At 46.3% G+C, this 144,179-nt stretch overlaps 4 protein-coding genes and 1 pseudogene across 7 annotated transcripts in view; 3 read left to right on the top strand and 2 right to left on the bottom strand.

The window, feature by feature from the left end:
* Positions 1–5,483: 5,483 nt before the first annotated feature.
* On the top strand, positions 5,484–37,384 carry LOC146200752 (cytochrome b-c1 complex subunit 6, mitochondrial-like). Its single transcript, XM_084595593.1, has 3 exons — positions 5,484–5,501; positions 16,131–16,503; positions 37,227–37,384. The coding sequence occupies exon 2, from the start codon at positions 16,214–16,216 to the stop codon at positions 16,460–16,462; it is 249 nt and encodes an 82-aa protein (XP_084451719.1). The 5' UTR covers positions 5,484–5,501; positions 16,131–16,213; the 3' UTR covers positions 16,463–16,503; positions 37,227–37,384.
* Positions 37,385–51,214: 13,830 nt separating this feature from the next.
* On the bottom strand, positions 51,215–54,213 carry LOC146200751 (uncharacterized). Of its 2 annotated transcripts, XM_084595592.1 has the most exons (4): positions 54,048–54,213; positions 53,717–53,935; positions 53,459–53,621; positions 51,215–51,655 (listed from the first exon to the last, which is right to left on the bottom strand). In XM_084595592.1, exons 1-3 carry the CDS (start codon positions 54,176–54,178, stop codon positions 53,465–53,467), a joined length of 507 nt encoding a protein of 168 aa, XP_084451718.1. In that variant the 5' UTR covers positions 54,179–54,213; the 3' UTR covers positions 51,215–51,655; positions 53,459–53,464. The 2 variants fall into 2 exon arrangements, with proteins under 2 accessions (XP_084451718.1, XP_084451717.1); XM_084595591.1 differs by lacking the exon at positions 53,459–53,621.
* A 24,215-nt stretch (positions 54,214–78,428) lies between these two features.
* Positions 78,429–133,858, top strand: LOC146200749 (uncharacterized). Of its 3 annotated transcripts, none has more exons than XM_084592971.1 (10): positions 78,429–78,633; positions 82,591–82,747; positions 89,457–89,605; positions 90,064–90,225; positions 101,665–101,795; positions 107,905–108,007; positions 114,252–114,383; positions 117,618–117,706; positions 125,545–125,628; positions 133,582–133,858. In XM_084592971.1, the coding sequence occupies exons 2-10, from the start codon at positions 82,666–82,668 to the stop codon at positions 133,673–133,675; spliced, it is 1,026 nt and encodes a 341-aa protein (XP_084449097.1). In that variant the 5' UTR covers positions 78,429–78,633; positions 82,591–82,665; the 3' UTR covers positions 133,676–133,858. The 3 variants fall into 3 exon arrangements, with proteins under 3 accessions (XP_084449097.1, XP_084449096.1, XP_084449098.1); XM_084592970.1 differs by having other exon boundaries at positions 82,578–82,747; XM_084592972.1 differs by lacking the exons at positions 101,665–101,795; positions 107,905–108,007 and having other exon boundaries at positions 82,578–82,747.
* Positions 126,019–128,276, bottom strand: LOC146200750 (uncharacterized; annotated as a pseudogene).
* Positions 133,859–140,934: 7,076 nt separating the features above from the next.
* Positions 140,935–144,179, top strand: part of LOC146200748 (uncharacterized) — a 26,276-nt gene continuing 23,031 nt past the window's right edge. The window contains exons 1-2 of the mRNA XM_084592420.1: positions 140,935–141,142; positions 142,372–142,377. Of these exons, the coding sequence (XP_084448546.1) occupies positions 140,935–141,142; positions 142,372–142,377 (214 nt within the window). The remainder of the gene's footprint in view (positions 141,143–142,371; positions 142,378–144,179) is intronic.

Below are 144,179 nucleotides of genomic sequence, written 5' to 3'. Positions count from 1 at the left end.
CTGACCGACGTTAGAAGAGAGCAGACCACGCAGATACGTGTCGCAAACCCCACACCCAGCAATATGACTGTCGTGAAGGGGACTGCCATAGCTCAAGTGACTCCCCTCCGGAACGTTGAAATCTCCGTGGGGCCACCTAGCGCTCCTAAAGGCGGGGTCGGCGAGGTTACATACGGAGAGAACCTAGATCCTAGTTTGGCACAAAAATTTGAAGCACTACTCAGGGAATATGACCACCTTTTCCCCAGCGCCGGTTAAAACTTGGGACGCACGGAAATAGTCGAACACGAGATTGACACTAACGGTTCAAAACCTGTGCGACAGAACCCGTACCGCAACTCTGCAATGGAGAGACGGATCATTGAGGAACAGGTCGGCGAAATGTTGGAGAAGGGGGTCATCAGAGAGTCGACAAGCCCGTGGTCGTCACCAGTAGTACTCGTCCGAAAGCGTGACGGGGCGTGGCGCTTCTGCGTGGATTACAGAAAAATCAACTCGATAACGAAGAAGGATGTACATCCGCTACCTCGAGTAGACGACGTCTTGGACAGGCTACAGGGCTCTCGCTTCTTCACAACGCTCGACATGGCCTCGGGATACTGGCAGGTGCCCATACGAGAAGCAAAGAGAAAACAGCCTTCTCGACGGGATCAGGGCTCTATGAATTCAACGTGCTGCCCTTCGGACTATGTAATGCCCCGGCTACTTTCCAACGCATGATCAACAAAGTCTTGACAAGTCAGCTATGGAGAGTATGCCTTGCTTATCTGGATGACATCATCGTATTTTCCAAGAGCGCCGACGATCATTTCAGAGATCTGCAGTGCGTTTTCGATGCCCTTAGTTCAGCTGGCTTACGCTTGCAGCCGAAGAAATGCCACGTAGCTGCCGACAGTATAAAGTATCTGGGGCACATCATCGACGGAAGAACGGTGAGGCCAGACCCGGAAAACATACGTGCAGTCGCTCAGGTGGCGGCACCCAGGAATGTTAAACAAGTTCGCAGCTTTCTGGGCCTATGCAATTACTACCGACGCTTCGTCAAAAATTTTTCCCGCATTGCCCGACCACTCACTGAACTTACCAAGACGGAGAAAAACTGGGAATGGAATGACGAATGCCAGTCGGCGTTTGAGCAGCTCAAGCAGCACTTAACCAGTTCACCGGTGCTGCAGTTGTTTAACCCAAGCTTACCCGTAGAGGTTCACACCGATGCATGCGGATATGGCATCGGTGCAGTACTGGTCCAGAAGAATGGAAGCCACGAACATGTCGTCAGCTACGCCAGTCGGCATCTGAACAAAGCTGAGCAAAACTACAGTGCCACGGAGCAGGAATGCCTTGCGGTAGTATTTGCAGCAAGACAATTCCGTCCCTATCTTTTTGGAATTCCGTTCACCGTAGTCACAGATCAGGCCAGTCTCACATGGCTTATGACTACCAAGAACCCTAGCGGGCGCCTCACACGGTGGAGTCTCCTCCTCCAAGAGTACAACATTAGCCTGCGGCACAGACCGGGAAGCAAGAACTCAAACGCCGATGCCCTGTCACGACTTCCCCATGACGAAGCCCCCTTTGACGAAGAACGGATGCCGCTCTTCATTGCTGAGGAGCAAAGAGCTAACATAGCCAGCCTCCAACAAGACGACCCCTTCCTGAAACAAATCATCCGACATCTGACTCACCAGGACGAACCGGCTTCAAGAAAAATACGCCGCGCCGCAAGGGCCTTCTGCTTGGAAAACGGGGTGCTGCTCAGGAGAGCAAAAGGCTTCCAGGAAGAAAGATTGGCCCTGGTTGTACCTCGGTCACTTCGACACGAAATCCTAGTGTCCTGTCACGATGACATAACGGCAGGCCACTTGGGCATGAAGAGGACCCTCGACAAGATTCGCCAGCGCTACTATTGGCCGAAGATGTTCTCCGATATCACGAGGTACGTCTCTTCGTGTACAGACTGTCAGACGCGGAAGACCCCGCCCACCAGACCATCGGGGTTGCTACAGCCCGTGCCACCAGCCCAACGGCCGTTTCAGCGCATCGGAATGGATTTCTTGGGTCCACTTACAGCATCGTCAGGCGGTAATCGGCATGTGATCGTCATGATCGACTACCACACCAAGTGGGTGGAAGCCGTCGCTACGCCAGAAGCCACTGCAGCGTGTGCAGCCAAAGCTTTCCTGGAGGCGATAGTTCTCCGGCACGGGGCTCCGGAACAGATTATCACGGATAGGGGACGCCACTTCGTAGCCGATATGATGGAGGAACTCTTTCGCTTGACCGAAACGAATCACACCCGGACAACTGCTTACCACCCCCAAACAAATGGCCTCTGCGAGCGTTTTAATCGAACTATAGCGGAAATCATAAGCCAGTACGTCTCCTCCGACCACCGTGACTGGGACCAATTCCTCCCGTTCGCGACGTTTGCTTATAACTCCTCGGTACATGAGACAACAGGCTATTCCCCGTTCTTTCTGCTATATGGGCGCGAGCCGACGCTGCCAATCGACGCAGCGCTCCAGATAAATCCTGAGGGTGTCATGGCACCTTCGAACGAAGAGGTTCTGCGCCGATGGAACACAGCAAGGGAGCTGGTGCTAGAACGCGAAATGAGGGCACAGGAGACGAACAAAGAGCGCTATGACAAGACGCGCCGGACGCAGCAACTCACGGCAGGTGATCTCGTTTATGTGCGAAAACCAGTGGCAAAGCGGGGGCGAACTTCAAAGTTCCTTCATCCATACCATGGACCGTACCGGTTGGTGAGACAAACCGCAGAAAACGACTGGGAAGTTGAGAATCGTCGTGGACGCCGTGATGTGATAAACGTAAGCCGGCTTAAACCTTACGTTGACCGCGGCGAGAAGACCGAGACCGAGGTGACCAAGCAAGTTGTCTCCTGCCCCGAAGCCCAATGCTCGGCCCGACAGGACCCTGCTACACCCGACTCGGATAGCGACGACGAGTTCTTCGATGCACTAGATACAGTGCCGTGTGACAGTGAAGAACCACCCCAACAGCCAACCCTTCGGACAAGATCACGCCGCAGTGCAGTGCCACCCCGACGAGACGACTTCGTCTATTACTAGCCGTGCAGGCTGGATTCGACAGTGTTGTGCGTGTGTGCGCATGTGTGCCATTTATTGTTTTTTTTTTTTCATCATCGGGACCAGCGAGACTCGCTCACCGACAGAAGTGTGCGCGGGTATATGTGTGTGTGCGTGACTAAGACTGCCACAGTGCGAGCCAGGGACAAAAACTCTCAGACCGCGGCGACAGTGTGCTGAGACTAAATTATCCACTGACTCTAGGACATTAATTGTGACAGCGACAAGATTGAGTGGACATCAGAACATTTTTACGAACTCCAAACTCTCGCACAGGTGATTTACCTCTGTGCTACATTGTGGTGTGTGACTCTAGCTACATTGTGGTGTGTGACTAACTACATTGTGGTATGTGACTTTCTGTACTGTTGAAATGTGATATGAAAATTATTGTAAGGTGAGTGAGGACACTCACCCAACTTTTTCCACCGGGAAGGATTGTAACGTGGCGCACGCCACCTGGGAGTCGTGGAAAGAAATAAAGAAACGCGCTTGCTGCTCATCCCGACAGAGGGGGCAAGGACAGTCGAAAGGGAAGCAAAAATGTAGAAAGGACGAAAGGTTACGCAAGGAAGCAGCGTCCCTCGCTTTGCAGGGAGTACCCCTCCCCACGCCCTCGGCACTGAAGGGGGTATAAAGAGAACCAGAAAACGAGGCCAGAGCAACCTCGTCCGGGAGCGTTCGAGAGCGAGAGTCTTGGTTTGACCCTGACCTCCTCCCGAAGCGCCCGAACGAGCCGTCGGCGAAGACGCCAGCGACAGCTCCCCGCTGTCCTAAGTCTCGTCGTCGGAGTCGCTGCTGCAGACGCCAGTGACAGCTCCTCGCTGTCCTAAGTCTCGTAGCCCTAGCCACGACATCGACCAATAGCTTTGTCGGGATCGAGAGCAGCTTGCGCTACAAAACGCAGTCCACTGAGTCGTAAACTTTCCTCGGACATCGCGGGTACCCGTACTCGCGACAATATGTTGAAAAAGCACTAGTCATTAACACATAAAGCACATTCGTTCCTTTATTAATGATAAAATGGCCTTCAACAATAGTACAAAGCCTGAACATTTAGCAAGGTGCCAGGCAGCTATTTTACACGAACCTGAACCATTTCACCTGTAGTAATGCACATCCCGGCGGTGTGGGCTGGGCACTTATTTTTCGGTCCACTCCAACATGCGAAAACTGCATCATGTGCATTCCCATTTTCCGAGTTTTGAGCTCTGTAGTGCAGGCTAACAAATTGTCGATGACTTATTTTCGTCTGATTGTTGAACAGCGCGTGTAAGTAAATTACCACTGATGTCCGTCCGGACATCGGCGCACTCATCACAGCACTCTTCGTGGTCTCACACAGCACGCACTCTAGTAGGACGTAATCCGTACATCACAGCATCTCACGGTAAGCACAAACCACACCTCCAACGAGCACGTATGACGCGATGCTTGGGCTAGAGACACGCCGGCGGCACCCAGCTTTTTCAGCGCCGCTTGTATATGTACTACGTAGAACTTGCAGCACCAAACCTCAATGCGAGCAGAAAGCGATGCGTTACGTGACGCATCTGATCACAGATGGAAATGACGAAACTTTGAAGAATCAAAACTACATAACTACATAACGACCGTCGTAGACGTTAATCCACATGATAACGAGGACCAAATGAGCGGGCGTGCGGGCCGCGGGCTGGCCGTCAACAATATGCGCTTGCGCTCTGGTCGTGCTTGCCACCCTGCCGCGGTCCAACTCACGTAAACCTATCATCATGCCATCACGTAGTATATCACCCATTCTAGGCACTATTGTTGCCACTGTACTATTCTTTGTAATTTCACATTTCACGTATGCGGTGTGTAGTACATACTTCTTGCACCTTGCACACCTCATGCCAACTTCGATTTGACTACATATGGCCACCAAGTTGTTGCTACAACAACCACATCTGGGGATCTCGGATCCGTCCGGCTTTCCGGGCTTTCCCGACGGATCCCAAGGCCCACATCGGAGAAAAATGCGTTGAGTCCGTCGGAAGAACCCTACCGATCGGGTCCGTCCGTCGTATCCCGAAGAAAAACGCGCCGGGTCCGTCGGACGTACCTTTAAGACCATCGATCGGGTCCGTCCGACGTACCTTTAGCCACAGCCATATTTTATTGGTAAATCTCCACCCGTTTCGAAATGAATTGGCCAACAAATTTTTGAAGCGCCTCAGCTGAAGCAGACGAAGTGGCCGGAAAGGCGCATTCAAAACTAGCCGCGCGCCTTGCTCGCCTCGGCAGTCGTAGCACGCTTTCATCCAATGTCGCCACATGGCGCCACCAGTATCTGCGGGCGTGCGTACCACGGGTGCGTACCTAGGCCCTCCCTAGGTTCAAAAACTGTCCGGAGCTCTCGTTCCATCGGTAAGAAAATCATTTAAATTATCTGGAGCCAAAATGATATGGCAGGTGCATGCTGCTTTAAGTTTCCCTGAAGCAAAATCTGCATGGATAAAAACACTGCAATGCGATTAAACATATCATGCATCGAAATGAAGCAGTGTGTGCTCCGGTCAGTTCAAATTTGATGATTTTATGGGTGGTTTACTGGGTTTACTGTCGGCTGCAACCAAGAGCTCGGCCGTCATTTTATGCATGCTTAATTGCACATTTTAATCTCATCCCAACGTTGCAAAACGGTATATTGAAAAGCAGAAGACAGTAATCAGTAGAACAGCAGTTTGGGCGAGTTGGTGGGGATAAATAACGAGAAGTAATCTGAACAGCGCAGGTGACAGGACAAGGAACAGAAGAGAAACAAGGCGCTGGACTTACAATTCCAGTTGTAAGTTTAGCGCCATGTTTGTCGCTTCTGTTCATTCTCCTGTGTTTTGCGCTGTTTAAGTTAGACAGTTTCCTTGGTACCTTCCAGCAGTTTAAGATATCCAAATTGTGGCCCTCATTGAAAGTTGCGAAAAGTTCCAAAATCTATCGCTATGTGAGACACGTTTTTTCTTTTTTTTTTTTATTGGAAAGGAAACTTGTTCTATGTATTTTGCTGTTGCCATCACTAATTCAGTATTTTCGGACCTGCCAAAAGTAACATTGTGTTTGACAGTAAGCACAAAGAAACAAAAGTCAAGTTTCATGATCAAAAAATGTTATTCAGCTCAGTTTATTAGAAAGAGACATGTCTGGCTTTTTTAACTTTAGAACCGATGTTTTGATCTTACCTAACTCAAATTGCTCTTGCACTATATTTGTAATAAGAAGTTTAATTCAGTGGATTATACTGCAACAGGACAAACTCCTTTGTCTACATACATTAATGTGGTTATATTTTCTTTAGCCAGACAGTTCAAGTCAACATGATGAAAACATGAATGCCTCTTCATCACCATGCTTGCAAGAGAGCCACATTTCCGAAAGGGCGAACTTCTCTATGTGCAGTGGTAAGGAAACTTCATGAAGGGATGTTATATTGCGCATATACTCAATTTTATGTGTTTAGTGATAGTCAACAAAGAGGGCTTTTGTAGCCATTGCATAGGTTGCACATCCCAGTAAAATATATATATATATATATATATATATATATATATATATATAAAGGTAGCATCATCTTGGAAGCATGGTGAACATTGCATTAATGTATGCTTTGATTTCGCTAGGTGAATTCTGAAGCCATGTAAATAAAAATCATCTATAAAGTAACGAGCCATATCTTGCTCAGTACCTTTTATAGCTAAGTATTATAACTGTTGACACTGTTGTCAAAACCTAACTAATAAATTGTACTCTTTTATAATTAGGTTCTAGCATTAATAAATTTAGAACAGTTATCGTGGTGTCTGTAGCCATAGGATTTTTTGATTCGCTTTATTAAGTAAATTTGCATCATATGCCAGCCAAAACTGGAACTAACATGCAAATGTGAACTTTTGCAACAATTCTGTAAAAAAAAAAAAATTTGAAAGCGAAATGAACAGTTGTGTTTAACTGTTGATGTGTCTCTTGAAATGTGCTATGAGAAAATTCTTAGCTTGTGTTAAACTTCATTTCAGTTGTAAGCTGTAGAAGATGCACCAGAAAATGTTTTCTGCAAAGTGAAGTCAAGCGGTATGCAAATTTGCAACCCACGAGCAAAAACGCATGCAAAACCTTTGCAGCAGTTCTAACCCTGGCTTGTACGTCAAGTTGCCCACCTGAAAGACCTAATCAAGGACTTGACGAAAAATTGTATCCTCTTTGTTGGATCCAACCAAAACTTCCTGAAGTGCTGACGGTGAAGCAATGCTAACCGTTTATTTACCCGAACTCAGGGCCTTTGCTCTCACTTTGCATTTTTAAGCTCCAAAGGCACACAACTACGTACGAGCTGTATTAGGGAGCTGCTTACTGCACAAAAAAATGTTGCAGTAGTATGAAAGCATTGACGGTGCTGCTGGATTCACAAATAAAGTCCTGGTTACACTAGATATGAAGGCCTATCAAAATTCAAATGAAGGGCTGTCTAACACTTCATAATTTTGTCATAGATGAAATGGCAGTTTGAAGGCATGTAAAGTGGGACAGAAAAAGCTTCATGAATATGTAGATATGGGAAAAAAACGTAAATGATGACTGTTTCCCAATTGCTAAAGATGAATTTCTTTGGTTGATGCACTTGGAGGGGAACAAAGGAGCAGCCTGGTTCTACAGGCTCTGTCTCTTGCTCATGAAAAAGCACATTTCATGAATATTACATATAATGATGCTGCAGCAAACCTCTGTGTTCCATAGTCTAGGCAGCAAGCTCGACCTGGCTAAACTGGATGTAGCCTTCCCACATCCAGTAACCAAACAGCCTAGTCTTTGCTATGCTAGATAGATTGATAGGGAGGAGAAGGGAAGGCAGGGATGTTTGCATACCACATGCCAAAGCTCCCGCAGCCCACATTTTGTGGTGGGGAAAATTATTGTAAATGAAGATGGAGGAGTAATTAATTATAAACGTACTGAGAACCTCCACGTAATTCACTATGCCAAAGGGCTTCATTTAGGCTAATAAGCTGAGGCAGTCATGTGTTAACTGGAAAAGCCAGCCCATGAAAGTCTCCCGTGCAGGGCAGGCATTCAGCAAGTGTGCAGCTGATGCTTTAGCAGAGCCCAGAATATTTCAAGGCTGCATCACACTTCTGTAACAGAAAAACTTTTTAGGTATGTGGCTTTGACTTCCTTAACTCCCAACAGTTAAAATATCATGGGTGGGAAAAGCCACTGATAGTTGAAAAATCAGATGTGTCATTGCATACCTGCAAAAACTGAAGTCCTACTTTTCCTCGTCAAGAGAAGACAGAAAGTTGATGATTGAAACCAAAAGGAAAACCAGGCTTATTGGCTTTATTATTTTCGTAATAAGTGCTATCTCTTTATATATAACCACTTAATATGAGACAATCAGCTTTTGGCATACCTTCCTACAATAAAACCAAGCCAAGATCACCCGAAATCATTCTTTTCTGCCATTCATTCGTTTAGGCAATGCAACGACAATCCCACTGAACGACAGTTTGCTGTAGCACACAAATGTGTACTCATTCAAAAGGAGGTGAAGAACGTTGCTGCCGAAAACTGTCTTCATCGGAACAAATTTTTATGCGAGTTTGACATCAAAGCCTTCTTTGACTGATGTGATTGACCTGAGTGTCTTCAGAAGCCTTGCCGACAGTGAAATGCTTCCAGGAACAAAGATCCTCTCTCATATCACGTATACTGAGCAGATCCAGGCAAAATTTTAGAACTTGGTGATTTGATCATTGCATATATTGCTGGTTTTGTCGTTTGCCATTTGTGGGCTCGCATCAAGTGCTCGTGAGGCATACCTGCACTGACTGTGTCAGGCCCTCTGTACGCTACACACTCTTTCATCCAAAGAAAATCGTTTGGGGACTAAACTATCCTTGAAGTGACATATTAATAATTGCCAAGAAACAGATAAACGGCTGCGTAGGGCATTATATTACATTGATCACCGCTATTGCCAAGACTTGTAGCAGAAGTTACCGTGGCTACCATGACCACCTTCATTGGCAGAAGTCTGTTTAAAGGTCTATAGAAGCATATGGTTGATGGTTTTGCTCTAGAGAATGCATTATTTGACGGGCTGTGCAACTTTATGCTCGTTTCTGCATTTGTGTCATGCTAGCGTTTAAGCATTTTTGTTGCCTTTTAACCCTGTCCTTACAAACCCAAGCAGTGCACATATTTTTCTCTATTCCTTTGTACTTTGCGACTCTAAACATATTGATAATCCCCGGGCTTATATATACATACAAATCAAGAAAGGGAGAAAAAATGTTGCAAGGGAGAATAGAAATAAAACAAAACAAGAACAAACAACTGTATACCACATTAGACAGGGCAACAATAGCAATGTTTAAAGCAATTCCTCTTGCATGCAACTGTCCCTAAGGGCATGTTCATTTTTTTAAAACCACATCAAATATGCAAAGTGATATGCTTCAGTTCAGAAGGCGTACAGAACCCTTAGCATCCAGGATGAACATATAATCATAAGTTAATTGTACCTCTGCGAGGAACCCGAGCTCTAATACCTTAAGTGGCTGCGTCATCCCAGCCATGTAAGGTGAATAAAAAGTTACCTGAGCCATGCTGTTATTGACTATGCTTTTTTAGTGTTTCTGTCTGTTCTGGAGGCTTAGAACATAATGTTACTGATTGCACAGCTAGAGCTTTTGTAGTCTAGTGGCAGTTTTAATGCTTCGATGATGGTTTTTGTCTGTGCATGCTGTCGTCTTTTATTGTCCAGTTACTTCTTACAAACAAGAAAGCATTGAGGAAGGCAACCGTTCACATTGAATACAAAAAGTAGTGCGGAAAAAATGAATAACGACACAGGGTATTGATAGGAAGAGGAGTGAGGCCCATGCCAATGGCAATAGAAGCATTAAGTAAAAGCTGGCATTTTACAGAACGGTATAGGTCAAGGCTTATTAAGGCATGTAGGACTTAAAGAGAGACAGGAAGAGAAGAAAAGGTGGGAAGGTTGACCAGAAGATATTCGTTTGCTAACCTCGAAAGAATGGAGCCGAGTAAATAATTTGAAGCATATAGAAAGGAAGTGAGGAGTTTGCAGCCAACAAAGCCATAGCCCAGTAGTACTTGCATGCGGGCTAGTTGTTTAGATATGAACCTGATGAATTCTGGCACTGCATAGTCACAAACACAAACACACACAAGAGATTACAGCAAGACGTTAACACCGGTGAAGCGCACGCTCCAACTGCCTATTATTTGTGGTATGAAGAAGAAGAAGGAACATGACGTCGTAGTCCAGTGTGCACACACAAAGCTCTTGAAAAACACAACATTGCCTGCCATGCCATCAGGACCAAGTGCCGTGACCACTGGCCAAGAACCTTAATAAGCATTAATATCGGGGGAGCCAAGAAGTACCAGTACATGTAAAGCATCCAAGATTGCAATTACACATTGGGGGACTGTCTTTTTGAAGAAGCTGACTCTAACTCTAAAAGATTCAATTAAGCAATGCTGCAACGCGTTTATGCGTGTATAACCTGGGTTAAGACACGAAAATGTAGATGCAGGGAAGACCGAGAAATGCCACTTGCTACTATTTATTTGGTCAGTAGGATGCGCCAGTTACATGCCATGAATCAGGCAAGTCTGCAAATCTCATACACAGGGAATGATTCAATCATAACATGTCAATGGCCATAACAGGAAATATATTTTGAGCTAGAGAAAAAATTTTTTGTGTGTGCCCTTTCTCTAATTATGCGGAACCTTGTGAATGCTGTGAGTATGTTGAAAGATGTATGTAAATAACTATATATAGACGAAGCTCCAATTGTCTGTATAAGGATTTTCTATGTTGATCTTGGCCAGTGTTTGTATTGTTGCACCCTGCAAATGTATAGATTGCATTGGAAGATTACCAGCTTTAGCAGCTGTGTTGACAACATCTAACTATAATAACCTGATTGTGAACATTCACATGTTGTTATCCTTGGTCAAGCATGTCTTTCTGCACCTTGTGAATACCTTTCGCTAGATTATTCGTTCGTGCTGTTTTGCAGTTCTGCTACTAGATGCACCTGCTCATGTATGATTACCTGTTCTGCGTGGATAAAACTTTTTTCATACATATGCATCCATTGGTCACTTTTGTTTATATAACTGCCCTTCGCTGATTGATACTGCTTAAGACAGGCGGCAAGTTGGTGTTAGTCTGTCCAGATCGCATTGGCAAAAAAAAAAGGTATATTGACTCTACTGGGCGGTATCAGTGGCTGTGTTTAGAACAGAACAGCCATTTACTTCTCAAGCATCGGAGCATACCGGGTTTGATGAAATGCAAAGAAGCACTGTGCAAGGGCCACCCTAAAGCCAGCGGCTCTCGGGAGTGGCGAAGAATGTGTGCTAAAGTGCGCCTGCCCAAGACAGTCGCGAAGAATGTGTGTCAAAGTCTGCCCGTCCAAGAAACGTGGAGTCTTGAGTGGCGCGATGGAGCGCTCGTTAAATACACCTGCAATAATTAGTGCTTTGCAAGGTATCATTATCTTTTTTTTTTCTATCTTCTCCGGTTCCCCGTTTACATGTGATGTGTGAAGCAGAAAAAAAAAAGAATGCTTCATATGCACGTAACAGTATTATGGCAAGATTTTGTTCCTTTTATGAACCATCTTTTACATGTGATAACGTTGCATTGGCTCGCCGAGGATTTATTAAGATGAAAGCCTTACTGGGCTATGTTGGCACCAAATGAGTACGCAAAAAATGAAAGCAATATTTTACATGTGATATGGTGTCAGATGGCGGAATTAGTATCGTCACGGCTGAAAAATGATTTATAATGTTATGGTCGTGTGAGTCATTGTAGTTTAAACTAGTTATGAGTCATTAACTAGGAATCGTGACTGTATAAAGACATGCATGTTAAGGGTTTGTGTTCTATAAAAGTTGTTGAGGCCAATGACTTGTGGCTCACAAAAAGTGCTAAGTCATGGGTCATAAAATTGTCACAAAAAGTGCTGAGTCATGAGTAACAATTAAATGTCATATTACTGTGACATTTAATTGTCTTGAATTAGGCTAAATCTGAAGAAGGAACGCAACAGATTAGTAAGAGGAAGTCCATCAACAAATTAGTGGTAAGGGGGAGGGCAGAAGAGTTCAGGATCTCGCTACAGAATAGATATTCAGCTCTAATTGAAGATGACGACATTACCCTAGAAAAAATAAACAATAATTTCAGAGATATCATTACTAAGTGCACTGTAGAAGTAGGCGGTAGGATAGTTAGGGAGGATACCTCTAAGCTGTCTAAGGAGATGAAAGATTTGATTAAGAAACGCCAGGGTATGAAAGCTTCCAATCCAACAGACCGGATCAAGTTGGCCGAGATATCAAAGCTAATCAATAAGCGCAAGGTGGCCGATATAAGGAAGTATAACATGGAAAAAATTAAGCATGCTGTAAAGAACGGGGGAAGCCTTAAATCGATAAACAAGAAATTGGGCATAGGCAAAAACCAGATGTATGCGATAAGGGACAAGGTGGGCAACATCATCATGAATATGGATAAGATAGTCAAAGTAGCCGAGGAGTTCTATACAAATCTCTACAGTAGCTAAAGTAGTCAGGACCATAATGAGATTGGCGGTAGGAAAAAACAGTCAGACATTCCACTAGTGACCAAGGACAAGGTCGAGAAAGCATTAGAAACTATGAAAAGGGCGAAATCAGCTGGAGAGGATCAGATAACTACAAATTTGCTGAAGGACGGGGGGGATATCGTACTAGAAAAACTGGCCACCCTGTATACGCAGTGCCTGGTGTCATCAACGGTACCGGAACCATGGAAGAATGCAAACAATATCCTCATTCATAGGAAAGGGGACTCTAAGGACCTTAAAAATTACAGACCAATCAGCTTACTGTCTGTTACGTATAAGGTACTTACTAAGGTAATCGCTAATAGAATCAGGACAACCTTAGACTTCAATCAAGCAAAGGATCAAGCAGGGTTTCGGAAACGGTACTCTACTATCGATCATATCCATACCATCAATTAGGTGATAGAAAAATGCTCGGAATATAACCAGCCCTTATTCATAGCATTCATTGATTAGAAAAAGCATTTGACTCAGTTGAAACCTCAGCGGTGATGCAGGCATTGCGAAATCAGGGGGTAGACGAGCCGTACGTGAAAGTGCTGGAAGATATATATAGTGGCTGCACAGCAACCATAGTTCTGAATAAAGAAAGTAACAAAATTCCCATAAAGAAAGGTGTTAGGCAAGGAGACACAATCTCCCCAGTACTATTCACAGCTTGCTTAGAGGAAGTATTCAGAGACTTGGAATGGGAGCAGTTAGGGATAAGGGTAGATGGAGAATACCTCAGTAATCTGCGATTTGCTGATGACATTGCCTTGCTAAGCAACTCGGGGGATGAACCGCAAATAATGATTGATGACCTAGACAGGAAAAGTAGAAAGGTAGGCTTGAAAATCAATTTGCAGAAGACTAAGGTAAGGTTCAACAGCCTCGGAAAGGAACAGCAGTTTACATTAGGTAGCGAAGTACTGGAAGTAGTAGGCGAATATGTCTACTTAGGACAGGTAGTAACCGCAGATCCGGACCATGAAAAGGAAATAACAAGAAGAATAAGATTAGGATGGAGCGCATTTGGCAAGCACTCGCAGATTATGACTAGCAGCTTACCGGTATTGCTAAAGAGGAAAGTATATAACAGTTGCATCTTACCTGTACTCACCTGTGGCACTGAAACGTGGAGGCTAACCAAGAGAGTTCTACTTAAGCTGAGGACAACCCAGAGGGCTATGGAACGAAAAATGGTAGGGGTAACATTAAGAGATAGGAAGCGTGCAGAGTGGGTCAGAGAAATAACTCAAGTTACTGACATTATAGTGGAAATTAAGAAGAAGAAATGGACATGGGCAGGATATGTAGTGCGAAGAGAGGATAACCGATGGTCGGTTAGGGTAACAAACTGGATTCCAAGGGAAGGAAAGCGTAGCAGGGGGCGGCAGAAAATTAGGTGGGCGGATGAGATTAAGAAGTTCGCAGGGGTCAAGTGGATGCAGCTAGCACAGAACTGGGTTAAGTGGAGAAATATGGGAGAGGCCTTCGCCCTGCAGTAGGTATAGTCAGGCTGATGATGATGATGATACTGTGATAGTATCACGTGACAGTCAAGTTACATAAAAATGTGCCACGTGGCCATGAGAACGTCACACTTGCAGGAGCAGAACGAACGCACGACAATGAAAAGAAATTTAATTCCACTTTGCGGCACGGGCCCTGTTGCTGCGATGTATTGTGTTGTGTGCAGCAGCAGCTCTCGGACTTCTGTGCATTTCAGAGTCTACAGGGCTCTCAAAGTTTTTCAGTGCCGGCATTTCGAGTTCCATGCACTAATGCCAAGAATTAAAACACCCCTCGTCGGTACCATGCACTACGCCAGACACGTACTCAACAGTGATCGCTGCCGCCGACGCGAAACCCAGGAACGGTCGCCAGAGAACTGCGCTCTAAAAACAACCGCTGGTGGCCGGGTGCAGTTCTCGAGGCACTGGTGCAGTTCACGCCGCTCTTGACATGTCGCAACGTTACAGCAAAAATAAATGAGTAGAGCAACAAACGAGCAGGAGGAGAACGCTTGAACCAAAAATAATGGTAGCAGGAGATTTTAGAGCGCAGCTCTTTTTCGTGTCGGCCTCGTAATCAGCTCCGCCCCCTTTCATACTCCCAGTTCGAGACGGTGCTTCGGCAACTGGAGCCTCGCAGGAAGAGGAGGGGAGGGGAGGGGGGGGGGGGGTTATACAGCGGCCAACGATGGGGGCAGAAGCGCGCGTAACAACTGGAGAACACGAGGATAGGAAGGCAGCGCTAGCAGCGACTGACTGATGCCGCTGACGCCGCTAACGAGTGAACACAAAAACGTGATTGCGTAGATTGATTGATTTATAGGAAAGGAAAGGCGCGGTAACTGTCTCGCTTGTTTTCTGTGGACACCTCAACCGCGCCGTAAGGGGGAGGAAGGTGGGAGTGAAAGTGGAAGGTGGAGCCGTAGTGAAGGGCTACTGAGCAATTTCGACCACCTGGGGATCTTTAACGTGCGCTGACATCGCACAGCACACGGACGCCTCTTCGTTTCGCCTCCATCGAAACGCAGCCGCCGAGGTCGGGTTCGAACCCGAGTTCTCCGGCACAGTAGTCGGGCGTCTTACCACTGCACCACCCCGGCGGGACACCGTCGCCGCCATGCAGAAAGAGGAGGAGAGGGTCCCCCCCACTCTTCCTGCGTGGCGGCAAGGGTGCTCTCCGGTTGCCGAAACGCCTGCTCGCTATCAGTGGATCACGGTGCGTGCATCCCGTTCTCACTCGCTGGCGGCGTCAGTGGCATCAGTCAGTCGCTGCTATCTGTTCGTCGCGCAACGTTCCTGTGGACCCACGCGCTGCCTCCCGCAACCTCTCGATAACGCAATTGCTCTTTTCTTTTCTCTAACCCCAAAGCTTCTTTCATGACAGCCAAGACCTCTTGGCGGAGTGTTTCTTGAAGGAATACGTGTGACAATTATTAAAAAAAAAAAAAAAGTTGTCTGTAATTGTACGTACGTGTCTTGCTCAAACTTTTTGCCTCAATCTATTGAAAAGGTAAAACAGCTGATGAGCTGCGCTTAAATTTCGCATTAGAAAGTAACGTAATCGTGGGCAATTTTTTGCTTGCTCTTTTGCGTTGAAACGCACCTCGTACACTGTACATGCACTGTATGCGTCGTCTGCTACATCGTGTGCTGCTATCTTGAATCACAAAGTTACTTTTTTTTTGCATGAAATATTTACATCAGTAAAATTTTACTTTTCATTTGTGAAAACTGTTTTGAGAGAGAATTTAGACAACGAAAGTAGTCTTGTATGGCGGTTAGCTCTAAACTGGGAATTTCTGAATGCGCGTCAGACAACATTGTAACAAACAGGTCACCGTGTCCTTCTCTTGCAGACTTCACCGCCGCTGCTGGGGTTTCGACTTCGGTGTTCTGTTTCGTGGAGAGCACGTTAAATCACGAACACACACATATTGCCATGGATAAGGTCAAGCCTGTGGTGAAGGCCTCCGATGAGGAAGAGGAGCTGGTGGACCCTATGGACACACTCAAGGAGAAGTGTCGGGCCGGGAACAAGTGCTCTGCATACGGCGACAAGCTACAGGAATGCACCGACCGCGTCAACAGTCGGTCACAGACTCTCGAGACTTGCACGGAGGAGCTTTTCGACTTCCTTCACTGTGTCGACCACTGCGTTGCCAAGGACATCTTCAAGCACCTCAAGTAAAGCACCTCTTGCCGCCTCTTCCGAGATCGGCTTCTTTGGGGGTAGGTATTACACCTAGGCCTACGATCTTTGCTCTCGAGTGTCCTTCTCCCTTCCCCTGCACGTGGTTCATTCATTCGTTCATTCAGAAGTCCGCGCTCTCTGCGCGATGTATGGGCTTGAGTACTTAGCATTCGTTGCTGCGAAACGAAGGTCTAGGAAGTTGTAGCGTGTTAAATGCGGCGACATGCCGTTGCTCAGTCCACGAATTAAGAAAGCGAGGAGTGGAAGTAGCCGACTTGTTCTTCACACTCACTCCATCTTTTCTGGCTAGGATGAGTGTTTTGGAGAGAGAGTAAAGCATTTATTCCACACTGCAAGCTGAGGCTACTCGGTGCTTTGTGAACAGTGCATTAAAGATTCTGAGTAGTTCGGCACGCCTTAATAAGAATAGTATAGAATAGTAGAGGTCGCTGGGAATCGGTATGTGATTTGCGCAAGTTACCAGCCCCTAAAAACTTAGACATAGAGCTATGGTTTCATTGAGCAAAAGCAGCATCAGCAAGCAATACGGAACGTGCTGAAATATGATAAAGCGTATGGCAGGGTGAAATTTAAAGGAACAGCCGCTCAGCAGCCATCATTTAGAAAAGCAAACTAAACTTAAGGTAGGAATGGTACTGTCTTATGCAGTAACATCGGCAGTTGTACATGAGTGAAAATATAGTGTGCGGCGGTGATAAAATGCAACAACACTTAGCTTGTGTAATGTCTCTTGATTGATAGAAAAAAGACACCGACCAGTAAAAAAATTGACCCCTTGGATCCAGTGGCGTCGAACAGTTCCTCTGACGTCATGGATAATCTGTCAGACCTGCTCAGTACAGTAACGCAGGGGACAGAGGGTTCACTGTGGCTTAATTGGGTTAATAGCAGTGTCATGAATGTCTGCCAGTGCCATCGGCTGAAAGCCCTTCTTTGAGGGGCATTTGCTTCTTTTTTCTTAGCTGCATTCCAACTGTAGCATGTTGAATACATGCATGTGATGGCTAGCCTGAGTGCTGTTAAGGCACCACATGTAGTGGGGTATACCACATTTTACAATATGTTTTAAATTAAGGCTTGGTACTGACTAAAACATTGGATGACTCTAGGTCCAAAGATCAGCCAGAAAGGTTTTAGGAGCAAAAATAATTAGCTTGTTTTAGCCTCGACCTTGCTGCAGTAGGGAACTAGTGTGGGAAGCAGCCAGCGTGATTGTTACAAAGCTCTTTTATCAGCGTAGTCTTCTTCATAAACTTGTTTCTTGTAAAAATTTTTGTCAGAGGACGTTTGTTTTATTTTAACTGCTGGGACTGAGAGCCCTTGACTAGCAGAAGTCCTAGTTTGTGCCTTGGTCGCACATGATTTCATTCAGCAAGTGTGATACAGCCATTGCTGTCATTTCATCGTGAGGAAGGTGGAAGGAACTGCATGCTGTTGCTTGCAAAACAGGTCATTGGCAGTATTGGTTACTCTGTGTCAGTTGCTCTTCCATTTATACAGAGTCATTTACACTTAAGTGGTCGGTTTCGATGGGTGCTCCAAGCTGTGCCTGCACTTACCGGTGGCATTCACACGATTCATTTGGCCATTGCACCTCAAGCATGGATGCTGCAGGAATAGCAGTGAGCCAAAGTACAGGTTTGTGAGACCTCCGGGTACTGTGCGCTTGCTCTTTATTACTGACAGAGCACTGCCTTCTGAGCTGCGAACATAGAACCCTGCTGCCACACTGCTCAGTGTTCCATGGCCTGCATAATGCGATAGGGTAGGGAACATGCATGCATGTTTTCGTTTGCGGCAGCTCAGTTTTCAGTGCTCTCAGAGCGATACAGAGTTTGTGCTTGCAGACCACAAATTGCCCCGGCCTATATCATGCCCGGCCACATGTGCTGTGGTGTGCATCCTCGCGGCACTTTCAGCCTAGCAATCTCAAACCTGGTGACTGCTGATAGGCATCGCAGGCGCAGTTTTCAGTACCCGTCTGACCACTCTGGACACATCTGATTGGCTCTGTACATGACTATGTGTTTGCATTGTGGGTACCGCCAGTGTGTTTTCTTAATTGCACTATGAGAGACACTGTGCTAGGGAAGGGAAATTTTTGAGGCTGGCTTCTACGCAGCCCTGCCATTGTCATCTCCCATCTTCTCTTCGTGAAAACATGCTATATACTAAGCATGTTGCTTGGTGCATGGGCAGAGCGTGGTGAAAATAGGCGTGGAATTCACATGTGCCCGGCTGCTCCCCTCGTTGAAGTAGCATTCCATAACCCTTGAAATGTGAAAGGAAGAGGGAAAGCTTGCAAGGTGGTTCATGCTGTATAAAAAAAAAACATTGAGAGCAATTTTCTGAATTCAAATCAGCTGAATGTTACAAGTTTCTTAAAGTAATATATGCTAAGCTTGAATAAAAACATTTAGTGCCAGGAAAGTGGTCTGCTCTAGTGGCTTTGACATTGTAGCCTCGAGGTCACACCTTTTGTCGCTGGCAAATATGAAAGCTCATAAAGTAGCGTCCTCAGTGCACCCGAATGTGTGTTCAATAGAGCACTGTAATTCATGACTTTGTGGAACACTCTCAGATTCATGACTTCAGTGCTTTCCGTGACAAAGTTTTGTTTCCAGGCTATTCGTGAGACAAGCTTCTGAGGCAGCTGACAACGGTGCACTTTTTTTTTTGGCGCTCAAGCCAAGGGCACATACCGTAACCAGCAACAAAGATAAGCTATGCTGCGAACAGGGCGTAAGAATATATTTAAGTGACGACGCTCTACCTGACAGCACATCCAGGCCTTTTTCACGGCTCTTCATGATTCTTTTGATACCAGACAAATGGTGCCATGCGATGTGAGCTTTGTTACCGAGCTGTGGTGGCCGTACTGAACGTGTTGTGGGAGGGATTGTTTAGTCTCGCGGTATCTATGCGAGCTTGAGTGTGGCAAGACACAGAAGAAAAAAAATGCTATCAACACAATCATTTCGTACTACTTCGGATTCTACTAGCTGGGACTGCATGAATGGGGGAATAAGCAGCGACAATATCCTTCAGAATTCAGAATTTGTTATCGGACTACATTTGTTAAAAGATTTATTCATTCATCTGTACTGCTGCCTAGAGGGGTTTAACTATGCTGCCCCTTAATGATCGGTGATCAGCCTCGATGCGCGTGCTCCTACATTTGGGCCAAGGAGTCTTTGTGTATATTTAAACATTACTTGAGCAGTGCAGTGTTCCGATGCTGCGAAAAGATGAGGCCTGCTATGTAGAGAACATAACTAACTTTGGCTAACTTTGAACCTTTAATGTGCACAGATATATGAAGGGCATTTCCACATTTTGCCTGCATCACAAATATTGCGTCTGCAGCCGAGAATCGAGCCTGCACTCTCGTGCTGGGTAGCAGAATGCCTTCACCGCGGTACGCGCGAGTGCTGGGACCAGTAAAAAAAAAAAAGTGCTTGTGTGAGGTTTTAATGGGTAGTGCAGTGCTCATAAGTTAAGTGATACAAAAATGGTTCATGGAAATGCCGCTGACATTCCTCCTGCCTAGCGTACCTTCTGCACTGTCATAACAATGCTAAAAGACCAGAGTACACCCGAAGTGATAAAATGCTTACGCACCTGTCAACTGGGGTTTTTGGTATTTCATTTGAGACCTGCACTCTGCCTGCCGAAGTCACCGTGTGTTTATGTTCAATAATGTTCTACAATGAAATTCTTCACTGAGCATTCGAAAGTTGTGCAAATTGTGCAGGCGTGTAAATGTTGCCAGCATTTCTTCTGCTTTTCGTACCACCGCCGTTTGTGGCTTCAGAATGTACTGCAGGTGCAATGTACTGGAAGCCACGAGGTCACCTGCCTAGAATAATTACTGTGGTGTCATTCCCTGTCACGTGTAGCATGCCTACTGTTCTCAAAGAGGAAGCAGTCTTCTGCATAGCAAGGCAGGGCTCAAGCCCTTATGAGTAGCCCAAATTATTTTTTTCGCTCATTCACCCCGTGCCCTGAAGACTTTTTGAACCTGGGAATGCCTCAGTGGCTTTAGAGCGCTCGGTGACATAGGATGGGGATTCACTTGTTACTATGGCAGCAGCATTTTGTCAGAGGCAAAATGCAAAAGGCAATGCGTTTTGCAATGGCAGTGCTTAACAAAAAACACCTTGGGTGATCTATAATAATTCAGAGCTCTGCACAGCGGCATGTCTCACAGCACACGTGTCACTTCAAGACGTCAAACTACACCGTTTCGCATTTACTATTGCATTGTGGCCTGATTAGCCATTCCACGTAACAAACAAATCTGGTATTGCAACTGGCCATGGGGAAGAGGTGGTTATGTTCGTTCACAGCATCAGCAAAAAATGAATTTAATCACAGCTTGGCAGGTTACTGCCATGCAACCAGTGTAACAAACAGCGCAGCAGTACTGGCAGTACTGAAAGCGAGGCACACTCCTTAGTTGCGTCCACCATTCTGCACCTGGTTAGCCCTTGTCATTGCCGTCGGCACTTGTACTGGTTTGGAAGTAAATAATGGAAGAGCACACAACTAAGTGACTTGAAACACAGAGCAAGAGCACAGTGGGGATTGTAGCCACGGCTGCAAGAGAGACCACATGCATTAAAAGGTATCAGAGGCTTTGCTTGGCTCGATTCTGGCATGGGCAGGTGAAGTATTGCATTTTAAATCACGTCTGTGTATCTGCTGCTTCTGTATTTTTGCACGCCATGTCATTCAGTGCGAAACGTCCCAAGCCCAAAAAGTGACCACTGCCAAGCTTCTGAAAAAAATTGGGCATCTTGGAAATTGTGCGAAAGGTCTTTCCTCAGAGCATTTTATTTGAGAAAATTTTTTTTAATAGTTGCGCTCTGAAGTTTCCGTGAAGGAGCAAAAGTTGGTCTTAGAAAAAAATCTTTCAATCATGTGTGAAACAAGGTGCGGTGACAGATATTATTTTAGACTTTTTCACTTGCATTGTTTCTTTTTGTGTGACTTTATGAATGGAACACTGTAATGTAAGGAAGACAAAGTACACAGAGCACCGTGGCATCACCATCACCATCTCATGTCTGCGGCATCCATCTCCCGTGCTGAAGCCACTGAAGTTCTGCCCTGCGGCTGGTGATTTTACCCTGCTGCATCCGAAGTACTCACAGTGTTAGATGTCAGAGTAATTCATTAAATCCTCTTTTCAATACGAATATATTTCTCATTTTTTGAGGCTCACCAAAGTTGCGAAAAATGTGACGTCCTAGGAATTTCTTTGCTTTCCCGCTTCCCCCTGCCACTTCTAAGTGATGTCAAGAACGTGACGCCTAGTGTATACCTTTTCAACATGTAAAAACAGGGATGGTCTCCACTGTTCTTGAATGCTCTTCGAAGCTGCTTTTGCAAATCCTTCGTGCCACGCTGGATTAATATCCTTAAGAATATGCTCAGACTTCATTACAGTGACATTACTACTGATGTTCATAGTTGCAATAGTATAAAAAAATGAGTATGACTACTAAAACAATTTCGTGGAAACACCTGAATCTGTAATTTTTGCAGAATTGCTGGAAAAACAGGGGGCCTTATCTGTGGTAACCCAGTGGCAACTTAGAATTTTTAATGCAAGGAGTATGAGAAGAAGCCTAGATTTTATGATTCTTAGCTATACGAGGAACGTTCAGCCAGTTTATGCTGACTGCTGTGATATTACTGAAAACCAGTGTACTGCTATTTAATTGAATGATAAAATACATATATGGGGAGGTGGGTGACAGGTGAAGTTGGGGAGTCCTTTTAGCTGTCTCAGTAACAGCTGCATCAACATGGTGAGTGGTCTGACTTTGATGGCCCACCCCTAAACATCTATTTCTAGTGAAGACCATCGCGGCACAGAAAGGAAAGACCTGCAAAGCATGTGCCCATTCTGAAATGAAGTTCCAAAAACCATGAAAAAAAATCATGAGCAGTGGAAGCTGGAAAGGTATTGCCCATGATAGCAAAGCTGCTATAGTGTGACACAACTAAGGAAACAGCTGCTTTTGGCCTTATAAGTACCCCCCCTCTCTCCCATTGCAGCCTGTGACATAGACCAATTCTTATGATAATAATCTCCTTGTATTTGCTAGCATGGCAGTGCAGGGTGTGGACGATATAAGGGGACTCACCACTATACCTTATGTGGATTAATCGCAGTGTCATGAAAATTGGTCAGCACCATTGACTGAAGAGACTTCTTTGAGGGAAACAGCCCGTTTTGTTTATAACACTGTGGTTTTACTTTCATTGCTATTGCTTACTTTGTAGCACCATTGTTTGATTTAGTTCTGCCTTGCTCAGGACCCAGGTGAAGTGCTACTAAGATATTCCAGAGGCCGTTTAGTGTGATAAGGGGAAAACACAGGTCCGTGTGTTTGATCGGTGACGCCACTCTCAATTTTGGTGTGGACCTCATTGGTAACTGTATGCTTCTTTATTTCTGCCATTGAAACTGTCAGTACCGGGTCTTGTGATGACAACAGTGTGATGCGAAGTGCAGGGCGGAGGTATCTATGTCATGTGCGCTCGCTGCCACTTTGTTACAATGTGAAGCTGCCTATACTATACTGTTTAGAGGAAAGACTCCATTTCAGCTAATACAACATGTCGCTAAAAGAAAAAATTTGAAAAATAATGCATTTATTTAATCAGTGAAATAATTAAACTGAAATGTGTGTGAAGCAAGCTACCACCTTTTTATGAAGTTTGAACCCTCTCAAGTATACTTCTGTTTGAGTGCACTGTTCAGTGAGTCGCTGTGGCTGCTCAGCAGAGCTTTGCACCAAGTGCGCTTCACTAGTGATGCTTGGCAGGGGTATTATTTGCTATTGAGGCTCTCTGTTAACCAGTTTGTGTGGCCCTACCATAGTGGCTAAATAGTTGGGACACATGGCTGCTGAGCCCGAGGGCATGGGCTCAATCCCAGCCATGATACCCATGTTTCGATGGAGGTCAAATGCAAGATGTGCCTGTACTGTGTGATATCGTTGTATGCTGAAGAACCTCACATTGTCTACATTGATCTGGAGCCCACTGCTATCACATTCTCCCATATCCTGTGTTACTCTGAAATATACTACTATATACCAAGGAATTCGTTTGGGGTGGAAGGAATATATAGGGAACCCAAGCTGGAGTTTGCTGCGCGACGCCAGCGCTCTGTTTCTGGTGGAGCGGAGAGGAACTACAAAACCTATGCATAGCCGTGGCCATGCAGCACACGGCTGTCTGCGGAGTCTGCGCGGGAGCGCGTGCCACGAACCGGTTGCGCGTGCACGCGGAGCAGGAGAAGGAGAAGGAGAAGGATGGGGGCAGGGGCGCAAAGCCAACGCTCTCTGCCAGTGGGATTTCCTTTTTTCGGTTCCCTGGCTGACAAAGAGGCTGGCTGGAAACGTGTTTCTTTATCGGTGCTTTCAAAAGTGGGAAATTATGATTAATTGATTGCCGTGAACATTATTTGCAAAGAGCGCTTGTTGGCAGGCTCAGACATAAAAAAAAATACATGAACACAAATTGTTACTCGAAGTCGAAAAGCAAGCAACGGGTATTTTGAAGGACTTGAGGCGTGTGCTGTTAAGCTGTGGGAGAGTTAAGAAGATCGCACCATGAAAATAGCTTTCAAAATTATACATTTTTTTCTTTAAAGCACATCGTAATTTAGCCATATTGCACCTTCTTAGAAATCGGCTATGACGAGAATTGGGCAAGGAGAAAAAATTACTAGAGTTCAACGCTGCTATGATGTCTAGAAGGGGGCAGTGTGAGGGGCAGGAGCCGGCGAGGCGCACAGGGGAGCGATGAAAGCTATAGATGGCGCTACTTGCAGCTGGTGTGCAGCCGTCGCGGCGGTTAGGGGGGCGGCACAGGGCACCAGGCACGCGTGTCGCGTGAATTTTGCGTCGCGTTTGAATTTTTATTTTGATGCGATGCCAACATGACGAAATGTTTGCAGATCGGAGATGAAAAGATGCATTGTTTTCTCCATCAGTGCACGCAACTGGAGCTTAGCGACACAATTTAGGAAAAGCAAGCTTTAATAGAACACATATCAGAATATTAACTCTGTGCGCGTTTAGTTTTCACTAAAAGCTTGATAGCACAAGTGAACATGGACAACGAACATGGACAATTCGGAACTCTGTCTGGGAGCTTTGGAGTTGGGCTGCAGCCGCTGCAAATATAATGAGTGGCCACAGAAAAAAAAAAAAAAAAAAAAAAAGACGTACTAGCAGATTAGTTCTCAGCGCGCTCCGACACGCTAACAAGTAGACAAACGTAAAACAGTCAGGACGACGAACATAGCGCTGTCTGTTCTTCAGGCTGCATGCGCCAGCAACATGCCGTTTATGGCTACGTTACTTGGAAGCTGTAGCTCATAAATAATAGGTGCCCTTGTGGATGTTCTCGCAGATCTCACATCATGCACTAAATATTTTCCATCACTGCTTTTGCTGGACAAATCCACAAGACCAAAGCAAACAAATCATTTGCACAAAATGTCCACAAGAGCATAAATGACGTTTATTTTATTAATACAATATACAAATGCAGACGTCAGAGCGACCGAACAATGAATTAATGGCTCTGCTTCGAATTCACTCTGTTTATAACTTCAAATGTTTCTGGCGCTCATCTTGAAGAGCCTTGTCCTTTATTCAAAGAGTAAAAAATAATGAATCCATAGTTAGCACCACAATTTGGAAAAATTTTGCAGTAACCTATTTACGATGAACATCGCCCATATCCCACTTGGTGGAGTTTGTTAGACTGCTGAGAAACTGCGCGAAATCATGCACACTGAAAGCATAAAACGTTTTCTTCTTTTAACAAAAAATGTGAATGCGTTCCCTACTAACGCCGGCCAGCATAGTTCTATGCTACAGCCAGGAACAAACCTGGACGGGGATTTGTGGGAAAAATTTATTTCGTCGTTGCCCCGCTGGTTTGTCTTCTGATATTTTTTTTTCCCCTCTGAATGGAGCGTGCATGTCCCCTCGTGACTCCACAAATTTCTTCATAATTGCCTGACCAAACACACACCCACACACAAAATTCCATGAGCTAGCATCCGTCAAACTTTTGTCCCTGGTTTTAAAATAAGCCTCCCCTATCAAATTGTTACGTGCACAGCGATCTTAACTGCATTCAGCTGCTGCTCGGGTGACTTTGAGGCCAGAATTACAATTCTGGAAAGAAATTGTACTGCTAAACTTCTGTGTCACACATCCTGCCATGTAAAAGATGAGCTGGCTGTCCCTTGTTTCACCCACATTATTGTGGCCTGAACTGAGGCACAGCTGAATAAGAGAGCCAGCATCACAATGCTCCCAGCATATGTCCTGAAATATAAACATGTCCAGCATATTAAAATATTATTTTCAGCTGTTGATCAGCAAAGGCATAGCTTAACAATTAAGTTTGACTTGAATATTCTTCTATTTCTGTGGACGCTCGCCTAATTTGTGTGCGTGTGTGTGCGCGCAAAGGATGTGCGAGCAGGCTGGCCGACGGTGACGGCGCAGTTTCAAACGAGTGATAATTTGCAATTCTCCTCGGCAAAGTACAGCTGGGGCAGTATGCACGCTTGCTTCCTTCTTTTTTAGTACGAGTGGAGTATGGGCTGCGATGGCCTGAGTAGCAGCGGCGAGGGCGCGAAGGATTTGACTGTTTGTGTGCACGTGTGTAACATCTTGTATAATTTCACAGCTTAATTCCAAACGTCAATGTTTACGCGCCATTTAGAAGATTAGCTCAGTCTTGACAGTTTCTTTTCCTCCACTACAAAACTGCATATGTGTGGGCGCCCGTGTGAAAATCTCATGCACAGGTACTCAATGCGCAGCCCCGCATACGGTCAGTAAGTACCCTTGGACGTCTTCATTACAATGAGGAAAGCGTACGCACAATCCCTGCGGTGCGCTGCAAAGCAACAAACTCACGACCCAGAGTCCCTGCGTCGCTTTGATTAACCAGTCACCCCGCCAAACCACCAGAAGAAAATGAATGAAAGCAAAGTTTGCGAACTCACGGAATCGGCACTCCCCGCGCATCGCGCCATTTGATTGAGCAGCGCCAGCAGCGCGCCTCTCTCGAGGGAAAAAAAAAAGAGAAATCTCTACCCAGGACCAGCAAAAATATTCTTCCTCCTTTCCCTCCAATCAGCAGGGTCCTTGAAGGAAAAAGGTGCCTCGACGTTACCCTGATGTACAAAATAAGGGCACCCAGAAAAGAGATCAGAATCAGAAAAAGCTACAGGAAGAGATCAGGCTGGCCAGGAATGAGCACCAATGCTGAGCTGCTTTTCTCAAAAGGCGTCAAGTCTATAAACATTTGGCAGACATTGAGAGTGGACAAGGCCTTCTGAAGAATGGCCAGGAAAAGCTCGCAGCGGCACTGTCCAAGCTGGAGTCATCAAGGCAAGAGAATAAATAGTGCCTTAAAGTTGCAGTTTTAAGAAGTGGCAGTTTTGAATTTCTACAGAGTTCTATGTTAAGACAGCTAGCTACCTTCTTTCCAAGGCTGCAGTGTTTATAGCGTAGCTGCATATCTCGTTATGCCTTCCCTCTGAATAAAAACGGCTTTGTTTTTAGCAAAACCTCCTGTTTGCTTAATTTGGGGTTTTTTAAGGAAAGAACCGCACATTAGACTGTATTTGAGCTTGAAACTTGTTTTTGCATGGCTATTGTCATTATAAACACCTGAGCAATTGGGTTCCAGAAATAAAACAAGCCTTCTTTATTTAGGCGTCTCGAGATTTGAAATTTTGCTACGCAACATTTTTTTTTTTTTTCTGCTACAAAAGCTTAAATATTTGCTAGAAAATGCCTTTTTTCCTGCTACAAAACTTGAAATGTCTGCCACAAACTGCAATTTCTTCTGCTACAAAAGCTGCTACAAGAAGCCAGGTACTAGTTCCACCACTGAGCATGGAGCAGACTACAACATGCTTTTGAATGCAGTGGGGAGCAGACGACGCGGCCGCGCTGTGCGGAGGTTTTGCCGGGGTCTCCATGGAGGACGCTGACGCACAGAGCCACGCAGTGCCCCTGGCCCACAATTTCTCCTGTGTGCAGGGGGGGTTGCGGCCTGCACTATTACTACCTGAATGAGCTTACTTTAGGTGTTGTTGATTGATCAGTTGCAAACTGCTGGAGTGCAGTGGTTGAGCACAGCAGCACAAGTAAAAAATTCCTTGTGACCATCAAAGGCGGGAATTTCAGCATTGGGTGCATGAAGCTGGTTAAGGCTACCTCTAAAATGCACATCATTGAAAAGCTGTTACAGACACAGTAAGCTAAACAAGTTGGCATCGAACTGAATTTTCACTCAGATATTCGAATGCCACTGCTTTTGTTCACCGGTCTACTTGCTGGTTTTAATTGAACAGTGACACAAGGGATCTGGTAAGAGGTCCTTGTAAAACTACAGTGTTACAAATGGAACATGGAAAGCAAGCAGGAAATATTCAATGGAGGCCAGAACATACAATTTGCTTTTTATCTGATGCAGTTTGGTTCACGATGTCATTTGTGGTATTGTGTTCATTTTACAGTATGAATCATCTTGTCAGGAAGGCTTTCAGTTGGCCTTTGAGGCACATGCCTCAGGGTTTGCTGGCCATCAATATATGAGCTCATGGGGACGCTCACAAAGATGGCTTTAAAGTCCATTACCTGCGTAGTGCGGCAGGCCATCTAATGCCAATCTACCCTCCTTGCCAGTGCAGGTCAAGGTAGTTCAGTGATGACCTCTGGTCTTTATTTGCCTGCTATGTTCAGTATGCTGGTCAGAGGATTAAAGGGATACTAAAGAGAAAAATGAAGTGGGCTTGCATCGATAGAATGCCAGTTCCTGATTACAAACAAACCACTTTTACTGAAAACAGCTGTTATAGGGTAGTAAAGAGGAAGAACAGAAATACAGGTATCGCCGCCACAGCCGAAACGGCTGAGACTCGCAACTAGAAATCACGTGACGTGCAAGGAATCCCGAAGGCTGACAAATGTGAATTACGTTGCCCATTTGAATGCGGTAATAGGTTTTGTCTCAAGCATGATAACATGCTTTTACCACACATAAACGACACCGCTAGCATGCTTTTATTTTTCTAGATCTGTTTTGCGAGCCATAGAAGCCTACCGGTGGCTATGAAAGATAACAGACATACCGCGATCAGGCACCTATGACATTTACCGTGCTAAATAACAGACAATTTAAGCTTATTTTCAGTCAAAATTCGTCTCCCCATGATATACACCGGATATGCATTGTCTAAACTAGGAAATATTTTTAGCCAAAATTTGTCCCTGTGGACCCACCCAGGCGTCTCTCCAGAAAATTTTTAGAGGTGGACATGCATTTGAAAACGGGAGGTGGGGGGGGGGGGGGAGCGGAAGTATAAACCAAGTAATGACAGCACAGCAGATGTCTTGAGAGAGAAAAGGATGAAATGCGACAGCACAGACGGCTACAGAGTCTTCTTCTTTTTTTTTTTTTTTTTTTTCAGACCCATATCCAATATGTGACATGACTCCAAATCTTTTTGGCTTTGTTAATGCATCAACGCCTCGCTAGCATTAGAATGCACAAGGTATACCTCGGCGTTGCCCGAATGCGGGATGTTTATTGCCACCACACCCTGGTGAGAAATCAAATGCTTTGAAAGCATATATGCAGCAGGCAAGTAGGTGCTGTACTAGCGTTAATATGGCACGAAAAGGAAAATGCAGCTTTCCAGAAACATAAACAATAAGGAAATCGAGTAGAAGAAAAAAAGAGGTAGCCCCACTGCCACTTTCTTCTTTTACTTGATACAGCAAAATCTCGTTAATTCAGCCTCCAGGAAAACGTTCGAATCATCTCAAACTTCAAATTATCGAATGGCTTTAAAAGGTGGCGAAGACCGTGTGCATCACAGCAGTTTTATGTAATGAACACCTAGAATATTGTTTTTTCTACATTTTCAGATGAATGCTAAGCGACAGCGATGATTTTTCGTAGTTTCCTCAAGTGCTTTGTTTTGTACACACTGTCAGGAGTGTAGAAGAATTGCTGCAAAATTGCAAGGGCCACATTGTGTTTTGAAGATGCTTCACTGCACACACTGTGACCCATGTGATGAAGCATTTGTAAATCGCAGCTATTCAGTTTACTTGAAGATCGGAGGAAGCATGCGGATGCAAGAGAGACAAAATATGGTTACGTGTTAGAACAGCGTGATGTTATCTTCAAAGGCCAAAGGGAAGTCAAAGGCCAGTGACGCTTGCTGCAGTGTTGAAAACAGCGTGACTGGCCGCATCACAATCACATCAGGTAGTTCCCGAAGACAGCAAACTTGAAGCCCAAGATGTAGGCAGGGTCGGGTGAGTGGTTGGGAAAGTGGGCAGTCAGCCTGGGAGGTGGTGGCAAAATCACTGCCACCCACCATAGAGAGAACTATGCACCGGGAAGGACTATAGTCCAGAAATTACAGTATATATTAGCTGGCTTCATGTTTGCACAGTCACATGCATTACCAGTCTATTTTGGCATTCTTTAATTAAACCTCAAGTTTTATATTTATATTTATTTATACAACATTCCCCTGAAGGCCCTCAGTTCAATGATATTACATGGGGGGGGGTGGGGGAATACAGGCATGTAATCAAAAATAAACAAATAAACCACAATTACAAGAAACAGTAAAACAGATAGAAGCATATGAATGTTTGCAAAAATACATAACACCAAATTAAACATCGAAGTTTAAAAGGGGAAAAAAAAAAAAACGAACAGAGCGGCAGAACGTTGATATAGGTTATACAATGTCTCACAAGTAACTGCATGAAAATAAAACGAGAATTATCATTAACAGAAATACAAGACAGAAACCTGATGCACTGGTAAGTTAACAGTGAACACACAAAGTTTAAGCAGAGGTAGTAGCAGTCAATAGATTATAAAATTTATCTGAATCAGTGGTGGTAGCAACATGTGAAGGCAGAGCGTTCCAGACATTTGTCATACGGGGTATGAATGAATGTGCATAGTTAGATGTATGACATGACAAGCGCTTAACTTTAAATGGATGGTCGCGGCGGCCAAAAATGGAAGAAAGCGAAGAAAAAAAGTGATAATACAGTTTATGAAAAACTGATAAACTTGCAAGCTTACGACGGAGGCATAGATCCTGAAGATCGGCGCATTTCTTAAAAGGCTAGTATGACGTGAATAATCAGGGAAGACAAAACGAACTGCGCGATTCTGCAATGAATCGATGTTACTTATTAAGTATGCTTGATGAGGGTTCCGAATAACCAAAGCATATTCAATGTTAGGTCGAATAAGAGTGGTGTAACCATGTAATCGAAGGTGGGAGAGGGCATGCTTTAAGTTATGTTTTAACAGACCTAAAGACTGATTAGCGGATGCTAGAACAAGGTTAATATGGTAGTTCAATGTTAGATCTGAAACAAGGTGAAGACCGTGATATTTATACGTGGTTACCAACTCCGCTGGAGTGTTAGTAAAACACAAATTTTGTTTTAGAAAGGTTAAGTTTCATAAGCCAAGTGGAACACCACACTGTTATGGTGTCGAGGTCTGATTGAAGGGCTAGGCGATCGTCGTTAGTATACATTTTGCGATAAAACAGAATTTTGCGATAAATCACACAGTTCGAGAAGAGACTGAGTTAGGTAAATTATTAATAAATATCAACAAAAGCAAGGGGCCAAGCACGCTTCCTTGTGGAACGCCGGAATGAACTTGGCTGAGGGACAAATTATGGTTATTGACAGTGGTACACTGAGACCTGGAACAGAGAAAATCTATAAGCCATGCAATAACAAAGAGGTGAATATTGAGAAGTGTTAATTTGGCTAACAACCGGTTGTGAGGTAGCCTATCAAATGCTTTGGAAAGATCAAGAAATATCAAGTCAACTTGAATACTAGCAGCAACAGATGAAGATCATGGATGAAACCAGCAAGTTGCATTTCACACGGGTACCCTTTGCGAAAGCCATGTTGATATTTAAAGATGATGTTGTGTTGCTCTAAAAAGTTAAATACCTGTGAATGAATCACGTGTTCAGTGAGTTTACAAATCGTGCTAGTTAATGAAATTGGTCGATAATCTAGTGCTAACTAACGATCACCAGACTTGAAAATGGGCACAACCTTGGCAAGGCGCCAGTCATGTGGAACCAAACTAAATGAAAGGGACTGCGAAAAAATAGCGGACAAGATGCTATGGATACCTTCAGATGAATTCTTGAATATTTTGTTATTGAAACCAAGGTGATCAAATGCCGATGTCGTTTTAAGTCTGTTTAGTAAAGATAGGATTCCAGTTTCACTAATAATTATTTCGGACATTGAGGAAATAGAATTATTCGTGGTAGGAGGGGCTAAATAAACCTCTTCACGGGTAAACACTGACGTGAATGCGTCATTGAGAGCTTGTGCGCATTCGGCTGTGGGAACAATGCCTCCCTCGGCATTGGTTAGAGATATGTCAGGATGGCTCGAAGGGTTAATTGTCTGCCAGAACTTACAAGGGTTATTCTTTAACATTGACGGTAAATCATGGGTGAAGAAATGATGACGAGCAGATTTAAGCGCAGTCTGATATTTTTTATTGCATACACTGTAGCGTTGCCAGGAAGAGGAGAGCTTATTTTTGCCGGCCTGTCTGTAAAGACTCTTCTTATTGTTCATGCGATGTAGGTGGCTATTAAACCAAGGCGCGGTGTTAGTGCAAGGTATAGTGATAACAGGTATGAATAGGTCAATAAGCACAGCAAGTTTGTCTTTGAAAAAGTTCCAGTTTTTTTTTCAACTGAACGTGTTGCAAAATCCAGAAGTGATCAGCAAAAACTGACAACTCAGCGTTTATTTCCCCGAAGTTAGCTCGATTGTAGCATCTGATTTTCTTCTTGCGAGCTGTTTTTATATAGGGTGTGAAATTAAGCTTACCAGTAATTATGGAATGATCCGAAAGGCCTTCTAAGAGCACGGTATTAGAACAAAGGTAAGGATTATTTGTGAAGACAAGATCCAGAACATTTGCAGAGGCGGCAGGACAATGCGTGGGCTCAGAAATAAGTTGCTGCAATGAGAAGTTTGGTTTGGTTTGTGAGGCTTAACATTCCAAAGCAACTCAGGCTATGAGAGATGCCATAGTGGAGGACTCCGGAAATTTAGATCATCTGGGGTTCTTTAACGTTCACTGACATCGCACAGCACACGGGCACCTTGCTTTTGGCCTCCATCGAAAAGCGGCCGCCGAGGCCGGGATTCGATCCCGCGTCCTTGGGAACAGTAGTCGAGCGCCGTAACCACTGCGCCACCCAGGCGGGGTGCTGCAATGAGAAGTCAAGGCAAGACTGGAAGAAAGCCTGTGCTTCAGGATTATTAGTTGGTGCAAATAAAGAGAACCAGTTAATTGCCGGTAAGTTGAAATCACCTAGAAACAGGAAGCTTGAATTCGGAAACCGTGCTGCAAGTTCGCTTAAGATTCGACCAAATTCACTTCAGAATAAAGTGTTCATATCAGGAGGCCGGTAGATTACACCAACAATATGAGAAGGGACACATTTCAAACGAACCCACACTGACTCCAGGCACGTCACGACTTCAATAAGCACAGTGGTGATCTCTTTCTTAATGGCTAGATGTAGATCACCACACCTACAGCCCACGCGGTCACAACCAAAAATGTTAAATTCAGAATCGCAGACGAGAAGGACATTTTCAGGAATCATGTCATTTAGCCAAGTCTCGGTAAGCGCGATCATCGACGAACAGTACGAATTGATGAGAGAAGAAAGAGCCACATTTTTAGAAAGAAGACTTCTTCAGAAAGAAGAATGCCTTCAGTACACTCTTCCATCTCTTCTAAATAGGTATATCCACATTAACCTCGATTTGTCTTCTTTTCCACGTCATGAACTACATAATTTGTTTTCGAATAACATGGTTTAAGTTTCATTATGTATACATATTGCTGTTTCGTGTATTCTCTGGTGTTTCCTTGATGAGCTTGCTTTTAAAACTGTATAAACTCTTGTGTTGCCTCCCTGCCAATAATTAGGATTGTAGACTCGTCAAGCTGCCCAAGGGCAGCTTTTTTCTACGATTCCTCCATCTGTATTTTTAGATGGGAAATAAACTTTGACTTTATGTTGGTGTAAAAGAAATTAGTACCTAATGTAGTGCAGAAGCGTGTCAGTGACTTTGAGGGTGGTTTAACTGAAAATGTTTGAGGAGTAGAAGGTCTGTGTCACTCTTGGGACACGTGCACAGCGCGATTGGCTTTGATATCCCAGAAATAAGACATGCTATTTATATACAGTTTATCAAAAACCAAACTCACTTTGTCACCTTCAGATTCTACTGATTTTGCATACTTGAGTAGGTGGCGGCTTTTGTTCCGAAAAATTTGTGCACATGAAATACTGAAGTTCGTATCCTTGAGCTTATAGCCCCTGCTCATAACAGATTCAACTTCTTTTTCGTTGAACAACTTAGCAATAATAGGCCAGATTTTGTAATCTGAAAAGCTGCCTATGTGGTGCGCTCGGGATAATGAAGACACTGTAAAACCACGTCTTTCAGAACAAACTTAATTAACAAGTCGCTCGGAGTCTTCCCAAGTTTCAGACTTATCATCATCAGGAATGCCATAAAAGACAACGTTGGACTGGCGGGAACGGTTTTCCAGATCGTCAATTTTAACTTGAATACCCCGCCGGGGTGGCGCAGTGGTTACGGCGCACGACTACTGTTCCCAAGGACGCGGGATCGAATCCCGGCCTCGGCGGCAGCTTTTCGATGGAGGCGAAAAGCAAGGCGCCCGTGTGCTGTGCGATGTCAGTGCACGTTAAAGAACCCCAGGTGGTCGAAATTACCGGAGTCCTCTACTACGGCGTCTCTCATAGCCTGAGTTGCTTTGGGACGTTAAACCCCACAAACCAACCAAACCAACCAATTTTAACTTGAATGTTAGACACATCATGAGCGAAGCTCGTGGATGCTTCAGATGTATGTATTGTCCGATGTTTAAGTTCGAGTTCTTCCACACGTTTAGCTAAAGACAATATCATTATGAAGGTCTGAACTTGTCTGGTTTTTAAGCTCAAGATCATGCGCACGTTTGGTTACAGACTGCATTTCCTTTTGCAAGTCAGTATGAATGGTGAGGATCTTATTAACACTTTCAAGGATGTTCTTGTGGCTTGTTTCAAGCTTTTGAACAACGTCATAAACTAGCTCAAGTTTTTCCTCCTAAACCTTCGTCATGGGACCGGGGTTCGTTTCAATATCCCCACCCAGAACCAGAAAGCGCCATATATACACAGCAACTGAGCGAAAACGGTTCAGGATTTGGGGGGAACAAAATAGTGTTTGGAACATCCCTAAAGCTTGGTTCACAAGCGGGAAAAGCTCTTGATCATAAGTAATGGCAGTCACAAGACATGCACTAGCATGCAAGGCAAATGGAAAAAAAGAAGGAATAGCAGTCAAACATAAATTGATAATACTGTAGAGGATCGTGAAATAGCTTGATGTAATGGTAATTCTATATTGAAAAAATAGAAATGATAGAACATGAACATATCTAATAAGAGAATAATTATTCATTAGCATCCACCTGAGTGTAGCTGATATAGATAAGCTAAAATACATTTCACCTTCGCTAATTACACGCTTTTTGCAACAATGTACCAACTTCCGATAGGCTGGCATTGCACTGCTCACTAGGCATTACTAGAACCTTGCTTTGCATCAAAGCCGCAGTGGACAGAGCTTTGAAACAGCTGCTGCCTGTCATAAGATGCCTTAGCTTCTTGCCATTGCACTCAGTGACATCATTAAATGCGCACAGAAAAGGGTGCTCACCGAGGCTAAGAGAAGTAAAAATGCTGATTGATATTGAATGATCCATCTTCCTTTCACTGCAATTTTTTATTGAGCTGGAGTAGTACCAGAGAAAGTGGCAATTGAAAATGACTCCTGAATTTTCCCTCTTAAATTTTACACCAGAGCGTGTCACAGTAAACATGAAAAAAAAAAAGGTTTAAGGCAGGAACCATGCTCGGCCTGCAAACACGTCATCGAGCAGTTTTTTTTTTTTTTTTTTACTTCCGATTGGAGTGCTTTCTCCACTCGCTCGGCCTGCTTGTCTAATGCTGCTGAGGGTTCTCAGACATGGATGCTGAGCTGAAACAGCGGACGCGCAAGACACGGTGAATGACTCCAGAGCCACTGACAGAAAGATGCAGCAGTGATGAATTGCATGCATGAAGACATTGACCTCGCTCGCACCTGAAGGAGGTGTTCATGTAGCACACGAGCAGACGACTTTTACGGTTACTGGAAGTGTGCATGTGACGTGACCGTGGTGTCTGCAACGCATGACATCAGAGTTAAGACAATACAAGTTCACCACCATGTGCCACCATATATGCTCATTAAATAAAAAAGAAAATGCTGTTTAAAAATTAACACTAAATCTGACTTTGCTATAAAAAATTATACTTTGGGTGAATAGTCTCAAGCATTCATTGTACATTTTGGGCGCATTTATAAGTGGTTTGTGCTGCCTTTTCGTGGTCCTCTTAGGCTAAGCTACACTTGGTTTCCGTGATACTTTCAGCTACAAAGGAAGCATTACGAAGCATGCCAGGAGTGTGCTGCATCTTGTAATTGAGGCTCCTCACCTTATGATAGTAAAGTTCGGGTTTATGGGGTTTAACGTCCCAAACCAAATCAGGCCATGAGAGACGCTGTAGTGGAGGGGTTCCGAAATTTTGACCACCTGGGCTTCTTTAACATACATGACATCGCACAGCATAGGGTGCCTTGCTTTTTGCCTCCATTGTAAAGCAGCTGTTATGTGACATGGATAATGAGTACAAGGGACAGAAGGACGCCCCTGTGTTTCCGCTCTTGCATGGTTTTGTAATCTTAGCTCGGCCAGCAGCTGCTGAAGGCTGCATAGCTGACACTTCTACACACAAAGTGTTATTCAAGAGAACCATTAGAAGCGCACTCGCATGGGCGCAGTGCGCCTTTTGATATGCCAACTACTCAAGTGATCGTGTTCAATATATGCAAGCAATGCTGCACTGCTTTTGCATGAGATTTTAAGAGGATGTTGTAGTTGTTCAATATTGGCAATAATATGACTCATTTGATCTGGATGCATGTTATTGCTTAGAAGTTGCACTATACTTTAGGCACCACAAGGCATTGTTCAGTCCTTTGGTGAGAATTGAAAAATAAATTTAACATGAGTATAGTTCTATCTTCTTCCACAGCAGTCATGCAATACTGATCTCACGGGGTGCTGCTAGCACTCCAATTCTGTAGAAGCTTCACTACATTGTGATGCTACTGCATTGCCATGTGCTCACTCATTGACAGTCATTCACTGATGATGCATAATAGTGTAAATTCCCCACAAATCTGCAACAGTCTGCCAATGGTTGTGGTGCTGTGACTGCAACTATGCACAGTAGGTTCATGCTGCATACTCATAGCACCATTTCTTGGTGAGGTTTTGTCTAAAGCAGCCTGCACATTTGAAAAGTACTCCAGTTGACTGACTTGTAGTGTGCTGTTCAATTGTTTACATCATGTCAATGAAGCTTACTTTGCTAGTGATGCCAAAAGATATCAGTTGTGATATACACATGTATATTTCCTGTTTTATTTTTCTTTTATTCCAGTTTCCAAGTGATTGGGATGCTGACCATCTGAAAGCATGGTGGGAGCTGCACTGAACAGCACTGAAGAAAACAAAAACAGGTGTAGATAATGGGTGTTTCATTGGTGTGTAGAATAAACAAATACTGCTGCCCTGCTCTGGAGAGGCAGAAGTCTGGCATGCTTTCTGTGCTGTTTTGTGTTAAATGCTCTTGACCCCTATGAGCACCTCGGGAAGGGTGTGCAAAAGAGCTATAGCATATTTCAGCCATGAAAACAAGATCTTATTCTGGCTGTAGTGGAATTGTTAACTGTTTTGCTCACCTTAAACAAATGCTAAGGGCATTCAGGTTATTTATTATTGCTCATTTCATTGAAAGATGAATAGCTTTAGCACAGAGTTACTGGAATCGATAACCACAACATTGCAGAACTGTCTGCAGAAACAAACCTTTTCATAACCACAGTTCACGCATGTATGGCTGGGGTTGATGGCACAGTTCTGAACAAGGATTGTCTCATTTTTCCTGAAGCTTCGAATTTCTTCAAAACTTGTCATGTGGTGTGAGATGCATCAAGAAGCGCTTTACCATTCTGTCTTCTTAGACAGAATGGTAAAGCGCTTCTTGATGCATCTCAAAACTGCCTGCCTGCCAAAACAAGAGTTTTGGCAGGCAAATATCATAAATATAATAAATAGGTGGTTTGGCAACATGTCATCATAATACTGCTTCAACAAGAGCTCATTTGCTTGCACATTGGAAACATGTGGCAATTAAACAGTGTGTGGTTGGCAGCGTTTTTAACTATGTGCCACTCATTTGATGACCACTTGCAGAATTTTTTTGAGAGGCATTTTGGTTGGAGGTATTTTTCTTTTTCTATATGGAGACACGAAGGGAGCAGCTGTCAACATACTTGTAGGGCCATGCATGTATCGCACCCGCCGTGGTAGTGCAATGGTTAGAGCGCTTGACTTCTGTCCTCAAATCTGCGGGATCAAATCCTGGCCGTGGCGGCAAAAAGCAAGGCTCCCATGTGCTGTGCGATGTCGGTACACATTAAAAAACCCCAGTTAAAAATTTCCGGAGCCCTTCACTATGGCGTCTCTTGCCTGAGTTCCTTTGGGATGCTAAACCCCACAAACCAAACCAAACCATGCCTTGCATTAACACCACTGATGAGTTCTCTGCCTGCACCAAACAAGGGTGTGTGAGGATTATTTGGCAATGCAAGCCTAATGACAGGAGCAAGTCAAGAACCAGATGTATTTTTTTTTCTTTTGGATGCAACTAGGAAATATATCAGGGTCATGAATATTGTGGACATAAAAAAAATGCAAGCAACTGGCTGCTACTTGACAGAGAAAATGTTTGTTGGATGAAAATCTTTCTTTCAGATTACCTGTACCTTTACACTCTAGGGAGTGACTAGGTGGATGTGCAGTTGGTAGCAGCCTTTTGCTTTAGAGAAAACAGTTTTCATGTAGCGGATAAATGTAACTCTGGAATGTTTTTGCTGAGTTTGTTTGCCTAATTTTCTACTCCTTGAAATTTTGAGCAGCTGTTACCTTAGCTCAGTTGGTAGAGCACCAGATGCAAAATTTTCAGGTTGTAAGTTCAGGTCCCTCTGGCAGCATGCGGTGTTTTTTTTCTGCACAGCTTTCTAAACAATCATATCCGTGATTGCATTATCATTTTATATTTATCAACAAAAACCCTTATGTTTTCCTTGATGTCAGTTGTTGCTGGCTCCCTTTGTGTATAGTCACGCCAATCAGCCACTTTGGCTGGCTTGACAGGCATCAGACGTACCTTCCAGGGAAGAAAAAAAAAAGGATTGGGGACAAAAACAGCTCAGAAACAGACCTGGCGACACAACACAAGCGTGGACTAGCAGCTGAGGTTTATTGGTGGACAGAAGAAACTTGCAGTCACAAAAAAAAAAAATCACAAGTCAGTCTACTATCAATCAGATAAGAATAATGCAAAGGAACTTTTTGACATGGAATAAGCTTATGTGATACGCCCGTAATATGGAAATCTGTCACCAAAAAAAAAAGGTAAAACTGGTATGTCAGAGTCTGGGCTTCAATGGGGGTGAAAGGGAAGGAAACAGCCGGATAGCCAGGAAATCACGGTTGAAAGGGGTCTTTGAGCAAGGCAAATTGCTTCTTGTGCAGTGTGTGTGGGTGGCTTACACATTCTTTACCAATCTTACGAATGCGCAAGGCCTCGGACAGCTCCCGTGACTGTTTTTCTTTGTATCTCTTAATAATTTTGCACTTATCTAAGGTTGGATGGCAGTTGCAGCATAAAGCATAGTGCATGCCACATTGGTCCCAGTTCCAGTCCGGAGGTCGTTTTTGTGCTCGAACAAATGGACATTACTGCAATGGCCAGTCTAGCCCACCTAGCACCTACCACATGAGAGGGGGATCTTGTAGATTTCTCCAGTCTTGTATGCAACGAAGAGATCCTTGTGCTTTTGACAGTACTCTCCTATTCTTTGGCAGTTGACCTTGCGGCAATGCTCTGCACGTCTGTTTGGCCCGAAAATACCTAGTGCACTCCTGCGTGAAAATTTATGAATATATGGGACCCCTGCTGTGTTCACCTCAATGCAGTCATTGTTTCTGCACTACTTTCATCCCCAATCTTCAATGCACGAAATATCCCGGCATTATGCTCTCTTGGAAAAAAAATGCAAAGACAAGAAAAGTGACAGCCATGAGACAAAAGCAGCTCTTCATGGCCACTCCGGTAGGATTCAGTGCTGGTTGAATTGTTGAGCAGTGTTACTGCGGTGCTGTTGAGTTCGAAATTTAACGGAGGCAGCTGATACCATGTTGACTTTTAGTCATCATCATACTCCCTAGACAGCAGAAATATTGCGTATTTCACGAAGTAGTGCATTTCAGTGGTGTGAACATACCTGCCAACTCTTCAGATTTGTCCAGAAGTCTTCCGTGGTGGTCATTTCTTGTAGGCAGCAACAAATTTCATGGTGGCTGCACACCGGTGCAGCCACTGTAGATGTAGAAACAAGAAGCATCGCTTTTGTTCTCTACTAATAGCCATCAGTGAGGTTGACACTGAACGGTTGTTACTGTGACTTTGCCCTGCTTGAGTTTGTGTGCATGAGATGTCCAGATTAGGGCTCACTGAACATTGAATGAAATGCCCTCCCCCCCCTTCGTTAAGGGAAAAATATCTTCCATTTGTTATCTGGCCAGGTTGGTAGGTATTACTCTGCGTGAAATCGGAGCTTCCTGTGCCTGAAGCCTTGAGAGTTGTACATTAGGTTGTTTCTCAGTATAAGGGCACGCAATGAAATTCTAGCCACAGCCGACTCGCTTTGTCTGATGTCAACACTCTCAGAGAACATTCTCAGAGAACTCAAAGTGGGCGCAACTCAAGCCTCACTGCAGTGCCTGACTGGTGAAGACTTGGCTACTGACTAGGATACCTGGGTTCAGACCTGACTGAGATGGCCTTATTTCAGTGGACAGGCAAAACATAAAAGCATCTGTGTGCTCTGTGATGTCAGTGGACGTTAGATCCCCAGGTGGTCAAAGTTATTCGTATAGCCCTCCACTACGACACCTCTGTCTTTTACTCCAGCCTTTCTTTACCTCCCCTTACTGTGCATTCCAGATGTCAGCCATCTTCAGCTGCTTCATGGTTCTTTAAAAGTCTCAGTTGTTTTGAAAATTTTAATGGGCTGCTTGGCAAAGAGTGAGCTGTAGCTCACTGAAGTATCTCTACATGCAAGAGGACCTGTGTACTTTCCTGAGCTAATGAAGCTAAGATTCATTTCTTCTGCTAGCTGGTCATCAGAAAGATGTTCACCATCGACTCTAATACCTGTTACAGAATGACTTGCACGTCTTCTGTTCACCAGGTTATAACTAGCCACCTCCCATAGTCTTTTATGGTCATCACGAGCATGAAGAATTTGTCTGAAAGTACTCAGCTTTTCTTGTCTTCAGGCTTGAATTCAGTTTTTAACTGTGCCAGACGGTGCAGGTTCCGAGATTTCAGACAAGGATGAAACTTTTTTTTTTTCTCATTCGTTTATAAGATTCCACAGCATTCCAAGGTTTCTGCATTCTTTTTCACTTTCATTTATGCTAACTCAAGGAAAAAGCTGCATGATAGCGCTGTAAGAGTTTGTTGAGAAATATTGTAGGCGGTTGTGGCATCTTGCTCCTTATATACCTCATCCCAACTTTCTTGATTAGGCTACAGGAACATAGGCTTTGGTTGCTAACTGTGTGGTGCCAAGTCGTTTCATTTTTACATCTGTCTGTACTGGTTAGAGGTGGCCTCTGGCATATTATTGGAAGGTGGTCACTGAAGTTGCATTATATGGTACCCATAGTATTGTATTGGGTTTAGTGGCGCATAAGCGGCTCAGGCTTTCATGCACCAGGCACAAGGTCGTATCTTGAGTTTAGTGGAGTATATGTATTCATTCTACAGTTTCTTTAAAACATTTGCTTCCTTTAGAAAGCTAAAAACGTATGACAGATCAGCAAGACCATTTTCACCTAAAATCAGTGCTGGATGGAACGGAAGGGGCTCATTGTAAAATCTAGTAAAATGCTTTTTTCTTTGTGTTTCAAGTCTTGTGCATGAAAATAAAACATGGTTTATGGTGAGTTCCTCTCCGCATTCTTGACACAATGGTTTGTTTTCTTTTCTCAACAAAAAAATTATGCGTCAAATGTGTATGGCCAATGCGGAGTCGGCATAAAATCACTTCTATGAAACATTTTTGATGATGACATGATTTCCATTCCCTCAAAATCGGCTTCAGCAACTGCAGTTTGTTATTTATCTCGCTACACCATGACGACTGCCATTTCTCCTTTAGTTTACAGTGCACTAGCACCATGCAGTCTCTGTATGGAATATTTATGTTCTTGATCTGTTTGTCATGGGCTTGAGCAGCTCAAATGTCTGCTCTCTCATCGCGTCCAATGCCGACATGACTCGGGACCCAACAAAATGTTATGTTATGTCCTTGAGCAGAGGCTGCTGATATATTATGTATGATGTCTCCAAGTAGTGGAGCAACTGTGTTTTTGTGGTGAAGGGCTGTTAAAACACTTAGAGAGTGTGTAAATAATACTGTTTGTGATGTGCCCATTGGCTATTTTTCTTACTGCCATAGCAAGTGCATAACACTCAGCGGTAAAAATGCTCGTATACTGAGGTAGTCTTACTATTTTTTCCCATTTTCCTTGCACTACTGCACTTCCAACATGCTTGATTGTCTTGGAGCCATCTGTATAAAACTGTGTGGAGTTTGAGTACTTTTCTTCAAGAGCTAAGAATTCTTGCAAACTATGTTCATATGTGGTGTTTTCTGTTTACAAAACTGAGTCAATGTGAAATCACAAACAATGGTAGTGGATCGTGCCTTGATTCAATATCAGGGAGAGAATTTAGTATTTGCAGCTCTTGGCATTTATCCTCGAACCGGAGTAGCAAGGGTCTGGTTAAGTGCGGTCTATTGTTTAACAACATTCTGGAACTGCACTTTGTAACAAGAGGGTAGCATATATGTTTTGGTAATGAGCGTATTTTGAGGAGATATGAAAATGTAAGCATGGTTCTTCTATATTCGAGGGAGGGCTCATTTGTTTCAACATAGAGACTGTTTATGGTATAGTAGTATTGCCATAATCGATGTTTGTAGCACTAATGTCAAGATGTGCAGTATCAATGGTCGCCCTTGTTGGGATTTTAGCAACATTGGTACAAGCGTACAGGTGGACAAGGTCATGTAAATCATTTTCATGCAAACTGTCGAACCATAAATGATTTTGTGATAGCTCTGACCACACAAGGAATGAAAATGTTTTCTTGGGTATGTATTTCTGTGAACCTAGAACTGGCAGTCCCATCACTTGAAAAACAAAATAATTAGGCGGCACAGGTCAGGGAGAACTACGATGCAAGGTAGATCAGAAGGGGGTTCGATGCTGGCAGGTGTTTCTTGGAAGGAAACAGACGTTCCGAAGGGACCTGATGACATCTGCAGCCTCATCCCTGCATGCATGAATTTTTCCATGAGAGCTCCACACGAACTTTCATCTCACTGCCTTCTTTCAGTCAACGGTAGTACATTGGGGCTTTTTGTTCGAACCTGTTGAATGTTCATTTATGAACACAGGGTGATTTTCACCACCGAAGTTGAGATTTTAGTTATCAGTCGCTTTTTCTGAAATTTGCAGAACCTTGTTACGTTCCCTGCATTGCACAAAACAAACATGGTTGGATGTAGAAAGCGGGGCCATACATCAATGTCTGAGTGAGCTGTCGGTTGATCTAGATAAGACCCAATCGTTTTGACCTCGTTTCAAGATTGTTAGCTCTTTGTCTTGTTTGAGATCTTGTATCCATTCATTCAACCGGAAGTTTTCTGCTGTTAGCTCACCACTTTCGTGTGTCAGCGCCTGGTCTTTCTTTCGCAGTGGCTTCGTATTACTTTTTTATTACATTAAAGCTGTTTGCTTTGCATTTAAGCCGCTCGAAATTTTTCACACACTGTTTCAACATTCTAAGGTCAGCCCTCATTTTGTGCTTCAAATCTTCAAGCGCACTTTGCTGGTCATCTTTCACATCTTTGGGTATTGCTACCAGAGTGGTGTGAAGCTCAGATTAGAACCAACTTTAAAACTCTTCCCGGTACCGAGAAGTTCGATAGAGCAGTTCAATGCCCAATGCTGCGTTCAGAAGCGGTGCACACTTTTGGATCGCACAATATACAACCAAGTCTCACTTGTTAAAGGAAAATGCTTGAACAAGTTTCTGATAGGTGCTGCCTCCAAACTGAAGCCTGGGTGTGCAGCCGTGTCCTTTACAAGGCGGAAGTGCCTTGTCGCTAAAGCCCATTTTGACGGTCGCTGCTTGCGTGACTGGATGGCGAGGCGAGCACAGCGACTGCTTCTTGGTTCTTGGGTGATGGAGTCAGCACACTTCAGGACTACAACAGGAAAAAAATGCTTGAACGGGCCTCTGAAAGTCACACAATTCGTTTCATAGTTATCACTACCTTCCTACCATGCACTTAAGACACCGGGATTGCTGCCTTGTGTTCGGAAGGCTGATTTGATGCTATCGGTAGTAATACCTATGAAAAGTATTATCGATAATACTATACCGATGGCATTATTTATACCGCTGTAGATAGAACTATCAACAGCTTTTTTTCCAGTGATAGTTTGGTGGTGACAACTCGATAGCACTTTTGATTGCTTTGCATCAGTGGCATTGTGCACCATTGCTTTCAACATCTGGTGGTCACCCAAAACACCTCAACTGTGGTTGCCATCACCTCCACCTGTCAACGACTAGACGAGCCTTGCAGTCCCCAGCAAGACCCTCCGGGATAACGGTGTTCACGTTGATTGGAAACAAGAAGCCAAGACAGCTTCACCTGCACCGTGTCCTCTTCAGCGTACAACCTCGCGCCGAGAAAGTGGCTTTCTCGCTCACCCTTTAGCGCCGAAGTTGCCGCTTTGCCCCTCCATCTTGTCCTATGCCTGTGTGTCGCCATGTGGGTATACTATGACGTCATATCCTCCAGCACTCCTTATTTATTTTTTATCTATTACATACTGTAGACACTTGGGTCCAAACAGGGAGCATAGATGCATACAAACAAGAGCTAACAACAAAAAAGTGATAAAAATTTACACAATATTAGTCGCACTGCATAGTCATCTGTAAAATATTGTTCCAATCTGATATTGTTCTAGGGAAAAAAGAACACTTAAACGTGTCAGTTCAGGCACAATAAGGTGTCAGTGAGTCAGGATGATGATGTCTCGTGTGCCATGTTATTGCAGGAGATATATAAGGGTTTATTGCAAGTTTGTTACTTATCAGAGGAGAAAGGAATTCAAGCCTCGGCTGTTTTCTGCGGGATTCAAGTGTGGGAATAGGATTTTTCTATCATTGCTTAAGAGGGTGAGTCAAACCTTGCGAATATATTAAATATAAACCTAACTGCCTTTCTTTGTATTTTTTCAAGGTGGTTGATATTTGATTTAGTTTGAGGATTCCATGCTAGTTTAGTAGTAAGATAGTAATTTTACCGAAGGGCCGTTATTGAGTTTGCGTCTGAAGAAAGAGTTTACGGAAGGCAGAGGAGCAGATTGTGTTAATATGCAAGCTCCAGGACAGAGTAGAAGATAAGGTAACACACAAGTATTTGTAGCTGTTAGTACCGTGCAGTGGTGAAGTACATAGGGAGTAAGAAAAAATAAGCAGGGCTTTTTTACGAGTAATACGGATGAATACTGATCTGTCAGCGCTTATCAACATCCCCCATTCACTGCACCAATTCAATATGGTGTTTAAATCTGTTTGAAGGACAATATGATCACGTGGAGTCGTCACATTTCTATACAAAATACAATCATCAGCAAACAATTTGATTTGCACACCTGGACTCGTAACATTCACGATGTCATTGGTATATAAGGAATAGTAGGGGACCCAGAACACTACCTTTGGGGTACCCCTGACATGACTGGAAGAATGGCCGAGCTGCGTTTGCCAATTTTAACCTACTATGTTCATTTAGTAATGTAAGCAACAATCCAGTTTACAAAATTGTCAGGTATGCCAATCATTCTTAGTTTTAATAATAATTTGTCGTGCGAAACCTTATCAAACGCTTAGGTGAAATCTAGAAATATTACATGTATTTGTCCATTACTGTTGAGGGATAACAAAATTATGAGTTACTGATACCAGTTGTGTTACAGTGGAATACCCTTTTCTAAAGTCATGCCGAAACTCTGTAAGCACATTGTTTTCAGCCAAGAATTCTTTGCTGTTTGCTACAATGTGTTCCAAGGGTTTGTGCAGCATTGAGATGTTAACAAAATGGAGCGATAATTTTGCTGTAATTTTCAATCTCCCTTTTTGAATACCGGAACAACTCGGGCCACCCTCCAGTCATCCGGTAGCTCTCCAGACGAAAGCGAAACAGAAAAGATTTTGACAAGAAATTTCTAAACATGTTCAGGATACCGCTTTAGGAAGAGGTTTGGTCCTGGCGTCCTTCCCGTCCTGTCTGCTACTACTGCAGGATATACGGTCGCATTTGCCCTGCCTCTCATCGAAGGCAACAAGATATGCGATTACGGTCCTTCGGAGCGTACCACTGTCAGCCAACCTGTGCTTCTGCCGTGTCACGCTGCCTTTTGCCGCCGCTCTCTCTCGCTTCCGCAATGCCCTAGCCATTGCGATCGCTTTTCGATGGCGGTAAAAAGCAAGGCGCGCCCATGTGCTGTACAATGTCAGTGCAGTGCGCCACAGAACTTCAGGTGGTCTAAATTTCCGGAGTCCTCTAATACGACGCTTCTCGTATCCAGAGTCACTTCGGGACGTTAAACCCCATAAACCAAGCCATTCACTCCTTGTTCGGAAAACTAAAAGAAACAGCTTGCCGCATGAGCTGCGAAATTCCTCCCGGACGCCCGCCAAACATGTTCGCAGTCTTTGCCGAAGGTGCATGCGTTGGAGGGCACTCATCGACATGGGCACCGTTCGTTTTTCGTTCACGTCACCCTCGAGTTCTAGCTTGCAAACAGTGACATGTCCGTACATCGTTCCCGTGATCCGTGGAGCCATATGTAATGATCCGTCTAATCGAACCCGCTGTGCAGTGCGTTGCACGCTACCCTGAAACGTCGGCAAACAAAGGAAAATGAGCTCGTTATGGAGCATTGCGAAGGAAACCAACAGTCACTGACCCCAAGAAAGACAACATTTTTTTTTTTGTCATTGTGAAATAATAAAGTAGTCGCGCACATAGTTAATTAAAAATTTAGAGAAAAAACTACATTTCAATGGGATCCGAACTCGCGACTTCCGAATTTCGCTTTTGGGGCTCTACCACTCATTTACGCGACGACTGTTCACATGAATGAGAAACATGTCTCTTGATTTCTTATTGCTCTCCATGTGCTCTGAAATATGCTGCACTAATGTTTCTTTGTCTTGCGAGGGCACTGAGTTTGCCAACAAGCGGGGTTAGATGCGTCTGTCATTCAGCGCATTCAGTTTACCAGCAATGCCCTCTAGGGACGCATTTCCGGAATGTCTTTAAAGGGCCCCTGAAACGCCATTTACGGCCGTATTTTGATGCTACATGTGTTTAGAGGTGGTCTTAGTGAGCATCGAGATCACATTCAAAAATCTCTGCGTGTTAGCTGTAATTTGCAAATAATTTTGGAAAATTGCCGCTCGCAGCCGATTTGGGCGACACACCACCGTGCGTTTTCAGCCGCCCAGCCCATGCGACGTCATTGGGGTTAGCGTTATCATTGGCCATGGCCATATGACGTCACGTGTAATTTTTGCAATTATAGATTTTAAAATTAGCACTATTCTTCCTGAAAGAAGTATTTTATTCGTTAGTTATTATTGTACATTAAAGAAAGGTAAGAATTCTGCGCGCATCTTGATAGAAGCGGAACACTTCCGGCCGAGAGAGATCCGTCTGCTCGCAAAAGCACGTGTTGCCCGGTTGTCAGTCTTGAAATCTCGCGATCTCAACTGCTGCTGCTTTTTTTCTGGTCTGCAATGGACCACCATTGCTGTGTAGTTGGCTGTAAAGCCGAGGACAGGAAAGATGTTATAATGCGACATCGTGTCCCTACAAAGCAAGCTGTCACGCGGGAAAGCTGGCTCCAACGCGTCGGGCTGTCATCGTCGGACAAGCGCCAGGAGCTCAGAGTTTGTGGCCGCCACTTTTCCCGTGACGCATACCAGTATAATCCCAGTTTGGCGCAGCAAACTGGCCTCAACGTGAGACGTCAACGCCTAAAGTCCGACGCTTTGCCGACGCAGTTTCTCCCTGGAATGGTAAGTTTTCTGGGTTGCGAGTTATTGTGGAAACACGCGTAGCATGGCTCGGAGTCTCGCATGGAAGTGCATGAAGCCTAGCGCAAGTTTTGCAGGCGCAGATTCCTTGCGCGCAAACCGCTCTTGCGAGAGGACCACAACAAGTTAAGGCGCTCAAAATGTATGAAAGGGAGCTCTCGCCCTGCGGCGCGCGGATAAGGAAAAAAAAAAAAAATAAGGCGACCTGCGCACATGGAACCATGAATTAACATACACTAACGTGTACGCGATCACAACAATCGCAGTATAATTTGCCTGGGTGGTGCAGTGGGTTAGGGTGGTCGACTGCTGTGCCCAAGGCACAGCGGCCGCTTTTCGACGGAAGCGCAAGCAAGGTGCCCGCGTACCGGTGCGGACAAAAGTAAACGGAGCACGCTTTTTCTTCATTTTTCACTCGGTGCATATTTGAAACTGGTAGTCGTGGGATGCGTGGACCGGTAGTAGACGCAAGTGCCCTTTCACAGACAAATATTTCCTGATCTCCAGTGAGGAAGGCAATTTGACTGAAAAAGCCTAGCTGCTCCGTTTACTTACGTCCGCACCTGTACATGTGCTGTGCGATGTCACTCAGTGCTGTGCGGCGCCTCGTCTGAGTCGAATTTGGGGCGTTGAACCCCATAAACCAAGCCTGACTTGTAATAAAAAAATACCAGCACACTAATAACAATACAGATCAACTGCATCCCCCCCTCCCCCACCCCCCATCCACCTAAAGATATGCTTATTTTACAGTGCGTTTAGTCTGCTCTTGATCTTTGCCTTTTAACACCTGTATATGCATGTCTTTCTCATTCATGAAGCGGAAAATTGAAGGGGAAATTGGCTCGTTATGATACAATTAATGAAAGGAGCCAACAGTCGAGTCCAAGGTAAATGTAGGTTCTTTTTAAATACTTTTGTGGTGATATTGATCAGAATTAGTCCTGTAACGATTTTAGGCAGAAAGATGATTAAATACCAAGTGGAAGGAAAAATAACATGTGGTATATAGATAAAAAAAAAAGAAGGTATCCCCTATGACCTTGCACTTGCAGACTGCTGTCTCCTTTCATTCTCATTCATGTGCAGAATAATAAAACTGCCATTAACACAATGTTGATTACGCACGAATTTCCTTTCTTTTCCTAGCATGGCAAATCATCATCGCCAGGAAGCCCGAAAGACCTCAGCACTACACAGGTTTCCTCTGGACAGGTTAGTAGTTATCATGGTATTAATAACAATGTATATATACTTTTATATTTATGTATATTTAGGCCACATATATAACTTTGGAATATGTTGCACGCATATATGATGGCTCTATTGCTAGAAGCTATATAAACTAGCACAACTGTTGCTATGTCATTATGCTTTCATGCAGTTAGTTACGTGTTCAACCATTGCTTCAGGCACCTACCGGAGGTGATCCAAATACCACAGCTCTTCCTGTAGAGGTGAGAATATTTTGGATAGTTCATTTTGTCCAGTGGATGATGCAAGTGTTTTGACATATGTACACACTTAATTTTCAACTGTACTGAACAGCTTTGTATTATATTGCATATGATGGCTCTATTGCCCGAGTAAGTAAGCTATGCAAATTAGTGCAAATGTTATGTCTGCTTCCATGCACAAGCTCGATCATCGCTTGAGGCACCTTCTGGAAGCAATTAAAATGTAGCTCTTCCTGTATAGATGAGATTATTTTGGAGTTCAAATAGTTAATTTTGTTTAGTGGATGATGCAAGGCTTTGGTGTGCACTGGCACACCAAAAAAAGAAACTCGGAGCACATATATTAACTGGATTAACATGGGAGACCCGACGTTCAAAAATAATGAGCTGCTGGATTGGTTCATGGAATAGTGTATTAGTCGACTGTCCTGCACTGTGTCTTTTGTTTGTGCTGCTAACATGCCTCCAAATTTTTCAGGGCTCTTGAAACTCCACAAACTACAGCTTGTCTGTGCAAATTTTTTAGTCATATCAGTTCTCCACTTTCAGAATATTTGTGTATGTGTAGCAAGTTGACAATGTTTGCATTTTGTTACGGGCAGTTCTCTATACAGCACCTGAAAATGAAAGCATGAAAAATTTCAAATCTGCAACCATCATTATAATTATGAATATCTGTCTGCAGGAAGAATCACCAGCGGGGCCTTCAACTACTCGCACGCATACTGTGGCAACACAATGTGGGAGTGCCATTCTGTTGGTAAGTCATTATTGATAAAGATGTTGTAGTGTTGTGAAAATGTATTAAAGAGCTATATGATTGATTACATTAAACGTAGATGGGGTGTTTGCGAATAATTTTAAATATATGAAATTTTTCCAGGCACACAGGTGTCTATTGGATTTAAATCTCTAGTCAGCACCAAGGTTTAAACAGAGAAGCCTGCCACCAGAGAAGTCGGTGGCAGGCTGCTATCACTGGCCAGTTACTGCTATCACTGGCCGCTCGTTAGAACTTCTTTCATCCACTTTTGTACGTTTGCTGTCTATGGCAGGCATGAAAATTTGTCATTTAAGCACTGTTCATTAGGCAAAAAAAAAAAAAAAAGAAAACTTGGTGAAATACGTCACCTATGTGTCACATATTCACTCATTCAAACCTGCAAATATACCCTCCCTGTGACACAGTCCATTCGAATGATAGCGTTCATAACTCTCATGCATGGCTTGACATGATTAAGGATGTGGTAATACTCACAATGGGTCAACAAATATTGCCTTGATGAGTCTATAGAGACCATGCCTCATACTTACCTTGCACACCACTAATCTCGGACGTGGTGTTAGGTTATTCACAGTTGCGTCAGGTAGCAAAAGGGCAATTTTTCCTTACATAATATGGTCATGCTGTGTCTGCCTAGTGTACATTAGTGCTGTCTTTAGAGCTACTACGGAGCCATCACATGCACTTTGAAGTTTAATTTTGCACAAATATTTGAACAAGTCACTAAGATGCACAAGGATATTTGATTCTGTTGTGAAAAAAATATAAGTTGCGTAGCCCTAAAGTGTACCTAATTTGCCATGGCCTTTTTTCTGTTCCCTGTTGATAGAATGAAAAAAAAAAAAAATGCATACCTACTATAAACTTTGACAGCAGCTTTATTTAGCACATTTTACAGCCAAGACATTCCGAGATGAACATCCACGGCTGCTACGTATTAGTTCATAATATTAACAATCACACGGCACCAATCGCTGACATCACTGCACTTCTTTTTCAGCGACCATCAGGATGAAACGGCCCAGTCAGCGATTGAGGAACCCCTCTACAAAGAGCGAAAATTCCTTGTGTTCGAGGGTTGCCTGCGGCAGCTTCTTGAGACCTGAACAATGTGCGGGCAAACAAGAACCCTTTACTTTAGCATAGCGGGAAGCCTTGTGACTGTGAAGGGGACATGCTCACTGCAGCATTCTTTCCTCTGAAAAAGCCAACCACTGGTTGAAGGAAAAGCAGCAAGAAATGTCCTCCTGGCTGCAGGCATCTTGTTCTCTGGCTGCGGTATAGCTTCAGTTCTTCGGTTCCTGCAATCCATTGGGGTGCAAGGCATCACAGAGAGGACCTACTACAACTACCAATGGGCATACTTGCTACCTGCCAGAAATGAGGTTTGACAATAAGGATATCTCTCATACAACATTCAAGTCAAAGTATATGTCATTAACTCGATAACTAGATGTCGCATCCTTTCATGACAACAACTTGAAGCTACAATGCAACATATAAAACATATAAAATGCAGCACATATGCAACAGCGGAGGCATTGCAGTGCAATGCACCTGCTACTGCACATCTCTGTTGCCTTTGGCTACCAGCTGCATGCTCTAGTACTGAAGGCATAATTTTTGCAATATTTTTTTTTTAGTAAATGTGCTGTGAGGAAAGTGAAAAGCAATGCAGCATTTGAAACCTGCCCCCCTCATCCTAATATGCATTAAGGCAATCACATGACTGCAAGTTTGTAGACTCTAAATTAAACATCTCCTTCTTTGCAGCTTTTTCAGCAAAGGCAAGCAGAACTTGCTAGTGAGCTTGTAGGGACAACAACAGACCTGGCAGGGGATGGTCGCTGTGACTCGCCAGGCTACAGCGCAAAGTACATGACTTGCAGTGTACTAGCTGTGCAGAATGGAGCCATTTTGCACACTGCACAAGTTCAAGTCGGTGAGGTAATGCGACTCATCCTTTCCGACAACTGAGGTTCCTCCTAACATCACATCCTATCTTACGGCATTTCAACCCTTCTGCTCCAACTTCAGTGCACACGGACGCAAGTGGCATAGGCCTCAGTGCTGTCCTCGTTTAGCGCTATGACGACTGTGAACATGTGATTGCTTACGCCAGTCGGACTCTAAGCAAGACTGAGCACAACTACACCATCACCGAGCAGAAATGTCTCGCGGTTGTTTTCGCCGTGCAGCGGTTTTGCTGCTACCTGTACGGAGAGCCTTTCGTAGTAGTAACCGATCACCATTCCCTATGCTGGCTACTCAATCTCTGTGATCCGTCTAGTCGCCTAGCCCGCTGGGCACTTCGCTTGCAAGAATACGACTACAGCATTTCATACAAAAGTGGCCGACGCACGCAGATGGAGACTGCCTCTCCTGGTTGCCACCTGCCACGACGGAATGCGACGCGGACAACTTTGATCATTACGTCACTGCTTTATCTCAGAGATTTCCAAATACTCATACCTTTTGAACCGAGGAACACACCGATCAGCATCTGGAGTCGTTCTTAGCTGCTGCTCAAGACCCAAGCTCGAACAGCCAGTTTTGCCTATGCCTATGTGATGGCCTGCTATACAAAAATGTTTACTCTCGTGGCTGCTTGCTCCAGGAAAGTGTCTTGTTTTTTTCACCCAGCCCACGACCAACTTGTCGTCCCCACTCCCTGCACGGCCGCCGCTACCGGCCAACTCTGCGATTACGATACTTCATTAGATAAGAAGGCTGTGAGAATCCGTTTTGCTACAGACTGTCGGTTAATTGAATATTCTTTTTGGCTTTGTTTAAACCTTGACCTGGCTTAGTATTTTACGCTGTGTTTGAATTTTCTTCCCAGGCTTTATTTTTCACTAACTAACAGTTCTACACCTTTCTTGCTTAGATATCTACAAGTTCTGGCACTTTAGAGGAATGAGATGTCTGTTCTTAAACAGTGCCACAAAACAGACACTTGACGCAGTGCATAACTTGGCGTTCATAAAATAGCATTCTCTATTTTTCCACCTTAAAAATAAACGCACTTCCATGCACCACTCGAAGCAGTGCGCCTGCACACGTGATAAAGTTTAGAATACAGCATGCAGTGAAGCGACAATCACCTGAGATTAAAGGGGAGGGTGCCTGAATCCCATGTAGCTCGCCGACGGAAATTCACGCCGAACCCGGCAAACGACGCAGGCTGGCAGGACCACCCTGTTGCCTTCGCCTAGCCTGCCCCAAATCCACTTGGTAAACAAGCGGTAGGCTATGAAGCGGTGCTGCCTGAAAATACCACGCTTTACAGTAAACGGATCATACACACACAAAAAAAAAAAAAATAATGCGAATCTGTCACCTGACGCTTCCGCACTACCTACTTGTTTACATCTCCGTCTCCATCGATGTTCGCTCCCTCCTCCTCTCGTGCAATGTGCACAGCCCGAAGGACTTCGGGCGTTAGGCACACGCTTTGGAACGCTGGGTGGATCGTAATGCAGCCGCCGTCCTGCTGGCACACCACCAGCACCTCCGGCATGCTGCGGCAGCACACATCTTCTTCAGGTGTGGGCATGCTTTCGCAGCGGCCGCAGCGGCACCTGCGCATAAGTAAAATGTGAAAAGGCCGCGAAGCAAACACGAAATGGCATTTCGTGAAATAAGAAAGTTGTAATAACTTATGTGCAGTGGCGCGTGCGCCACGGAACGCACCATAGTAGGCCGTCGTCTCCGTTGCCAGCGGGTGGTTCAGAAGGGCCAGTCGATGGCGTGCTGCTGTCGTCGCTGTCTAGCGGATCACGAAACGGAGTATAATCATATGGATCAAAGTCCAGCTCGGCCATAGAGAAACATACTTACGTAAAGAGCGGACACTCGAGCCGTTTCGCGGCCGAGCAAGTAAGGGTCTGACCACCCGCGAGGCGGCGTAGCGATGTTCGCTTCCACTCCACCTCAAAGGTAGATAGCTTGTCATACATACACAAGCTTGCATCAAAGCGCATGCTTTCATTGATCTTTCCATATAAACGTTGATACTGAGTCGGTCATATGCCGCCGGTTACGCCCACCTCACTGTGCTTTTCAATGCGTCACCTCGTTTGGCCGGTAACTTGTTTCCTTTTGTCTGCAGAAATAATTTCGCTTTTTTTTAGCTAAGAACGCTTTTAGCAAGTCGTTTGTAGCGCAACGTGAACGTACTTTTCACGTGTGACATAGAATAGGAGCCGTGAAACACTTTTAGTGTGCAGTTACTGTAAGTTTTTGGGTCGTGCTTTTCTGAAGAACATGTGCATTCTTTCGATTGATTATTTTTCTAAGATAGCTTCAAGACAAAGAATTTTTTGGTGGCTCAGATGTATCTTAACACAAACTTTTATTCGGCCCTACAAGAACTGCGTGTTGCGCATTTGTAATCGTTTTGTGAATGGTGTTTACTTCGCTGTGTTTGCAAAATGCATGGGCATTTGCCGCTTCGTAAGCACTATTTTTACATGCCGAATTCCTTGTCATGGCTAAAGCATTCTCGTTGGGGTCTAAGAAGCGCTGCTGCCTGTTCGGGGTCTGCATTTTGACGACATATACTGCTATAAGTCGCTAACAGTGGATTCCCTGTAATACCTTTGCCACACGGGCCGAGGACAATTTTGTCCGCGATCATGAGTATAAGCTTAGCATTGGGTTACTATTATGTATTCAGTGTGGTGTGTTTAAATTTCTGAACAGCCTACTGATCAAGGCTGATTTACAGAAATTCCGCGCGGGCTGTGCCTGCATTTTTTCCTCTTTACTTGTGTCTACCAGTTCACAACTCCTTTTCTGTTGTTCTCACGGGTGATGTTTTAGAGGAAGAACACACAGCCGGTATGCCAAATTCCTTCATCGTGACACTGTTCCGCGTGTTTCACTATACCTTCAATCTTGTTTGTCTTTGTAATATGATGTATTTTATAAAGTGTGTGATTCAATCCATTCAATATGTAAACAAGAAAATAAACTTTTTTGTATGAACCACTGCCTCCTTGTGTGCCACTGAGAAAAGCGACTCAATAATGGCAAAACATTACAATAACAACAGCTCTGATCGCTTTATTCTAACCTGCATCAACTAAGTCAGCCACGCTTATTTTCTGCTAGAACCTTGCCAGTATTTCCAGTAAAGCGGTTGCGATCCGTGACTTTAATACGTCCGTATGCATGGCATCGTTAAAGCACTTGCGCGCAACACTAGACGATGTAGTTGAATTTTTTAACCACTTAAGCTAAGTCAGAATTGAAAGCATTTCTATCGAAAGCGAAACTGAAACAGAGCAAATCACGTGCCGAAAATCTCGGAGGACGATATTAGCGGTCTGACCAGCCGCTCGGGGCGCTGGCGCTGCTCGGCCGCAGGGCCCTATGGAAGTGTCCGCTCTTTACGTAAGTATGTTTCTCTATGGCTCGGCAGCGGCTTCACGCAGCCTCGCTTCGAGCTCGGGATCCATGCGATCCATGGCGACCGACACGCGAACCGCCGCTCCGCAAACACGAAGGGGAAAAAATCGGAGCACTACCGGAAGTAAACAAACCGAGAGTCGGTGGCGTCACTTCGTGACGCATTATGGGCGGGGCGTCGGCCCGGACATTTTCTTTTTTTTTGGCCGGCGCATCGGCGTGTATGAGTTGAGGGCTACAGTGACGGGAGAGGAGGAGCGTCATTTTTAATATGGAATATCTGCGCTATTAAAGATGTTAGCCTAAAATTTTTTTGCGCTTTGCTGACTAGCGAAGGCACGCCGACCGCTCGTGCGCCTTTCTTAAGCACGGCTTCAAGCTTTTCTTGGGCCCTTTAAATTTTACTTTTTCCGCTGTATGTAGGTGATGGTGCCTCGTAGCGTTTCATTTGTGATACCCATACTTTTGTATGCACATGAGACAAATACCCTGGTAAGTTAGGGGCGCCGGTGGTATGCCGGCTGCACGAACCACCCACCCTCGTTACTTTATAGCTCGATGACGGTCCGCACCCCCCGCCCCCTCCCCCTTGTCGTAGGCAACCAGCGGCACACCCTCGTTCAGTGTTGTGCGTCGATGTGTGCGACTCAGCAGAAAGCAGCCGGCCACGCGAGCCCTTCGAGTTCTGAGAAGGGAGGTACAGAACGCGCCGTGCAGAGGCCTCAAAGCAGGGACGGAATGGGGATGGCGAATGCTTCTGCAAAGAGTGCCCCTGCTGCGCTTAACGGTTTCGATGAAGCGCGCGGTGTTGGAAAGTTAAAAAAAAAAAATCTTGTTAGCATCGGTGCGCTATTGGCTAGTTAATTTACGCTGGAATCCTCAGATTCGTTATAAGAACTGTTCTGATTGGTGTAAAATTCGTCCCAGAATATCAGGAAAAGTTTTTAAGTGGAGATTTTGGTGCGAAAAGAGCGCGCCGTATCTCGTCCGCCTTTGGTCTGCCTCTTATCCTGACTGCCTGAACCTTGGTCTGCCTGAATAAACCGCTTTGTGGAGGATGTCTGTCTCCAACAACTACGTGTCACCGGACGAACAGGCGAATGGTCTTCGTCGAGAGATCTTCGACGCCCTAAACTATCACATCACACATCTTCAATTTAACTTGTTCCAGCGTCCAGCAACGAACAAGCAGCGTGGATGCAAGAAGAAGAAGAGCGTTTATTCGAGATGGCATGCTGGTATTTATAGCCTACAAGCGGCTGCATGATAACGGCCAGAGCGCATGCGCGACTGATACATTACATCTTCCTCGGTGTAATCTTTAAAAGTCTGAGAGCACAATACGCGACACTTGTTGGAAATTCTGGTCGTAGTGAAGACGATTGGGCTGTCACTTTTGTCGGGTGGATCGCCTTGGCACAAATTGAGTGGGCTGTATTGTAGACTGCGACGCTTCCACGTTTTCCTGGGAAATGTCTTCGCTGCCAGAGTCATCTTCCGTTAAGTCGCTTCGGAAAGGCTTACGTGTGGCTAGAAGATGTTGTCGGTTGCGTCGAAGCACTTTGTTGTCCTCAGTAAGGGCGCGATAGGACCTTGGTGCTACCAGGCCCATGACTCGAGCCTTGCAGTCACATGCATTCCCTCGTACTCTTACAACTGCATCTTTTCTTAGTTCAGGCAGATTTTTCCCCTTTTGAGGGCCTTTGCTGGCGTGGTTGGCGCCGGGACTTCTGTTGACTGGAGCATGACACGAAGTCTGGTAGCCGAGTGCGTAACTTTCTGCCTTGAAGAGCTCTCCAGGGGACCGGCCTTCGGCTAGTGGAGTCGAGCGATAACCGAGAAGGCCCAACCAGAAGTCCTCGTTGAGCTCGCCAGTCTTCTTCATTATTATTTTGACAATTTGGACTCCCTTCTCGGCGAGGCCATTGGACCGTGGGAATCGCGGACTGGACGTGACATGCTTGAAGTCGTATCTAGAGGCGAACAAAGCAAATTCATGTAATGAAAACTGAGGACCGTTGTCGGTGCAGACTTCCAACGGAATCCCATACCGTGCAAAAATTGTGCTAAACTTAGCAATGACAGTGCATGTCGTTGTGTCAGTAAGCTTTTCGACTTCAGGGAAGTTTGAAAACGCATCGAACACGCACAGGTAGGAGTTTCCGCCGTACATAAAGATGTCAACACCCACTCTGTACCAGGCATATCCTGGGATCGGCCTAAGCAGCACTGGTTCGGTTTCTTGTTTGTAAGCGTATTTTTGACAAACAGAACAGGTCTTCACCATGGTTTCAATGTCCGTATTCAGTCTCGGCCAGAATACCAAGCGACGGGCTCTCGCTTTGCACTTATTTATGCCTATAGGTGACCTTCATCAATACGACCCAGTATTTCAGCTCTCATATTCTTCAAAATGACGACCTTTGTCTCCTTCATAATAATACCCTTAACTTCTGATAACTCAGGACCAAAAGGTTTCATCGAGCCTTCAATTTCTTCTCCATTCCTTAGTTGCCCCAACACTGTTTGCAAGTCTGGGTCAGAGGCTGCCGCTTCTGCCAGTCGATCAACCATTTTCCTGCTCACCAGCTCTAAAGTCACGCTCACTGCATGAACGTGGACGTCTTCAGTGAAGTCATCACGTTCGCTTGGAATGGCTGGCGACGATCTTGAAAGCGTATTGTTACGATGAAATAGCAAAGGGGTGTTTATTTACAGTGATATGGCAGTGGGATATGGTTAAGCCTACTAGCCCCAGTCACCAACGCTTCGTCTTCCCATTCTGTCCCACCATCACCATCCTTCATCGTCGTCATTAGCGTGACGTTTCCCCCCTACTCAGACGAAGCCCTCTGGGCGTGTTCGTGAGTCGTGCGAGGCTGACACGGCTTCAAGCGGGCAACATGACACATTTCGGTTTTGGCAGACCGCCGACCCGATGCTGTCAGGCGGGCTATTCCATAAGTTAAATCACTAAGGCGTTTGATAACCACATATGGGCCGTCATAATGGGCCAAGAGTTTTTGATGTAGGCCACGGCGCCGAATTGGACGCCATAGCCAGACTAAATCACCTACAGATCTGACCCGCCGGTGACTGGCATCGTATCGCACTTTAGAACGTTCTTGTGAAGCACCAGACCGTAATCGGGCGATTCTCCGAGCTTCTTCGGCGAGACAGAGGGTCTCAGCCAGGCAGGGGTCTTCACGGCTTGTGAAGGGCAGGATAGTATCCAGAGAGTAGCGTGGCGGTCTGGCATAAAGCAGAAAAAAATGGACTGTACCCAGTCGTCTCATGCGTGGCGGTATTAAACGCATACGTGATGAAGGGCAGTATGGTGTCCCAGTTCTTATGCCCTGCGTCCACATACATGGCTAGCATGTTGATAAGCGTTCTGTTGACGCGCTTAGTCAAGCCATTTGTCTGGGGATGGTATGGCGTCGAGTGTCGGAAGGTTACGGCGCATAAACGCATGAGCTCTTCAACAACATCAGCAGTGAATTGTCGGCCCCGGTCAGTGATGACAATTCGTGGCGGCCCGTGTCGTAAGATGACTGAGTGCAGCAAGAAAAGCGACACCTGATGCGCCGTAGCAGATGGAAGAGCGGCGGTTTCACAGTAACGTGTGAGATAGTCCACACAGATTACAATCCAGCGATTTCCATCCACGGACTTCGGAAACGGACCTACGAGGTCAATGCCTACTTGATCAAACGGTGCTGTCGGGGTCTTCACAGGGTGCAGCAAGCCAGACGGAGTTGCAGTTGGACGTTTGTGCAACTGGAAACGTATTGTTCAATCGTCGAGCGCATTCTGGGCCAGTAAAATCTTTCTTGAGCACGGTGGAGTGTTCGAACCAATCCCAAATGCCCAGAAGTTGGATCATCATGCATAACACGCAATACGTCCGTGCACAACGTCTTGGAAACTACGAGTAGGTATCGCTGGCCGACAGGCGAATAACTCTTTTTCCATAGGAGGCCATCATGCACACAAAAACGGCTTGTAGGTACGTTGGCTTGGGCAAAGAGAGGCTGCAGACTGGTATCATTTTGCTGTTCCGTTTTGAAAACATTCGTGTCGGGGAACGCTGGCTTGAGGGTCGATATATAATTGTCGAAATCGTCGCTTTCAGGTCCAGTCGTGGCCATTGGCATCCCAGAAAGACAATCTGCGTCTGCATGACGCCTCCCGCTTTTGTAAACCACGGCAAAGTCGTATTCCTGTAACCGGAGGGCCCAGCGTGCGAGGCGACCACATGGGTCTCGAAGGTTCCGCAACCAACAGAGTGAATGATGGTCAGTTACGATAGTAAACGAACGTCCGTACAAATATGAACGGAAACGCTGCACAGCGAAAACTACAGCTAGGCATTCCTGTTCGGTGACTGTGTAGTTTCGCTCCGGCTTGCTCAGGGTACGACTTGCGTACGCGATAACATGCTCTCGTTCATTGTGCCGTTGGACAAGGACTGCACCAAGACCGATTCCACTAGCGTCCGTGTGTACTTCTGTCATTGCAGTAGGATCGAAGTGACGTAAGATGGGTTTCGATATTAAAAGAAACTTCAGTTGACGGAATGACGCGTCGCAGTCTGGTGTCCAGTTAAAAGTAGAGTTTTTGTGGAGAAGGCACGTCAATGGGTAAGCAACGTCAGCAAAGCGATGTTAAAGCGTCTAAAATACGAGCACAACCCTAGAAAACTGCGCAACTCCTTCACTGTCTGCGGGGGTTTAAAAGACTCAACAGCGGCAGTTTTCTGGGGATCCGGCATTACACCATCACCATTGACAAGGTGTCCTAGCACCAGCCCTTGGCGCTCTCCAAAGCGGCACTTTTTGGAGTTCAGAATTAGGGCGGCGTTGTGCAGGCAATTCAAGACACGTACTAGACGTTCATTGTGTTCTTGGAAGGATTTCCAGCCAGGAACAGCTGGAATCGGCCGTGAATATCGGCCAGGAACAGCTGTTTGCCTGGAACAAAGTGAAGAACGTAATCATATCTTAGCAAGCGCAGGAAATATTGTTGCAGTCTTGGTGGCATGTCACCAATGGCTTTCGAAGCAATTGCTATCAACGGTCTGTGGTCTGTTTCGATGGCGAACTTGCGGCCGTAAACGAAATTCAAAAATTTTTCACAGCCGAAAGTAATGGCCATTGCTTCTTTCTCGATTTGCGCGTATTTTTGTTCTGCCTCCGTCATTGTGCGTGATGCATAGGCGACCGGCCGCCAACTACCACCGTAGTTCTGAAAAAGGGCAGCACCAATCCAATTTTTCGAAGCAACAGCAACGACCTTGGTCTCTTTAGCAGGATCGAAAATGGCTAGCAAAGGAGGACCACTCAGTGCGTCACAGACAGCTTGCCATTCCTTACAATGGTTTGCAGACCATTCAAAAAGGGCGTCTTTTTTAATGAGGCTTAGTAGAAGCGTCGTTCTTTCCGCTAGATGCGGTATATACTTTCCGAAGTAGTTCACTACCCCGAGCATTCTGTGAACGCCGGCTTTGTCCTTTGGCTGAGGCATTTCACTTAATGGTGCGATCAGTGCGGGGTTAGGTCTTATTCCGTCTTTGTTTATGATGTCACCCAAAAAGTCAATTTCCGTGACACCGAATTTGCATTGAGCGTCAGGCCGGCCTTTTTGGCTAGTTGCAAGGCTGTGCGGAGGCGAGTATCGTGCTCTTCCCTTGTGCTCCCCCATATCAATATGTCATCGACATAGATTCGGACCCCTGGAGCCTGGTCGAATATTTCATTCATAGTTCTCTGGAAAACCTCAGGCGCCGAAGCAATGCCGAAGGGAAGTCGCAAGAAACGGTAGCGTCCGAAGGGTGTTCCGATTGTGCATACCTTTGATGTAGCTTCATCTAAGGGGATTTGGTGGAACCCCGAATGCGCGTCGATGCGAGAGAAAAAGGAGGCCCCGGCAAGCTCAGCCTCAATGTCATCTCGCTTAGGCATTTGATAATGTTCTCGCTTTAGGCACTCGTTAATTCGTCTGGGGTCAATACATATGCGCAGTTTCCCATCCTTTTTTCTTGCCGCAACAAACAGACTCACCCAATTAGTGGGTTCGGTGACTTTGGCCACGATGCCAGCCCGCTCCATCCGATCCAACTCTTCTCGCAGGGGCTCGAGCAACGCCAAGGGCACCCGTCGCACCGGCTGGACCACCGGTGTTGCATCCTCGCGCAGAACCATGTGGTAATGGCGTGCTAGGCAGCCGATGCCCTGAAACAACTCGGGAAATTGCTTAACCACTTGGTCAGTGCTGTTCATGTGCACAGTGTTCACAGAACGCGACAACAGACCTAACGCCTCACTTGCAGACAGTCCCAATATGGCCTGGTTGCCCGTTTTTACAATGAAGAAGTCGAAGTACCCACTTTGGTCGTTCACAACCACTTGGAGCGTAGCCACGCCGATGTGCTTTATAACGTCACCGGTGTATGAGCGGAGGACGGAGGGGCTTGCTCTTAAACCAGACTTTGCTTTAAGCCTTTGAAAAACGGAGTAAGGCAATAAATTCGCTTGCGAGCCTGTGTCTACTTTCAGAGACACTACTTGGGAAGCCACTCTCGCGTGAATAACCCAATGAGCTCTGTTGCCTAAGCAGACGTCGAATATTTCAAAACCTTCCTGCTCGCCGCGTACTTCGCTTACTTGAGACACGTTTTTGCAACAGGCCGAAAAATGGTTAGCGCCACGGCACCGGAAGCATGTTTTGCCGAACGCTGGGCATCTGCCGCGTTCGTGGACACGGTTGCACTTGGAGCATTTGAACTGCCGGCGTGTTTTTATACCAGCAACTTCCTGTTCTCGTTGAGCCTCGTCCTGCTCTGAACATTCTGCACACTGTTCACAGGCTGAAAAGTTGCCTTGCTGGCGCGTTTCAATTCGTGCTACTTGCTTCTCCGCTTGAGCCCATGTATTGTTTTGTTCGGCGCATACCTCTGCAGCCTTGCAAATTTCCTCCGCCCTCAGTAAAGTAAGGTCCTTAACTTTCAGCATCTTTTCGCGCAATTTCGGATTATTTGTGCCAAAGACAACCTGGTCCGTGACCATGGAGTCACTCAAGGTTCCAAAATTGCAGCTTCGTGCAAGTCTATTCAAGTCCCGTGAAAAGCGTTCGAAGGGTTCGCCCTCAGCTTGCGTTCTTGAACGAAAGACATAGCGTTCGTACACTTCGTTTTGCTGCTCTTTGCAGTATTCCTCGAACTTCTTTGTAACAGTTTGATAATCTTCCTTGCTTTCGTTCTCCGAAAACAAAAAGTTGTTGAATACCTCTAGGGCGTCTTCCCCGGCTACGGTGAGCAGCAGTGCGGTTTTGGCTCCTTCTGTCCGTGGTTCTTTCGTCGACTCAGTGGCCTGCAGGAACAGCTCGAACCGCTGCTTGAAGAGGCTCCAGTTCTTCGCGGTGCTACCGGACAGCACCAGCGGCTGCGGTGGCTTCACTAAATCCATCGTGCAGTGCACAGTGACACCACCGCTTCGATCAGCGCGTTACTGCATACGTGAACGCTATCCCACTTCTGACACCATGTTCCAGCGTCCAACAACGAACAAGCAGCTTGGAAGCAAGAAGAAGAAGAGCGTTTATTCGAGATTGCATGCTGGTATTTATAGCTTAAAAGCGGCTGCATGATAACGGCTAGAGCGCATGCGCGACTGATACATTACACCGTATTATAATAAAAAATACAATAAAAATGTCAGGAAAGCTATTTCATCTCAATACCGTACTAGGATGACTGAGTAAGCATCTTTTAATTTGTCAGGACCACTGAACATGAATGCATTGTATTGTTAATTGCGGAGAGGTACATGAATTGAAAGAAGAGTTGCTCACCACCACCAATATCGCGGGCCAAACACAGGATTCTGCAGTTCTTCTTTTTTTAAACCCAGTTATTTCTCTCCGTTATTGCAGTCGCAGATGGACCACCTTTGAGATATGCTGAGACATTTTTACCGATGTCCTGATTTCCGATGCACTGGCAGAAAAGGCGACGGCTGCAGAGCAACATGAAAGGGAAACGATTTTGACGAATAGCGTTTTAAAATATCTTGTAATACTAGCCGCTGCTATCACCGTGGCGAACGTGAAATGTAAAAAAAAAAAAAAAATGCCTCTTCTGTAATCGAAAGCAGGTGTCAGCATGAAATGGTTTCAGGTATAACACGTATGTACGGGGCCTGTATACGTCTCCTTTCAGCTGTCTCGCTCGGCTTAAGCAAATGTGACGGTGGCGGAGTTGAAATGCATAACGGTACATGATAACCACAGTGGCAGGCGCCTCGCGCGGGTGGAGGCACTGGCCCGTCACTATGGAAACAAACACACGGGGACGCATCCGGCCCTCATCATGGGGGGTGGTACACGGCCACTGTCGTCCATCAAATGTTGTAGTGAATGGTCTAACATTCCGAGCTCAAGACAACACATGCTGAAGAGGTTGCCATCGCTTTAGCCACCGCAGACCAGAACTCGCGAGTCATCGTCATTGACTCGAGAGGGGCCTGCAGAAATATTAAAAAAAAGGGCACATTCCTCTCTTTGCATACCGCATCCTTCAAAATAGTGACTACATCGGAGTCTCCGAGCACTTTATCCGCGTCTTGACCGATTGTGTGTGTTCCAGCTCACATGGGTCTCGAAGGCAATGAAACGGCAGACGCCGCCGCACGCGCGCTCACTCTCCGGGCAGCGCCTTTCGATACTGATCCCGAACCCAATCCGGCCCTTACTTTTCGAGAAATTACTGAGTTATACCAATTCGGCCATGCAACTTATTGTCCCAAGCCTTGTAAAGCCTTACAAAGGTGGAGGAACGCACACCCCCCCGTCTTTACACCAAAACGCTGCTGTGCCCGGCAGTTTTAAGTAGTGGTCGTATAAAACTTTATTCCGCAAAATGGGAAGGGGTTGAGGGGTTGGGATTTTAAACACTTTGATCCTGCCTGTACAGGAATAACATACTTTGTTGAGCGAGTTGGTAAACATCCATTATTAATTTAAACAGCGCGAACAAGAAGACACAGGACAAGATAAAAGGAAGCCACAGTACAAGCGCTGACTCACAACTATGGCTAAGCCTTTACTCCAAGACCTAGATAAAAACAAATATGACGAAAACGAAACAAATACGTGAAATAACCCCTGGGTTCACCTGCTGCACAAAAAGTCACTAAAAAAAGATACATCTTTGCTTGAAAGAGCAAGAGAAGTCTTGCTGACCACGGCCGGTCTCGAGGGAGAGTGCGCGCTCTTTCCTACGGCCTTCTCAATCGCCGCGGGAACAATGGGAACTTTTCTCCTTGAGCTACGCTCTCCGCTGCCGCAAGGGGCGCGACCTGCTCACTGTTCGCTCCCTTAAAGGCCCACTGTCCACCCTCCGGTCGAAAATATTTTCTTCCCCGCTGACTGTGAGACTTCGCCCTTAGAACGCAAGGCCGCAAAATGTTTTTGAAAATAGTAACTAATAACGCAGTTACAGCCACCGATTTTGTCATGCCTCTCTCCTTCCGTTCCCTCGCAAAGGTTTTTCACTCTCCTGCCCGAGGTCGTCTAGCCTCCGCAATACAAATTCCCCTTCCTCCTCCGCGTTTGGCGGGAGGTCGGGCGTGCCTCTCCGCGAGCGCGAAAAAAGAAAAAACGGTCGAGGGAGCGCGCGCCTCTGGATTCAGTGTGGCCGGGGCGAGGGAAAAGCGCACTGCGAGCTGGCTGCGAGCTGCGAGCGGTAGACACCCATCCTTCTCCCGTCAGTCAGCGAGACGGACCAATGGACGTCGTTCACGGTACGTACGGCATTATCGGGGCCCGTCGGGCCAGCGCAGGAAGCGGTGAAGCTGGCTTCTCAAAGGAGAGCAGGAGAGAGCTTTGAATTGTATTTTCGATGCTTTGCGGCGCGCGTGTCGCTGTAGAATTTTGCACAGACTATCTCCGGTACCTGATTGAAACACTGGGCTCCTTTGCCTAAAAGGGCCTTCCCTGGACAGTGGTCCTTTAAATATACTTAATAAAGTTTTTCACTCACTCACTCACTCCGCATCTGCTTCAGCGGTAGTGGGGGGCTTTAGCATGGTTTCGCGCTGTCGCTCGCTTGTTTCGTGGTGAGTGCAGCCCCTAAATGAAAGAACACGGAAGGTAGATACTGCAGCAGCATGCTGTCAGCGTACTACACACGTGAACCGAGTCTTTATATAAAAAACACTGTCGCTCAGTAAATGTTCAACAAGCATATCACATGCATTGCGGCATGGTAGCTACTTTTGTCCATTTTAATCCGAATTTTTCCCAAGCCTGCATAAGAATAGCAAAAAAAAAAAAAAGAACTGAACGAGCAGTGATCACATCGAGGCTTCTTCAAGGCTAACATGACAGCAACTCGTCTGCAACAGCAAAACCGTCTTTCAGCGCTAGATGCGAAACCATCCATATATAGCACCGAAGATGACAATAACTTTATAAAAATGTAATGTAAGTTGCATAGTGCTTGCATGATATAAAGTATTAGTATAACAGTCAAAGTAAAGACTGCAAGGTTGAGTTTTCAAAGTTATTATAATTTATTTGTTAGCAAATGTGTTGTATATAAACATTATTTTATTTTGCAAGTGAATGCCGTTTTAATGAAGTCTTACATGATATTATGCCTAATATGAGAACAATAAAAAAATGGTTTGATGTTCATGACACCACTTGTGCTGGAAGCGGTAAACAGAAGCTGATAAATGACGCAGCTGGTGATACTCGATTGCAGTGGCTGAAAAACGAGTTCACTTGCTATATCGAAAACATTCAAGAAACTTCTGAAGCGTTAAAGAAGGAAACTTTCACCGAAGAAACATTTCAAGAAATGCTGTTGACGACGAGTCTAGTGTACAAGTGGTAGAATAACTCCTGGGGAAAGGCGTCGACTCCGTCCTCACCAGGAAACTCAATAGTGACCCCATTGAGACTTTCTTAGGGAAAGTGAGGCTAATGTGCGGGGAGAACGACATGCTAGCGAAAGAAGCAGCCCCATGTACACTCTTCTACGAGGACAAGAATTCTAGTGGACTGCATTATCCGAAACCAGAGTTTATTGCCCTATTCCATGAACAAGGTTTTCTTGAAAAAAACAATAACAAAAAAAAAAAACGTGCATTTACCACACAAAAATGCTCTCGAGGTACTTCAAATCCTGATTGAAGCAGCGCAACTGAGAATTCGCCATTGCTGAGTGACCCTGAAGGAATTAACAGCAGCCTATAAGGTCCGCTTCTTTGATATCTGAAAAATTTATCAGAATCCTTCTTGTCAGTTATGCTAAGAAAGTGACAGACAGGAATTACAGGCCTGCTCCCTATATGAACAAACCGGCCAGGAAGATTGAGACTGAATTTTCTAGCCGCAGGTCACGCTTTGGTGAATTGATGAATATGTAGTACAATGTATAACTTTGAATGACAGTTTTTTTATTGTTTGCCGCACTTTTCAATTAGCCATAACTGTTTATGCCCATTTTCTTGGTTAAAAGTTGTTGTTTATTTATGCATTAAACCGACTACGTCTGTTATACACGTACGTGCGTCAGTCGCGAGACTAGTCATATACATATTCTGTCTTTCAACCGACTGATTTGTTTTGAACGAAGCTAGAACAGCTCACTCCACTAGACAACTGCAATTTTAACTATATGCGTAAATTTTGTTCCCTACTCTGAATCTGAGACGCACCATGAATTTTCGCCGGTGCCTCTTTTGTTCTAAACGAAAACAGAAGCGATTGACAGAATCTCCACCCATCAGTTTGCCATGCACTCACGTCAGGTCACGTTACACCTGCTCACAGCTTTAGAAAGAACACTGCATAGCCTGATAAATTTATTTCTGTGCAAAAGTTAAGGGCAAAAAATGTCGAAGTAAGTGTACCAGCTTCATTCGACTGTGCTCGGCCGCACTGACGAAGGCGCGCGCGCGTGAGCGGTGTTGACTATATTTTATTCCTCGTACACGATAAATCTTAGGCGCTGATTACGGCGTCTTTGTGTAAACCACAAGGAGTGAAATGTCAGGACCTGCCGGTTGCAACTGAGGCTGGCGGAGCGAAGAGCGAGCGCGCGTTTCCCTTGCGCGGGAACAGCGGTAGCAGAGGAGCAGCAGTGGGGCGGTGGCGACACCACCGAGGCGCGGCGGGCGGTGGAAACAGACCCCATTGGTGAGGCCGTAAGAGAAGAGAAGCGCGCTTTCCCTCGAGACCGGCCGTGTGCTGACACATTTATTGTCCGCTGAAATAAAATGATTCAACTATCTCTCTCGTCATCTTTTCTTTGTGGCGATATAGCAGGGGGGAGTTACTAGTTGAGTTAGCAGAGCGTAATAAGTTATGAATCATGAATACCTTCTTCAGCAAACGGAAGAACCGGAAATGGACATGGAAAAGTCCTAACGGGGAGACTAAAAATGAAAATGACTGCATACTGTGTTCAACCCCCGCCATTGTGCAAGATGTAGAGGTAATTGGGAAAGTGCGATGCAGGGACCACAGGATGGTGAGGTCCCGAATTAGCCTAAATCTGAAGAATGAACGCAACAGATTAGTAAGAAAGAAACCCATCAACGAATTAGCGGTGAGGGGGAGGGCAGAAGAGTTCAGGATCTCGCTACAGAATAGTATTCAGCTCTAACCGAGGACGAGGACATTACCCTAGAAGCAATGAACAATAATTTCAGAGATGTAATTACTGAGTGCGCTGTAGAAGTAGGCGGTAGGATCGTTAGAGAGGATACCGGTAAGCTGTCAAAGGCGACGAAAGATTTGATTAAGAAACGCCAGAGTATGAAAGCTTCCAATCCAACAGACCAGATAGTATTGGCCGAGATATCCAAGCTAATCAATAAGCCTATAGGTGGCTGATATAAGGAAGTATAACATGGATAAAATTGAGCATGCTGCAAAGAAAGGGGGAAGCCTTAAAGCGGTAAAAACGAAATTGGGCATAGGCAAAAACCAGATGTATGCGATAAGGGACAAGGCGGGCAACGTCATCACGAATATGGAGAAGATAGTCAAAGTAGCCGAGGAGGTCTATACTGATCTCTACAGTAGCCAAAGTAGTCAGGACCGTAATGAGATTGGCTTTAAAAAACAGTCAGATCTAAACAGGAAACCTAAACAGGAAAAGTAGAAAGGTAGGCTTAAAAATCAATATGCAGAAAACTAAGGTAATGTTCAATAGCCTCGGGATGGAACAGCAGTTTACATTATGTAGCGAAGTACTGGAAGTAGTAGGCGAATATGTCTACTTACTGGATTCCAAGGGAAGGAAAGCGTAGCAGGGGGCGGCAGAAAGTTAGGTGGGCGGATGAGATTAAGAAGTTCGCAGGGGTCAAGTGGATGCAGCTAGCTCAGAACCAGGTTAAGTGGAGAAATATGGGAGAGGCCTTCGCCCTGCAGTGGGTACAATCAGGCTGATGATGATGATGATGATGTCTACTTAGGACAGGTAGTAACCGCAAATCCGGACCATGAAAAGGAAATAACAAAAACAAAGTAAGATTGGGATGGAGCGCATTTGGCAAGCACTCGCAGATTATGACTTGCAGCTTACCGGTATCGCTCAAGAGGAAAGTATACAACAGTTGCATCTTACCTGTTCACCGATGGGGCTGAAACGTGGAGGCTAACCAAGAGAGTTCTATTTAAGTTGAGGGCAACCCAGAGGGCTATGGAATGAATAATGGTAGGGGTAACATTAAGAGATAGGAAGCGTGCAGAGTGGGTCAGAGAAATAACTCAAGTTACCGACATTCTAGCGGAAATTTAGAAGAAATGGACATGGGCAGGACATGTAGTGCGAAGAGAGGATAACCGATGGTCGCTTAGGGTACAGACTGGATTTCAAGGGAAGGAAAGCGTAGCAGAGGTGGGCGGGTGAGGTTAAAAAGCTCGCAGGGGTCAAGTGGATGCAGCTCGCACAGAACCGGGTTAATTGGAGAAATATGGGAGAGGCCTTCGCCCTGCAGTGGGTATAGTCAGGCTGATGATGATGATGATGATGATGATGACGGAAAACGTGTGACAGATACGGCGCCTTTCCTTTCCTGCAATTCAAATATCTTTATTCATCATCAGCCTGACTATACCCACTGCAGGGTGAAGGACTCTCCCATATAAGAGAGAAAGCAGTGAAGAAAGAAAAAGAAGAGACGCGCTCCGCTACAGCCGTCGTCCACCACCTAAGCGGTGGCGGGTGCAACGACGGCCTACAACAGATAAAAATTCGGTGGCTGGCGCTGACCTACCGTCCCAACTAGAGAGCCTATATACATGACATGTAGGCTCTCTAGTGCCAGCCCCGTACAGCCCTCACCCCGTCCTCAGCGGCGTGATGTCATTGAAGCTTTATTGGCAACTGATTTAAAACTGATTTATTTATAGGAAGGGATTGATGGTGTTCTGGGTGGACGTTCTTAGGAAGAGGTTTGAGGATAAGCGCTGAATGCACGGCCTGAGGGAGAGGGTTTAACTCTTCAGCATGTGCGGGTATGCGAATGCCGAGAGTATCCAGTATATGTCGTCCTGTTTGGGTGCCAGCCAACCGAAGGTACTGTGTGTACCGATGTGCCTCTATAAGTTCTTGTATACGTCGCAGGACCTGGACATACAACTTCGCTGTGTGGACCGGGGTGCCAGAGCCATGGCCCTACGTGACCTGGACACATGCGCGTAATGTGAGGGCCGTGCGGTGGCCCTGGGCCCTTGAAGGGTCCAAACTCGCTTGTTTAATAAAGTTTTTTCCTCCTCCTCCTTATAGGAAGGGAAAGGCGCGGTAACTGCCTCACTTGTTTTTTCTGTGGACACCGCAACCGCGCCGTAAGGGAAGGGAGGAAGATGGGAGTGAAAGTGGAAAAAGAGGAAGAGGAGCTGTAGTGGAGGGCTAGGGATTAATTTCGACCACCTGGGGATCTTTAACGTGCGCTGACATCGCACAGCACATGACGCCTCATCGTGGTCGAAATTCACGGATAACGGAACATCGGAGAGGGGGAAAGAAGAGATAGAGAGGAACTATCACGAATTATGACACGGCGTAAGTAAAATCCGAGCTCTGGTTGGACGGCGTTGCAAATGGCGTCTCAAGTGTCCGACAAATGAACGGCGCGCAGCAGGGAGGACGCTGGTAGACCGGCGCCGAAGCGTCGGAGACATTCTTTGTGTGCTTTTAGTTTCGAACCGCCCAACGTTATGACGTCTCCACAATAGAGGGTTGGCACAACTGCCGCTTGCTAAACCTGATAGTGAATAGGGCGTATATACGTTGCCGCGTAATATAAGTGCAGGTTTTTTATTCCGCGGTGGTGCAAGGATTAGAGCGCTTAACAATTGTAGCCAAGTACAGGGGATCAAATCCGGACAGTGGGGACTGCGTTTCGATGGAGGCGAAAAGCAAGGCGTCCGTGTGCTGTGCGATATTAATGCACGTGAAAGATCCCTAGGTGATCGAAATTTCCCGAGTCCTCCACTAGTTATCTAGGGATTAGCTATCGCCCGAACTCAACACGTTCGCTACCCACTTCCGCTATCGTGCCAGTGATAACGCGATCGATTCTGTGTGGATTATGGCCAGTCGCATATCTACCTTCAGAGCGAACATTTACAAATGCGTTCGCAAATCTGAAACCTAAGCACGAAAGGGCGCGCATAACCGGGTGCCACAGATTATTAAACTATGAGCTACCACGAAACAGTATTGCTCTTCTCTTAGAGGAAAAAGACAAGGTGTGTGTGTGTGTGTGGGGGGGGGGGGGGGCATTCTTGTAAGCCAACACTTCAAAGTTTGTTTTCTAGCGGATTTTGGAGGGAAATATATTTATAACAAGTTTACAACGCGTCCCTGATCGGTGTCGCTGGTTCAAGTGAGAGCACGCCTAATGTTATATCCATTCAGGTAACCCCAGGTGACAGTGATGTAGTACTGTGAGCAAGACGCTATATTGAAAACACTAACGGAAACTAGCCCCATAAAACATAGCAGCCTTTGGAAGGTGGGGGGGGGGGGGTCGGTGGAGGTTGTTGAGCTTTTATTGCAGGTTCTTCTGGGCGTGTTGGTTCATAGTGGAAAAGGAACGCATTTAGCGCGAAACAATTAGGAAAGGACGGGAACAGAACACAAAGACACGGCAGGTTGAGGAGGTCACGTGAGAAACGTAATTGCTGTCCTCCGTAACCGCTCCTCGAAGATGCATACTGCGTTTCGTGGTCGCCACGGAATTTCTTCCGTTCAAAGTAGTCTAATCGAAAATCAAACTTTTGCTGTCTCATTGCCTTTTCATTACGTGTGCACTGAAAAAGTGTGACTCACTAATGGAGCAGCGTATACCCTTACTCTCATTGTGAAAAAAATCGCGTTCAGAAATAAAAACAAACAGGCTAGGAAATGGCGTAAACCCGCCGAATCCAGCCCGTCCTATTCTTGTACCATGGCCTCCAAGATCACCTCCGCGCGCACGTTTCTGCCCGGCCGTTCCAATCGGCCGGAGAGAGCGTAAGTTGGAAAAGGGGCGTGGCAGCGTCTTTCGCCGCACCGCGGCGCTCGCCACCTATGCATCATAAGGCTCCTCCATAAGGAGCCTTAATGCACCAAGTGTTCCGCCGCAGCTTGGCGCAAACTATAAAACACAAGTTTCCTCAGCTTGCGCTCGTGCCACAGTCGAGCTGCCAGCTTTAAAAGGCCACGGGCAAGACGGCAGTCAACAATTTCGCTATCGTTAAAGAACTAATATTATAAGGCCCACATGCGCAAAGTTGGGCAGCGACTACCCGAAGCTGCATGCCTGCACGAAGCATGCATGCGCTTTCTGGCGCTCTCTGCTGCAGTTCCGCGTCTTTTTTTTTTTTTTTTTTTTTTGTCGCTGTACATTTGCGAGTTCATTAACTTGCTAAATACAGCATTTACGAGTGCGGCGACTTATATAAACATCCTTTGCACGAATGCAATTCTCTAAATTGTTCCGCCCCAGCCACATGATTATTGTTACTTAGATGCATCTCACGATAGCTATTTTTTTTTTCTCGCACGGTTTTAAAGCAGCCTTGGAAGATCGTAAGCACGCAAGTTCGATAGAGTCCTTACAGAAAACAATTTACATGGGTTTTTATAATATGCCTTATGGCAAGCTTGCGTAATAAAAAAAAGTTCGATAAAGGTGAAGGGTAATCGGGGCACGTTCAGGCACCTCTGCCGTCATATGAGTACATGCAGGGTTTTCAGAAGTGATCCCGTTAAAAACGGATCAGCTTATACGATCGAAAGTGAGGAGAAGCTATTACCTCGTTTTTAAACTACGCGGCCTGCCATAGCATAAATGTGCGCAATTATCACGCGAGTTTCAGCTTATTTCTTGTTTTCACTTGTTTGCATATGCTGCAGACTGGGTGCAGTGCTTTTATTTTTAATTTTTACTCCTATGCCTATACACGCAGAGGGCAAAGCCGAGCAAATGGGTTAATTCAAACGAATTATGATTAGACTATACAATGGCACTATCATACACACCTGCCACACTAGTTAGCAATTTTTCATTAACTTTCAATGATATGCGAAACTTACAGAACATTTTTGTCACTAAACATTCGCTGGTTGTAATGATACTAGCCACTTTCTGAACAAAATTACGAGGCAAACACTGTGAGCAATTTAAAAAAAGACACGTTTCTTCATTTACGAAACTCATGAGGTGGACAAAGAAAAAAAAAAAAACAATATGGGCATGCACAATCAAGAAGTACACACAAACATTTCGTTATTTACAAAGTTCAATCACCACATGATGACTACTTGCGTAGTTTTCTATTCGCAAAGATAAAACTCGCCACACTAAACACGCAGCTCCTATCTTGCTCAGCAGTTTTTTTTTCGGTAAGCTGCTTGATCAATTACTATTTTTCCGGCGTTGATAAGCTGTGGCCTAAGCAACTTTTTTATGATTATCTTCGTTGTTTCAGTGTCGTGGTCCTTTCTTGCTGCACAATGCTAGAAGAGAGCATCTCTCGAAGTAAGCAACATAAGCTAGGGACATGTACGCTACACGTGGAATGCAGCGATGTACACTCCACTGGAATTTGTTATATTTGCAAGCAAGCGCAGAAGCCTTAGGATTAAAAATGGGGAGGAAAACGAATGTCTCATCAATTCACCAAACTGCAACAAGACCTTGCAGCTGAGAAACATGCATGCCTTTGACCACTCGAGCATATGCTCGTAACGTTGATTGACTACCAGCTTCACGAGTGACCGTTAGGCACTCAAAGATTACCACCTACACGAGGTAGTCTTGACTAGTAACCGTTTCACAAAGAAAACTATCTACACGAGCACAATGCGTAAATTCTAAGTAGAACGGGACGCATTATGTGAACGCAGGTAGTAAGCACAACACTTAAATTGTGAAACATTTCGGACACACCTTGCGGTCAGTCTTTGCTGGAGAACCAGCTAAAGATGAATGGCTACATGACACGCTCGTAACAAATTTTTCCTCCATGTACACGCGCAAAAAACGAGAGAACCGCCAGCGGAGATACGCGCCGCAAGCCGACTGGACGATGCATCATCGATGGATGGATGGATGGATGGATGGATGGATGGATGGATGGATGGATGGATGGATGGATGGATGGATGGATGGATGGATGGATGGATGGATGGATGGATGGATGGAATATAGGAGTGTCCCCTTTGAAACGGGGTTGTAGCAGTAGCTATCATATGCTCATTTTTCTCCCTATATCTTAATTATTGATTTAGATTGGTTAACTAAACCATCATTCTATTTATTAAAGTTTTGTTTTTACATTTTTAACATTATGTCGCATCTCTGCTTTTAAGCCACCAATCTTCCAGTCGTTTTTTGCTAGTTTCCACCGCCGGTTTATTCACCCAGCCACTGGTATCTAAACACCAGAGCTTCAGGAACAGTTACTGCGCCTGCATCAACTTCCGGATGGATGCTATTACATTCGAGTATAATATGGTCAATTGTTTCACTGGAGTTTCCACATACAGCACATGCGTCATCTCCATTGTTAAATTTCTTTTTGTAGCTGCGTGTTCTAAGGCACCCTGATCTTAGGGCACTGCCTCTTGAGTTATCAAAGAAATCTTCCTTCCTGATCTGCATTTTCCACTTTCGGTATAATTCCACACTCTGTTTCTTTTCCATCGAATTTATCTAATTTTTACCTTCTGTGTTTTTCACCTGTTGCTTAATGCTCTTTATTTCTCCGTCCTTGTGACTAGCATACTTACTAGTTAGTTTCCTAGTTCTTTTCCTCCATTGTGAGTTAACGCTTTTTAAGTACAGGCATTTAAATACTTTAGCTGCCCATCTGTTACTGTCCAATTTCCTCAGGCGTTCCTCATATAATATTTCACTCTGAGCTTCCCGTACTTCGAAAGATGCCCAACCCATACCTCCCTGTACCGCCTCATTTGTAGTTTTGCCGTGGGCACCTAGTTCTAATCGTCCAACGGATCTCTGATTTATTTCTAATGTCGGCTGTACCTCTGATTTTAGGCACAAAACCGCATTTCCGAAAGTAAGTCCGGGCACCATAATTTCTTTCCAAATAGCCCTCAAAACCTCATACCTGTTGTATCCCCACGATGCCCTATGCTTTATTATCCCGACATTCCTTCGCCCTTTGGCCTTAAGTGATTGCTCATGCTTTCCAATGTATGCCAATCCTTCGTTTACCCACACCCCCAGATATTTATATTCTGCTACTCTGGGTATTTCATGGCCTTGTATTTTAAGACCCTGATCAGTTGAGCCGTTGAAAATTATCAGACCCGACTTAACTGCGCTACAATTGAAGCCTAGAGCGTCCCCTTCGTCTCCGCAATACTTAACTAGAGTTTGCAATTCTTCCAGACTCTCAGCTAGCAGCACAATATCGTCTGCATACATCAAACCGGGGAGGCGCTGCGCTACCGCCTTTCCACCTAATCTATATGACAGGTTAAAACCTAGGTTACTTTCTTGTATCCTCCATTCCAGGTTTATCATATAAAGCATGAACAGCACCGGTGATAGAGGACAGCCTTGTCCTTTGCATACTTTGACATCCTCCGTACTTCTTATCCCTTCCCACGTAATTTCTACTTTGTTATCCCGGTATATTTCCTGTAGGAACTCTGTTATCTCATAACCGATACCTTCTTCTTTTAATATGTTCCACAGGAGTTCCCTGCTTACGTTGTCGTACGCCCCGTTTATGTCCAGGAAGGCCAAATACAAAGGTCTATTTTCCACTCTAGATATTTCGATGCATTGGGTAAGCACGAACAGGCTATCATCTAAGCGCCTACCATTTCTAAAGCCGTTCTGAAGTTCTCCGAGTATCTTGTTACTGTCTACCCATGCTTGCACCTTAAATTTCACCGCCTGCATGGCTAACCTGTACATAACAGATGTTATGGTAATCGGCCCGTCGGATTTTATGAGCATCCTGTCTCCTTTCCCTTTATAAATTAAATTCATTTTACTCTGCCGCCAGCTGTCCGGAATTTGCTTATTCGTTATGACTGTTTCCAGAGCTTTTAACAACGTTTCCTTACTTTTTGGACCGAGTTCATTAATCAGCTTGATCGGAATTCCATCTATTGCTATAGATGTGTTTTTAGGAATATTTTTTTTCTGCCTTTTTCCAGTTTAGATTGGTCAGTTTTAGCTGATTTGTATTCTGCTACCTTGTGTTGCTTCCTGATTTGCGGAGATTACCCTATCGTCGCTCTTAAATGACTCGGCTATAACTGATGTAATGTAGTTCACTGCGTTGTCTCCCTTTAAACAATTTCCCGCGTTATCTTGAATCCGATCCTGCTTGCTTTGATTCTTCTTCCCTAGCCAGCTTATATGGTTCCAGAATTGTCTTGCTCCGCCTCTAGAGGCATCGTGTATGTCAGCCATCCAGCGATCGGTGGACTGCCATATTTTATTTTGGACGAGGGCCTGCACCTGAAGTTTCTTTTGTCGATATGATTCCCATTTTTGGTCGATTTCCTCCTGAGATACCTGTGCTTTCTTTGCCATTCGGTGTTCCCTTGAAGCAGCCCGTCGTTGTTCAATAGCTTCCCTGATTTCCTTATTCCACCAGCTCCGTTGCTTCCTCTTTCCATTCCAGCGGTTTGCTACTTTAACCTCCTGATTTTTCCTCCTTATGAGTAGTTCTACCTGTTCATAATCCCGGTCTTCCATGGGGCTTTTCTCTATTGCTTCCTCTATGTCTGCTGCTATCTGCGCTATTTGATCGTCGTTTAATTTTGCGTTTACGTTTTGTCTAAGTTCCATTTCTCTTTTCATCAAGGACCCCATCTGCAGACTAATACGTTTATGATCACTTCCCAGACTACACTCCCCTTCTTGGTCTATTTCCATTTTTGTGACCTTGCTATAATTTTCCTGCGACATTAGACAATAGTCAATGGTCGTCTGCCTGTTGCGGAATTCCCACGTGATTTGGCCTTCACATTTTGTTTCTCTATTTACTATAACTAGATAGTGTCGCTCACAGAAATCTAGCATTAGCTTCCCGTTACAATCCGTGTATCCATCCAGATCGTCGATGTGGCCGTTCATGTCCCCCAGTAGAATAATATTGGCCCCGTTTCCAAACTGGCTTACATCTTCACTGAGACATTCAACAAGATCCTTGTTTTCTTGCCTGCATTGATGTCCTGTTCCTAAATAAACTACCCCTAGCCATGTCCTTATGCCGGCAATTGTCCCTGAAACCCAGATATGTTCTTTACAAGATGGTTTAATTGTTTGCCAATTTGTTCTCTGGTGTATCAACATACCTACCCCTGCACCCTTTTTTTCCGTTCTCGTTCTGTTGCACCCTTCTTAGATGTAGCCTTCTATAAACTGCGGATCTTCTAGATCCCTGAGACGAGTCTCGCAAAGAGCGTACACACCTATTTTGTCATCCTTCTACTGCTGTTCTATCTCTAGCCATTTCGCTCTTTCTCTACCTCCTTGCATGTTTATGTAGCTGATCCTAGTGTTAAATTTCTTTTTTGTACTTTTCTTTCTCGACCTACTCTTTGCCATTTTTGGGGGCTCAGCCTCCATTATTACACTTTCTTCTGCTTCACTTCTAACTACCATAGGCGCATAGTTCGACGCATAGGCGCGCACTGCCGCCTGGTGGCGCCTGGAGGAACTGACAAACTTACAACATTTGGCTGGGGCGCGGGCCGATTGGAACGGCCGGAGAGAAACACGCGCGCGGAGGTGATCTCGGAGGCCATGCTTGTACAAACAATGTGCTAGCGCGCAGAAAAAAAAAATGTAATGTCTTCCTCCCTGTTCTAAAAAGAAAACGAAAATCGAATAAATCTACCACGCAAACCCGGAAAAGCGCGACGTTTAGCGTCGCATCGGGCAGCATTTCACGCGATGGTGTCACTCTCACGGCCAGTCCAGCCCAGGCACTCCTCTCCCTCAAGCCGTATTCTGCATTCAGCCGAGGTTAAGGGGAAGGGCGCGATAACAAGTCGCTGGCGCCATCCTGTTCTTTGTTTCAAAAGTGCGCGTGCAAGCGCTGATTACACTTCGCACGAGATAAAAAATAAACACGAAATAACGAAGCGAAGGCGTTGCCTTCTGTGCCAAAACATCCTCGGTACTCGAGGACGGCGCGCGTGGCCCGCATTCTCATCTGCTGCTCCGCTGACGGGCCTGCCGTGCTAGTATAGATGTGCGCTGCAGGGATTTCACTGTGCTTGTCGTTTGCTCCGACAACGAGGTAGCATTCGAGTGACCAGTAGACGTGAAGAACCTGGCGGCCCCGACCCACTGCGCAGGGCTGTGAGGTGAGGACTGTTTCTCTATCTCCCATTGTTGTGCGCTACTGAAGCGCCACTTATCAGTGCTGGCATCGTGGCACATTGCCCTATCAGCTGTTCCGCTCGGCCTGACTTAACTCACCACTGCAAGGTTGAGTTTTTCCCACTTTCTCGTCACCTCGCTTGCTGTTGTAAAGTGAGGAGCTGTGTTGCTACTTGGTATGCATTTCATTCTGAGCGCTCATTGCTTCGGGTAACATAGTCGAAGTTTTTTTTTTTTTTTCGCAAACGTAGTTATGCGAGTTATGCCTTTCATTCATTCGTTTAAGGCATGGCATGCGAAATGCAACACACTTGAGAAACCAGGCCACTGGATAGTTGCGGCTCCGAGTGAAAACATGTTTCAAATAGAAGCTGCAGCAGGCCTGAAAATGGAAAAATACGCTGCCATGGCACGACGAATATCATAGTATATTTTTATAGCAGCTTAACAATGGGAAAATGCGGAATATAGAACGCGCATGGAGCCGTATGACAGCCTGTGTAAATGGAATGTAATTTGCAGTTTGCTCTCTGACCACTTGATGAATATATTAGTTCGTTGCCTTTTGGAAGAAGTAATCAGACCAGAAGTAATCAGAAGTAAGCTATATATATTGCAAATATTTTCAAACTTAGAATAGTTCTTTATTGGGGCTAGTCGGTGATCCATTGAGATGTAGTATCGCAGGCAGACATGGACAGGAGGAGGCAGAGGAACACAGCTCCGACTTTCAACTGAGATTTCGATAAGGCTCAGCAAAAAGAACTCGGGATCCTGTAGTCAATGTAGGTTTACTCAAAACGCTTAGTACGATTTTTTATTGCATGCTTGTTTTCTGTTTTGATCGGGTGGTTTTTAAGAGTATAGACACATGACGAAATCATGTTCATTCATGTTTTACTTTTTTCAACGGCAGCCCTTATACAGCTCAACCCAACTTTACATTTGTCGTTTTCATCGGTTGTTTTTAAGGCTTTAAGGTGTTTTAAGGTGGTTTTTGAGGCTAATGACACATGACGTAATTATGCTTATTCATACTTTACTTTTTGACAACGGTAGCACTTATACTTTTCAAACTTAGGATAGTCCTTTATTGGGGCTAGTCGGTGATCCATTGAGATGTAGTAGTATCGCAGGCAGACATGGACAGGAGGAGGCAGACGAACACAGCGCCGACTTTCAACTGAGGTTTGAATAAGGCTCAGCAAAAAGAACTCGGGATCCTGTAGTCAACGTAGGTTTACTCAAAACGCTAAGTATGATTTTTTATCGCATGCTTGTTTTCTGTTTTCTGTGCATGCTCATGGTGTTTGCTTCACCTGTGTGATGGGTTTATGTGATTGCTCTTTTCTTGCTACTTGTTCTTTTGGTTTTGTTAAATGCTATGTTAGGAGAGAAAACTAATACATGTGCATACGAAGTTTTGACTTCGACTGATCACATGCAACAAAATGTGTATATATCCCCCTAGTTTTCCAATAAACCTCATTTGAAAGTCAACGCTGTGTTCGTCTTCCTCCCTGTGACCATGTCTGTCTGCGGTACTACTGCATCTCACTTTTTCAAGCGTATACTCTTAACAGCTAGCTGCCATGAAAATAAGAGCTTTTTTTGTGTGTACTTACAGCAAGTTCTTGATCGGTGGTTTAGTAAATTCTACCAGCCTTCCTCCGTATGCATAGAGAGGTGCAGGAAGATTGGAATTATTTTTTATATCGGCTGTTGTGCCTGAGAGGGAATTATAAGCACACTAAATGGAAAGATGTCATTTCTTGAGCAGTTGCGCGAATAAGATGTTTTAACTACTGGGGAGAGTTAGTATCGTCATGTTGAAAAATATGCTCAATCGACATCGGTGGCGCCGGCCTCGGCCACTTAAATCCTTGCAGCACAGAGAAAACACGAGCATGTCTACATGTCTGGCAGGTGGTAGTTACCAGAAGACAAATTCTAGGACCATTGCACCCCCCCCCCCCTCTCCCCCTCTGGCGATAACATAGTCATGGAGCATGCTTCAGAAAACTAACGCCCCACCAGTGTATGCCGCATTAATCTCATCAGTAAACATTTTAGATTGATACAATGCGCCCGCGAACGGTGCTGAATAAGTATATGGTTACGAGTAAGTGACATACATTCAGCCCCGAGACTTCATTCCGTCCAATGCAAAAACTTTATGCGAATTTCGTGCAGCAATAAAGTTTTCCCATGCTTATCTGAGTGAGCGGAAATGCGCAAATAATTTTGAGCGACAATTTGTTGTAGCTGTGTGTCATGTAATATAATAACTAGTCCATCCCCAAGCAGCTGTCTTCTTTCCATGAAGGAAGCACTCTGCACTTGATTTTATTAATGTTATGAACAAGCTGGTTAGTACGGAAGCACATGAAAGCATTATAAGTTCATTATTGATGTGATGAATTCCAGCCAACGATGACTAGAACGATGTCGTTGGCGTATGTGAAGGCTGACGAACTTCAGGTAAACCCTTTATATTGTAACGAGTCGAAATCAGACATTAGGGGGTAACACTATTACAGACTCGATGGACACTGTTGTTGTTCGCCTCTAATTTGATGGCACATATCCACACAGGGGGAACGGCCAAGAATGGGGGCAGAGATATTAGATTTTGAGATGGATAATTACATCGAAAAAAAAAATGATTGCTAGGTAATAGAGAAGGAAAGTAAAATATGAAAACCCAGAATAAAAAGGATAAATAATAACTGCTTCACCACTTAACTACACACTTAACGTCGTCTTTGTCAGTTCGACCAAAAGCTTCGTCTTTGAGTTGCTCGGTACGCCAGATAATACATAGTGAAAACGGTATGGAGCCTAGTAGTTCAGCTCTCTAGGTTGTAAATTACTATGTACGGTTTTGCAAGCAGACATGACTATGAGGCGTTACCTGCTGTTTGCGGTTGTTACGGCAACATCTAAGGTGTATGTTTTCTGCAATCCTTCTTGTTAATGGCATTTCAGTAATATTTGCTGTTCAATGGTGTCAGAGGCATTTTCATGTTTAAATTTTAAGTAATTCAGCTATTTTGTTCTCGTGAAGTGCTGTACTAGGTATCTGTATTGTGGCAAGTACCCCGGACGAAGTAGATTTACTAATTCTGAACCCATGCTGGGGAAGTGCTGAGATACTCTACTTGGTTATAACTGCACTGTCGTGGACGTGTCTTCTCAGAACAGCTTGTGTTAAGAATCGATACTGACCTAACATATCGATTGAGAACAATACCCTGCAGCATATACGTATAACCTGGTGATTGAGTTAATCAGAATATATTTCGTTATCCTTGTAATGAATATACAATGGAAGAGGGAAGGTCATGATATGTATATGCTATATATTTATTTGGTTAACGGAACTGATCAGTCTCTGCTGCCTTTTTTGTAATTGTTTGAACGTTTTTGGTGTCACAGTGTCCTCGACTGCAAAATTACTTACAACAAAGCTGACGAACTGTGTAGACTTAGTGACTGGAAATTGTTGCGCAGCTGCGGTCTAAGATAACGTATTCATTGAGCTCATTTGCTGTTTCGCAATAGAATTCATTTGTGAAGTTAAAACCTCATTGTAGGGTACGTGCACTTTTGATATGGACAAGAGTGGTTTGCACAAAGCTCATTAATCGCCCGGCACAGAAGAGGTAACAAGAAACGTTAAGAAATAAATGATCAGGAACACGTAACCATAGTGGCGTAAACTGAAACCGATGAAGCGAACACCAAATACAGTTCCAGGGGTGTGGAAAACAACGCGAGGTCTTTGCTCTTCTGCTATCTGCAATGCGTAAAGCTGCAAAATCCTAGCTGCTGCGGGATTTTTTCATTTTTTTTGATTAGCGCACCAGAAGTTATCGCGCCCACTCATCGATAGCGCGTGCTTTGTCGTCTCTTTCGTTTCACGCAGATATCACTTTCAGGCACGACGCACGTGCTCTGGAAGGAATACAACACGTTTTCGATCTCACGACTCCGCTGAGCAGTGTGTTCCCCAAATGGAGCCCCCGATGGCCTTCCCTCCTCTCAAGAGGCAACGGTTCGGGTCTACCGACATCGTAGTGCAGGAGATCTCTTTCGGTGAGTACGGAAAGATAAGGAAACAGAGCTGACGGGAATGACGAGGAAAGGATCGCAAGTACATCGCGTAGATGTCTTTCACTTGCCGCAAACACACAATGAATAGCTGAAGGAGTTAAGACAGGAATAATTAATGCGAAATCATTACTTTGCTATGTCCACAGATTTTGGTCCGCAGGCCGTCCGCAGAACGCGTCCGCAGAATCGTGTCCGCAGCAGTTGTGCGTAATTGAGAAGTGATCGAGGTTAATGAGTAGTGTTATTCGATAGAGGGTGCCGTAATGTTGTGTACGAAAAATAATTAGGGCAATAAGTTAATTAGGTAATTAATTAGAATAACTGGTTCACAGGAAAGAGGCGCAGTAACTGCCACATTTTTTCTGTGGACACCTGAACCGCGCCGTAAGGGAAGGGAGGAAGGTGGGAGTGAAAGCGGAAAGAGAGAAAGGGGTGCGTAGTGGATATGATGTAAAGAATGTGAAGTCACACAACCGGAAGTATAGCCGAAAAAAGGGCATAGGAAGGGATTGGCATGCAATTTGAAAGTAACAGACTAAAATGGGCAAACTAGAAGTGAATTAATGGGAGGTAGAGGACGTGACGTCACGCAACCGGAAGTAGAGCCGAAAAAGGGCATAGGATAGAAAGAAATTGGCGCGCAATTTGAAAGTATCAAAGACTAAAATGGGCAAAAAAGAAGTGAATTAAGCAACTAGAAGAAGCCAAACCAACAGCAGCATCCGTGCTTTCGCATTACTGCAATGCAGATTCTGCAGTGCTCTTTAGTTTTTCCTTGTTTTGCTGTCTGGAAATAATACAAACCAAGAACACACTCTTGTCCCGAATTACATGTTTCAAGGATTGCTTTCTCTGCCTTCTAGTCTTTGCACGTCTCGGTGGCTGGAACTACTCTTCTTTCAGGCAGCTCTTGCGTACTTGAAATGTGGTCTTCATACTTAACATTTAATTCTGTCTCCTTGCCATATTTTTCTTTCCGTCCGTGATCACTGTTCCCTCTTAACGGGCTAGCTGATCTAGATTTGCTCAACTTAGTATTGCCATGTATGCCTAGCGTCTATAAATATATAAATGTATGTCAACCTTTTTGCCCAGCAACTGTAAGTATTTCTTAGTGACAGAACAATATAAACATCACTGCCCCGTCTTAGTGGCGCAGTGGCTACGGCGCTCGACTACTGTTCCCAAGGGTGCGGGATCGAACCCCGGCCTCAGCGGCCGCTTTTCGATGGAGGCGAAAAGCAAGGCGCCCGTGTGCTGTGCGATGTCAGTGCACGTTAAACAACCCCAGGTGGTCGAAATTTCCGGAGTCCTCCACTACGGCGTCTTTCATAACCTACGTCGCTTTGGGACGTTAAACCCCACAAACCAAGCAATTAAAAACCTCACCACCGAAAGAAAACGACTTAGTTATTCATAAATTTTGCTGATAGGTCGACAGAAAGATGACGCCACAAGCACGTGACAAGCCCGATCGCTGATTGGTTGACGTGAAGTCATGAGACCAAATGCCACGGCCGAGTTGCACCTGCGCGCGCAAGTGGCATGTGACATGTCCTCCTGATGAGTGGCGCCATCAGACCGCTTCACATCGCCGAGTTTGCAGGTGCCTTGCTCGTCAAGTGACATGGCCTAGCGCTGCAGCAGGCAGTGGTTCAGTTCGTGGTCAGACAGGTCAGCATGTCAGGTTTGGAAGGCGCCAGAGTCGACGCCACGTGTGTCTCCAGCAGTAGCAAATTCCAGGAAGCGGAGAGAGAGAGAGAGAGAGAGAGAGCATCAGAGAAGTCATCATCATCATCATCAGTCTGACTATACCCACTGCAGGGCGAAGGCCTCTCCCATATTTCTCCACTTAACCTGGTTCTGTGCTAGCTGCATCCACTTGACCCCTGCGAACTTCTTAATCTCATCCGCCCACCTAACTTTCTGCCGCCCCCTGCTACGCTTTCCTTCATACATAAAAGTAGTATGGCACTAAAGAATGGGGTATTGGCTGCGCCATGTGCTCAGAATATGCAGCGAGCAACAATGACGTAAGAGGAGAAGCAGCTCGAACGGACTTCAGATTTTTATGCAATCCCATTCTCAAAACGCAGTGTAACGAAGGGACTTCTAACATGGCTAAAGACGCCAGCTAGCATAAATTCATTGGGTTCAACGCGTATCCTGGGCAAGCTTCGCGTTGTGTGCTCTGTAGGGGTACACACGAATCCCCTGTCCCATTATAACGACCGCGCGTAAACGCCGTTAAGGAGGGTGGTGAAAGGAGTGCCGTGCTCTTCCATGTACTAGGGCAGAATAAAGCTTGCTTGAGTACGCAACTCATGCTTGTCCTCTCTGGCCTGAACCCGCCGCAGTGGCGACTTCACGCACCTCGGGTTGGGGGTCCCAGCTCTGACTGCCAGGGCTGGCACGCTGGAGCTAGAAGGCGACTTCCGCGCTAGCCTCCTTTGGGACGTTCCTATTTCAAGAGTAACCCACATAGCGTCGAGGAGAAGCAGCAAGTTGTTTCTCAGGAAGCATTGAACATATTCAACCTCATTGGCTACTCTGTGGTTCCTCAAGGAGATTGAACTGCAACTCCGCATTGTCATGATAAAACCTCAATGCGTGTTGAGAAATTTGACCCTAGACTTGAAGGAATATGTTTTTACCTTTATCACAGAACAGACAGAGCATTTAGCTAGCAGCCTACATTATCGGACTGCCCTGTAGTTGCTGTTGAGAAAAACATTTCTGCGAATAAAATGATGATCCTGAATACTGAGATGTAATGAAAACGATATACAAAGTAGCTTAATATTGCGATGTTTTGAAATTGTGGCATATATGGATGAAACGTGTAATGTGCAGTACGCTGTATACACAAGTGCAAGTAACGCCCGAAGAACATCGTGCGCTTCGTTTCCATCTAGAAAGCCAACGCACAGCAAGAATGGGAGCACGCAATGGAACAGCCAGTGCTTCATGCTTTCATGTAGTCGTTGACGAAATGCTTCGCCTGGCACACTGGACAAGTTGTGGCTACTGCGCTGAGCAAGTACGAGGAAAGAAGCGAGTCGCGAGGAAATGTCGCGCTAAGAAATAAGGTGCGTTAGACTACGCAAGACCTTTTAAGGGGAGAATACACGGCCATGCATGGTGACACTTTCCTCCTGTTTGCTGTGCTGAAACTGGTTGCAGTTAAAGGAAGGTTAGGCAGTTTTAAGAATAGTTAAAGTAATGGTCATGCAAAAGCTGTACATTTCGGTTGAACAGCACGTTCAACACGCATTCACATACGGCCAGCCTCCCACCCCTTCTTCTGATGCTTCGGGAGCTCGTACCTTGTTCTGTATATCACGTTTTCTCTTCAGTTCTTCCTGTAGCTTGGCCACATGTTCAGGATTCATAGACTCCACTTGACAGCTTTGCTTGGCGATTTGGAATTCCGAGACTGGTACAGGTTTTAGGCGTCTTTATTTGACGATATGCAATTGAAGATACATACCTCGTTGCGTCAACAGAACGTCCGTTAGTGAGAGCGTGAACGTACAAGGAGCAGCAAGGAAGCGGTACCTGCCTCATGGATATCTTTCGTGGTTGCCGTCGCCCCAGCAGCTGGAATCATAATTGCTATGGCAACCAGACATTCAGGCATCACACAAACTTAAGGAGAGGGATGGCTGTTTAAGGGCTTTCGCAATAAAACAGCGACAAATACTGCTGCGATAACGAACATGGCATATGCCACTCCGCACCGTGTAGAGCGGCAGGCATATCAAACTCGATTACACGTCCGCTTCAATGAATGCGAAATGGATCCTGTGATACTATTATGCGCCACGCGTTTGCTGAGCGCATTTGTGCATGTGGGCGCTTGCGTGTATATGTGCGCCTACCTTATGCAGGAAAAGAAAGTCTGCTGCAAAGTGGCCCGCTTGCTTTCACTTCCGTGTTGCAGGATGATGAGCGAGTTTAAACGATACACATCCTGGCAGGTTGATAATGAGCCATCATGCAGCGAAGCCCAAGGTGGTCGCCGATGGAAGCATGCCGCAGATAAGCTTTGCGACAAACGCCAAGTTGCTACGCCACTCACAGTAAAATTCACTATACGGAGGTCCCTCAGATGCGGTGAGAAAAATGATAAGTGTTTCTAAGAAAAACTCAGGTAAAATGTTAAAAAAATGCAGATTATAACGGGACAAGTAAATGCGAAGGTACGCGTAACGTCGCACTTACATATGAATGAAATGAGGCATTCGAATAGAATTGGAATACGTCTCAGGGATGGAACAATTACGCGCATGAGCGAACTTTGAATTACTGAAAAAGGAAAGGAACGATGATAATAAAAACTAAAGAGGAGCCAGTGAAAGAGAAGGTTAAAGGGGGATACAGAAAGGCGGTCAGGTGAGATTGTACAGATTGCTAAAGGTATCCCTTATTGTCCAAAAGATAAACGGAATGTTTCCTGATGCACTCGCTACTGTCGTATTGGCTGATTTCGTGGGCTTACAAGACCTCATCTTTACCACGTCCTAAAATCTGAATACGACTCACAAAATGGAAGCAGCTTTTGCAACTCGTGCGGTGCTCGGGTGGATGTTCACCGCTTTTCATGTTAACAAACCAAAGATGCTTCCCCAGCTTTACGCTCAGGCATCCGCATCACTTGCCCTATGTAGACGCTGCCTCAGTGGAGCGAGAACTAATGCACAGCGCCTTTCTGCCTTTTACCCCAAAACTGGATTTTGAACCCTCTAGGGTTTTCAGCATGTATGTACAACCACGACAGCTGCTGCGTGCCGTCCACTCCCAAATGAAAAAATAAAAAATAAAAAAAGGATAACGACGCAATGGTGCCAAAATTACAGAGATATGTTTTGTAGTTTTATTTGGACATAAAGGTTTCATGTACATGAGTAATTGCTTTTAATTCTGATGTTCTTTGAAATGCCTTTGTGTAGTCCGTAGTTCTGCAGTACCAGAAACAGGCCATGAGTCTGCCGTCACAACAGGTTGATCGCCAAATGAGCTGAAATTGTGATGTGCCGACAAGAAATTTTTCTTATTTTTCTTTTTCTTTTTGTATTGGGCTAGGCCACGTTTTATTGCACTATACACAGATTCGCGCCTCCCTTAGTTTTATGGGTCATGGATTGGTTGCTGAAATTCGGCTTTGAAGCAAGGGCTGCTGCTCGCAGCTTGTTTACACAGCGACTAAGGTGCAGGCGCACCTTAACAATTCAATGGCATATTCACAGCGTAGTCTTCTTTCTTCTCTTCGTCAAGTACCATTGTACACATTCCTAAATTATATTCTCAAAGAAACTGTGTAAAATGCTCCTGCTAAGTTGCTCCTCCTAAGTTGTTAAAATTTTAGGTGAGTCACACAATATGCCGATATTGGAGAAATTAATTTTCAGCACGTGTAAAATCGTGAAGGAATAATCATACTTCGTTTTGCACAGCGGACTTGGAATCTTAACCACAACTGCTTTATAACGCAGAGACCGCTGATGACTTGACATTGAATGCCATTTTCAATCAAGGAAGCCCTAATACAAAAATCAAATCTCAAATTGCGTTCATTTTGTATAATTCCTCACAACTTTGTTCGATCCAAATGTTCAAAGAATTGAGGCGCACTAGCTTCGCCTTTAGGGGTATGAGGCAACGGCACTAATAACTCTTGCAGCCTTTCTTTGCGTATCCTTTCGCGTATTTACAGTTTGCTGCTCGTAACTAATCCTTTATTTATGCCTGTATTACCCACGTATACTAACATGCGGCGTAAGCTGCCATATCGTATGAAAGACCACCCGACGAAAATATAAAGCTCCCCTTTAATAAAGCCGTAAGAACTTGCTTGGGTGGCCTAGCGACAGCGTCTCTAACTCGGGAACCAAGGGTTCTGGAAGACTGCATGACGATCTCAACCCTCGTCCCCATCTCAAAGGGGGCGCCTTAGTTGCCAGCGCCATCCAAATCGATTATGTCATGTGGTCTTGTGACTTCGCACAACCTGTGCGGCCATGTCACCATTGACCATAGGGGTGGCTGTGAGTTTTCGCTCACAACGCAGACGCCGGCACTACCAAACCTGGATCTCCTATTGAAAAGTTCCTTTAACACCATTGTGTTAATATACTTTCATTAACACCCCAGCTACCACCACGTCATATCCACATACGGGTAGCACTGAAATCTTCCAGCAGGGTAAGATGAGATGCAGAGGAATTTCGCTGATACATATAATCGCTGATGCTAGTTGTACGACTAATTAATGAAAGAGCCGGCAGGGAGGTATAATACCCCGACTAATATGGACCTGTTTACTTATTCACCCTGGACAAGACTCTGACTATACGCACACAATACCGGCTGGGGCTAAAGGCACGAAGAAACTGATTAGAAGCGCAGGAAAAAATCACTACGGCACGTTTACCATAACACCTATATGCTCAAACTGCATTGACGCCTGGAAAGTTTAGTTAGGCATCCAGTGTACACCGTCGTGCAAACCAGGTTTAAATGATAGCAACGATGTGTGGGACATGCAAGCAAATAAAAGGCCATTCCTTGAGTTCCACATTGGACAAAAGTGATTTGTAGCACCATCGTACTCATCGACCAGCCAGTTCAGGCCGTTTTTGATAGGCAGTCACCGCCACATGTTGTGTTAGTTTGGTTCCGGTTCATGCAGGTGCGTCTGGTCTTGGTCATGTGCAAGAAGGGAGCATCGAAGAGGAAGAAGCAGTGAGAACAGTCCGCAGTGCTATTCGTTGGGGGGTGAACTACTTCGACACAGCTCCCTGGTATGGCCAAGGGAGGTCCGAGACGGTACTAGGCAAGGTAAACTGCAAAAATGTTTCCACCGATTGTTTTCTCGCTCATGTAATAGTTAGCCAAAAAAAAAAAAAAAAAACCTTTGTGGCATGGGATCTTGAGTCACGAGAGGAAGAGATAAAACGTCTTTGGCTTGACCACGTGGTGATATGGGGATACGTGGGAGATGTGGGCAACAAGCAGTGGCCACTGTGTTACTGTGTTTTTGACGCAGTGCTCCATTACCTTACCGCATGTGGATGTGAAGGTAGACGCGCTCCCTTGCATTAAATGGGTAGAGTGCTGCGCCATCTACCAATTATAATGCAATACGCTCCAATTTAGGGTGATTGAGGATTCCTTTTCGGAGATGTAAGCTTTCAGTATTTTTTGGTGAGCTCATTCCTGCGAACTTACATCCGAGCAAAACGTCTGCCAGACGTTTGCCCATGAATGTTTGAGCCATTATTCAAATACACTCACAGGCGCTGGACGGGGTACCCCGAGACTCGTTCCACGTGGCCAACAAGGTTGGCCGCTACGAGCTCGACTGCGAGCGCATGTTTGACTTCAGCGGTCGGCGGACGCTGGACAGCGTGGCCCAGAGCCTCGACAAGATGAGGCTCGCCTACTTCGACATCGTGCAGGTAAGTCAAACATTGCTTGTCAACGTGCAAGGAAAATAATTGCTATGACTCGTGCGTGCAATGCCGAATTTTCTCCTCATTCACGAGATTCATTGATAGGCCAAGAGTTATGTTACCTTATTTCCAAACGCGCTAGTGGATCTCCATTTCCTCTGCAGCGCGTCGGAATAGACGCTGAAGATTTAACGGGGTTATGGCACGCTCACGAAAAGGTCCGGCTGTGCAACACGCTCCTTAGTTCAGTCGAAAGTTTGTTTCAATTCGTTTTTGTTATTTAAGTTTTATAATTCGCACGGACGTATCCACACCTTGTTAAGGCGATGTAAAGGTCTAGTTTTAGTCCATAGTATTAGAAAGAAAAAAAAATCAAATCCGCCGTTGTTCATAAGGTGAAAAGTACAAATTTCTATATGTCATCATTTGTACAAACCAACACCTCCAGTCGGCCTCCGGGAAACATCTAACCATCAGCTAGGCGCATGAAGAGGTGTGTGGTTATGTGAAGACAGATATATGGAAGGGTCTACAAACACAACCATAAAAGATTGACATAAAAATTGCTGCCTCTTCCGTTATCGAGAGTAGACGTAAGCATGGAATGGTTACGGGTGTAGCGAATTGATCGTAGACGGTTAGTAGCCATGATATAATATGGGTCAAGTGCACAGCACACCACACCACGCGCTTTTCTTTTACCAGCAAGGCAGCGCGCTCAGTCGTTCTCGTCGGTTTTTCTTGCCGCGTAGAAGTCATCGCCTGCAATTTTGCGGCCTCTGTTACGGTTCGTGGACGCCTTTTCACTTTCGTGAGCAACCGCATAATTATGGCGTTGTCTCTGCCGTGGCGTATAACTCTCAAAGCGATCGCTTTCCAAAAGGCTCTTCATACCTATCCTTTAATCAGGCTTCATTGCTTGGCTTAACCAGCTCTGACGATGGAGGCAGTCAAAATGGTGAGCGGTGCATGAGCGGCCAAGAAAAGACGCTGGCCTGACAGGAACGTAGTATAGACCAACACCGTGTCTACAAACAAACGGGTGCTCGCGGCGGCGCAGCCGACTGGGGGTGAAAAATAGGGTTAGCGTCCATAGGAATACATGGAACCAAAATATTTCTAAGCAGTTTTTAATTTCAAGCGACACTATGATGTCCTTATTCGGTGCAGAGTAACCGTGAACATACTAGAACAGATCGTGAAAGTATGAAATTTCATGACCGAGGCGAAGTATTTTTAAAACACCGCGAAACGTAGGGGGGGGGGGGGGGCAAGTTGGGAGGGCGACCCATAAAAATACAAGTAAGCACAACTTACCGCAACATTTTTCTCGTTTCGCAGAGCACCAGAAGTGGTGGTTGGTCGTTAAACATTGGCCAGCGCTTTGAAGAAGTATGCTGCGTCATTGCGGAGGCGGTCTACTTATACAACTCTCCGAATAATCTATGTTGTGAATGCAGACACCCCCAAAATGCTCATGTAGCGAAACACGTAGTTTTGCTTACAGTCTGATATGCTGCCGCATGGAGTAAATTAGCTTGATAATACTGTCCCTTAAGTGATACATCCTAGACAGAATTACATTTAAAAGGCAGCCTTCAAACGCCGTACGACAATACGGACCCAACGCGAGTCGCGCATTGCAGCAGACGACAGCGCAGCTAGCGATACCACCGCGGCCGCCTCCAGCTTCGGAGCGTTTGCTAGCAACAGCGCCGGCGGTGCATCGCCGTCTGCAACAATGCGCGGTTAGTTTAGCGTGCTGTGAACTGTCCCGCAAGTCGTCAAACTTGCAGTACTTGCAAGGGAATGTAGTGTGTCATGATGTTATACAAGACGTTCACCAAAAAAAAAATGACAAGGGTTCAACATTGCTGAACCGAGTAAAGTGTTGCAGTAAGTTGTGTTTACATGTGTTTCTATGGGTCGCCCTCCCAACTCGCACCTGCATACGTTCCGCGGTATTTTAAAAATACTTCGCCAATGAGATTTCATATTATCGTGATCTGTTCTAGGATGTTCGTGGTTGCTCTGTAACGAATAACGAGACCATAGGTGCGCCGTGAAATTAGAAAATAGCTTCGAAATATTTCGGGTCCATGTATTCCTATGGGCGCTAAGCCTAGTTTTCACCCCCAACCGGCCCAGCCTGGCGACAGAAGCGCCACCGCATCGCGCTTACGTCACAGGTCGGGGTTGGTCTATAACTTGGGAACTTGATATTGCTTGGGAATATTGCCGCGAAACCTTCAAAACAGTATTTGTTGTTTTTCAACAGCATACAGGCTCATCACTGATTCTGGACCGCGTATCAGTTCCGTAATCTTTGTTTGTTAATGCTCGATGTCGCGAGTCACACCTTTATCAGTTTTGTTGTAGCGCAAGATGCACCGAGATCTGTCTCGAAGCTTCCGGCCACTCGGGTGTCTTTCCACAATGTTCCAGCCCGTGCTGGTAGCTGTTTGCGACTTTATCTAGATTGTTCTGTGCAGAGAAAAAGAGAAAACTTTATTTCAAAAAGAAAAAGAAAAGAAAAAGAAAAAAAAGGGGGGGGGGGCAGTGAGTGGAGTCTTCATTTCAAGACACCCAGTGGCCTGGGCTGCCGCTCTTGCCTGAGTTACCAGCCTACGCTGGGTCTCTGTGCAGCCTTTAAATTGAGCGTTGCCGAGTGTGACGGGCATTCTTTGTTCGACGATCGACGAGCGCATTTGTTTCTATTGTCGCCGCCGAGTTGCTTAGTTCTTTTGCGGGCGCAAGTCAGCCCAAATAAAGAGTTTCTTTAGTGCAGTCATCGACCCTTCATTTGTGTCGTCGACCTCGTCACCACTACGTGACATCTGGTGGAGGTGCTGCCCTTGATCCTTCAAGCGAAGACCTCAGCCTTATTCCTGTCGCCCTGGAAGACCAATCTACAGGTCACCGAGCCAGCCGCCGACTCCAAGGCCTACAACCCGAACACGGTCTGCTGCCTGACCCCATTCGATCTCGGAAGGCATCGACGCTGACAATGGCCCAGCCTACAGCACCGGTTGTTTTCGTCCAGCCCCGTGAGCCCCCGTGCTTCCATGGACGACCGGATGAAGATGCGGGAGACTGGATGGACCTTTTCCATCGTGTGGCAGAATTCATCGGCTGGAACGACGCCGCGAAACTTAGGCAAGTCTACTTTGTTCTTCAAGGACATGCCCGAGTTTGGTTCGAAAATCATGAGGCAACTATAAAGGATTGGGAGACTTTCAAGGAAGCGTTTCTGACTGCCTTTTCAAGCGTCGTCCGAAAGGAAACAGCCCAGGCCCTCCTTCAGTCAAGACTTCAGCTCCCTAACGAGCCTGTCCTGGCGTATGTTGAAGAGATGAAGCGCCTCTTTCGCCGCGCCGGCCCTAATATGACCGAAGGTGAGCGAGTCAAACTTTTATTGCGAGGCGTTAAAGAGTCGCTCTTAGCGGGTCTTGTGCGAAATCCGCCAAGAACTGTGGCGGAATTTGAAACAGAAGCGTTTACTATCGAGAAGACGTTGGCCACCCGGATGCGCCACTACGAGCGACCACTTCAGCCGGACTGCTCAACCCACTACCCCAACGCACCTACAAGCGGAGAGAACCTTGGGGACCTCATCCGGGAGATCGTGCGAGAGGAGCTCCGCCGAATGCTACCATCATCGCAACAACCCCAGGTGGCGACGCTCGCGGACGTTGTCCGTGAAGGAGTTCAGCAGGCGCTGGGCGTTCCTCAAGCGACGACTCCGACGGCTCCAGAGCATGAATCAGCAGCGATGGACTATGCAGCTGCATTATGTCGTCCTGCACCCCGACGCAACCTCCCAAGCCCTCGTCGCTACCACCCTGCTTCCGAAGGCCGTCCCTTGGTCCCCGCCCGCCAAGCCTACCAACAGCCCCCAAGCCCCAGACAGTGCGACGCCTGGAGGACAACAAACAACCGGCCATTATGCTTCTACTGCGGTGAGGCCGGCCACATTCTGCGCCACTGCCCGTACCGACGAATCGGTCTCCGCGGATTCGCAGTCGACGCTCCACGACCACGCCCAGGTGAACGACCACGAGAAATTGACACCTATCTGCGTAGCGGTGAGATTGCGCCACCAAGCCGTCGGTTCAGATCTCCATCGCCGTACAGGGCCCGCTTTGCGTCGCCAGGCCGTACCTATGACGAGAGTATGCGCGGAAGGTCCCCAAGCCCGCGCAGGGGAAACTAAACAGAGCAAGCTTTGGAGGTGCGGTTGCTCAACGGCGAAAAGACGAAGATCCTCCGCCGCCTACGACCACTAACGACGACGCAACCATTTCATCGCCGCTCCACACGACGACATCGACGACAACACGACCAGAGTGCAAGCCTACCAGTGACTGACAGGTGCCCTCACTGTGACACTCCACCTGACGTCTGCGATGTGCGCTACTTGTTGTGGACGTGTCCATCAACAACGCACATCAGGCAACGGATAATCATGAAGGTGGGCCTGCGGTGGAATCGCGATAGTGATTATGAGAAATGGACAATGGACAATCGCTATACTGCCAACCTTCTCGAATTCATAATCACAACTGGACTGCACTCCTTCTTTTAACTTTCTATCTCCTGCATCCCATTCCCCCTTTCTCAACTTATGCCTTGTGGCAAACTCGTCGAAAAAAAAAAAGTAACAACGGTATGCCCCGGCCATGACCTGAAGAAACGACGGAGCCGAGATCGGACACCAAGGCCCCCGTGCGATGCGAGGACACGAACAAGTGACCTTGAAGTTGATATCGACGGTCGCAAAGTCACTGCCTTAGTAGACAGCGGAGCTGACTATTCGGTCATTAGTGGACTGTTGGCCTCTCAGCCCAGGAAAGTTACCAACGCTTGTGATGGAACGTCAGCATCACAACGGTGACGCGCACGCCCAGAAATTGTACATGTTGTACGAATGAAGCCATATTACGCGCGTTAAAGCATCTGTGGTATTTAAACTTTGCAGTGTTTATGTTTAAGTTTCTTTGTTTTGGAACATCGAGGCGATGTTTTTTTAAGGGGGGAGTAATGCCGCGATACCTTCAAAACAGTATTTGTTGCTTTTCAACAGCCGCCGGCATACAGGCTCATCACTGATTCTGGACCGCGTATCAGTTCCGTAATCTTTGTTTGTTAATGCTCGATGTCGCGAGTCACACCTTTATCAGTTTTGTTGTAGCGCAAGATGCACCGAGATCTGTCTCGAAGGTTCCGGCCACTCGGGTGTCTTTCCACAATGTTCCAGCCCGTGCTGGTAGCTGTTTGCGACGTTATCTAGATTGTTCTGTGCAGCCTTTAAATTGAGCGTTGCCGAGTGTGACGGGCATTCTTTGTTCGACGATCGGCGAGCGTGTTTGTTTCTATCGCCGCCGCCGAGTTGCTTAGTTCTTTTGCGGGCGCAAGTCAGCCCAAATAAAGAGTTTCTTTAGTGCAATCATCGACCCTTCATTTGTGTCGTCGACCTCGTCACCACTACGTGACAATATAAATCAGACCCCTGCGACATGGTTTTGTATGCCGGAGACTCTTCTGACCCTTTGTGTCTAGCAGTAAATATAGGAACTTCGAGTCTAGCAACGCGCACGATGCACGCAGGTCGGCGGTCTAGTTGTGTATAAGCAGCGCGTTCGAGCGCTCCCCGAAGCGCTCCCCACCATCTTCTAAAGCGGGAAACACCGAGAGCTGACGACGGAACGCACTGACAGACCAGATTTCAATAAATGCCTGGACGATCTTCGAATACTGCTGCGTCTACCAGCCGGCGTCTGGCGGCGTTTTGCGCGCGAGTGTGTGGCCCCGCGGCACCATACTTTCTAGGGGCGCGGAAGCATGAGAGAGCTAAATTGTCTAGTGGACAGAGCTAAATTGTCTAGTGAAATCTCACTCGATGCCCAAGTGTTGGCTCTCGGTTTTATTTCGACGTGCCCTCAAGCTCGCATTCGACGGGAGCTAAAAGCAATTAAAGCTTAAAACTCGTTGTAAAGACACCAACAGCTTTTATGTTATCGCATTGCCAACGCACAATGTAGAGGCGTCACTGTGAATTTTTCACACCTAACTGTAAGATGTGATAGTCACTGTATAATTTTGCTGTCTTTTTGTTCAATAAATAAACACAAAGAGTGCAATGACAAAGAAGTCAGCGTCGCAGTAGCAAGATGTACGGCATAATGCCACACCTAGAAAGTAGGCTCGTTTTTGAAGCGAAAGTAGCCGTGCGTGCTAAGGAACTTTAAGGTTGCTAAGCAACTCGGGGGATGAACTGAAAAGAATGATTGATGACCTGGACAGGAATAGCAGAATGGTAGGCCTAAAGATTAATATACAGAAGACTAAGGCAATGCTGAACAGCCTGGGAAAGGAACATCAGTTTAATGTAGGTATAGCGAAGCGCTGGAAGCGGCAAGCGAATATGTCTACTTAGAACATGTAGTAACCGCAGATCCGGATCACGAAAGGGATTGATTGATTGAAAACTTTATTGAGTGCAGGGGAATTCTCGGAGCTGTGGGTGGTTCGCCTATTCCGGCAGCCCAGTGGCCTGCGCCGCAGCGTGGGCCCTGCGAGCCAGTCCTTGTTGGTCGAGGTCCTCGCTGTGTAGACTGGCCCACTGCTGCAAACTGGGAATAGGAAGTAACTAGAAGAATAAGATTGGGATGGAGCGCATTTGGAAGGTACTCAAACATTACGACTAGCACCTTACCGGTATCACTCAAGAGGAAAGGGTTTAACAGTTGCATCCTACCGGTACTGACCTATGGGGCTGAAACATGGAGGTTAACGAAAAGGGTTTTACTTAAGCTGAGAAGAAGGCAGAGGCCATGGAAGGGAAAATGGTAGATGTAACGTTAAGAGATAGGAAGCGTACAGAGTGGGTCAGAGAAATAACTCAAGTTACTGATATTCTAGTCGAAATTAAGAAGAAATGGACATGGGCAGTGCATGTAGTTCGAATAGAGGATAATCGATGGTCTCTAAGAGTAACCAATTGGATTTCAAGGGAAGGCAAGCATAGCAGGAGCTTGAGAAAATTAGGTGGGCGGATGAGATTAAGAAATGCGCAGGGGTCAAGTGGATGCAGCTAGCATAGGACCAAGGGTTGCGTATTACCAAACCATATCCCGTAGGAGCACTCGAGCAGACGATGACGACGCTCTGGCGCGTGATTCCTCTGAGCACCACCACCTGGCGACATATGGTGGATATATTGTCTAAACGAATAAGAATGCATTTAAAAGCCACCGTTCTCGTCGGATTAACACCGCCAATCTCTGCACTCATGCCACTTAAACATCTGTTCGACTCGTGTATTGTAATTTTTTCCTGATTATATTATATTTTTTTGGAATTGCCTTCACAGTAATTATATCCTGCCTTCAGTGAGTGTATGTTACCTTTAGGTTGCGTTCACAGGTATGACAACACTTACACTAAACAGTTACCTTCTCCATAATCATTTCCTGCCTCAGGGAGTGCATGTTACCTTTAGGTTGAGTTCAGATAAACCCTTCAGCAATAATCGCCGTTTACAGTGAGTGTATGTTACCTTTAGGTTGCATTCAGAGATACTTTTCAGCAACAATGTCCGTTTAACTCGCTGAGAGCGTCGTCTGCTGCAGTGCGCCTACGGGATTATGGTTTGGCAATACGCGGCCGGGTTACTCGGAGAAAAATAGGAGCGGTCTTTCCCTGCAGTGTGTATAGTCCGGCTAATGATGATGAGCCGTGCGTGGCACAAGCAGCTACTGTGCATGCGTCGTGACCATGGCAGTCAATTTCGCCGTTACACAAGTGTTCCGCCGCTGCCCTGATTTATTTATAAAAAGGGAACGGCGCGGTAACTGCCTCAGTTGATTTCTGTGGACACCGCAACCGCGCCGTAAGGGAAGGGAGGAAGATGGGAGTGAACGTGGATAGAGAGAAAGAGGAGCCGTAGTGGAGGGCTACGGAGTAATTTCGACCACCTGGGGATCTTTAACGTGCGCTGACATCGCACAGCACACGACGCCTCTTCGTTTCGCCCTAGCCTCTATAGCTGCGCTACAGACTTTCATGCCCTGCGCATGCGATACCGGAAAACGCTTTCCTGCTCCACTTAGATCTACACGGCATCACGCGCATGCGCGGTGCAGAAACTACCCTTCTCCTCTCCGCGCCGGCGCACGGATCTGCTGCGGTGCCACAACCCTTCTCCTCCTCTCTGTAGCGCAGCTATAGAGGCTAGGGCAGCGGAGAAGAAGGGTTGTGGCACCGCAGCAGATCCGTGCGCCGGCGCGGAGAGGAGAAGGGTAGTTTCTGCACCGCGCATGCGCGTGATGCCGTGTAGATCTAAGTGGAGCAGGAAAGCGTTTTCCGGTATCGCATGCGCAGGGCATGAAAGTGGGTTCTGCCTAGTACGCCGGGGAGAGAGAGAAAAAAAAAAGCTTTATTCGTCAGCGATTTAGGTTGTTTTTGCCTTGGGCTGCATTTAGCTGCTCCACGTGGCCGGCAGTCTAAGTCTGTCAGCCACCTCTTGCGCTCTTGCCGAGCCCCGGGACTGGACATCTGGGTCCCGGCTGGCGAGAACAGCTTCCCAGTTTTCCAGCGAGGGAGATGGTACTAGATCTACCGGAGGCGGATCCTCCGCGCAGCCCCAGATTATATGGTCTAAGGTGGCAGGCTCGCCGTACAGTTGGCAGTACGGATTTACTACGCTGGGAAAGATTTTTGCATAAGTCCAGGGGTTTGGCTGCGCCGCGTTTGCAGCCGCCCCCACGTGGTAGCCTCTTCTCGGCTGAGCGAAGCGTGCGGACGAGGCAGGCTCGCCCTGAGCTCCTTGTAATAAGTGGTAATGGCCTGGTACGTATCCAGTGACTCACCCCGTCAGGCACCCGCGTCCGAGATCCCTTCACCAACTCGGCTGACAAAACCTCGAGCATATTGGTGAGCGGCCTCGTTCTCCGGGACGCCCGAGTGAGCAGGGACCCATACGAGATCCACTACGTTCCTATCTTTTGGCAACGAGCGAAGAATTTTAAATGCAGTGGCGGAGATACGACCCCTGGCGAAGTTGCGAAGGGCCGTTTTGGAATCACTGAGAATGGTGCTGGTTCCGTTTTGAACATTTCCTAGGTCTATTGCGGCCCCTTCTGCCTCTTCTACTCGGCCCGTGACCGCCGTAGCTGTTTACCTTGCGGGAAATGCTCACCGCACTCACAGCGAAAGCCTCCTTTCCTGTATTGTTGTATTTTGTTCTTGTATCAAGGTACAGATGAGCCATGTGTGAAAGGACTGGAAGATATATATAGTGGCTGCACAGCAGCCATAGTTCTGCATAAAGAAAGTACTAAATTGATGTAGAGAAATGAGTTAAACAAGGAGACACGATCTCATCAGCACTATTCACAGCTTGCTTAGAGGAAGCATTTAGAGACTTGGAATGGGATCAGTTAGGGACAAGGATTCATGGAGAGTACCTCAGTAATCTTCGGTTCACTGATGACATTCCCTTGCTAAGTAACTCAGGATATGAATTGTAAAGAACGGTTGATTACCTCAACAGATAAAACAGGAAGATAGGCCTAAAATTAATCTGCAGAAGACTAAGTTAATATTCAACAGCTTCGCGAAGGAACAGTAGTTTGCAATATGTAGCGAAGCACTAGAAGTGTAGGTGAATATGTCTACTTAGAACAGGTAGTAACTGCAACTCCAGACCAAGAAAGAGAAATAACTAGGAGAATAAGACTGAGATGGAGTGCATTTGTCAAATAATCGCAGATTATGACTAACCAGTATCGCTCAAGAGAAAAGCATATATCATTTGCATCTTACCGGTACTAACATATGAGGCTGAAACGTTTTGAGTTACGAAAAGGGCTCTACCTAAGGGGAGGACAATGCAGAGAGCTATAGAACGAAAAATGGTGGGTGTAACGTTAGGAGATAAGAAGCGTGCATAGTGGTTCAGATAAATAACCCGAGTTAATGATGTTCCAATGGAAACCAAGAAGACATGGGCATGGGTAAGGCATGTACTTTGAAGAGAGGATAACTGATGATTCCTAAGGGTAACAAATTGGATACCAAGGGAAGGAAAGCGTAGCAGGGGCGGTAGAAAGTTAGGTGGGTGGATGAGTTTGAGAAGTTTGCAGGAGTCATGTGAATGCAGCTAACACAGGACCAGGTTAATTGGAGAAGTATGGGACAGACATTCGCCCTGCGAGGGATATAGTCTGGCTACGGCTGCTGCTGATGCGAGTTTACGATCTTGCCTAGCCGAATTACATTCTAAAGCAGGTAGATTTAACGCATTGTAATATGGATAAAAATTTTGACTCGAGATTTTCTGAAGTACTTTACCGGAGACTGCTATTGAGCAAACCACTCATGAATATTTCAAGCAAACAACAATTAGAGTTTGGGTACTCTGACAAAGAAGCATGCTTTGACGTGCCAACGCATTTTGTTACCTTGAGGCATATATATTTGCTATTTCAAACCGGAACCATAGGCCACATGTTATGTTCATTGTCGGTAAAGCTAACGAGAAGTCAGGCTACGCCAGGGGAATACTAAACTGTGCCTCAAGTGATACAGAACTGTGTACAAAACATTCGTGCTCCCTTTGCTGGAATATGCATGTGAGGCGTGAAGCCCAAGATGCGAACTGTTGGCGCTCGAGCTGGAAGGAGTGCAGAGACGGGCATATTTTTCCACTTCGGGATGAAAGATTCGGTGGCCTCATTGTACAGGTTTGGCTCCCTGTACGATGGAGCCAAAGTGCATTTCTTCTGTGTTCGACGGGAGCATAAAAGGCTGTCTTTTCCATAGCGTTATAAGTGTGTGTGACGTTTAATATTGACAAAGGTCGTTATATCGCTAAATGCATCGTGTAAAACGGGAGAAAAAAAAAGAAGCACTCGGTATGTCAAAGAAATCGGTGCTGTTAAAAACGTACGGCTTTGAATATTCTTTTTTTTTCTTCATTGACTGTACATGAATGGAATCGACAACGTGTCAAAAGGGTGTCTGTAGCGTTTCATCGCGGCTTTATGGTACTTCGTGTTGCACCTAACTATATATTTTAGTTGCGAGTTTGTGTCCCATCACTTCGTATTTCGTCACTGTGCATGAATTCCTTTCCCTACTACCAGAACCAGTAGTATATATAATGTTTGAATAAGATAACAAATAAATAAATAAATGACAAGGTGCAAATTATATGATTTGAATATTCAATGGTGGCCGTCAACGGCGCAATTAAGGCATTAAAGCGAAAGCTAAAAGCTGAACTGAAGTTTTGAATACTGCCTATCGACATATGTAGTACATTCCTGACTTGGATCTACTGTAGTTGATCTATCAGGCCGGGATGCCGGCTGCATTTTACTTAGTGCTCATTTTGCTGGAAAATGTGCAAATTTATACTTTCTTTATTTTGACCATCTGTAGGTTCACGACGTAGAGTTTGCTCCGAGTTTGGAAGTGATTCTAAAAGAGACGCTGCCAGCCCTAGAGAGTCTTCGACAGGCCGGAAAAATACGGTACATTGGCGTCACCGGGTATCCGCTGCATACACTAAGGTAAGGGCGATTGTACTACCTTTCTGAACGTTAGTCTATAAAGTGTGTGAACGGATAACAACCTTAGAAAAGCGGCACTAACACAACTGCTAACTCCGCCTTCTTTCTGATTGCGCTTATTGCGTTAATGTTTGTGCGAAGAATCTGGTGCGCTGACGGAATATAGTCATAGCGATGGGGAATGGCGCATCACCCTCCATCAGCTTTCGCGTCATCAAGGAAATGTGTACTAATGCAATCGTCATCATAATTACTACGCCTACTACAGGAGGCCTCGCCCATATCCCTTCAAGTAATCCAGTCTTGTGCCATCGGCGATGGTCTTATCCCCACAAACTTACGAATTTCATCCGCTCACCTGACTCTCTGATGTTGCCTGATATATCTTCAACTTCGTCACATCAACTCGTTCGTCTTAATTAAGGGACCACAAATTATTTTGTTCCCACATAAAATGGGCTTCTCGTGCACATTTCTTCATTTTAATCTTCGCAGAATTAACTCCCATTTGTACCTTGATTCATTCTGCTATTCTCCTCTGTCCTAATACACCCATCGTTTTCTCGCTGCGTTGTTCTCAATTTAAATTGAAGATCCAGGTTAGGCCTGTAATACACAACAGCTTATAAATATTTCGTTTGATGTATACTGGTAAGCTACCATCCATCACATCTGAGCACCTCCCAAATGCGCTCTACTTCCTTCTTATTCTCGTAATTATTCCAGTTTCCTGGCCCGGATCTGCCGTGCATGCGTGCCCGAAGTAGATGTGCTCCCGCACACTATCGCGTATACTGTGCGAAGTCATTGCACGTTGATGAACCCCAGGCGACCGAAATTCTCCGGAAGGCAGCCGCGTCTCTCATAGCCTGGGACGGTAATGGGAATAAACCGTAGAGCACCTTCCTTCCGCTTAGACTGCTGTTCCTTTTCGGGGTTGCCAAATGCTGCCTAAGATATCTGCACATTGATTTTTATACCCACCATTTTGCACTCCCTCTCTATTTTCTGGATCATATTTTGCAGTTCGTTCTTTCAGTTACTTAGCAAAGCAATGTCATATCAAAGGCGGATTCTCTATTGGCTTTGTCGCTCACTCGTCCCAATCTAGTTCTCCCAGTACACCCTGAAAAGCTAGGTGAATTGTACTGGAGAGTTCGTGTTTTTTTTTTTCTAACAGTCTTCCTGATTTGTGTTTTACAAATTCACCCGTAAATAGGCTAAGGGGGGCTTTTCAACCGCCATAGATATCATCCAGTACCTTACATCTACATCTTTTACACCCTGCTTAAGTGCACAATATCTTCATTACTGCTGAGGTTTTGGCTGGGGGAAGCGTTTTATCGTAATCTGCGAAGGCTATATTGATATGTTGGTTATATTTTGCGCATTATTGGGTAACCTGACTGGTGCTCTGAATATGGTACATTATTAAATAGTCATTCTGAAAGTCAGCTTAGCCCTTTGGTTGAATTCAGTCTAAGCTTCATCGGATTCAATTAATAGCGAAAAAGTTTGCTAAGCACCCTGTGAAGGATGCACATTAAGGTGATCGTATGGTTATAGAAGGGTACAAATGCAAATAATAAACCTCTCCTCCTTTTTCAAAGACGTCCTTCGGGAAGTAATTTAGGCTACGTCACCTGAAATTCAAACGAGGATGCCCCTCGCCCGAAATCGTGATGGCTGGTGGACACATCTGGGAGACACTTCAAGGGCCCCTATAACGGTACTTGAGCGATTATTTAATTCAGGAAATCCATGCAGGTGGTTTTTATGAGCATCCGAGTCAAAATTGAAAGCCTTGCGGGGAGCCTATAATTTACGCATAACTTTTAAAACGTGCTCTAGGCTACCGCTTGCAGCTGATTAAGGTGACACATCTGCGCACAGGTCTTGCGATGACGTCATCGGGATTTACAGGGTGCGCCTATTCACTGGATGCTCCCAAGTAACGCGGGCGGAACAGGACACGGTGGGAAGTCCTTGCAACTTGCTCGCTTCATTCTTTGTTGCGCACCGGCTTGCGCTGAGATGAGAGGGGAGAGGAGGAGCACCATCATTATTGCTAATGAATCTAGCTTCAAAAAATTTGTGTTGAGGAGAGGACTGATGGGATGCGTATTAGTCGCGCGTGTTTTCTGATTTTCTCTCTCCGACTCCGTTTTTTGATAAAGTGCTTAAGTCTGCTCCTACAACATCTTTCGTATTCGAGTGGTATACTGCTCAAAAAGAACCACTCAGCTTGTCGTTCCGGTTTCTCTTCGTGGCGCCGTCTTACATGCCATGCATGACGCCATCACCTCAGACCATGTCGGTTTTGCTCACACTCTCTTGAGAGTCCGACAACGTTTTTATTAGCCAAGGTTGCGCACGACAGCAAAGCGCTACGTAGCAAATCGTGTCCCTTGCCAACGCCTGAAGCTAAGCGCTACGCCACCGGCTGGCCTTCTTCACCCAGTCAAGCCTCCTGCATCGCATTTTGAGAAAATTGGAATTGATTTGATTGACCCTTTCCCGAAATCGCTGGAGTATTGCGACTGTTCACTATATGACCCGATATGTGGAGAAGTCTGCGCTCGTTTCTGCCAGAGCAGCCGACGTGCCGAACGATTTGCTATGCCAAATCGCCCTTCGCCACTGTGCGCCCTGAGTAAACATGCAGTGACCGCGGTCGACAGTTCACTGCATATATTGTGGAAGAGCTTTTCCTATTCTGTGGCTCCGAATACCGTCATTCTACTCCCTACCACACTCAGGCAAATGACCTTACCGAGTGCCCCGCCGGCTTCTCATATAAATGATGCCGACGCCTATAACACAGCTAGGCCATGAAGTGACCAGATATTGCCCCTTTTTCCTTCTCTACGCACGCCTACCATCGATCTTCGTTTGCACAATTCTTCAGTTCTCTTTGGACGATGATGCGTCCTTGTCACGTCTCTGTCTAGCTGAAGAAGGACGCCATCTTGCTCTTTTGCAAACCATCACCTTCCAGGACCGTGCAAAGATCCGCTATGATTCAATGGATGCTTCAGTCATGAATCTGGAGATTTGGTTTGGCTTTGGATGCAATTGCAGCACCCCGGACTGTATCAAAAGTTCTTGTTGCAATACGCCGGACCCTTTGTTGTTTCAGTCGATGGATGTAACCTATGTTATTTTTAAAGTAACATCGACGGATCGCTGCTCACGGAAGAAGCAGCTGGCCTACGTGGCACGATTGAAACGCAATTGCTATCCTAGATCTTGCTGACTCACTCGAGGACGAGCTTCATCTGCTCCGGGGACAACTGTTACGCCAATTACGCTGCGCCCCACGGCTTCGCGCTTGTGGAAAAGAAGAACGAGGTGGAAGCTCGAGGACAGGGACTTGACAAGCCTGACCCTGACTCTTCCGGGTATTCATGCATTCCTCGCCTATTCTGTAAATAATAAACCCACTCCCGTAACATTAGTAAATAACTTTTCATGGGTCCTTTAAGCTACGTGTTTAAAAGTAGGATTCGGTAGCACTAGATCACATAGAGACACTCTGCTTTTTTTTTTTCGAGGATGCCCAATTTATACTTCTCGTGCGTAATTTGTCGAAGCTGCGACTTGCATCAGATCACGAGGATTTTCCGATGGCCGCCGAATTCTGGCGGTACTATACCACGTCGAAAAGGATATCAAGCAGTTGATTTCGGTATATTTTGATCAGACCGCCGATAAGAATGTCGCCGAGTTTCCTATGACGGTACAAAACAGCTGCGATAGAGTAAAACAAAAAAATACACCCAAGGACGATAACGGTCGATCGCCCCACGTCGGCCGTCATTGCTTTGTAAAGTGTGCACCTCCGGGCGTCCTAGACACTTACATGGACGCAGAGCTATTGCGGAGGTCCGCCCGATGTGCCGAGTGCTCAGTGACCTAAGACATTTGCGGGTGGGCCTCACGCAAACTACTGTATATTGTTTTATAGTGTATATATTCCTTTTTATTTTTACCCTCCCTATCGCTCACCTCTTTGATTTCCTCTACCCCTTCCTCGCTATCTCCGCCGTCCCAGTTCAGGTTCTTCAGATACGAGATAGCAGATAGTGTGGCTGGCAAGCATCTTTTTCTTTCTTTTGTATGTAAATAAAATAACCACTACCACCTCGTCATTAAGATAGCTAGAGAACAGTGAGTGTTATTTTAAACAGTCGTTGCGTGCGTTTTCAACACCACCAATCGTTTCCCTTTATCAAAGGCAGGACGCCAGAATAGCTAAGAATTGAGTGTCATTGACGTGCGTTATTCGATGACAACGATGACCACCAGCCTGAATATGCCCACTACAGAGCAAAGGCTTCTCTCACACCCCTTCAGTCAACCTTGCACTGTGCAAACTGTTCCACCCTCATCCTGCAGAGGCTTGCTGGTTTTAATGGCACATTTAACTTTCTACCACCTCTTGCTATGCTTTCCTTGCCTTCTAACCCACTTTGTTACCATGAGCGACAATAGGTTATCCTCTCCAAGCACTGCATTCCCAGCCCATGGTAGTTTTTCTTTATTTCGACTAGGGTATCATTAACGCGACGTATTTCTCTGACCCACTCTGCACGTTTGCGCTCCATAGCGTTGTCCTCCTTTGATGAGTGCCGGCATGATTCAGCCGTTATCAGCTTTCCCCTTGAAGAATAGTAATAAAGTGGTGTTTATGATATGGAAGTACGAGCGCTCCACCACATTTGTTTGTTACTTCACCGTCGTTGTGCCGATCTGCAGCCGCTACCTTCTCTGCGCAGGTGTGATCGCTTGCCATTTATAGCCCCCCCCCCCCCCCCCCCCCTCTCCTACACATCGTGAACTGTTGTTTCCTTCTGAGATTGTTAAATAATGCTTTAGTCTTGTGGATAATAATTTTAGACTCATTGTTTTGCTTTGTCCTTCTAGTTCGTTTATGACACTGGAATATGTCGTCTTAGTTACATAACATGGCAGTCATAACTAATCGCAGATTGCTGAGGGGCCTAAACTCCTTTCGCGATTGAGATTTTATTCTCAGAAATGCTGCGCGCTGCTTAGTTGTACACGGACAAAGAAACTGGACAAACGCTGATGTTAAGCGCAGCGTTTGTCCAGTTTCTTTGTCCGTGTACAACTAAGCAGCGCAGCATTCGTGAGAAGATGTTCCAACTAGCCCAGTCTCAAGCACTTCTTAATGAGATTTTATTCCATCCCGTATTGATGATGCTGATGCTGATGCGGTCATTCCCCTTTGTATCGGGGGATCACAAAGTTCTGGATCAGGCCAGGAGAAACGGGTAGAAAAATTGAGGAGTGAAGGAAAATTCTATGCTAAATGTTCAGTCAAATAGTCCGAAGAAGTAAGAAAGAGAGAGAAAGAAGAAATTTAACAGGCTTCTCTGTTGCGCCACCAGTCCTCGAGGCGGCGCTTTGTCGTCTCCACTGCCCTCATGATTACCCTAGTCTCTTCGGGTAGTGACGTCGACTGTAAACCGAGTGCTGTCAAAAGCGCCTCCGTTGGTGTTGTCGCTGTTGTAGTGGGGGCGGGTCGCAGTTCTGGGCACTCGATCACTACATGTTGGACGGTCTCGTCGGCCGCGCCGCACCTGGGGCACCGAGTATCCAAGCCCTCGGTGTATTTGGCTCGTATTGTCCTTGTGCTCTATTTACTGATGTTTATGTCGATCCCGCCTTTTGCCATCAACATGTTTGGACAGAGAGGACTAGGCATAGTTGCTTATTTTGGAAATAGCGCACACGAACGAAGGCGAAAACGAGTGTACACCCGGCCGCTGCTTATTACCTTATATTACCTGCAAGGTAGTGAGGACATGTTTTCTTCTCTAGAAATCGTTGGCGGACCTCCTGATATGATCATATATTACCAATGCGATCTGCCTACATTGCGAAAGAGGCGCTGTATGCAGTTTAAACCTGCTTGAATTCAACGTGCCCCTGTGTGTGTGCGCGCCACAATGTGGTTGAGCACTAGCTGGCTAGCGTGCACTTCTGCCTGCGACCTATGGCTATTTGTTCCCTGAAGTGGCGACCAGCGAAGCATTGGTCTTTGTTCTAACAACGGTCGTTTTCTTCTTCCCCGGATGGCCAGAGAGGTGATCGAGAGGAGCCACGTGAAAGTGGACACGGTGCTGAGTTACTGCCGCGGGACGCTGTTCGACAACTCGCTATCCGTGTATATGCCTTTCTTTCAGGTGAGTCAGTCCCTAAGCCGACAACCTTGTTCTGCCAATGTATATGGAGTGTTGGCTCAGCGGAATCTGCCTTATCCAAATAGCACTCAGATCAGTCTGGTTATAGTCTTGACCATATGAAATGGGGAAGCAATAATGGCTATATATGTCAAAAATGTTAAACGACTGTATGGAAACTATTAGGAGCTTTTTAATCACAATGAGAGCGACAGGACGACATACACACGCATACGCATGTGCGCGCGCGCACACAAGATAAACTCAAAGCTTCGAGGCACTGAAGAAAGGGGTACAGATGAGCAAGGTCCTGTAATTCGTGGTCACCGAATGCGCGCAGCTTCATTTCACGTCCTAATTTGAAAATTGGCGGGGAAAGTTGTTCTGGGAAGCCCCTCTCTCTCGCTATAGCACATGACCTCGCTCCGTGAAGACACCTGCTAGGTGCATTGCTATACTCGGGCGACAACGGAAGCTTTGCGCTAAATCGGATGCCTGGATGCCATGTCCAAGTACGAGCCGGGGCGCGCTGGCTTCGGTTATGGTGAGCAGAAAAGGCCTTTGCGGTAGACCATGACATCTATGCCGTTGTATCCTTCCATTTATTTATTTATACAAGTACCTGCAGCGCCCAGGGGCATTATAGCAGGGGGGCAATAACGGTAAAAAATACCTAAAATGAGCATGTTACAATACTGAAAGTATACAGTAAAGCACGTTTGTTTAACATTTGAGCCGGAAATGAAACTACTCCGGTTACTTGACTTCTTGTAGTTAACAAGACGGAAACAATCATCGGCGTTGCTGCAAAGGTCTTTTAGGCAGGAGCGAATAGTTTTAGTTCTCGTTCCACTTAAGAGGATGGTGACCAGTACCAGCACGGTGATCATTGTGCCGAAAGCCTACTTGTGGACGCCGAATTAGAGGGTCTCTCAAATGTTCATTAAGAGGAGAATGGTGAAAACCTACCCTCCTTCTGCTATCATTTGCCTCTCATCGTTTGCCTCTTATCGGCGTTCGTTGCAGTGCTACGTATAATTATAATAGGTTTACAGAAAAAGAAAGGTGCAGTATCTCTCATACTTTCTCCGATAAGTGTGCGTTTGGAAGGTACAGCATCGCTCCTGTCGCGTGGCGTTCCTTGGCGCGCTTTCAAGTGTGGGAATGCAGATGGCAGGAGCGCAAGACAAGAACAAATCTCGCGGAATCTCGCGAAATATGACAGGTCTCGTGCACAGCTCTCGCTCACAGAATTTCGTTACATGAGCATAGAAAAGCTTTCGCCTTAAAAGACATACTTACACTTTGTGGCCAGCTTAAGGACGTTAAAGGGTGTGTGACCCGTCTTCCTACAACGCTTCCTCGCATGTGTCGAGGGCTAGGTTCAGTAGGACATCGACTGCTGAAGCATGGGTGCGGTCCATAAACCGCAGTGTCCTCCGCCTTTAACATTAGGCAACATTTTACCTGAGGTTGAAGGCTTCATGAATAATTTTTTACCTTCGCGATAACGGACGCTATAGTAGGCAGGGACGCTTTGAACGGCAGCATCGTATATTGTAGTACCAGTACTACAGGAATGTCGCACTTGCGCATTTTAGATGGCCGACTACTGTGCCGGAGTTCCTGACTTCTATCCTGACCGCCGGCGGCTGCGTTTCGATTGAGGCGAGGCGCTTCACATGGGCTCCGCGAATTTTGGCTTTTTCGGCAGCCTGTCGATCTTGCTTTCCTGGCTTTTGTGCTCAATCGACGGCACAAGAGAAGAGGACCACGAGGATACCATTTTTTCTGCAAGTGGGACTTTATTTTGCCGTTTTTTGACTTTGTTTGTTCAACGCAGCACGTAGCTGAGTTGAGCTTAACGGCGCTAAGCCTAAAACGGCCGACCGGGCCCACGGTGTCCCTACCGGGGGATCGTTTGCCGCTCGTGGTCGTGCGAAAGCTGCGAATCATGGATATTGTGGAAGGAACCACGATTACACCGGAGGAATTTTCGGAACCAGGACAATGGTTCACGAGCGAAGGAGGAAGGTACGTGCCGCTAGAGAAGAGCGGGCAGAAAACTGCGAAACAGCGAGCCCAGGAAAGGCAAGCACGCAGGAAAATGGCGGCCAAGTCGATTGAGCGTCAGCAGACGCGCATTCCAGATGGCGCCGAGAAAATTGTTCTCCGACCTCGTGGAGGCCTACTTAGGCTTACCAAATATGGAACAGCACATCTCATTGACATCATCAAAATGTCGGCGGGGATCAATCCACGCGAAGAGAAGGAAGATATAATAATTCCAAATATGAAGCAGCACTCCGTTCTGGTCATCACTACAAGTGCGGAGAGGAAGCTGAAGTACGTGAGCGTGAAACATCTCATGTTCGACGGTGAAAAAGTGGAGACTTCCACCTACGTGGCCACCCCCGAGCACTGCGGCAAGGGAGTCATCCACGGGGTTCCGCTCGGATATTCTGTCGAAGAAATTCTATACCGCCTAGATCGCAAGGACAACCCCGAGATTCGAGGCGTCCGCAGGCTGGGCAAAGATTCCAAGTCGATCTTCATTCTCTTCAAGGAGAAAGAAGTGCTAAGATGGATTTATCTCAACGGGACGCCGCACAGGTGCCAGCTGTACCGCAAAAAAATACGAAGTATGCGTCGCCTGTGGCCGACTCGGTCATAGCGATGACGTGTGCCCGGATCCGACGAACGTCAAGTGCTGTGGCTGCGGCCTCGAGAACCCGCCAAGAGAACACAAATGTGAACCAACATGCCAGCTCTGCGGCAAAGGCCATGCACTAGGAGACTCCAAGTGTCGAGAAATTTTCCGCACTCCCTACGAAGTGAAGAAGCGACATTGGGAGATGATGGAACATGCAGCGACGGCTGGTGGGAGAGATCAGAGTCGAAAACGCGAACCGAAAGTAAAAGAAGACTTCAAATTCCGTGAGGACTCTTTCTCGAATATGGAAACGAAACAAGGCAGACCACCGCCGCCGCCCAGAGAACGCTCCGATTCTTGTGCCAGGAGCCAGTCCAGGGAACGCTCAAGCTCAAGGGATACTGCCAACGCATGGAGACGAGGTAGGAGCAAGGAACGTAAGGGCGTGAGTTTTGCGGGCAAGGTCTCCCAGGAAAATAATCACAGGGGTAAACGAGACGAGGAAATTGAGAAATTAAAGCAAATGACCGAAAACTTAACGAGGATAGTCGAATCGCAGCGGTCCGAGATCCAAAACCCGTCGGCTCCAGACTCTGATGGGGTAACGAACAAAATGCTCAGGAATCTAGACAATGACTCCATTAGGTATCTAACAGAGTATATGCAGGTATGTTGGGAAAAAGGCGAGCGCCCACAACAGTGGAAGACGGCAAGCATTATTTTAATACCGAAACCAGGGAAGCCTCCTCAACTGGCAAATTTACGACCAATTTCCTTAACTTCATGCGTGGGGAAATTGATGGAGCACGTCGTCCAGACCAGACTGATGAGTTTCAAGGAGCAGGATGATCTGTGGCCACATGAGATGGTCGGGTTCCGTCCTCACTTGTGTACGCAGGACGTCATGCTCCAAATCAAACATGACATACTAGACTCAAAGTCTAAAGATGCGAAAGCAATTTTGGGGCTCCACCTCACGAAGGCTTTCGACAACGTAAAACATGAGGCGGTCCTGGAAGGGCTGAACAAGATTAATGTAGGTACCAGGACATATCGGTACATCAGGAACTTTCTGACGGGTAGAACGGCCTGCATGAAGTTCCAGACGCTGGAATCCCCCGCAATAGAGCTAGGGAGTAAGGGTACGCCCCAGGGATCAGTGCTGTCCCCCCTACTCTTCAACGTGGCTATGAGGGAACTCCCCGAGCAATTGGCAAAGCTCGAAGGATTAAAGTTTAGTATATATGCGGATGATATCACCCTTTGGGTCAACCGGGGAAGTGATTCGGGCGTCGAAAACCTGCTCCAAGCCGCCACCGACATTGTAGTCGATTACGCGGCAGAGAGAGGCCTAGCGTGCTCGCCGCAGAAATCAGAATTGTTTATATACAATCCGAAGCACTTAAGGTGCAAGGCACCGTCGGAGATCAAAATTAAAATGGCGGGTAACGAGGTACCAATAGTCGAGCAAATCAGAATCTTGGGCTTGATTCTGCAGTCACGCGGACATAATGGCGAGACCATCAAGAGGCTGGAGAATAACGCGATGCAGACCCTGAGCCTAATTAGGCGGGTGGCCAACAGAGGCCGAGGGTTAAAGGAAAAAATTTGATGAAACTGATACAGGCCTACATCTTCAGCCGAGTGAGCTACGCAACGGCGTATCTAGATTTGAAAGCGGTGGAAAAAGAAAAAATTGAGTCTCTAATGAGAAAATGCGTAAAAAGAGCGCTGGGACTGCCCATATGCACATCCACAGAGAGAGTGATGGCTCTAGGGGTACACAACACATGGGCAGAACTGGCGGAAGCGGTGCGAACCTCTCAAATTGAGAGACTTAGCACCACGAAGACAGGAAGAGTCATTTTGACGAAAGTTGGAATAATTCCGGATAGGGGTCCCACGGTCAAGGTGGAGGTAGCTAGAGAAGTCAGACAAAATTTGGTGATTCCCCCGCTGCCAAAAAACATGCACCCGGAATATAACAAAGACAGGAGGAAAAAACGAGCCGAAGCATTAGAAATTAGATTCGGCGAAATTCCGGAACATGAAGTGGCCTATGTAGACGCGGCGGGAGGTGGTGGCAGTTTCACGGTAGCAACGGTCGTCAGCGGCCGGGGCAATCCCGTGACAGCTGCCACTTTGCGCGGGCGGAGCATAGAAATAGCCGAGGAAACTGCGATCGCGTTAGCTTGCGTTGGAACGGAAGCGAAGTTTGTCATCAGTGACAGCAAAACTGCCATACAAAATTTTAGCAAGGGCAGGATCTCGGCCTTAGCAGCCAGAATCCTAGGCCAGAAAAAGTTGGATAGGAAAATTCAAATAATTTGGACTCCTGCGCACGAAGCTGTCCCCGGCAACCAGGCGGCCCACAAGCTGGCTCGAGATCTCTACCGCCGAGCCGCTACAGGGCCACTTGATGACCGAGGAAGCGGAGAGCGCTTGCTAAAATATGGGGAGATCACGCAGCACTACAGATTGGATCGTAGACTGGTACCCCCACCAGACCCGAAATTAAACAGCAGACAAGCAGTGGCGTGGAGGCGACTGCAAACTTATACATATCCGCACCCGGTTATGGTGAACCACATGTTCCCTGAGGCTAAGAGTGACAAGTGCAATCTTTGTGGGGCGAGAGGGACCCTCGACCACATAATATGGGAATGACCGTATTCTCCCAGGAGGACGAACAATATAGGCTGTAGAGACACCCGGGAGACCCTGCTGCGCAGCTCGGACCCTGAGCTCCAGCTCCTACTCGTCCAACTGGCTGAAGAGGCTGCTGGGACCCAAGACCTCCCGACCTGCCTCTGAGGCGGCGGCACCCGCCCCTTGACCTGCGTGTCGGGGGGTGGGTAGATCACCTTATCTGTTGGACATTAAAGTTTAATCCATCCATCCATCGATTGAGGCGAGTTGGAGAGACGTTCGTGTTGTTGTTGTGGTTGTTGTGGCGGTAGGAAAAAAAAATGCGCAGGCCTGCTACTGGCCCTGTAGCTGAGCCACCTCCATTGCCTCGTGCGGACAAAATAGAGAAAGTAGAGAAGAAAAAGAAGAGGGGGAGAAAGAGCGTGCCGCAACAGCCGTCGTCCACCACCTAAGCTGTGGCGGGTGCAATGACGGCCTACAACAGATAAAAATTCGGTGGCTGGATAGCCTTCGCCGCAAGCGGCATTGATCTACCGTCCCAGCCCCTTAGGGTCAGATACAGCCACCCTTCGCTACCTCCGACGTTCGTGTGCTGTGCGATGTAAGTGCATGTTAAAGACTCTCATATGGTGGAAATTACTCCGAAGCCGTCCGCTATTGCTCCTCTTTCTCTCTTTCCGCTTTCATTTCCACCTTCCGCACTTGCCTTACGGCGCGGTGTGCACAGAACAAGCGCGACAGATACTGTTCCTTTCTTGCTGTGAACCAATTATTATTACTAATTTTAGAAATGCCGTAAACGAAATTAGTGCGCGAATTTGTCGATGATAAATGCAACTGTTTTGGCAGAATTGTGGCGTCTTAAGTGTGGTCATCCCGTAAATTTCATCCATTCGCCGTTTGCTTTGATAACCATTGACAGTAGGCGTCGCTGCGCGAACGCAGAGCCGCCGCTTGGGCGTGGCGAACGCGGCGCCTCTTGGCATGGGCTTGCTGACGTCATCGCCGCCACCGGCCTGGCATCCGGCTCCTGTGGACCTGAAAAAAGCCTGCGCCGAGGCTGCCACCTTCTGCGAGGTAGTATTTTAGCAGTGCTTCCTCAAACAGTACACCTTCCGCTAGGATAGTTCGCGCTGTGGGTAAAGGAGCGCGCATGGTAGACCTTTGCAGGGCTTTTTTTTTTTTCCTGTATGGTTTGCGAAGAACAAGATGACACAGCAAGATGGCAAGCCCTTCTAGAGGGCTTATGTTTCCCTCACATGAACGACAATAAGTTTCCCTTGCGGTAGATAAATTTAAGCCTGTTTATAGCGAGCACCTGGTGTACATACGTCTCTTCGTTTATTGTAAAGTGTAGCGCAGTATCCCGCTGAAGATTTCTTACTAAGCATTTTAGAATTCCAGGAGCTAGACAGTTGGAATTCGTAAAACATGGTTATAAATCATGCGCAGTATCTTTTCATTTCCGCATTTGAAGCAGTGACATAATCGCTATATAAAGCCGAGGCGGCTGTCAGGCTGCAGCGAGGGGCATCGAGTGCAATGTCTACAACGTGTACGGCGCCATTGAAGTTAACGCTCAGGAGACGTTGTTTCTGGGCCGCACAAGAGGATGTAGGGAAGGTAAGCAGAAATCAGTTTTCATCAATAATCACGTCATCACCAAGCTTTCCTGCACTTTATCGATGATGTCAGGGAAAGCCTTCAGATCGACCACGGCTTCCACCGGTGATTTTTAACGCAATAGAATTAAAGGGGACCTTACCGCCAAAATTTAGCGTCGGCGGAGCAAAAAATCACGACTATGGCGCTGACAGGTAGTGGTAGCTGGAACGTGGTATAGCCGAGCACTGATTCTTCGAAGGTTTGGGTGATTTGACGAGACCACAGGATATTAAGGGTGTAGGGAGGAGCTGAAAACCCGGTTGGCTCTTTTAAGGTGGGAAGGTCGAATAATAATCAATCTTCCAGTGCACTTGGATGCAGAGTTAGGCGCGATACATCTAGGCCACGCAGGCACGTTCTTGCGGTTTATTTAAAGGGGGCTTTATATTGTTACGTCAATTACGCTGTCGGGTTTGGGGGAGGGGGGCGCAAAATTTCTTGTCATCGTCTACCTGTATACTTCACATATTTGAAATCTTGATCTTGTTAATATCATCAAAATTTCTTTAGCTTTTAAGCGCTGTAGTAACTGCACAGAATCAGAGTAATGGATGCTATTGGCGAGCGTATGAAATGAAATGTATAATATATATCGAGTGGTGTGAAAGGGAATACCAAGCTGACGCGTATCGATATCTACTTCTTGAATGAATACGAAAAGACACCGACAATAACGTGCACGTAGAGGCAAACTATAGTTAAAGAAAGAATGTAGACTAATATTCCTCGCAGATTATCAGCTAATATTTGACTCCTTTCTGTCAGGATATTTTCTTTTATATTACTTCAATTAGTAGTCATGTTTTTTAATGCCCATCTCGAGGTTCGCAACTCATCATCGTTATCAATCTCACTCGACCACATAGGGCAAAAGTTTCTCTCACATCTTTTAACCCGGTCCTCTGCCAGCTGAATACACTTGATGCCAGCAAATATTATAATCTCATCGGACCATCTTAAACCACCCGCTGTTGCACTTGCCTTCCCTTGAAACCAGTCCGTTAACCTTGGCGACCACCGGTTATCTTTCTTGCATTCACATTTCACGCCCTTAGTGCGTCCATTTCTTCTTGACTTCGAAAGAGATGCTGTTAATTCGCGTTGTGTTCCATATTTTTTCAACCAGGCTTTTTCGCTCGCTGTGACTTTTGTGTCGAAATGCAGCTTTAATGCTCACCTTTTATATACTTTTATTTGGTGGATAGTGACAAACTGCCATTTGTGTTCTTCGAATACCCGCCAAACGCGGCCACACCTATTTTTATTCTCTATTTTAGTGACTTCAATACGTTTCTGCAAAGCCCGCTGTAACTACTCCTAATTCAATGTACATATTTTTTAACGTTTCCAGTATTTGGTGCTACCTATCGTGACCAGCTGCTTTATTTTAAAGGTGTTGAACAATATTTTTATTGTCTGCATGTCAATTTTTAGGTGCACCGCTTTGCTTCACCTGCCTAAATCACTAATCAAGCTTTGAAATCTGATCTCCGAACGTTTCACATGGCTGATCACAAGGACAGGGGTTAATTAACAATCCCAGTCTCAGAAGTCCGCACCGCAGCCGAGCTGATCAAACATAGAGTCCCCCTTAGAGGGCTTGGAATGGCCGCTTCACGAAGGATTAATCCTAGGAATGTATTTTGTCGCATCATTTTTCGCTATGCCTTCTTTGTATTGTCTGCCGTTGGTGAGCAGCTGCTTCGGTACTATACTCGGTGATAAACATCGTTCACAGCTTTCAACCGTGAGTTCGCAGGTTGCACCTAAGGATTTAATAATTGGCCAGGAGAATAACAGCTTTAGAATGCTATCCCTGGAATCGGTAATGGAATGTGCTTGAGTCTTAGTGATATGGCGAAACATGAATCACATGTAAACCTAAGAGAGCCGCTGTGGCACTGAGTCATTTGGCAGCAAGAACTAATTGTGCTGTTCTTCGCATCTTTTCTGCTTGCGTGTTTGTTCGCGTCGGGTAAACATGAAGCACCTGCGACATTGAGGCACAGATGTGGCCCTGCGCTCAGAAGGTCCGCCAACGTACCATCCACGGCAGATGACTGGTGCTTGAGCGAGATCTCCTGGTAGTGACATCTGCATTTTTGGCAGCCATTTACATTGTCGGCTGAAGCGGTCCTTAGTGTGAGTCCCCATAATCCAAAACCTGCGAACCGCCCTTAACCAGGTGCGTCAAAATAGCACGAACGAGCTCCTTCATGAGTTGCCTATGACGATGATTTGCACTTGAATAGCGCAAGGAAAGTTTGGCCACAGAGCTTGATTTCTACGCAAAGGAGAGCCCACTGAATATGAAGGGCACTCAACAAAGCATTTAGTTTTGAGTTTGTGATTCATTCAAAACGGCATGGTTGCCATGTTTTTAATGGTGAGGTGGCGTCCAGTGTAGCGTTTCACCTCAGTTAATTCGGGCCCCAAGAGCCCATACAACAACAGCAGGCTAGATGGTTTCAACATCTACCTCCTATACGGCAGTAGGTATTCTACCTCAAACGTCGAAATTGGTGCCCACGTTATTTGCAGCTGGTATGGTCTTTCCCTTCAGCGTTTATGCTCGCTTTAACAAAGAGTGAGCACGTTTTCTGGTGGCCAGGGCTTCTGCCCTAACACACACGATGAATATTCCAGGAGGCCGGCTACAGTATCGAGAGGCTCGGCTTGCGGTACAGCCTCTCCAGGTTTCCTGGTGTCCACACGACTGTCATCGGAATGAGCAGGTAAGTCATCCGAGGGCAGCCGCAAGTATTTCCAACAAGGTGCTGTGTCATGCATCGTTGATCTATTGTTACAATCGGTCTCCAGATAAAGCTACAGTACCCACAATAATGCTTGAACACAGCACAAATACAAAAGCCCTTCGCGTGCGAGCAACAGGCAAAGTTTACTTTTAAATTGAAATCATAATTACATCTGGAACCCTCCGCTTAGGAGTACGCAATTTAGAAAAAAAAAGTGCACTTCTTTCTTACCCTTAGGTTATCTTTGTTAGCGGTATGCCTGTAAAGTGTACAAACGTGAAATATTTGGACATGAATGGGGCATCCAGCTCGAGCGGGACGTAAAGGTGCATATTTGCTAAACGCGGGCAGCAAATTACATTTTATGCATATAATTTTAGAAAAAGCTAGGGCGGAAATTTCACTATACTATTAAAAGACGAACATGAAACTAAAATGAAGTAACCGGAATGTTTGCTCATTGAAGGCGGTCAGCTTGCATGTTGACGTTGATTATATGGCTTCGCTTGAATTTGAAATTGTGCTGTTACCTAGGCACTTCGTTTATTGATTGCTTACAAGTTGCAGACTCATTACGATGACAATATCAACGTCGCTATTTCAGGGAAGCTAACGTGCCAAAGCCAACTGAAAGAATGATCGAAACAGTCTTATTCACGTTCGATATCTATGGCCCAATCTCTGACTCGGAATGTTACAAAAAACGCGTTCGTTTTCGACGTTGATGGCCTTCAATTCCACAATATAATCTTTTGTTTAAAAACAGAAAACAGAATCTGTTTTAACTTAGTTTTCATTAATTATCATTTTTACCGCAGTCAACCGCGCAAACATCTTTTTTTTTTGTCATAAATTGATCAAAAGCTCCGTAACATATACCAGAATTGTGAATTTTAGGGCATTGCTTTTTCCAAAGCACAGGTTCTAAACCTCGAGTGTTTTTTCTTTTACTTCGTGCCGCGTTCTGCGAGTGAGCCCACTTTTAACCTTTCATATAAATTGAAGCTCGTTCAAGAACGCTTATTCAAGCAATCAAGGTAGAAACACGAAGAGATACTTCAATCTCCCATTTGGGAGATAGAAGTAGGGGAGAATCTGATAAGTGATGATTGTGATTAAGAAATAGGCTGCGCAGAATCTGGAGCTCTCTTCTGCAGAGAGCACCTTCGCTTTTATGCGCTGGAACGGGGTGAGGGGGGGGGGGGGGGCGCAGCGTAAATCTGATAAGAGATATAAAAGACGCTGTTGCGGGCGCAGAGATATGAGAGAGACAGAGTTTAGGACCACAAAGGCTGCCGTGGGAAAAGGGAGTGTGTATGGATGAATGCTGTTGCGGAGAAAGAATCAGAAAGAAGAGACATGAAAGAAGAATCTCAAGTTGTTGGAAAAGGACTCTAAAGCGCGCGCTACGATGCCGGGCGCCGCCATAGGCCACGTGAGCGCACCTAATAAACTAATCAGTTCTATGTTTCTCTCCTTCTCAGCGACTGCAGCGCAGAAGCGATATACTCGCTTTGAGGGAGCTAGGCTGAAATAGGGCGGCTACGTCTGGCTATCCTAGCCGAGATGCTGACTGTGGTTGGCCTGAGAACAAAAAGCAAACAGAAAACCCAGCAACCGGGCGGTGCAGCATTAGCCGCAGTTGCGTTCTCGAGGCTCGACGTCGCCATCGACAACGCGCTGCAGCTGCTGCTCGACCGTGAAGTCGATCCCAGGCGTAGCTAGACCGAGGAACAGCGGGTGGTGGAAGCCTAGCAGCAGAGAGAGCGGCGACTGCGACAAAGCGTACAGGGCGCACTTACAATTTTCGAAACGAACCTCTTGAGAAGCGCCGTTTTCCTTCCATCCATCGCAAAGATAAGAGTAGCCGCGCAGTACGTGGGAGACAGCGGAGAAGACTCGGGATGAAATTGTCTTCTGCGGCTGATGCACAAGCTCAGTAACCGCGGTCGCCGTAGTTTACTGCGCATTGCCCTTTTTAGACAGCTTTCCACCGTTCTTGGTTACTGCAACCAATGGAACCTTCACTGCGCTGATCGCCGTAATCAGCAGAGCCAAGCTATATTTTAGTAGTGCTGTACGGCAGCTAGGTAAGAGCATGAGCAAGCGTCGTCCCGGGGCATCTATGCAAAGCGCTGCCTACGTCACTACGCTTCCTCCAAGCTACCCGTCCCAGTCCAGCCAACGCATTCTCCATGCCGCCAGCGTTAGAAATGCGTGCTAAAATCTATTGTCCCAAATGAAAGCCGTGTTATAAAGGAATATAAAAAATAAATATGTTGAAGATCGATCGCTAACGTGTACCAAGTAGCTGGCATTATTCTCACTGTGATACACGTTTCTGGTCACCGACATGGAGCAGCTGCGACAGACGAGGCGTGGTTATTCGTTTTTTTTTGTGTGTGTGTTCCAGCTCAGTCTCAAAGGCGTCGTTGAAATCAATCATATTACGCGAGAGCACGTAAAGCCGTCAGTATACCTCGGTTTCGGCTTGAGTGTCGTCAGAAGGAAGTGCCGGGAACGTTGTAGGAACATTGTCGGGAGTTGGCGTGGAGGCCTGTAGCTGAGGGGGTGTCCTTTCCGCTTACGATGCTGTTCAGGTCTCCACCGAGAACTGTGACAGATATTGCGCCTTTATTTCCTGTAAAACAGTTTGCAAAGGCGCTATCAGACGTGGTCATGAGGCGAAGGTTGAAAGTCCCCCTATTTTAAAAGTGAAAACTTTACTGCTCCCATCCGTAGCTTCTTCGCCGTGTGCTCTTGAAACCCTGAATCTTATACCGTGGAGGAATCACGTGAAAGCTATGATGTCACTCAGCTGCCGCCACCGTTAACGAGCGCTCGCCTTTTCCTAGTCACGTGACAGTCATGACGTCATTCGACCGCAGCTACACCTGAGCCGTGCGCTCGCTCTGTCGATAGCCTCCACTGCCTCTCAGTCAGTACCAAAGCATTGCAACAGCTGTCTCCAATTTAAGGGAAGCAGTCGTCATAGACGATCCAGGTGAGACGACTCGTCAGCTGTCTTTGGTTCAGCAGTGGGAAGACAGCAGGCCGAATCCGCTGATCCAGTTGGCGTAACTAGCAGAGAGGCTGCCGCACTCAGACGAAGACAGACGGGTCGAGTGAAACGTGCCGCTTTTGCTTTAGTTACTTATAGCCAGGTTAAACATTTGCCTATTTTTTATTTTGTTCAGACACATTGTGGTTAACAGTAACGCAATGCCGTGAGTGGGCCGCTATGTCGCTGAACAATTGCAGAGTTCTGTGAGAAGTTGTCTCGATGCGAAACATCATGAGCCTAACTAGCCTAGCAAAATCAGGAAGCAGCACCTGTCAGTGCGCCGTCTTCCTCCGCTCTCGCGATAAGATGGTGGCATTTCTATGGTGCTGCTTCACTAGGCTAGTCAACTCCGAGTCTCGCGTGTGCTCTGTCGTTAGAAAAACATATAAAGCCCCGCTTTAACCAAGCCGTATGAACGTGCCTTAGTGGCCTATAGGGGTAACCTGAATGCAAGGGTTCTGGCAGGCTGAGTCTGACATACCTGTCCCATGTGAAACGAGAGACCCAAGTTGGCAGCTCTTGCCACGGGACCACGGTCATGGACGCGGACACTGCACACAGCGACGAGCGGTTAGACCTGGCGTAGTATTGCTTTTGCAATAAAAGCCACTGCTGCGCACGCGCAATCCACGTGACACCACAGGAGAGGCGCAGGTGGTCGGAGCCGCCGCTGCCGCCGCAACCGCAGCCGCGACTCCACCGGTTGACCTTTAGCTGGTGCTGGGCGCTTTCACCGAGCTGCGTTTATGTCTATACAGAAGTGTAACGGGAATGATGATGTGCAATCAGAATGAAGTTTAATCTTATTTGATGTACGGCTGTAATCAATGTTTCACCGTGATGATAAGCCATGAAATATCTATAACGTGCAACCGTGAACAACAAGGTAAGCCACAACTATGCCAAGGAACCACAAGCTAAGCCATGGCATCGCCGAAGCTTTTCGCTTGTGGTATCCAGGCTTAACTAAGCTAAGCCACCACCAATCTTTTTCTTTCATGTACCACTTAACACACCTTGCGAAATCCAAGGTGAGGACCGCTGCAACGGGCTTGGCGTGGAGAGGTCATGAGTGCTGCTCCTTCCACCGTGAAATGCAGTATGCGGCATGACAGTAACACCTGTCTGGTTTGACATACGTGGCGGACACTGGTCTTTTGATGCGAAGCGCCTGGGCCGTGTAACGAGAACAGCGGCTTCTACCTCTAATATGATTACCGCACCAACACCGATTTTTGATTTGCAGATGACGATAAGCGAATCAGTCATTCACGCGATCTTTCATCATGCTACGTTCACCAGCATCATGGGCCTTGTCAACACCAACAAGAATACTCGTAGCGTTCGCCAAGCGCGAACCTCGCGGGGTGAAAGTTAGACGCCATGTGATACCAGGTTTGTCGTCCTGTGACTTAAGTCTAGGTGCGGTTCGATCCCTTATTCAACTCGAGGGAAGCGTGAATGCATTCACCGCGGTATAGTTCGGCGCAGAAAACGTATCGGCCAACTTAAAGTTTTCAGCATTGGCATCGGCTGCACTTCCGCTGCCGCCTTTTGCTCCCAAAATATCTTATTTTATTTGTCCTTTTGATTTCACTGTCCCTAGATGACAATCATATGAAACTAGCTTTGCCAATGGGCGCAGTCAGAACGAGGCAAATAACGCGCCGCACTATACAAAAATTAAATCACATTTCGCCGTCAAGAGCCGATGTAAGCATGAAATGAACAGAATAAGGGCGTACCGTACGTGCTGCTCCAAGGCGTCTCGTTTCGGGCTAAGTTAAGTTAAATTGGTTCACAGGAAGGGAAAGGCGCAGTAACTGTCACACTTGCTCTGTGGACACCCGAACCGCGCCGTAAGGGAAGGGAGGAAGGTGGGAATGAAAGTGGAAAGAGAGAAAGAGGAGCCGTAGTGGAGGGCTACGGAGTAATTTCGACCACCTGGGGTCTTTAACGTGCGCTGACATCGCACAGCACACGGACGCCACTTCGTTTCGCCTCCATCGAAACGCAGCCGCATGGATCATTTCCTGTGCTGTGTCTGCCTGCGTTTTAGGCGTTCACCTAGAATTGATAATATTTTGCGGCTCTTCTGCCTTGGGAAAGTTTTTTTTGGGCACGCCGTCGTCTTGATGGCTTTCGTACAGTGGTCGTTCACTGAGGAGAAACAATGCGGGTGCGACGACGCATTGAAAATGACGCGCAGCCGCGTTATTGTAGACGATTCTAGAATTGCAGCTTTGTGAGACATGTAATAAAACTCTCCGAGATACTGCTCGCACGGTACTTTTCCTGTATACCCGTCCACTTCATATTGGCGACTGCGGCGTCGTACTGCTGAAGCAAGTCGGCACCAACGCCAAGGCGTTGAACCACGCGGTCCTGTAGAGCGATCGCCACCGAACGAGTGCCACCGAGGCTAACATCCAAGGTCTTCTACGAAAGTGTGACTTCATACCTCTTTGTCTCGTCTTTTTGCGCACGTATGCATTACTGTCCATCATGGTTCACCAACTCGCCCAATCAGCCGTTCTTCTACAGTTCATACCGCATGTTTCGCAGCTGGATGTTCTCGGGAAAACTCTTTAAAACTACGCGGTCTTAGCAAGTGCTCGTTGTAGGGTCACATATATGCCAATGCTGTCCAGCTCACACAAACGGTGAAATGTATTCGAAACTCCTGCCTCGAGAGAGCTCGCTTGAAGCACGCAGATTGTGCGAACTTGGGATAAATTGCTTCCATTACATGAAACAAGGCCTTGCAAAGTCCTACCAAGTCTTGTATTGATAGCTGCGAGGCTATTTGGAGGATCGATGGGACACACTTCATTTAAAACGAATTTGGAAAGTCGGTCTGCCCCGATAAGCAAATCGATTTCTTTGTTGTCAATCAGGCCTTGAAAACCCATCGCGTCAGCAAGATATTTCTTACCACCAGCCAACAGTTTAACAAACACGTGTGCACTAGGAACTTAGGCCAGTGCGTCGCAAATAAACGGAGCTTCTACGGTCTCGACTTCGTGTTTGATGTTGTCTTACTGGCTCCGCTGATGTAGGCGCACCAGATTGAGCTTGCGTGTCGGTGATTCCGTAGCCGTCCCGAACGTTCTGATGACCAAATCGATAGTCTTCACGGGCCTTAGCCTTAATTTACGTGAGACGTTGGTTCTATTGAAAGTCCGTTAGCTAGCGTTGTCAAAAATGCTTCTGATGTACTTGGAGTGGCTCTCTTTGATCAACCACGCTCTAAACGTCTACAACAGTAATTGTGTCTGCACGTGATTTGTTGCACCATTAGCCGCGGCATGCAAGTTGACGTCGTTTTCAGTGGTAGCTGCTTGTCGTGAAGAATCAGTATAATTGCAGATTGAAGTCGCATGACTCCCTTCGCACTGCAAACAGCGAATATTACGACGACAGCCTTTCGACCAATGCCCTGGATTCGTGCATAAAACAACGGCTGCTCCGCTCTTGTGGACTCATGTCGAAAGTGGAAGATTGCGTTCTGTGCGACGTCGAATGGCAGTCGAGTTCAGTACTTGACTAGTTACGAAGGCATCTGCGAGCAGCACAATATCATTGCTTCGCAAACCTCCTTGCTTATTGGAAATGCGGCGAACCATCCGGTCCACCTGGTCACCAATTTTCAAAAGTTTGGCAAAAGTTGTCTATCTTGCGATGTTGATTAATGAAGAGATGAAGAGATTGATTAAAATTGTAAAGTCAATACAACTCTTGCACTGCCCAACCACTCCTTGACGTGACGAAAGAAAGCGATTCTGTGGGTAGTCGTGAAAAGGTTTTAATGCTTTGAAAGAGAGTTTGGACGTCTTAAGACCCCGCTACATGGTCGGTGTCCTTTTGGGCCCCCAGTGTGGCGCAGCTGGATAGGGCAGTCTCTGATGCTTGCTGTTAGAAGCGGCGGGCCGCGTCGCTTCACGATCTCACCGCTGAACCCAGTGTTGGATGTTGAGAGCCAATGCCGCTTGCACCATCCTCTGCCAAGACGACGTCCTATTAAAATGGAGAGAGAGAGAGAAACAACTTCATTTGCCCTAGATGTCGTGAATTAGTAAGCGATAACATCACGGTCACGATTCTAATCCGCGTATTCCGCGGCTTCGAGTCGAGCTGACGAATGTTGGCTTTATACAATAGTTACAGCCATGGTGCAGGATAGAAAACATCTGCACGGGGGCGGAAAGCTTCTGGCTAAACGCGACTGTCATCGTACAGCTCCGGCCAGGGAGAAGCCGCCACGGCACTCCGGTCGAGGAGCACAACACACGATGCACTCTCACGACGAATGCCAGAAACCCTTGGCATTCGAACTGTCCAATGCGGACGCAGTAGTTGGCGGCAGGCCAAGAGGACCTATAGCGAGTGCCCTGGTCTCCCGTCGCAGACCTATCGCAGCGCGAGTGGGACAGAAGGGCGTACTTCCATTGCGCCGGCGGTCGCTGAGGCGCCAGGATATCTGGCTGGCTTGTCCGGGCGCGCCCGATGCTGAGGCTGTAGTGTACTAGCTGAAGCTTCTCAATGCGCTGGTGCCATGCGGAGCAGCACCAGGGCTTCTAAATGGACGTCCGCAGCTCGCCTGCACCCGCTGAACGCAAGTCGTCGCCCGCTGCAGGAGCCGCGCGAATCGCGCACGATCCTAACATTGCGCACCACATGCTCCGCGCATGGACGCGAACTTGTTAACAGAAAAGCGTATTTTCACTTTGATTGGCCTGTCTTTTGATTTCAGTATGGACGTGCTGCTGAAGAACATTTCATGTGCTGGTCCTGTCACCAAAGATGAGGACGACTTCGCCCAGCTTGTCAGAGAAAGGTGAGGCGATCATCCTTTCATACTCATTCACTTTTTTCGCCTCATTTCTTGTTCTCAGCTCGGGTGCTGCTCGCTAAAAAAGTACAACTGGCGTCATCATGTGCTCAAACGATGGTGTCTTAAGTTCCGCTTTGCGCGCTGCGATTTGAGCAGGTAGACCCCAGCGAAACGAGAAAAGCTGTGAATTGAGTAAAAAGAGGAAAATAGAAAAGCGCCATCAACCCTCAATACAATACATATTTATCAGCATCATAAAAGAACGCTAGTATATCTGGTGAAACGATTTAAATTTGTGAGATTGTATTTTTAGTTGGTCATTTTTATTCGTGCCGCATTTGACCTGGTCGTAGAGAGTACTACTAGTAGTAGTAGTAGCAGAAGACTTTATTGAGGGGCAACACTTAGGCGCCTAATACATTGACGGCCTGCTGGACGAGCAGGCGCTGTTCTTCTTTATCCTCAGCACCAATCCAGTCCACCCAGGTCCAGATAGCATGGGAGGAGGTGGGAAAGAATCCCAATTGCAAGGCATCCGGACATGAAAATAGGCAGTGTAAAAGGTTGGCAGAAGTGGAAGGGCAGTTTGGGCACGATGGATCACGACGGAACTTGTAGAGATATAGCCTTGCAGGGGTTATGAGTGTATTAAACTGTATTTGTCGAAGGATATGAGCCTTCCGAAGGGAGGGATTAGGATGAGCGTCATAGTAGAGCTTGCGGTCTAAGCGAGCAGCATTGTAATATTCGCTGATGTCGGCGCGAAGAGACAGTCTCGACCCGCCCTCCAAGGATCTTGGCCAGGGAATGAACGGTGCTCGGTTACGAGTTTCACGGTCGAGCTGGTTCGCAAGCTCATTGCCGTCAATCCCCGAGTGTCCAAGGATCCATCGGGGAAGACGGGGCAGGGCTGCAGCGCAACAAGTGCAGCCTTGAGCTCCGTGGACAGATGGTGTGTTACTTTTAGATTGAATGGCACGGATAGCAGCCTGGTTGTCAGTGTATATAATATACTGAGGCACAGGTGGGAGAGAATGAAAACATTGAATGGCATGAAGGATGGAGAGGGCTTCATGCGAGAGAATATCCGGAGGGTGCAGAAAGGGGTGGCTAGTGTGTGTGGCAGGGATAGATAGACAAGGATGAAAGAGGACCTGGCTTCCGGACCCATGAGGAGCCACATAAGAGGAATCTGTGTAAGCGACTCCATGGATATTGAAGGGCGGACTATGATGAGAGGCAGCAGCATGTCGGCGGCCAGCATGCAGGAACGGCGACGTATTGGCTGGAAGAGGAATTGTACAGAGGGTAGTGGCTTCTAGAGGGGAAGGAGTTGGCAGAGGGACTGACTGGATGGGGGAAATGTTAGCCTGGTTGAGAAGCCAGCGTCCATGAACTGTGCCGGAGAGGCGAGCTGTCTGTCGGTCACGGTGAAGGGTTATGATTGCGAAGAGTATGAAAAAGTCTGGTGGCATGAAGCTTATATATATATTGACAATCTACAATGCACCCTGGCCAATCCCCCGCCGTGGGTATGTGCCATTTTGTCTGAGGTCATCGTCATCATCGGTGGCAGTGTTTATGAGAAGACAAAGAGCAGCTTTATAAAGGCAGTGAAGAGCTGTCGCAAGTGTGTCTAGTTGGCTTTGGGTGAATGAACAATATGGTATAAAGTAAAGGAATTTGTTGAGAGCCAGCGTGCGAGGTAGTCGACAGGCGTGAGCTTCCCTTAGGTCAGAGGACCGTCTCACAACCCGGCGAAGTAAATGGGTGACAAACTGACAGGTAGCAACAGCCACATGGAGAGCCCGGATATTTTTGGCGGCATGCAGAGGCATGCAAAGAACGCGACATTGAGAAACTTTGGCGATTGGGGAGCTGCCCAAGGTAAGAGAGATCAGTTAGTTGGGAGCTGGTTGATAAGCAGAGTGGGTCAAAAGTAGGAGTTCGACTCCTCGGGCGCGGGAGACAGGCCTGCATGGTCAAGAAATCAAGAAATGATATCCAATCTCTGCTGAATGGTGTCTTGAACGTGACCAGGAGATCCGCGCGAGCACTACAGTGTGATGTAGGTGTAAAAAAAAGTGCTGAAAATCGGGAATTGACGATAACGGAACCGCGAGAGGAGTCATGGCGACATTAAAAAGGGTTGGTGAAAGAACGGCACCCTGCGGTGTACCGCGGGTGAGACGGTGGGGTGTAGAAGTGAAGTTCAGGGCTCGGAAACCGGCCTCGCGATTAGAAAGAAAAGCTCGAATGTAGTTATACATGCGGGAGCCGCAGTCGGTGCTGGAAAGGCAGGTAAGGATATGGTCATGGGAGACGCGATCGAATGCCTTGCGGACATCGACTGTGACCAGGGCGTGAAGCTGAGAGCTACCTCAGGTGAAGAATGTATGCTGAAGTATGAGAAAAAGGTCCTGTGCAGATACGCGGGAACGAAAACCAATGAAGGAGTGAGGGAGCGAGTTCGAAGCCTCCAAATGCTGACTAAGCCTAGTGAGAGCCATTCTTTCAATCGTCTTGCCGACACAGGAGGTGAGAGAAATGGGCCGGAGATTTGAAAAGGCTGGAGGCTTACCAGGTTTAGGAATGAGAGAAATAAGTAGGAAGTCCAGGACGATGGCAGAGAGCCTTCTTCCCAGGCGGTGTTATAGAGGTGGAGAAGGTGCTCTTTGGCGGTACCGGGAAGATTGCGAAGAGCGGAGTAAGTGATTCCATCTTCACCGGGAGCCGACTGAGTGGCGTTAGCAAGAAGTGCAGTTTCAAGCACGCGCAGTATAAAGGGGGCATCAAGGTCATTGCCTGCACAGCCTGCACATTAAAGGTAAAAAGGGGACAAGGGTGGTTGGAGATAAAGATCTGCAAGGGTTGCGAAAACCTCACCCGGCTACTTTGTGGCTAGGCTGTAGCAAGTCAGGGCAGGGGCGGGGTTGGCACCAAGCAGGATTCGAAAAGGAGTCCAGGTTGATTTCTTATGGAGCGCCGTGTCAAGATTGTTGCATAGGGTATTCCAACGAGAATCCTCAAGCGTAGCACAATATGTTACGATATCGTCTCGCAAATTTGAAAGGGTGGTCTGCAGTTGGATGCTGCGGGTTGGCAGTCTGGCTGTTCGGAGAAGCGTTTAGGACGCTTTCATAGTATGATGAGATGGGGGTCAGGGTCAGAAGTGGGATATGCTGCGGTCTCCGTGCGAGTAGAGGATGAAGCCGCTTGGAGAAGGGCATTAGTCCACTCCTCATAGGACGTGAAGGAGGCAGAGGAGAGGAGACAGCAAAAGGCCTGCCAGTCAGTATGTCGAATGCGCTGCTTGCGGGTGGGTATCCGGAGACGGAGACGAAAATAATATAGTAGTCACTGAGAAGGGTATCGGCAGTGGCTGACCACTGAGGTGATATAGGACCAGAACAGTAAGGTAGGTGAAGGGTTGTGTGGCGCTGGGAGTATGTGCCCGCCCTAGTGGGTACTCCGGGGGTGTTGAGGAGAGTGAGGTGAGCTTGCTTGGTCATTGAGTGGAGTAGACGGCCGGCACGAAAGGTCCACAGATAATCCCATAGTATGTGCGGGGCGTTAAAATTGCCGCAGAGAAGAATAGCCGTATGAGAGGGCAATGTGTCAAGAAATTTAATTAGGGCCGTGAAATATGTGGTATCAGTGGGGGGGGGGTGTAGAAGGACAACAGTGCCCGGCTGAGGTGAGCCTGAGGAATAAAGTAGAGGGGGCCCACCAGGTAGGATTAGAGCGTTGAAGTAATTTCGAGGGCTGCTACCGAGAGGTCACGGCGAACGTAGATAGAAGATAGGGGGTTAGTAGCTATAGAGTGAAATGCCCGATAGCCGGGGACGTTAGCGGAGCAGCGAGTTTTCTGGAGGAAAAGAAAGTGGGGCAGAGAGGGGAGTGTAAGACGATACTGGTGTAATGGAGTGCTGTTAGTATTGAGATTGCGACAGTTCCACTGAATTATATTGAGGTCCTCTAGGTTGACGGCTAACTAATTTGATTGCGCTGTGGTAAGCCATCGCGTTTCTTTGGGGGAGAGAATTCGTGATGGATTGCAGTGAAGTCTGAAAGGTGTTGGATCAAATTAAGGATGCGTTCGAACTGAACGTTGACGTGAGTATTGAGGCCATAGAATTGGCATCAGTTTGGGTGATAGCCTCCTCATGCTGTTGGAGGTGGCGCTCAAGGTCAGACTGGTATCGTCGACAGTCAACGACGACATTCTCTATGATTGAGAATTTGGAATCGATTGTAGTGAGTAGCTGATCCATGCGAGCCTCAACAGCATCTAGGCGGCGATGGATGCTGTTGAGATCTTGTTCAAGGGGGCGAATGGCCACTTCCAAACTAGCTACATGGAGCTCGAGGGTATGAAAGCGCTCTTCAATAAAGGACAGAGAACGGGGCGAGTGGGAAACGAGTCACTGTGAAGATGATTGGAGAGAGTAACGAGGCTTGGGAATAGGACGCGTCGGAGATTGACGAGATGGAGAGCACCCGAGCTGAAGCTGGGAAGGTGCCTGTGCTACTGCTGCGTAGGAACCGGGAGGGGAATAGAACGCGTGCTCTGCGAGAGGAGGATAGCCATAGTTTATAGGGGGCTGCGGTGGAGCCGGCTTAGTGGCCTGGCGAAGGTTGACACGCTGCTGGTGGGCGTTCATGGCACACTCCTAGTTTTTCTTCTTATAGTAGGGGCAAATAGGGGCGAAAGTAGCATGCTCATTTGTCTGGCAGTGCCGGCACCAGGGCTGCGTGCACTTATGGAGAGAGGGCGGCGGGGAGATGGGCGAAGTGCACTTGGGGCAGTTAACAGTGGCACTAGAGCACTGATGTGCGCGGTGGCCAATCTTGAGACAGCGTGTACATGCAGGAACGCGGGGTTCGTGAGGGCGGCATCGAAATGCTGCACGACGAAAGTAAACAGGGGGGGGGGGGATGAAAGTACCAGCAAATGCAATTGGTACTGTTTCGGTGGAGCCCATCATGCGCGTGGTTAGGATATCGGCTAAGTCCCTAGTGAGATCGGCGGTCGAAAGGCCGCGTTCGACACCATGAATAACACCGAGGCAAGAAAACGAAGGCTTGACAGGGTAGGGACGGACTTTTTCGAGCTTACCGGAGAGGTTGATGTGGGTGATATGCAATAGAAGGTTGGCGGGGAGGTCAGAGTGCGTTTTCAGAAAACCCAGGTTCAGCACTGGCTTGGTCTCGAGGGTAAGGTCGTTACTGGAGAGTTCAGAGAGGTTGGCAGCATCGATTATAGTTTTAAGCAGTTTGTAGGGCCGTGTGCGGGGAGAAAGGGTGCCAGGCGGTAGCTAGATTCCGACCAATATTACGTCCAGGCGAGATCTGGCAGGTTTCAGGACCTTGCGAGTGGCACCGACTGTTTCCCAGCTGTCACTTGGGGATGGAGTGAAGTCCATGGTATCTTTCCGCTTGGTGGCGCTATCCACACGCCGCGGCTTCTTTACGGGTTCCGTTCTTTCAGCTCCTACCACTTAACGACATACTCCGTCTGCTTCGAGACTCGCATCGAGCGATCTCTAGTGTTCCAAGGAACCTGGTGATACCATCTTTACTAAAGTCAGGCCTTCGACCATCTAGCCAGGACTTCTAAGAAGACTGAAGCGGCGCCACGTCGCGCTAAGCCTACAGGAACGCAGACTGCCCACATGCCTGACCGCACCCTGCATCAGCCGAAGGGGGCTGCTGCACCCATAGAGTTCCTTACACTAACTAGAGGGAAAGCTGAGGGCGCTGCACTTCAGCCACCATGGGCGCGCTAAGAATCATGGGCCGGTGTGCTACTTGTTGCGGGACAGTCGGTTTTTCTCGGGTACGTGGAGTGGCGTTACTGCGATGTTCCTTTTTCGTCATCATCATCATTTGAAGGTGCGTACATAGACCGCGAAAGCCATAGTAGCGAAGGCTCAAAAGCAGACGTCGCCAATAAATGGTTTTTGTTTCCCGAAATGCCACTAAAAACTTCCTGAAGTGATTGCGCAACCATAAATATTTTTATAACGTTTTTTTATTTCAAAGTTAAGCCTATTAAGTGCGAAATATTGGTATTTGTGCTGCTCAAAACTAAGCCAGTAGGAGAAAGAGCCATCGCTTATATTGGATGAATATCACACTGACATGCTGTTTCTCTCTCTTTACAATTTATAGTTACAATATTCAATCTTAGGGCATTATTTACGGTAGAACAACGTTTATCTTCGCATTAGTTTTGGTCAAAAGTTGTAGTTCTGCACTCGGTAGCTCACCGGCCCATGATGCTTTGAGCGCCCATGGTGGCTGAACTGGCCGTCTGGAAACTCCATGTAAACGCCCATAGACGGCAGCACAGCTTTCCCTCTAGGTAAGAGTAAGAAACTCTATGGCTGCACCCGCATCATCGCCGCTGCACCTCGCCCATGAATCCCAGACGCGTACCCCCGAGCCCGCATCTCAAGACATGCCTGACCGTACCCTGCACCAGCCGCAAGGGGCTGCTGCACACGCCGTATCACCACCGACCCTCGTCCATACATCTCAGACGCGCACCCGCGAGCCAGCGTCTCAATTGCCTCCGCCGCCGCCTCCTCACGGCCCCCCGCCAGCTGCGTCGTCTGCATCAGACTCGCCTCCTCTCTAAGAAGTGATGGCAGGCATCTCTTCTGACCCGCTGGATCTCACGGCTGCTGCACTCCACCCGTAGAGAGTAGATGTAAGCATGGAATGTGTGGAAAGAAAGAAGTACCATGTTCAAAAGCGTCTCATGTTCTCGGCACGTGTCTTTTGGAAGGCGTATTTGAGGTGTTCAGCGCGAACAAAGTGCTATTTCGCAACTGCGATGTGGGCAGATATCTATACTTTTACAATAAAAAAATAGCGCTTGTATTGCCCACTTTTATTCTTCTGTCCTTAGTCCCTTCGCGCTGAGTATTCGGCTTTCATCGATTAAATAAATGCGTTTTCAATATTTGTTAATGAACAGAGTTGTGTTCTCGGGCCAGTTCGAGCCGATCTTGCTTAGGTTGGCGGCATCAATTTAGTGAAACTCACCAGAAAATTGCTGCACATGCGTTTGCGTCATTTGAGGATTTTTCGCTGTTTTTCTAATGAACAGGTTGCTAATTTTACTGGACGGTTATGCGGAGGAATTTACGCTTGGTGAGCAGCGCCGCCAGCGTCACAGTAACTCGTGAGTGAAGGCTATAGCGTTCTGCATGCTGGTGAATGAGCTTGCTACTATCCAGATGAGCGTATGCGATTGGGTTAGTTGGGCTACTTGTTTAGTGAGATGCTTGATGGCTGAAGAGCGGGCACTGTTTTTAGGAGGTAGGGCGCATCTGTTACTTTCTGTGTTGTGTGACCATCGTGATGCCTGATAGTAACGTTACGTTAGCTCCATTCCAGTGTTTCCAGAGGCATGATTACCTGTCTACCATTGTGCCATAGAAAGGAAAAAGAAGCCCCTGCCATAAACGAGGAGGGGTCGAGCAGTGATGCAATGAAATAAAGAAATGCAGCAATTATTTTTGTTTTCTAGAAACTGTTTCCTAATTACTTGTGCCACTTCTTGAAGTGACTGATTTGAAAACTAGAAAAGAGTTGCTGCTATGAGAAATGTCCGTTTTAGTATTTATCGTCGCAGACGCAAATATGGATGTAACTGTGCACAATAGCTACGGTTTGCTTCCCTCTGTAACAATTGCTTCCTTAAAGCCACCGGCTACTGTACTGAATAGTTGCATTGCATGTGCCGCTCAGGTGGCTGTTCTTTTTTGTATAGTTTTCGACGTTGATATTGTTTTCTTGAGTTTGTTCTCTGAAAACGTTGTTTCCGTCTTACCTTAAGTTGGCGATCGCAGTTCCCTAGGTTCTGCTTGCCTTGTCCTTCATCTACCGGTGCCACGTGTGTCCGTCACCCCCATTTCTTCGTTGCATGTCTTGCATCTCTTGCAGGTATTTCGGCAGTCCAACTAGCAGCCACTGGGAAGGCGTGGAGATTGAGAAGATCCGACAGAAGCTGGCTCGCAGGCGCTCTCATCTCACCTGAGGGAGCCAGGATTCCACTAGTTCTGTTCCTAGACAGTGACTTCATATTTCTCCACCCGCTTGGTAGTTCTCAACAGCGGAATTCGATATAATGAAAAAAAAAAAAAGCCGCACATGTGCGGAATGATGTGTTTTATTATGTGCTACAATTGTAGATCATCAATTAAAAGTTATTTATGCAACACGCGAGAGAGTTACTGATCAGTCAATTGAGTGTCCCACATCTTGGTTATTTCAGTGTCGTGGTCAGGATCTGGGAACACTACATGCCCCAAGGACTCTTCACTGCCTTTCGTAAACTGTAGTTTTTTAAGGTCCTTCATCTATACTTTGCTTTTCTGCATATTAATCGTCATGCTTACCATTTTTGCATGCTTATCATGGTTCTCTATCATGCTTAGGGATTTAAGGAGGGTTGAAATCTGGGTCAGTTGGTGCATAGTCAGAGAATAAAAACCAGCCCAGGGACGAGGACGTTCCAGCTTCCGTGTGTACATCGTCTTTCTTCGTCCTCGTCTCTTGGCTGGTTTTTATTCTCTGATTAGGGATTCGTTTTTTGAGTAATTTATCTAGGCAGCATCATTAGCGGGTCGCAGATTACTGAAGTACTGCGCATTAACGTGTAACTGGAATTATAGTCCAGTGATCTGATACCTATTGTATACAAACACTGAATAGCACGGGAGAAATTGTCTTCTTGTCTGCCATTCTTCCTTGGAGGAATGGGGTGCCTGTACAGCCACTGTGGATAGAAACTTTTCATTGCTTTCACATATGACTCTTCTACAAGTATGTTCGATAAGGTGTGCATGACTGCTGAGGTTTTGAAGGGACAGATACTTTATTGTACTCCATTTTTGTTTATTCCTGCGCCACACGGGGGTATTGGCAAGGTGAAAATAAGAGAGCACCCTAGCTGATTCCGCAGCAAGAAGCGCGCACGCACATACTGCGTCCTGTTCAACTTCCCACAAGAAAATAGCACGAGCACCACCGATAAAATTTGCGTAGGTATGGGGCATTACCCCTCCCATGAGAATGATCCATGAGCCAGAAAAAGTAAGTTTTGACCGTTGAAGAAGAGACAACGCACAAAATAAATATAGCAAATAGCTGAACGCGTAAACACTGCACTTAACCTCAGTAATAAGACTTCACTCTTCTAGCATGCACAGTATCGGAGTGGGGAACAGGGCGCAAATAGTATAGCGCCTTCAGGAACGACTTCGTAATCCACGGCACTAACGCAGCGTATCACCCTACAAAGGGCACAATAACGACACAATATTTTCTGTGCGACCTCTGTGATGAACGGTTGTCCACACAGACTTGATGACATGGGTAATAATCGACATCCCGGTGACATAGGCTGTATTGCTGGGCATCGCAGCTTTTTTGCTGACTACCCCAGAGCCTGGCCAGCCAACGGGCTTCTTCGGCACGCTGCGCATAACCTTTGGCGTCTTAAACGGATACCTAGACGGATTGCCATCACTTCACATCCATGAATAATAATAATAATAATAATAATAATAATAATAATAATAATAATAATAATAATAATAATAATAATAATAATAATAATAATAATAATAATAATAATAATAATAATAATAATAATAATAATAATAATGGAAATGCGTGTGGCCGGTAAGGTCCTGCAGTGAGGTATTGTAAACAAAAGTAACGCAGGGAAGGACGCCCCAGTTCTTGTGATGGACGTTTACTTACATGGAAACATTATCGCTCAGGGTTATATTTAGGCATTCCTTGAGCCCGTTTGTCTTGTGGTAATTATGGTCGTCCTCTGGTGAGTAAAACAACTCAGTTGATATACTTCCTGCTCTAGAAGCGCATCAATTGCGGTTCCATGGTCCGTGATAACGATAGCTGGAGCACCTGCCGAAACGCCATGTTGTATACAAAAACTCAGCTATTTCATCAGCGGTGCTCGCTGCAGTATTTTTGTTTCGCAGTAAGGGATGCATAATCGGTGGTCAACACAGTCTATATCTGAGCCAAAGATGATGCCGGAAACGGTCCCAATAGCCCATATCAACTTGTTGAAACGGAGCTTTCGTCGAATTGACCGGTTGGAGGAAACCGGCAGGCAGCAGGGGAAGGGGGGAACTTTGTGCGGTGGCAGTTAGGATAGGATTTCACGTACAATAATACTGTGGCCGCAAGCTTTATTCAGTAGTGCTTCTGGCGAATTAAAACCAATGTGTGAGTGAACCCAGTATGTCCAGACGATGGTACATCGTGACAGGCGCGTAGGAATTGGGCGCAAAAAGCGACAGGTATCACTAATAGGTACATAGACTGTGAGGTTGCTGAGATGTATGTACAAGACGTCGCTTCCGAGAAAAAATGGCGTTATCACATGCGCCAAACGACGAATTGGATGTTACACGCAGCTTCAGGGTAGCTTATGACCGGGAGAAGCTCAAAGTTGTCTCGCTGCAGTTGAGCAACGGTTGACGTTGTGGCAGATCTAAGGAATGCCTCGTCGACCAGGTCAGCATCAATTGGGCTTGATGGTACAGAAGCGCGCAAAAGACAATCGGGGTCGATGTGTTTTTGGCTACATTTGCATAAAATAGCGACGTGCTACTCTTAGAGCCTGGAGCTCCAGCGAGCAAGACATCCGGAAGGGTGCTAAACATTCGCCAAGAAGACTCATGCAGCAGCCATCTGGGCAAAAGGATTTATGGCCTAGAGCCAATAGTTTAACATATGCATGACCAAATCGTGTCAGAGGCTTCCTAAAATGGTAAAGCTTCCCTATACTGTCTTCATCTGCATTGAGCCATGGCGACCACGAGCAGCTTGTAGCGGAGGCAAGACATCTACCCCACCAGGCAATAGAAAAGGGTCATGAAATCATCTTTCAGTGGCTGCCAGGCCAGTGCCATTGTTGGCAACGACTTAGCTGGCGATGCTACTTGGTCGGCTCACAATACAAGGGACGCATTGCAGATATCGCTGACAAGAGCCGACGCAGTGAAACACCTTCGACTGCTCGCCCGAAACGTGACCATAGTCGTGGTTTCCCTTGAGGTTGGACACCTTGTTCGCGCCGCTCTTGATAGCTTAGTTCAACTACAAATCCAGTTCGGCCTCCTCTGATGTGATGCTACGCTTCTTCGACGCCTGTGGCTGGGAATGAGGTTTACAAATGTCTATTGCCGTATCATCGCAGTGTTAAACTCTCCAACGTGTGAGCAGTGTGGATATGATGGAACGATTGAGCGCATACTTGGTGCCTGCATGCCCTCGGTTTGAGCGAAAGCGCGTCTCACCCGCTACTACACTTCGCTGCTTGAACTCTCGTCCTCTAATAGAAGCAAAAATTCAGCCAGGGTTAAAGACAGCGGTGAAAGCGCTCGTGAAGTTCTTATGGGACTCAGGGTTCAGTTCCCGACTATAAACTTCAAGTGCGTGCCCTCTGTCCCTTTATAATAATAGTGTATGAACCCGAAAGTGAAAAACTAATTTAGTTGCCGCTTCCCTCCCCCCCCCCCCTTTTTTTTTTCGTCGCTTTATTCCCCTGCCCGCGGTAGGGTAGATTACAGGGTATCGTCAAGTCAACCTCCCTGCCTTTCCGCTCTCTCTCTCTCTCTCTCTCTCTCTCTCTCTCTCTCTCTCTCTCTCTCTCTCTCTCTCTCTCTCTCTCTCTCTCTCTCTCTCTCATAGTTATCTACATTACCGCTGCGACCAATTTTCCTCGCCGCATTTTTAACGCTAGCGAATTTGTACCTCCATGTCGGAAAAAAATTGTACAGCGGTGTCGGTATCGACCGCTTGAGGCCTTGTAACCACGAAAAATTGCGAGCATGCCTTTGGCAGGCGACACGTACGTCCGGGAGCTGATTAGTTGGAGGTGCAGTTTCCTAAAATAAATTGCCGCAGCACACCAAATAATTTAGAAACGAACATTAAGAACGCTGTCACATTCTTCAACGGGCGATGACATGATGTTGTGGCTGTAGAGTGTAGGCAAACAATCCTCACGCGTGTTTACCGCATGAATATCATTGATCGCCTGTGAATTTTTCATTTTGCTGCTGCTTAGCAGAAACGATTGTATTTTTATTGGTAACGTTATTGCCGTAAAATAGTCTCTACCGACTTAATGTCTAAGTACGCAAATGGAGCTTTTAACCGCAGAGACTGTTGTTGGGTCAATTGCGAAAATCTGCTAATTTTAGGTGGTTGATTATGACTGCAACAAAAGGAGGTACACATTTTGGGGATTGCGTTCCCGGAGTGACGCTGAACATGCGGCCGGTGCCGCTGTTTTGAGAGACCCCCTGTGTAGTAACTGCGAGAGGGAGGGGACGGCAGCCGCTCTGCTGATCCCTCCTGAAGGGAGCTCTTCCGAGAACTGTTGCCACAGCATTCGTTCCGTTTTTCCCGTGTTGGTATTGCGTCCCGATTGGCCACCTCCTGGTGACGCAATGGGCTCGATGTGGGGCCACCTGAGGGAAGCGAACGGGGAGGCCGCCATCGAGTCGGGTGGGAACAGCTGCGTACGTTTTTCCATCGGGTTCCCCGGCTTCGGCCGAGACGCCCCGGGTTGTGAACTCGCGCGCACCTTGTATGCTTGCTCGAGACCAGGCCCGAAAGGAGTCCGGCGCTCGCCTCTGCGGCGCCGACGTTTCTTAGTCGGAAGGGCCTCGTTTGACACGGTTCTCCGTCACTGCTGGCCAGTATTGGTGGCGGCGCGCGTTGAACCATGGATGGGTGACTGTGATGTGGAGATGTGCTCCGCATCCTCCCTGGTCATGTTTCGCGCACGTTTTGACCTTTTGGTTAGACGTGCTGTCTGCGAGCGCCCTTAGCTCCCCCGCGGACGCGTGAGTAGTAGCCTTTGCATTATGCGCGCGGCGCCGTGGCCCCGCTCTCGGGTGCTGCGGCTGAGCCAATGGGTTTGTAGTGAGGTCCGGGGGATCAGTGCAGTGTTTGTGATACAGCTTTCTGTGCATTAAGCATTTCTGCTTATCACTCGTGCTTTTGCTTTCACTAGTATGTGTAGTGTTACCTGAAATTAGCCGGAAGGTAGGTATTTAATGAATTGATTGGAAATGCAAGCTTTTATTGTCTCTACTGAACGGGAGCTGAATCACCGGAGCGAATGGCGCTAACGTCGACCTAAAAAGCAAATGAGATCACGTGACTCCACTTACTGCTGCTCGAGCAGGCGCTCGATTGAATTTGTACATTTTAAAAGCTAAAGATCGTCTTTTTTCTGCGCAGTTTTGCATGTTGTAGAGTTCCACCATCGCACACTATTATCTGGCGCCGTCGACGGTGATTGTACATTTCATTTAAGATGTCGCCGCGCATTGTCCGTTGCTACTATGTACCCCAACGCCAGCCTTACGAGGCGAAACTCGGTGAAAGGCCCAATTTCTCCCTGAGAAATAAGCTCACAGAAGTTGGGTTATTCAAGTTATGAATGGGGGAAAAAAACAGCGTGGTCTTTCTCATGCTCTTCAGCGAGCAAGAATTCTTCTATATGCATGTAGTTAGCGCTAGAGTGGTAGCGACCGAAGGTCAGGCGTCAGTTCACGTTCTCGTTCTTGTCCTATGCGAAGTTAAGGAAGAATAATTGCTGGCGGAATAGAAAATACGTTATCTTCTTCGCGAAGAAGCAACTTATCAGAGCAAGGAAGGTTCATCCGAAAGTATAGGAGGCCTCAAATTTCTGCTCAATGAAGGCATTGATGTTCGGCAACGAAACGGTCTGAAAGAACTTGAAAATTTCGTCAAGCACAGCGGTATGCATGATGAGCCACCTTAGGCAGCTTCAACAGTACTAGTAACTTCAAATGACCGAGATAGTAAATAGCTATGTCATGATCTGCGGATTTAACTCTACCCGAGGAACACAAACATCTGCTCAAATTCCCACTGGCAATGATCGCTGTCAGTACGCAAGTATTTGTAGCGCTTAACACACACAGGGGCAACATAATAAAGAAATTTCTCCGCGTCGCCCCTCCTGCCTGTAACAATCCCGCTCTACTACGTTGGATGGTCGAACGGTTCATCTTCTACAGGTCCTATCCGAAGTGATTTATATCTACCTCCCAGCTCCGTTTCTCTCGCAGAGAAATGTGATTATCGTGATTTATGACCGCTTGCCTCTGACTGGTTGTGACCCAGGTTTAGTTTATTTGATAACAGCATCAAAATGCGGCCGGTGCGCAATGTTGTCGCAGTAAAAATTCCCGGGGCTACGCTTCGACAATTCGTTGGCTTGGTGAAGTAATTTGTTGCTGATGATGTGCTTAATACCTAAAATTAGGCTTAAACATGGCTAGAGTAAAGTGTATATGAAAGCAAGACATAAATAAACGTAACATTAATGCGCACTTGAACTGAAAGCATCATGCAGCAGCAGTTCAACGGATGTTTTCCCATTCATTGCGTCTTGCAGGCGTTGCCGAAAAAAGGCGCCACGTTACATCCTAGTGCCCAATACAGAGGTGAATTTCTCAATGTCATTATTTCAAGTGCTGTTTTTTGGAGAGCAACGGGTGGTCCGAGGTAAAATACGTACGCAAAGCGCACTGTGACTGAATTCAAGATTTCCATTATATCGGCAGAGTCAGCTTAGTGCAGCATTACTGTCCAACATGCCTAATCCTACAAAGTACGTTTTGACATAGAAATAAATTTTGTACCATACTAATTCACTATTCGCTTTAACGCGCACTGTAAAATTGCTAATAGAAAACGCAATACACCTAACACCGCTCTCTAGTTTACAAGGGGCATAAGAACGGAGATTCCGCTGTTTAGCTCAAATGCTTTTAACACGCAGGTAAAGAAAGGAAACAGAAGACTGTGAGCCCTGCACGCGTGCACTCCCCCCCCCAAGAGGACGAAGAGCGCACCACTCGAGCTTTGTTCCGATCCTGCGATTAAATTCTGTCCCAACGCTTCCCTTTTGGGCAGGTAGACATCGAAGCTTGTGCCCTTCCTGCGCCGCCCTCTCGAGAGGATCGAGCTTGTCGCTCGCATAACCGACGCAAGCGCACAGATATGTGAGTACCGCTCCGCCCCGCTCTTGTTTGTGGCCTGCCCGCGGGCTTCGCTGCGCTGGGGATGAGCTTTGTGAAACGCAGCATTAGACAACGGCTATATGGGAGGGTTACTTTAAACCGCAGTCCGCACCCTGTCCGTTCACTGGAATCCTGCGTGGCCACTTCTCGGTCTGCCACTGGTTAGCGCGGTTCCAGTTCCGGCGTCATGGCGTTCATGACGCACTTGTTCCTGATCTTCTGGAAGAACGTGTACATGATCCAGATTCGACGCCACTACTTCATGACCATGATCGAGATCATCGTGCCGGTGATCATGGGCTACATGTTCAGCTACGGCGGTCTCATAGGCCACGCGCACAAGAACGCTACGCAGGCCATCCTAAGCAGAACGGCCGTCGCTGCTTCGTCACACGGTGGGTGAAGCCGGAACGAGTTGCCTCGGGCACACAGAAAAAAAAATCAGCTCTTGGTATCGGTTAAGACAAAGCCATTGATGTCATGCCGGACGTCCGTATTTATACCCCGCAAAACGAGGCTATGAAACACCACGGGCTATAAGGAGATGCATCTTCGGCGGAAATACGCCTGTTTATTCGCCCCTGAGCAAGGGACCGAGCTAGTACCTAAACTTTAGGTTGTAATCTCTTCGTTTGATTTTATTGTTTGTCAAACCATGGGCTAACGTCGTTAGGAGCGCTGATATACTCATGTTCCAGTAAAACGGTCCTGCGGACGTCGAGCTCTGGTAGAACTTCGTAACCTCTGGACACCGGCGACTTGTATTTTGAAATATGCTCATTTCGAAAATAGCATGCTGGTTTTGAACGCGTGTTCGTTTGCAGCGTTTGGTGTAGCTGGCACCGTTGGTGCACTTGGTGCACAATGTTAGTGCGTCGAGGTTTAATTTCCTTATGAATGATTGAAATTGGGACGTTATGGTGGAAATTGGGACTTTCTTATTCGGCAGTACAACGCCAAGGACAAATTTAGTGCATTGGGGTTAAAATTTTTAATCCTCGTCCACTAACCTGTTTCATAAATAGTAGTGAGGCTCTCCGCTATGGTGATTCTATTGGTGGAGTTTGAAAATGACACGCCGTTAGGACGGCGCTACCAAGTGTGCCGCAGGTAGCTGTCGTCGTCGGTATTGGCCTCGAGATCGAGCAGAGTCGCCACCTTGCGGCTCAGCGGCGAAACCTACTCAGTGTGGATGCGTTTTCGCGTCGCGTGCCAGCCCGCAGTGATTTACGCGCGCGTGTACAGGAGTGTTTTTGTTGGTTTCGCGGTGCCTGTGAGCTTTTGCTTACCTAAATGCCTCTTGCAAATTAAATATGAACAGTCTATAACCCCACGCTTCATTGTAAAATATATATACTTGTCCGTATCGAGCATGTCATGCTTGGATAAGCACATCATCCATCGCGGTCTTCGGCGCTTGAGATCCTTTGACATGCAATGTCTCAAACGAAGCGGTACTGTCGTTACCGCCGTGTCAAAGCAAAAAAGGTCGTTGCCGTCAATAAAAGTTAATGCAAACACTCAGAAAACGCATATTCCCGTTTCTGTTTGGAATACCGCGGCTACTAAAACATATGCCACCGCAGACTGCTTCATATAGCAGAAGGCAGTTTGAACAGACCAGCCTACTGTGCCGTCTGTATGCACGATAGAGTTGTGTGCTTTTTTTTTCTTTTCTTTCTTTTTTTTTTTGCTTTTAAACCTCTGTCTCGGTGTCTCAATGGTAAAGGCGCTCAACTGCTGATTTCGAGAACGGGGGAATCAATCACAACCGTTTCGAAAGGCGTCCTCTGCTGTGGGATTTGACTGCACAATAAACAATCCCACGTGGTAAATGTGGTGTTAATAATGAAAAAGAAAAAAAAAACGACACCAAAACCAGCCTCTGCAATCATCCGTCATAGCCGATGCCGCTTTCATGCGTTAAACCCGGGCCAATATGATTTCTTTTCTTTTTTTTTTTTTTGTTGTTGAAGGCTTTTGTGCATCCGTAAAAGTTTTGAGCACATTTTGCTTTAGAGAAATGCTCGAATGTTTGGGAAACATATTCCCTGCACCTAATTGTTACCCTAAATATTACATAATACACCTATATCAATGTACTTTACTGGTAGCCTATTTTAATCATTACAATCCCTTTTCGTCCAAGTGCTGTCTTCCAACAAAACTCGTCATTTCTGACAAGGGGAGTAAAACAGCCTCATGCGGGCTTAAATATCAGTGTCTAGTTCGGGAATAAATACATTTTTATAGTCACATGATAAGATGACCTCCATTTTTTTCGGAGTAGTTTTATATCCGGCATCTGCTTTGGAAGCAACCCTAATATTTTACTTCGCATAAGATTTAGTCACTGCTGAATAATTAGTGATAAAGAAATTTTCAGCCTGTAAAATTGCTTCCCAGAACATGCATAGTGCCCATGTGCAGTTTATAACGATGTCTTCATAGCCAGTAATTCGTAGCTTCCTCTTTAACGTTACTGAAAATTAATTGCTGATTATTGTAAATTCTTTAAGTGTGTAAAAGTTGTCTCACACGGTGAAATTTATTCGCATCGCAAAACAAAATAATTTCACTACTAATTTACCGTTATATATTAACATCACACACATCAGAAATCCCTTATACTTTCCTCGGTGTCAGGAAATTATTTACAGTTAATGGCGCATGCATTAATACACTATCACATTCTATGACAGTGGCCCCAAAAAGCATCTCGGCAAATTCGATCCACTCAGCGCTGTACACGTGAACAATCAGCTTTCCTGTGCGGCGAGGTTTCCTGTACAGGGTCGGCGTGATCTCATTTTTGGGGAATACTAGTGTGTGGTTGTCTGGGCCAGAGTTGATGTGCACTCAGTCTAAAGCAACTCGCCATGCAGTGCGCTGCCAATGCTACATTTAACCTGCTTAATCCTCGAGTCAAGTACAATATAATGAACCAGGCTTTTTCGATACAATCTAAATTACTGCAGGTCAGAGCACGAACCTTGTATCTGTGTGGGCTTGACTCTAAATTCGCCGGTATCACTCGCACGAGACACGCGCAAACTGTTTAAAAGTCGATAAGAAAAACAAAGCTGTCATTAGGCAGGCCCAAGCCTTAGGCGTGTGAGTGCGGTACAGCGCAAGAAACGTGCAAAGTAAATCTAGAAGACTGGTGGTTGCGTGCTTTGTTTTCCTGAAATCCGCTCTTCTGCTGCATTGGCGAAATCCTTGGAATTTTTTTCTGCATTATTGCAGAAATACTGCAGAAGACACGTTTTCATCGCCAACAAACCCGCCGTAAACTGGAAAGCAGACCTACGCAGCGTGCGTTTCTGCGAGCGCCGCCGGCTGCCGATCCACACTACCGGAGTGACGGTGGCGCCACCTCTAGGTCGATCTCGTGGCGAATAGCTTCCCGGGGCTAAGAAAAGCCCAAAATAT

This window comes from Amblyomma maculatum, chromosome 2 (assembly GCF_055883805.1).
Source record: "Amblyomma maculatum isolate TAMU_Amacu chromosome 2, ASM5588380v1, whole genome shotgun sequence".
NCBI lineage: Eukaryota > Metazoa > Arthropoda > Arachnida > Ixodida > Ixodidae > Amblyomma > Amblyomma maculatum.
Note: the sequence above shows the minus strand (reverse complement) of the source record. Positions and strands in the feature narration are given on the sequence as shown.

Coding starts and splice junctions, on each gene's coding strand:
- LOC146200749 (XM_084592971.1), top strand. CDS start 82,666: ATGGAGCCCCCGATGGCCTTCCCTCCTCTCAAGAGGCAACGGTTCGGG. Junction 89,606..90,063: donor CCGAGACGGTACTAGGCAAG/GTAAACTGCAAA, acceptor ATACACTCACAG/GCGCTGGACGGGGTACCCCG. Junction 90,226..101,664: donor CCTACTTCGACATCGTGCAG/GTAAGTCAAACA, acceptor GACCATCTGTAG/GTTCACGACGTAGAGTTTGC.
- LOC146200752 (XM_084595593.1), top strand. CDS start 16,214: ATGGATAAGGTCAAGCCTGTGGTGAAGGCCTCCGATGAGGAAGAGGAG.
- LOC146200751 (XM_084595591.1), bottom strand. CDS start 54,178: ATGGCCGAGCTGGACTTTGATCCATATGATTATACTCCGTTTCGTGAT. Junction 53,936..54,047: donor GGAGACGACGGCCTACTATG/GTGCGTTCCGTG, acceptor ACTTATGCGCAG/GTGCCGCTGCGGCCGCTGCG. Junction 51,656..53,716: donor GGAGACGGAGATGTAAACAA/GTAGGTAGTGCG, acceptor AATGGATTGCAG/GAACCGAAGAACTGAAGCTA.